The following is a 131,306-nucleotide window of genomic DNA, read 5'->3' as shown; positions in this document are numbered from 1 at the left end:
GATGACTATAAATAGTGATTTCCCTAACATATTGCTACAGTATTTTGTTATAATGACTTGTGCTATAGTAACTTTTGCTACAAGTCTTATCTATCATTTCGAGAGTTATAGTTATAATTTGAATCATCGAAGCTATGCCATGCAAGCCGTTCTTTCTTATAGCATTGTTCCATTCCAATGTCATTAGGAGGACCATTGGTATTATGAGAGGATTCCTTTTGTGAGATTAGGGCATCCCACATACTTTAACTGCTTGAGACTTCTTCATGAATTTTGGAGGGTCCCGGAGTGTCGGTGAGCATGATTGGCTGGGGCCAGTTTGCTGTTTTGGCATAATGAGAGACTGTGCTGGAGCCCATTCCAAGAGATAAGGGACCTTCCTATTGGGCATAGGATGCCTGAGTATATGATTCCTAAGAGGATTGTGTGGGATTGTCCATGTTTGCCATTTCTTGTTCTTGTGATGGAAGTGTCCTTACTCAATTCTGTATTTGCTTGAATTCCTCAAGTGTTTGTTTGGTAGCATGTTTGTTGCATAAAATATGAGTCGGGCACTTTCTATATTTTGATATTTGTGAATTGTGTAAGAATTGATTGATGGAAAAATATATCTTGTTTGAGAAATGAAGTTGAGAAATATTATATATTTTCACATTGCAAAATATTTTTGCAAAAAGCTCTTGATTTTGAGATGGTTTATGGAATGTTATAGAGATATCAATTTGTGAAATGTTATAGAGATATCGATTTGTGAAATGTTTTATGACATGCATTTGATTCAATTTGGTTTGTAAAATTAGTTAATGAGACGAGTCTATTTCTGGTAGATGAATTTAATTGCGAAAGCTTTTTGTGATATATGAAATGAATTCTAGATTTGCTTTGTGGATTGTGGAAGATGTTTTGCTCAAATATCGCTACGAGCCTAGTGAGGGGCTTGTGGGTATGTATACTAGCTTAGGATATCCCTGTGGACCAAGTCACCGGCTAATAATAGGTGGAGACTTTGCTAAGGGGAAATTTTGGTCGCATTGTCACTAGTCGTTGTATCATGACCATGGTTTGATATTGAGCAACAGATTGGTCAACGAAGTTGACTATTGATATGTGATTTGAGTTTAGTTGATGAAATGGACTATTGACATGTGATTTGAGATTAATCATTGGAATGGATTATTGACGTGTGGTTTCATATGAGATAGATCAATGTAATAGACCATTGATATATGGCATGAGATTAACCAATGGAATAGACCATTGATGTGTGAATTGATGAGATTGATTAATAGATTTAACTATTGATATTTGTTTTGATATTATTATAAAATGAATATTTCTACTATAAAAACAGCTATGTTGAAGTATATGTAACTTATTTTCTTATTATATGTTGTTCAATTCTAGACACCAAAATTCTTCCTGAAGAATTCTGGACTCCTTACACCCGATACTTCAATTCTGCGTCAGGAGATACTTTCTCCACCAATGTCAGAACCACTCCTGTAACTGTCCAGTTTTTCCCACAATGCTCCATAACTGCAAAGATTTTTAGATCTAACATTCCCAATAAAGACCTGATAATTGGGTGGGACATTATGACTCAAATCTCTCGGCTTCGTATCATTCTGGAAAAGGTCTTAGGTATAAAGATCAATTCTCTGAGTTTGTCAATATCCAAAGACTCTTTTCCATCCAAATGAGTCTATTAGATCCGATTATGCAGAAGTTATCAGAATCTTGTTCAGAATCCCATGCAGAATTCGCTCAAAAGTGTTCCCATCCTTTATGGAAAAACCCAGAATTATTTGTTCGCCTTCCTTTCAAGAAAATGAAGACATAAACCCAACCGGGCGAGCCACATGGGAATGAAGCCAGAACATTTGGTTCTAGCTCAAAGGGAATGCTCGGAACTTTTGCAACAAGGCCTTATTGAAGTTTCCAACTCACAATGGGCTTGTGAAGCCTTTTGTGTCAATAAGCGCGCCAAGCAAAATAGAGGAAAAATGAGACTGGTAATCAACTATCAACCCCTCAATCTTTTCCTCCAAGATGATAAATTCCCTTTACCATCTAGAGATTCTCTCTTTAGTGGTCTAACCAAGGCCCACGTCTATTCCAAATTCGACCTCAAAGCCGGATTTTGGCAATTGGGCATTCATCCCGAAGACGGATCCAAAACAGATTACGTATTCCGAACCAGCACTTCCAATGGAAAGTTCTTCCTTTTGGCTTAAAAGTAGCACCATCTATTTTCCAAAATGCCATGTGTCGCATCTTCCAACCAATTTTATCAAGTGCAGCCGTATACATTGACGATATTCTGCTCTACAGTCCTGATGAGCAGTCACACTGTCAACTCCTTGAGCAGTTTGCAGAAATCGTGAAAAGGCATGGTATTATGCTTTCTCAAAGGAAGATGGATATTGCCCAAACAGAAATTGAATTTTTTGGTATGCACCTTAACAAAGGTACATACTACCCAAGGCCACATATCGCTCAAGAATTATTGAAATTTCCTCAGGATAACTTCACAACAAAGCAAGTTCAGCAATTTCTTGGGATAATTAATTATCTCAGGGTTTTTGTCCCAAACATTGCAAAGCTTCGATCCCTTTGCAATCCATGCTGAAAAAGAATTCCCCACCTTAGGAAAACTCAGACCAAAAAAGTCGTTGAACTTAAGGAGATTATGCAGAATCTCCCACCATTACAAATACCATCAACGGGCAAAAGAATTCTCCAAAGGCGACGCCGGTGACGAATCTTGGGCATTTGTTCTTTTGAAGAAATTGATGGTAAGAGACTCCTCTCGTGCTCATAAAAGTGGAAAGTTTTCTCAAGCTGAAATGCATTACCATTCCACTTTCAAAGAAATCTTAGCAAAGTAAAAAATGGAATAAAAAAGTTTGAGTTTCATCTCATCGGCCACCACTTTCTGGTGGAATTAGACATGGCATCCTTCCCTCGAGATGACCAAGTTTAAACGAAACAAATTCCAAATTCTCAAGCTGTTTCGATGGGCTGAATGGTTTTCAAAATACTCCTTTGAAACTAAGCATATTCCTGGAAAGAATAATGTACTTGCTGACTTCTTATCAAGGCCAAAGGCACCAGCCGAAATCAACATGTATATCAAAAGGCCTGCTTTCCATATGCTCAACCATGGAGTAAAATACAAAATTGAGAACATCAAAGATTCACAAAGCTGGAAATATCCCCAGGAGATTATTCAAAGCAAATCTTAACGACCTTCTTTGAGAACTTGGAGAACCTCATGTGGCAAAGCCACACAGACCTATTCAGATTCAATGGAGGTTCGATTCTTTATCCTTTTGGGTTAAATATGAATTATCCATTCATTCATCCTCTTATCTGGAAGGAAGATGATTTCCCTGAACAACTCAAAACGTTATTATGGTACTTAACCAATCAGTATCTGATAGCTTTTGAAATCCCAACCAGAAGATTCATTGCTAGCTCACAAGAATATTCCGCTCGGAAGAAACATTGAAAAGGAATGTGATAGAAATCTTTTAAAATTTCTAAATTGGTTCTATCATCCTACATGTTGGAAACAAGACTTGGAAAAAGAACTGAGATCCATGACGCCAAATCCTGAGGTCCATACCATCTTGTTTTTCCAACGTCCTTGGAATTTTTGCAGAAATAATGGTAGTATTCTTGATGCACCACTAGAAATAGGAACCACATCCTATAAACCTAACTTGAACAGCCGAGAAGCCCGGATTTACAAATCTTATCCTAGATCTGCTCGACTTTGTGAACATGAATATCGAGAACTCCAGAGAATCCTATGCCAGGAAAACAAGACCATTCCCGAAGATGTTTGGAATAATTCACCCATTACGTGGGATCATTATGACCTAGCACCAGAAGCTAAGGAAGCACTCGGACAATACAGACAAGCCTCATCGTCCCAAGAGCTTGAAATGACAAGCGAAGATGACATTCTCCAATCCACCCAGGGAACCCTATGCACGTTTTGGAGGACCTCGTCCCCGGGACCCCTACGAACAATTTCAAAGCATGGACACATCTTTCTATGCAGAGCCATCCAACTGGCCTCAGCCAAGAATTCCTGACCCTCAAGAAGATGAAAATACAAACTGGGCTGAAGAAGAAGCATCACATTGGGCTCACGAACAAGCATCCTCATCACGAAGGCTGAATCAAATCCTCTCACCTGAAGACCTTGAAGCCCTTGAACAAAAATACAAGGCACATCTCCTAGAAGACAGCTCGGATGACTCGGTTTGTAGCTACAATGCTCGTGATGGGCGAGACCGTTGAGTCCGTACGATTTCACCGTAGCAAATCACTTTGTTCACTTTTCTTGTAGCACTAGGCTAGGGAAAGTACTGTTCACAGTACAGTTACTGTTCATGTTGCGAATAATTCCCTTTCCCTTTCGGTGCCCTTGTTTGTATCCAGACCCGTGAGCGAGGTCCCTGTGTGTGTTCTTGTGACCTCTTATTGCCTATATAAGGCAAGGAGGGTGTATTGTTTTGGGCAGAGTCCCCTGAAGTAAAGTGTGTGCTTTGTGAAAACCTCTCCATGGCTTTCTAATTTCCTCTTCTTCTCCAGCCTGGTAGGATCCTTCAAGAAATGCAGCTTGGGTAGGTTAGAAACGTTTCCATCTTGGCATCTCTGGGTGTCTCTAGGCTCTGAACTAAAGGGCGAGTGATTTTATGCTAACAGGCTGTCCCTGAAGGGCTTGAATGGTTGTTCGCCCACTGTGGGATGCATACCTGCAAGAAATTTACTCTCCTTCCCTGGTTCTTAGACTAGGTCCATTCATGATTTTGGATTAAAAGAGTTGTGGTTTTTGGTTGCAGGTATACATAATGGGTGCTCTATCCGCTTAGAAGAGATGTATTACTCGCTAAGCTGTGATTGCTCACCCCTTTATTTTCCATTTTTTTTAGGTTCCTCGTTTAACAATAAGTATTATGAGAGCGATATCAACAAGAGGACTTTAGGAATTGTTTTTGGGAGCTTTGAGGCCGCACATTTTGGGTGGAAGGACGACCATCTCATCTCCTATTCGTGATGGTTTTGGGCATGACATTTTTTAGCATAAGAACTTAGATTATGACCTTTTATTGGGTAGATTTTATAAAGATGCTATGAGGTTGTATGTTAGAATGCATCGATCTTTTGCTAAGTACTAGAATGGATGATTCATTTTAAGTCCATGCGGTTATTGATCTTGATTTGGAGAAGCTTATTGGGCTTTATAAAGTGTATCAAAGGCAAACGAGTTGTTACTTTTGATATGAAGAATGTATCTTAAGGTTCTTGAGGTGAGATTTCGAGAAAGAGATAAAGAGTCATTGTGGTGACTCGCATGAAGCAAGAGATGAGCCCCAAATTGATTTAACTGAAGATTATAAAGTAATGATTTCTTAGTTGCAAATCGCGTGTTCAAGAAGTGTGTGTTTCAGATGAATAATAAAGAGTCCCATGGAAATCTAGTGGAGTTAAATATATATATTCTCGATGTTATTTTAGGGGTTGTTTGGTTATCCTCACATCGTGATACTGTTGTGATTATCTGCAAACTTAAAAAATATATAAAATAATGTTATGAATTTGGAAAGTATTATTGTTGTCAAATATGTTTTTTTGAGAATCTTTTGGGTTTGTCTTCTTATAGGGAAATTGGTTTTGGTATTGATTAGATACTTGATGCATAATTTTTTTAAGGTACCGCTTTGAATGACATTTTCTAAACTTGAAAAAGAAAAAGAGATGATGAGCCTACAATTATTTTTAGAGCAAAATATGGCCATTACAAATTTCTTATCATGCCTCTTGGATTAATAGATGTGCCTTCTACTTTCATAGATTTGATCAATAGAGTATTCAAAGAGTGTATAAATAGATTTATTGTGGTGTTCATCGAAGACATATTGACTTACTAGAAGAACTTACGAATCTTTGTCATAACCTTTAGTCTGGCTGGGTCTCAGTTCCAAGTTTCACCTGCATTTTTCAACAAATTTTTATTTTTTATTTTGTAGCCTTTTTTGAATGGTTGTGGCATGGAAATATTTCGTGTTTTTATCACCCCACTTCAGCCGCTCTATTCTTGATCTCAAGTCCCAGTACATCTGATCTGCACAGATTCTCTATTTGTTCCGTAAGTTCCTACTATTTATTTTTGTGTGCAGGTAAGCTCCAGAAATTACTTTCTCCTTGCAACTCATCTCTTAGGTCATTAATCCGCTTCCGGTTGTTAAGAAAAGTTATCTTGCTCCATTTGGCTAAAGCTAATGACACGCTTTTAATTTCAGTACCAAATCCTCAGCGACTAGGCCAGTTCATTCCAAGTGTCCTTAATGATCCTACTACACTCTTCATTTTCCAACCAAAAGGCCTTAAATATGAGAGAGTAAAAGTGGGCTATGGTTTAATTCATAAAAAAATTTTGAATTCGTAAAACAACTCCGAGCAATGATTCGTAAGCCCGATATCCGACCCGGCCCACATGTACTGGGCTATTAATCATATTCACAATTTTTCTTCTTTTAAAGTAGAGAGAGAGAGGGATTTGTCAAAAAAAAAAAAGTAGAGAGAGAGGGGGGTTTATTTTTATTTTTTTGGAGGGAAAGCAATCGGGGAGGGGCGCAAACGGAAGGACGGTGGGGATTGCGTTGGCCGCCTTCGAAACTTTTCCTCTCTCCCCCACTTTTATCCCCCTCGTCGCCCGCCATTCTTGCGACCCCCCGAGTCCTTCCTTCATCCTTCCTTTTCCTTAGAATTCTTCATCTCCCTTTTCTTCTGTCAAATTTATCATCTTCGTTTCGACTAACGTCCGTGATTCGATCAGTGCCATGACATGACATGACATGTGCTTCCCTCCATTCCACCCATGTCAACCGTCGCCCCCGACACTATCCTCAAACGAAGACGACCCGCCCACCACCCCGTCGCGCAAGGCCAAGACAAGAAGAGAAAGAAGGAGCAGTGCGTAGCAAAGGAGAAGGTGGCGGCGACAGCGCTGCGTGAGGTGCGGCACGTTAGGATCCCCTTGGTTTGAAAAGCCACCAGGCGCCCTTGCAAGTTCATCTGGCTAGAGGCCGGCCGCCTCTTCGCGATAAATTTTAATTACATTTTATTTTATTTTGAATTTTTATTATTATTTTCTTTTGGGCTTTTTTCTTTTCCTTTCGTTGGTGGTCAGCCATCGCCCATAGACGACAGCCGGCCATGGCCAGTCTATTGGCCTCACCAACCACAAGGGAGGCCCTATTGGGTGAAGGCAAGCCCCAACGAGGGAAACCATTACCTAGGCTTGGCCGGGCGAGGGCAGGTCTCACCTAGGCTAGATTTGGTGAAGCTGGCCCTTGCATAGGGCAGGGCGGCCTTGCTAGGCATTGGTCGGGCGACGCTGTGACGGCAATGCCAGTCGAGGGGAGCCCTTGTTGGGGCTTGCACTCGCCCTTGTCCTTGCCCTTGCCCAAGCGGGTGTTGGCCTCACCCAAGCTAAGGTGGCCTCGCTCGGCGTCACCGTCGCTTGGCTGACACCTAGTGAGGTTGCCCTAGGTTGGGCAAGGGTCGACCTCACCAGATTCGGCTTGGGCGAGGCCGACCCTCGCCGGGGCTGCCCTCTCCTTATCGGGCCTCACTTGTGGCGGGCAAGGCTAGTCGATTGGCCGTGGGCAATCGTTGCCTGTGGGCGATGGTTGGCTATTTACAAAAGGAAAAGAAAAAGTCCAAAAAGAAAAGAAAGAAAAAAAATCAGAAAAAATAATAAAAATTCAAAAAATATTAAAATATTATTAAAATTTGTCAATGTCTACGCAATAGGTATTACACAGCATTGCTGACGTCTACGTTAGGATTTTATGGTCGAAATTGATCAAATGAACTCAATTGACAAAAAGTGAAAATATTTAGGATTAAATTGACAAAATTATAAGATTTATGACCGAATTGACGAAATTGCAATAAATTTATGATTTTTTGGATAATTTTCCCTGTAAAACAAAGACATGTTTCATGCCTTTCTTTTATCACTAGCTTACAACTATAGCCTACAGGTGATCCTTGTGGTATACGTGTCATATTAGGCTCGAAGATCAACCTCATATCCTTTTATGTACATCGCAATTTCGGCTGAGATTTCAATCCATGCCAAAATTGGATTAGGTCATGCCTTTTAATGTAAGGTCGATACCTAAAAACGCCCATTTGCCTTTCGCTCGTCTCGAGCTCAACAGGCTTCTCACCTGTTAATCGAGGTTTTTGTTTTTTTTTTGTTAGTACCTGTTAGTCAAGTTTACTTCCCACGCTTGGTGATAAAAAAAGAAAAGCGAAAAAGGAAGAAGAAGAAAGAATTTGTGCATGCTAAGTTTAAGTAGATATGATCATAATTCAACAACACGTTGGGCTTGCGCACGTCAATAAGATTCTAAAAGCCCAACAAGATTCCAAAATACAGTTTCAAGTTACTTTTCGAATGGTAAGTAATTCATTTTTGGTCTCCACGTCGAATACTCCGAAACAACCTTAAATAGGTCCGTTCAAGCCCAGACATTGTAAGAACAACATTTAACATTTTTGAATTCGTTGAACAGCTCAGAGTGATGATTCGAAAGCCCGATATCTGACCCGGCCCGAATGTACCGGGCTGTTAATTAAATTTACAATTTTTCTTTTTTGAAAGTAGAGAGAGGGAGGGGTTTATTTTTTGGAGGGAAGGCAATCGGGGAGCTGCGGATGGACGGTGGGGATTGGATTGGACGCCATTGAAACCTTCCCTCCCCCACCTTCTCCCTTGATCTGTCGCCCGCCATTCTTGCAACCCCCGAATCCTTTCTTCATCTTCGCTCTCTTTCTGCCCTGTCTACATGAATTAGCATGCGTAAGGTAAGGCTCCACTTGTATTCTGCATAGTAGACAAGGCTCGGACATGGAATTTATCGCATTTGCACCATTCGTTCCTTGGCCTATATTGAAGAAAGTTCCATGAAATGATGTTTATTATAAGCGAGGATCTGCACAGCCCTTGCCTCAGCTTTTGAGGGTTGGTTGGCGGCCCTCAGTCAACCATGGCAAGGGTCAAACGACGCTCATTGTGCCTTAATGATGCTCACGTCCTTCAATCTCGCTCGACCATAGCAAGCTCTATGTCTGTCTTCCGTGACCATGGCCAGCCCTTCAAGTGTTACTAAACTGATTTGAAATTATTATCAGTAATGGCTCCTCTCTTGAGCTCTTTTGTTTTATGGTTAAATATAATTTATCATTTAACTGGAATACCATATATACGCAAATTTAGGACAAAACCCACGCCAAAGCTAGTCTAACCCATCGGAAGTATAGCTTAAAGAATTAATTCCTGATGGTCAAACAAGATTTGCTAAAAAAGGTCTTAAAAACAATCCAGAAGCAGAAATATCAGAATTGCAGAGAACAGTAGAACCAATTTCTCTTGCGACTTTACTTCTATACAGAGATGGTGACGATCATCAGGTCATATCCTGTTGAAAGCAAATCTGATCAGTTCGTTTACACAACAAGAAACAAGACTACACACACCCAAACATCTCAAGGACCTCTGATGGCAAATCTGACAAAGCTGCAGTTTGATGAGTATTTAAAATTTCTACTGGGTAATGTTTGCAGAAGTAACATCCGACAAAGAGTTAAAGCGTACATTTTGCAGAGTGTTTTCATCTCCACTGCCGGCAAAGTTCTGGGGGAGACTGCCGGCAAATTGCAGCGTGCAATCTTTAGTCAATCTCCGCTGGGAGTGGGACTATCCTCAGCAGCTTGGGGATCACATAAATCAAATAGATCCACAAGTCTTTCGGCCGGTACTTTAACCACATCATGGCGAAACCCAATGTCTGAGACCAAACAACTGATGCAATACTTGCCATAACTCACAGCTGCCAGACCACCAACTGCCAGACCACCAACTGCCAGACCACTAACTGCCAGACCTCTAACGCGGGTCGTCAACAATGTAAGTGGAGAGAACCCGACAGCACTTACAGCAGCCTGAAAAGCTGCTGCTTGCCCACTTTGGCCTCCGCTACCTGCTGTCACCACAAGCAGACCTGTTTTACAGTAGATAGCAAAGTCCTCACAGTTGTTCTTGAAAAGATTGTAGCCTCCAAAGCCATTCTGGAGGAGGTAAAAGGCACGGTGAAGCACATCTTCAGGGGGGTCGGATTTCGCAAGGGTGCAAGTCCCTCCTCGAGCGCTAGCAAGATAGAAAACAGGGGACACGCCGTACTCAAAGAGGTAGAGGTTTCCACCTGAAAGGAAGCAGTCGATGCACGAAGAGATGACACCATCAAGCCTCGACTGATCTCCGCATATCTGGCAATCTGTGCCGACGGGAGGAGAGGGACATGAGCTCGAAATGATGCGGTCTAACACAGGACCCCTGCCGATTTCATGTCCTGCCCCTCGAGTGAAGTGAATAACCTTCCCTTCACCAACGTATATTCCTGTTTGCGAACTCAAAAGCGACAATCTTTTCAGTACGCGAAAGCAGCTAAGTTCATAGAAGGTACGTGCTTGTAAAGAACATAATCCGGACGATCAAAGGATGGAAAGAATTCGACCTCCTTCAGTTGACAGGAGTAACCAACGATTCAGAAATAGCAAAGGGAGCACAAGCTAAGCAAGGACGGACAAAGGGGTGGCAAACTTCCAAAAGGGTCAAGGGGATTCGATCTCTCTGCCAGGTTGAATACGACTACTCATCATAAAACATCTCCTTTTATACAAAAATCAGCAACGTTGCCACAATCTATATTAGCAGAAGTGGTAAAAACAGGATAGAAAATCCACCAAGAGAAGGAAAACGACCTCTCTCACAGATCCACGAGGGCAAAGCTCCTATATATGAAACTAGGAAAGGAAATTATCAATCATGTGAAAAATGGAGCAATTTTATAGCCAAAAAAAAAGCAGAGGAGTTGAGGCGAAGTCATCACAGCCACCACCACCATCATCGTCGCAAAAAAGATTGCATTGGAAAAAGCGAGAAAAAGGGAACGTGCCGTGGCCGGCGTAGAGGTAAAAGTGACGCCAAGAGTAGATGTGATCCCCAGGCTTGAGTTGGTCCCTCTCGATCTTGTTGGACAGCACTCCCATCTCTGCCTCTTCCGCTTCTTCTTCCTCTCCCTCTGCTTCTTCCTCTGCTTCTTCTCCTTCTTCCCCTTCTTCCTTCACCCTGGCTTTCGATTGGATTGATTGAGATATGAACGTTTGGGTGGGAGAGGCAGTCAGTTTCTCCTCTACGCTATCCCCCTCACACTCTTGGGAGAACTCTTGAAGAAAAAGGAGGAGACAAAAGTAAAAGAAAGAAGGACGTTCCAACAGAGAAAAAGGGAAAAAGAAAGAAGAAAGCAGAAAAGGAGAAAGAAGAAAGCGGGAGAAGGGGAAAATTCGCGCCCTTATGATCCGGACAATTGCCAAGCTGTCCCAATGCTTGGTAAGTGCTTGTGCCCTCATTCGTTCAACCAAAGTAACTTTGGATCTAGGACTTGAAGATTTGTGTAATGAAGTCTGAATTTTAAGTCGTTGAATTACGTATTTATATAGAAACAATAGTTTAAGGTGATGTGAAATTGTAAGATTTTACGAGGATTTCAATTTGAAGGTCTACCCAAAATGAAATTTCAAAATTTGTTGCACATGCTGTCAAGTTCCAAGCAGTAATCTTTGGGGCTGAATTTCAGCCATTTCTGGCGAGTTTTGGGGCAACCAAGCTGGGATTCTTGTAGTATATTGAAAGCGCTTTTTATTGACTATAAAAATGCTTGAGATGGAGTTCGGTGGCAAAAGTTATGGTGTCATAAAATTTCACACTTAAGCTCTGCATTGTGAACGGCTGGAATAATCGCTTTGAGTTTGTGATTGGTAGTATAGCCGTTTCGTAGTTGAGGTAATGCATTACTCAATTTTAATGTTGTTTGTCACTTATTTGATAGGATCGCAAATTCGCCGATTTGAGTAACATTTGTTATTTGGTCATAGGCGTTTTGAGGAGAGTGATGCTATCTCTTCTAAAAAAATTTAAACCCATGTTTTCAAATGATAAAGGGGATCTATGCTTAGAATCAGGGAAGACCAGGTTAGTTGCAGCATGTTTGTTATCCTATAACAGGCGAACCTCTATTCAAGCCTTCTAGGGACTACCTTTTAGTTGTGAACTATTCGGAAATTTAAATTAGAGATGCTCAAAGATGCTATGAAAGTAACATCTCTAACTTAGCCGAGCTGCGTTTCTTAGAGGATTGTACTAGGCTTGAGAAGAAGAAGTGTTTAGAGAGACATAGAGAGAATTTGCATAAGCACACACTTTACTTCAAGGACTTTGCCCCAAACACTACATCCTCTTTATCTTTTATAGGCATTAAGAGGTCACAAAAAACAAAGACCAAATTCACGGGTCTTAAAACACACAAAGGCTCCAGGATTCTTGGTCGGGAATTATTATAGGTGATATAAATGGTGACTATGAATAGTGATTTCCCTAGTATATTGCTACAGTATTTTGCTATAATGACCCGTGCTACAGTAACTTTCGCTACAAGTCTTATATATTATCTTGAGAGTTATAGTTATAATTTGAATCATCAGAACTATGTCATGCAAGCCGTTCTTTCTCGTAGCGTTGTTCCATTCCAATGTCATCAGGAGGACCGTTGGTATTATGAGAGGATTCCCTCTGTGAGATCAGGGCATCCCACATACTTTGACTACTTAAGGCATGTTCTTCTTCATGAATCTTGGAGGGTCTTGGAGTGTCGACAGACATGACTGGTTGGGGCCAGTTTGCTGTTTAGGCATAATGAGAGACTGTGCTAGAGCCCATTCCAAGAGATAGAGGACCTTCCCATTGGGCATAGGATGCCTGAGTATATGATTCCTAAGAGGACCGTACGAGATCGTCCATGTTTGCCATTTCTTGTTCTTGTGATGGATGTGTCCTTACTTGATTCCATGTTTACTCGAATTCCTCGAGTGCTTGTCTATTAGCATGTTTGTTGCATAAAATTTGAATCGGGCACTTGCTATATTTTGATATTTGTGAATTGTGTAAGAACTAGTTGGTGGAAAAATATGTCCTATTTGAGAAATGAAGTTGAGAAATATTATATATTTTGACATCGCGAAACCTTTGTACAAAAAGCTCTTGATTTTGAGATGGTTTATGGAATGTTATAGAGATATCGATTTGTGAAATACCTTATGACATGCATTTGATTCAATTTGGTTTGTAAAATTACTTAATGAGACGAGTCTATTTCTAGTAGATGAATTGAATTGCGAAAGCTTTTTGTGATATATGAAATGAATTCTGGATTTGCTTTGTGGATTGTGGAATTGTATGCTCAAATATCGCTACAAGCCTAGTGAGGGGCTCGTGGGTATGTATACTTAGGATATCCTTGTGGGTCGAGCCATCGGTTAATAATAAGTGGAGATTTTGCAAAGGGGAATTTTGGTCGCATTGTCACTAGTCGTTGTATCATGACCATGGTTTGATGTTGAGCAACAGATTGGTCAACGAAGTGGACTACTGATATGTGATTTGAGTTTAGTTAATGAAATGGACCATTGACATGTGATTTGAGATTAATCATTTGGAATGGATCATTGACGTGTGGTTTTTATATGAGATAGATCAATGGAATAGATCATTGATGTATGGCATGAGATTAACCAATGGAATAGACCATTGACATGTGAATTGATTGATGAGATTAATGAATGGATTTGACTATTGATATTTGTTTTGATATTATTATAGAATGAATATTTCTATTATAAATATAGCTATGTTGAAGTATATGTAACTTATTTTCTTATTATATGTTTGTTATATTCTGAATTTTGGATTAAAAGAGTTGTGGTTTTTGGTTGCAGGTATGCATAATGGGTGCTCGATCTGCTTAGAAAAGATATATTACTCGTTGAGTTGTGGTTGCTCACCTATTTATTTTCCGAACTTTTTTTTTTCAAGTTCCTCAACTAACAATGAGTATTATGGGAGCGATATCGACGGGGGACTTTAGGAAATGTTTTTGGGAGCTTTGAAGCTGTGCCTTTTGGGTGGAAGGACGGCCGTGTCATCTCCTATTCGTGATGGTTTTGGGCGTCACGTTTTGTAGTATCGGAACTTAGATTATGATCTTTTATCAGGTAGAATTTATAAAGATGCTGTGTGGTTGTATGTTAGAATGCGTCAATGTGGATGTTTGCTAGAATGCGTCAATCTTTTATTAAGTACTGGAATGGATGATTCATTTTGAGTCCATGCGGTTATTGATCTTGATTTGGAGAAGCTTATTTGGCTTTATAAAGTGTATCAAGGGCAAACGAGTTGTTACTTTTGATATGAAGAATGTATCTTAAGGTTCTCGAGGTGTGATTTCGAGAAAGAGATAAAGAGTCATTGTGGTGACTTGCATGGAGCAAGAGATGAGCCCTAAATTGATTTAACTGAGGATTATAATAATGATTTCTTAGTTGCGACTCACGTGTTCAAGAAGCGTGTGTTTCAGATGAATGACAAAGAGTTGCATGGAAATCTAGCTATATATATATTCTCGATGTTATTTTAGGGGTTGTTTGGTTATCCTCACATTGTGATACTATCGTGATTATTAGTAGACTTAAAAGATATAAAAAAGAATGTTTTGAAGTTGGAAAGTATTGTTGTTTTTTTTTGGTAGAAAGGGTAATAATTATATTGAGGACATGCAAATGTATAGAAAATCTCGGCATCGAAACTTACACTCAAGAAGAAAAACAAACCTGAGTGAAAGGATACTAGGACGTAAAAGGAACAACCGTGACAAAAATAGAGCCACACAACCACCAAAACAAGCATGGCAAACAGAAAGCTCGTAACACAACTAGGGCGTCAGAAAGCCACACCAGATAAACAAGCAAAAAACAACCCCCAGCCAGGCAGGAAGGTCGAGGAAACTAACACCAAACGTGACTGCAACCACCACGCCCAAAAATCAACCAGCCGGCAGGAGGTTCCCAAAAGAGAAAACGATGGGGTCGATATCCTAAGAACGCTGTAGCGTCCTATTCCTAATGGAATCGTCCACACTCCTGAAGGAAAGGGCCTTATCTTTCACGGCTCTAAGTAGATGCTTCTTCATGGCCAAAACAGAATTCGGCTCTCCCCTGAATAGGATATTGTTCTTGTTCCTGTTCTTCCAAATGATGTGGCAAACCGCACCGAAGGAGAAATGGGCAACACACTTATAAAATTCTGGAAAGTATTGTTGTTATCTGATGTGTTTCTTGAGAATCTATTGGGCTTGTCTTCTTATAGAGAAATTGGTTTTGGTATTGATTAGATACTTGATGCATCATTTTTTAAGGTACCACTTTGAATGACACTTTCTAAACTTGAAAAAGAAAAAGAGATGATGAGCCTAGAATTATTTTTAGAGCAAAATATGGCCATTAGAAATTTCTTATCAAGCCTCTTGGATTAATAGATGTGCCTTCTACTTTCATGTATTTGATCAACAGAGTATTCAAAGAGTGTATAAATAGATTTATTGTGGTGTTCAGTGAAGACATATTGACTTACTAGAAGAGCTTACGGATCATTGTCATAACCTTCAGTCTTGTTGGGTCTCGGTTCCAAGTATCACCTGCATTTTTCAACATGGAAATTCTATTTCGCTACCTTCTTTGAATGGTTGTGGCATAGAAATATTTTGTGTTTTTATCACCCCACTTCAGCTGCTCTATTCTCGATCTCAAGCCCTAGTACATTTCTTCTGCACAGATTCTCTATTTGTTCCATAAGTTCCCGCTGTTTATTTCTGTGTGCAAGTAAGCTCTAGAAATTACTTTCTCCTTGCAACTCATCTCTCAGATCATTAATCCGCTTCGAGTCGTTTAGAAAAAGTTATCTTGCTCCGTTTGGCTAAAGCTAATGACACAACTTTTAATTTCAGTACCGAATCCTCAGCAATTAGGCCAGGTTCATTCCAAGTATCCTTAATGATCCTACCACACTCCTCATTTTCCAATCAAAAGGCCTCAAATATGAAGGCTTTGCTCCTCTTCTCCGGTTCAACTAATAGAGAGAGTAAAATTGGGCTATGGTTTTATTCATTCAAAAATTTTGAATTCATCAAACAGCTCCGAGCAATGATTCCGTTTACGATTTTTCTTTTTTAAAGTAGAGAGAGAGGGAGGGGTTCACTTTTTTTTTTTTTTTTTTTGGAGGGAAAGCAATCGGGGGAGGGGCGCAAACGGATGGACGGTGGGGATTGCATTGCCCGCCTTCGAAACCTTCCCTCTCTCCCCCACTTTTCTCCCCCTCGTCGCCCGCCATTCTTGCGACCCCCCGAAGAATCCTTCCTTCATCCTTCGTTTTTCCTTGGAATTCTTCATCTCCCTTTCCTTCTGTCAAACTCATCATCATTCGTTTCGACTAACGTCTCTGATTCGATCGGTGCCATGACATGACATGACATGACGTTCGCTTCCCTCCATTCCCTTACCCATGTCAACCGTCGCCTCCCACACTACTCTCAAACGAAGGCGACCCCCCCACCACCCCGTCGCGCAAGGCCAAGACAAGAAGAGAAAGAAGCAGCAGTGCGTAGCAAAGGCGGCGGCGCTGCTTGAGGTGCGGCATGTCGGGATCCCCTTGGTTTGCAAGGCCACCGGGCGCCCATGCGAGTCCATCCGGCTCGAGGCCGGCCGCCTCTACGCGATCGGCCGCGGCGCCGGCCGGTGCGACTTCCTCCTGCCCGACCCCGAGTCAGCAACCTCCATTGCCGCATCCTCTTCGACGGTGGCCAGCGCAAGGTCTTCGTTTTCCATGCCGGGTCTCGGCCGAACGACTCGTTTGTTTCTAGGGAGAGAGTCGGGGAGGAGCGCGAGGCTGCTCCTCGCGGTGCTTTGAGTCGAGTGTTTGCCAATGGAGTCGAGTGTCGGCAGGGCAGCGCCGTCGCGTTGTTTGCTGGGGATGAAGTCCTGCTCGTGTGCGGCGGCGATGGTAAATGTAGGTCCGGCATTCGAATTGGATTTGCTATTAGGAGAATTGTTGTCCTGGATGAGGAGGAAGTGGTTTCTCCTGGTTCGGATGATCCTCGTGCCGTCAAGGAGAGGTTTTCTTTGCCTTGGACGACCACCACGACCACCACGACGTCGAGCAGCAGCAAAAGGGTATCGGCCTCCCGGTCTACTGCTACGTCTCCAGGTCCATCCTCTTCCTCGGCTGTTTATTGCCGAGCGAAATCGCTTTTGGCTCGGTGCAGGCACATTTTGCACTCCGCCGACCCTGTTTCTTGCATCCGGAGATGCCCTATTTTTCTGGCAACAGCCGTGCCCGCTTCATTGAATTGTAATAATTCATCTGGATCCAGGCTCGATCTTTTTTCCAAGGAGCCTGCCACCGATCCTGGTGGTGAACCAGAGTTGCCAAATGTTTTGCCCATTAACAATTCCGACACCATCTGTAATTTGCCAAGCATGAGGTGCAGACTTCCTCATCCACTCACTCATGTGCATCCAGCTGAAAAGGTTGTGAGCTCAGAGATTGATGGGAAAGGAGCATGTGTTTCTGCCCATGCTGGAAACTTATCTCAAAGAGGCAACAAATATCTTGAGAATGCCGATCGAATCACCTCTAATCTAAACCGGGTGCCTCCAGAAACTGGCCCTTGTTTCAATTCCACCGCAAATGATGAAAATAGGCGCAGCTTCTGTCCACCTCCAGGGATGAATTTCTGCCTCAATCGTCTTGAATCTATTGGACAAGATTCTTTTGGTTGTAGTTCTGAAATTTCCTTGGCAGAACTTATCTATCCTGTCGAAAGCATTGCGCAGATATTCATTGCGACCTTCACTTGTGACATTGCGTGGTTCGTACTTCTTTTTCATTGCACTGATCTGTACCTTTTGGTTCCATGCTCTCTTGGCCGATATGTTAATCATCTCTTGTCGTCCACATTTGCTATGAATTTTGCAGTGAATGCCTTCAGCCATTCCTTTTCTTATATTATTCTGCAGGGACAATATTATAGCTCTGGCTTTTCTCGTTAATTTAATAACTACGTGGATAGTTCATACATATTTCCTTCTTGCTTTCATGTTTGCATTTAGAAAATCAGTCTACATTTACTTGTTTTTGGTTCTTGTTCCTGAACGGATGCTTGTATCTCCGCTGAGACATAATGGCAGGTTTCTATCCTACTGTCGAATTCCTGACCACTTGCCAGTGACCATTGCTTGTCACAACACTGATAGATGTTGGAGCTCAAGCCCTGAGCAAAGAACCCTTGTACCTTATCCAGAATTCCCAAAGCTTGTTGTGGTGTAAGTTGTTTATCATTTCTCAGTTAACTTGAGTGATGTGCCTAAACAGTTTTACACAATTTAGCATTCTTGGACAATTACTTTTACAGATATCCCCCTTTCCCTGGGATCATTGCTTTTGCATGTCATCATCCAAAACTTCTTGTTTTCCAAAGAGAGGATAGGATTCGTGTCATCATTACTTCTGCCAATTTGGTTGCCAAATAGGTGATTCCTAAGTTTAACATATTGTGATTTAACATTTGTCATAGGCTCTTTTCTCCTTTGAAATTCTCAAATGAATTATTTTGCCACTTTTAGGGTTATGTGGTAGTTGTTCTCACTTTCTATTGTTTGGAAAATTTTTATGAGGTTATCATTTCCTTACATCCGGTGGTTTCTAGGGTACAGCTAACTCATATGCAAGTTATTCATGATGGGAACAATGCAGTAAGATCAAGTTGTACTTATGTATTTTTTCTGGCAAGCAATAGAGTGCTTTCCTTCTGAATGTATTTATGCCATGATGGAAGAATTATTCTCAGATAATCTATTTGATGGCATTGTTACTTAGTCATGAAGTTGGAGGTTTAGTCATGGAACTGCACATATGAATTAGAGTTCTTCCTATAACTTTCCCCCTTTTCCCCCGAGATTGCACTGTTTGTGGTATCCGTGTTTAAAGCAGGAGATGTGCATTGGTTCTTTATCTTCAACAGATGTCACCCCATTTGTGGAGCTTCATCTCTATGTACCCCTGAGTATAGAAGTTTGGCTAAATAATCCATACAGTAACTAATATTTGGCCATTTCTAAATTTACCCAGTAAGCATTCCCCCATCTATGGATAAAAATATTTCCATGCACTGTTGAAGTAGTTGGTCTAGTTGATCCATCAACCCTTAGGTTGTAAATATATGTAATGAAACATCAATGCAAATTCAAATGCTGTTTAAGTTACTGTTTATGATCCAAAAGACTAAATGAAGTTAAATATTTGTCTGAAAAGCAGCCGATACCATTAGATTTAAGTGGATGTCATGTAAACTATAATTGATTATTCAAGCGTAGGTTAGATCTGCAAACAGAAAATATTCTTTTATCCTTCTAACATTTGAGTATTGACAAGACTGGCCTGTCAAATATATGGACAATTGACTCCTTAATTTTTGTAATCTCCTTATACCAATAATTTGTGCCATGTTCTTATACTTCGTTGCCTATTAATTCATAAACATTACTGCGTCCACAATCCTTGCACTACTTTTTACAGCCAGTAGGAACATTTCTTCTTGCATATATGCTTTATAAATCTTGCAGCTTTTTCTCCTGTTATGCTGCCTGGTTATCGGGAAAAAAGCTCATAAAAGAAGTCTGCTTAAGTTTTTCATTTGATCTGCAACCCTTTCTTGGCATTTAATAGACTTTCTTCTTTCGTCAACTTCTGGTAATAAAATCTGTAGAATACTTGGCATGGCACTTTCGTAAGTGGTATGGTAAAAGATGATGTGGGAAATAAGTGGGAGCTGATTCTCCTCTGAAAGTGCCTGAGACTTTTTGGGAAAGGCAAGTGTTGATTATTGGACTTCAAAGATGACCTTACATAGGCTGGATCGATTTGGCTATAATGATGTGGAACGAGAGATGTCAAAAGTTATTTAATAATAATTGTTTTTGGGAAGCCGTCAGGCATATCTTGTCTTTCATGTTCTTCTTGCTTTGTTCATTCTTGACTACCTCTTTTTGCCCCCTCCTGTTATTGGTTTGTGGTGTTGTAGAACAAACTTTTGACGTTGCTTTATTCATTTGATTTGACTTCTGCAGTGGACTAGCATTTACCAATTCCATGTGGTGGCAAGATTTTCCTCGTAGAGGTGCTCCTGATTTCTCATCTTTGTTCACTCAAATTTCTGATGATGAAATAACACAAGGTGCAAAATCTGATTTTGCTGCTCAACTAGCAGGGTTTATGGCATCTCTTGTGATTGATGCACCTTCTCAGGCTTATTGGGTTGTTGAGTTGGCAAAATATGACTTTAACAAGGCTATGGGATATCTAATTGCGTCAGTGCCTGGAATCCATTCTCGTACGCCACAACACTTTGGATCTGACTGATTTTTTCTCTGTAAGTGTTCTATTTTGTTGCGTAGTTCTGTCACTTGAGAATGGATACATCATCAAATATTGCAGTAGGAGTTATTGCAATAGCTCAGTTGGAGCAGAGGAATCATATCTGTTGAGTCTGACTGTCGTTTGTCCCACCATCTATGAAATAGCAACTATTATAGGGATGGTGCAGGTACAAGAAAAGACGTGGAGAAAAAAGTAACAGAAGGAGTTGAATTAGTTGGTTGAATTGTGATAGGCTTGGAAACATTCTCTTTTTGAGGTCATTCACTTTTATTTTGGTAATCTAATTGTTCTTTCGCAATGGATTTATTTTGAAATTACAAATAAACTACAATACAAGCTCCAATTGATCAAATGATTAAATAGACTTGTTCTGTCTGAGATTTTTTTTTTTTCCCCGAATCCATAAGCCTAAATTAGATACAAAATGTATAATATTCTGGTCCTTTGAAGAAGCTAGCAAATAAGAGTTAGCTGGTATCTTTGAATTGTGTGAGAATGTGAAGGGGTCGATGGGCTAGGGAAATGGTCTGGGACATGAGTTTACCAAGACCGGATTGATGAATCTGGATCACAGATTGGAAGGGAAAATAGCAATCCTGGGTATGTGTAGCAACCTACAATTCTGAGAGTGCTGTTCCAGTTGAAAAACCAGCAAAGCAACCTACAATTTTGAGAGTCCATCGACTTTTGATTCCAGATGTTCCAAGTGCGCAACTTTCTGATAGTCTTGTTCTGTCCGCTGAAAGTCTCCCAATCAACCCATCAGGCATACCGAGAAACCTAAGAATCTATGATTGGGTGAGGTACTCCACACCTTGCATCAACTCGTGCAACAGTGTGCAGCTTCGGATTGCTACTATTTCCACGTAAGCAAGTGATCCGACCTCTTTACTTACGTGGTTATGTCCATCAAATTTGGTCAGGTGTCATTGCTTGAGCTTCTTAAACTCCCCAGCCGGGAATGAAAAGGTTGATCCATTAAAAGCCACATTCAAATTCGAGATGCAAAAAATTCGGCAAATGTTGAAGGGATTTGAGGGATCATGTTTAGCTTGCAGTAATTTAGCTGAGACCTGACCTGGTTATTGTTGGACTGTATCCCATTTGGTAATTCCTGTAGATGTCCAGTCAAATATAGTTGCTGAAGCAACCTCAGAGGGAAGCTAGATCTTGTATGCCACTAAGTATCTTCCCTTCTACTGAAGTTAAAGATAATGCACAAAGACCTGAAAGCATCTGGATGGATGACCTCAGCTGCTTTCCATCTTCTCTCTCAAGTTGATGAGTCCAGCCTGCTGAGTTAACTCTGCAACTGTCCTGCCATAAGTGCTGGCTGGGTCGATGAAACAAAACCTTCAGAGTGAAAGAAACCAAACATTCTTTTTTGGGGCTCTTAAACAGCTTTCCTGCATAGGTGTCGTTCCATCTTATAAGACTATGCCAGAAGATAACGAAGCTTTTGCAGCTTTAGAATCTCAGGCGACAATGCAGTGACACTGTTGTGCTTAGAGTCTAACCTCTCAAGATTATGAAGCCTTTATGGAATTTGGAATGCTGGTCATGGTAGCACTCCCCTGAGGCGAAAATACATTAAAAGATAAAGGAAGGTTATATCTGAAGGCAAATTGTCTAACCGCACCAGCTACGACATCAACATGCTGAGCATTTTCGAGCTACATGCAAAGAGAGCATTTATTGAAAATTTCTGTTTTGTGTCTACTTCCCAGAACATCAGCAAAGACAGCTTAGAGATCTTGTAGATTCTTTGAACGGAATGCAATGAAACAAGTATTGACAGGCGCCAAACTTTTCCTGGCGCCAAACTTTTCCTGGCACTGTTTCGTTTTGTTCACATTGATCAGACCTGTGATGTTGCGACTTCTGGACTACAGAATATTATTTCTGTTGAAGGTCATGTGTGCCTAAGTCTCTATTCTTTCCATCATAACTTTGCAAGGCAGTTTGAATCAAACTCCAGTCCAAAAGCTCCCTCAGGTAGCCTATTGCACCTTCTTCTGATGTTTTACCTTCCACTACTTCAACAAAGCCCTCTGCAATCTGCAGACGAATTGTGGTCCAATGCTTGATTGCACAATCTTGTGGAAGAATGTTCAGATACAAAAAACATGTTTTCAAATGAAAGGAAAGTCGTCAAAACTCAAGGACAGTAATTTGTTCAAGTTCCTGACTTTGTTGTTGCCTCTGATTTCGGCACCAAGACTGCGGCGAACCATCTCTGGGTCATCTATTCCATGATTAACTCTAGTGGCCAACGTCCCACATATAGTGACTATAGCAACAGGCACCCCTCAGATGTTCTTAGATACACTCCGAGATGTCTGCAAATAATCTGGGCATGAATGGCCTTGAAAAATTCTGCTAAAAATTAGAGGCCAAGGTGCTTCCAGGGATAAAGGCTCTGGGAAATAGACCAATGTGTCCATTCCCACGTTGGAAACTGGTGCAAGACAAGCATTTCGTGTCATAAGCATTATCCTGTTGCCACAGTTATTTTTGGGCTATGTATATTGGAGGGTTTCCCAAGCGTCCATGCTCCTTACGTCATGTAAAACTACCAGGTATATTCAATCAAGCAACAGTTCTCCGAATAGCATTCTCAGTCCATCACCATTTAACTTCTCGAATTTTTAAGAAGTTGCTACCTTCATACCCTTGTGAAAATGTTGAATGATATGTAGAATCTCGTCAGTGTTGACAGAGTGAGACACGGGAACACCTGCTTGTACCGCAAAATGCTTTTTCACAGCTTGGTCCCTGTAGACTTTCCCTACAAGGATGGCTTTCCCCAACTCTCCCGTTCCCACGACTGTAACTCCTTTTTGCTGGGAAGTTCCACCTAAAAGCAAGTTGATAAGCTCTTCCATGGGCTTGTCAATCCCACCAGACCAGCTTCCTCCGCAAAAAGGGCATCAGAAGGCGCCCTTGGATGCAAGTGCTGGAAAAATGTTGGATAATATAAAAATAAGAATTGTTGGAAATCTACTGAAAAAATAAGAAAATAATGTCAATTGACTCCTTAATTTTTGTAATCTCCTTATACCAGTAATTTGTGCCATGTTCTTATACTTCTTGGTCTAATAATATATATACATTACCATGTCCACAATCCTTGCACTTCTCTTTATGGCCACTAGGAAATTTCTTCTGGCATAATTGCTTTATAAATCTTGCAGCTTTTTCTCCTGTTATGCTGCCTGGTTATGGGGAAAAAGGCTCATAAAAGAAGTCTGCTTAAGTTTTTCGTTTGATCTGCAACCCTTTCTTGGCATTTAATAGACTTTCTTCTTTTGTCAACTTCTGGTAATAAAATCTATAGAGTACTGCACTACACTTTTGTAAGTGGTATGGTAAAAGATGATATGGGAAATAAGTGGGAGCTGATTCTCCTCTGAAAGTGCCTGAGACTTTTTGGGAAAGGCAAGTGTTGATTATTGGACTTCAGAGATGACCTGCCATAGGCTGGATCAATTTGGCTTTAATGATGTGGAATGAGAGATGCCAAAAGTTATTTAATAATAATGGTTTTTAGGAAGCGGTTAGGCATATCTTATCTTTCACATACTTCTGGCTTTGTTCATTCTTGACTACCTCTTTTTGCCCCCTCTCGCTATTAGTCTGTGCTGTTGTAGAACAAACTTTTGATGTTGCATTATTCATATGCTTTTGACTTCCGCAGTGGACTGGCCTTACCAATACTGTGTGGTGGCAAGATTTTCTCAAAGAAGTGCTCCTGATTTCTCATCTTTGTTCACTCAAATTTCTGATGATGAAATAACACAAGGTGTAAAATCCAATTTTGCTGCTCAACTAACAGGATTTATGGCATCTCTCGTGATAGATGCACCTTCTCAGGGTCATTGGGTTGTTGAGTTGGCAAATATGACTTTAACAAGGCTATGGGATATCTAATTGCGTCAGTGCCTGGAATCCATTCTTATACACCACAAGACACTTTGGATCTGACTGATTTTTTGTCTGTAAGTGTTCTATTTTATTGCGTAGTCCTGTCACCTGGTAATGTATACATCATCCAATATTGCAGTAGGAGTTATTGCGATAGCTCAGTTGGAGCGGAGGAATCATATCTGATTGAGTCTGACTGTCGTTTGTGTCACCATCTATGAAATAGCAACTATTATAGGGATGGTGCAGGTACGGGAAAAGATGTGGAGAAAAAAGTGACGGAAGGGGTTGGATTAGTTGGTTAAATTGTGATAGGCTTGGAAATATTCTCTTTTTGAGGTCATTCACTTTTATTTTGGTAATCTAATTGTTCTTTTGCAATGGATTTATTTTGAAATTACAGATAAACTACAATACAAGCTCCAGTTGATCAGATGATTAAATAGACTAGCTCTGTCTGAGATATGTTTTTTTTTTTTTCACATCCATAAGCCTAAATTAGATACAAAAAGTATAATATTCTGGTCCTTTGGAAAAGCTAGCAAATAAGAGTTAGCAGGTATCTTTGAATTGCATGAGAATGTGAAGGGGTCAATGTGCTAGGAAAATGATATGGGACATGAGTTTACCAAGATCAGATTGATGAATCTGGATCACAGATTGGAAGGGAATATAGCAATCCTGGGTACGTGTAGCCGGAGACAAGCTCCAGTCAATTGTGATGAGATGAAAGAAGATATACCTTTTTTAGAAGCTTGATCTTTCTTTTCAGCAAAAAATGGATCCCTGAAGAAAAATTCCCGGAGATTCCTTGATCACAATATCTCTCTGGGAGTTTTGTGGCTTATTTATTGTTAGTGATAACTAAAAGAGGGCTTGTGAAGTTTGTCAAAGATGGCAGAGAGTCTTGCCAAAAAGTTGCTCCACTTAAAGAGTACATTTTTTTGTGCCTCATTGGTCTTCTGCTTTAAGCTTGTGACATGTTCTGACATATTTATAGTTTTGCTGGAATTGTGATATTGATGCTGTGTAACTGGAGGCTATCATTTGGGTAGTTCATCAAAGAGAGGTTTTTGATGATTTAAATATTTCTTTTGGTTTTTCTCAGGTTTGAAGCTTCATCCATCTCAGGAATGTGTCGCTCAAGAGAGCTTCCATCTTGGACAGCAGCTATTTTTTTGTTTGATGTCTCCAGACTTCCTATGAGGAAAATTGGTTTCTAACAAGATTATTTACAGATGTTTTCTTTGCTTTGAGATCTTCAAATAGGTTTACTACAGAGGAAGATTTTATTCTGTTTTTTTAGATCATTTGTAATGGATAGAGAGATGCTTAGTTGCTTGCAGGAAGGGCCATTTTGGGTTACTTCTACTTAACTTTCGACTTTCTATAAATCTAGCGACTCTCACACTGTATCTTTATTAACTCAAAACACCTGAAACCTTTCATAGTATTCCAATATCGACATGTAGAATTATATACAATTTCTTCATAGTTTCTTCAAATTTAAAATATTGTTTTCTTTTTTCATTACAAATTTTGGAGGGAAGTCGTAGTAGAAGTAATAAGTGGTTTTTAGGGTTTCCAAAATTTATTCTATATTATAGCCACAGTGTTAGGCAATGTTGCAGGCAGAGTGTTAATGATCTTCAGCATGAGGTAGATGACTCAGTTCATGGTGTAATAATGGATAAACATAATACTACACTATCAATTCCTTTTAACCTTAAGTTTGGTTTTTTTACCTTATATAGATTTCTTAGGATGTGACTCCATGATTTCATTCTTTATCAGGACAATCAGAGCATGCCATGTTTAGTGTTTTCAAAGCACATTGCCATGGTTAAGGCATCCATTGCTGGCGTAAGTCACCTTTTGCATGCCGTAGCAGACTCAGATGGTGCAACTCTACGGAAATTAGCTTCTTTCCTCTCAGATTCTCATATTAATGCATCTGGGATGCTGGAAACAACTCTAAGAAGAGAAACAAATATGCCTGCCGATTACAATGCTGTCGGCATTCTTGTTCGAAATCCCAATAACTTCTCTAAGGGAGGTAAAATCCGAGTCTTGTTTTCATAAACAAGTAATCTTTTAGTTTTATTCCTGCTGGTCAACAATTATATGTGGAGTGAGTTAGTGGGCCGACATGGCAAGCCCTTGAAATCAAACTCGATTGGCCTTATAAACGTCTACCAAATTGTTGACATAATTTACTTACATGATCATTTTGAAGTATTGATCAATTAATCAACTTTTCAGACAAAAAAAGAGTAAATTAGTCTAGTTTTAAAATTGAAATCAATAATATAAATAATATGAATTAGTTATTCAAGTAATTCCATGTACTTCACTATGCACTTCATCAATTACATATGTATTTCACATCTTGTTTTCAAAGTCAGTGACCAGTGGATTGAACTCTCATACTATCTTAATTGGCGGAATACTTCTTTTCTTGGAAGCAACTCATCATATTCTTATTCTTATGCACGAGAACTTTTTTTGCATACAATCATGAAAGAGAATTTTGAGATGGAAGCAAATAAACCAATAAAATCACAGATTCGGTGGCATTTTTTAGGCAGGAGCATAATGATTTTTTACTCTGGTACAGGCTTCTTTCTTTGGGGTGAATTATAACTTCACACTTTGTTTTACTGGCTTGCTCTTGTATGAGCTGAAACAATAGAAGCGCAATGATCTGTTGCCTTTTGGAAATACCTCATATTTGTCACTGGAATTGAATGCAGGATATTTGTCAAGCGTCCTCTTATCTGTCTTGCACATTTGTGGGGACTCTATTTAATTTAAATGATCCGTTCCTCTTCTTCTCTGGAAGCTGTCCAATGAAAATGTTTATATGGACTTTAAATGAAGAAGAAAATGCTTATCTGGGCATTCATGGGAGGGCTTCGAATACTATCTTATTAATTGGATATAGTTGACAACTTCATGTGAGAGAAGTTTTTTTTTTTGGTAAACATGTGAGATAGAAGTTGGCTTAGAGTTAATTGCTTAATTAAATTGAACATGGTTATAGGAAAGTGGCTATAAAGTTAATGTGATAGAGAAATTTTTTTGGAGTTTGGTTATGTGCTCTTGGCTACAATAGTTTATGTGTCACAATGCGGGGCAGTTGGCCTCGGTCATGGGACTGTGCCGCACCTGGCAAGCTGATTTACCAGGCCGACCCTCCCTTCTAAGGATCATTCCCATGGCTTCTATTGTGGAATGGCTCGTTGTGACTAACTGTGCCACGTCTCCCTTTTATTGGGGCATATGTGTCCCAAGCGGGGCATGCGTCTCGATTCAATACAATAACTGGCTTCAGCTTTCTATGGCCATCATCAGGAGAGTGAGACCAGCTTTTGACCAGTTTGTATAGAGAGGGCCACCTTTTGTTGAACATCTTCCACATGAAATTCTTTCCTTCAGTTGATTTTTAGCACAAACTCGTTAACACCAATACCATGATCGAGTGGAATCGTTCATTACGTGACCCTCATGTTTCTTATGGTATTACGGAGCTCACTTCCATTTTTATTTATTAAACGGGCTATAATCGGACCATGACATTTTCCCTGACTCGATTTCCATAACAACCTCGCTGCAGCCTATTCTTTGGCTTCCTTGCATTTCCCTAACCATCACCGACTTGAATGCCCAATGCTCACCCAACAGAATGCATCACTCGGTCTCCGCTTCCTTGCATACCACACCATCACTGCCTCTCCGTAGGCTTTACGGGAATGGCCTACACCCCCCCAACAGGTGTTCCATCTCTTCCGCAGGTCATGCTCAAATCATAGTGACAGATGGCATCTACTCATAAAATTTGGAAACCTTGCTCTGATATCAGTTGTCATGGCACTGGCCGATTGCCCTTGGTTGGCGCCTGGCAAGCTGATTCACCAGGTCAGCCCTCCCTTTTAGGGTTCATTCTTGTGGCTTCTATCGTAGAATGCTTCATTGTGACTGACTGTACAACGTCTCTCTTTTACTTGGGCATCTCGTGTCCTGAGGAAGGCATGTGTCTCGATTTAACAAAGCGATTGGTTTCATGCTAACGTGGTTATCATTAGGAGAGTAGCATCAGCTCCCTAGTAGCTTGTGCATGGGTGGCCAAGAAAGCCTTTGGAAATCTTTCACATGACATTCCTTGCATCAATAGACCTAGCAGCAAATCTCTGAGATCACTCTCACGATCTAGCTATATTGTTCATATCGGATCCCCCATGCTTCTTCTGGTCTTACGGAGTAACTTCAATGCCTTCATGGAATGGGGAAAAGTTGAATTGTGACAATATGATTCAAGAAAATCAAGGTTCTTGAAAATTGATCTGCATGATATCTTTGAGCAAACCAATCTTTTATGTAGTAGTACAAGTTTTTTGGAGAATGGCATATTCCACTGTTGTACGATTTGATTGTTTGCTTTTTTGATTAAAGCTTAGGTGTAGCCCAGACTACTAGAGTACTACTTTGATGAATGCTTAGCTAGGTAGCTGACTAACTCATTAGGGGGTTCACCGTCTGTATAGCTCCATTTGGAGCACTAAAAATAAGATTTTGGCCTTTATAGATATGCTTTGTCGTTGTGTATTGTCTTCTTACTGCCTATACCATTATATTTGCTCTTTTTCATTTTTTTTTCGTAACTGCCAATTAACAATGGTGTAGAAATGTTTAGAGTTCTGCAGAAAGATTGTCGATTCAATCTCTCTTGCTTGTTCTGATATTGCGGAGGGAAAGGAATTTCAGAGCTTTCCCAGGCAACACTTACAAACTTTTGCTTTCTATATATTACGCACTTGTTTCCTAGCTTAAGACAAATTTCTGCTTTTGATTTTAAGATGAACTGACATCAGCATTCTCTAATCAGGAAACTTTTGAGCTCCTCAAGTACTTTTTTTTTTTTTTTGGGCATTTCTTCACTAGATTGCATCCGAGTAGGATTTCTACCTAGAAATTTTGCAAAGTGGGTATCCCCTCTGTGGGACGAAGGTTTTTTCAGTTTTTCTGGCTATGTTTATCCAAAAGAGGTGCTTGCGGCTGCTCTCGGAGGAAATAACGAGAGTATCATTGATACTACATGTATTTCGGGCATGTTGCCGTCTACTTTCTGATATGAACTAATCATCAATATTTATAGCTATCAACTTCTTGCCTAGTACATTTTATCTAAAAACCTATTTTATATCTTTCCAGGGGCGTTCTTTCTCTGACATGCCAAAGTTGATGCAGCATCATCATGTAAATGCCTTGTGCTATTTCATTGCTTCTATTGAGAGGTGTAGAGGACTTCATAGACTGCGTGAGGTAAGATGATGGAAAGCGATTGACATTTTCAAGCAGCTTGTTCTGGTACCTCTGAAGTTTACATGCATATTTATTATTTTAGAGGTATTATACATGCATGTTAATATGCTCCATGGTCTGATGAGAATCACTCCCTTTATCACATTTACTCACGGAAAGTTCAGTGCTTAATTTCAACAAACCCTTCACCTCCCTTCTTATCATCCCTCTCGAAATAAAGAAAGGCGGTCCAGCCTTTATTATTTTTGGAGAATTAAGATATTTAAATTTACCTCGGCATCCCATTGTCCACCTTAATTTAATTTGTTAGAGATTAACGACCTTTGTTATAGCCCACTGAAAGTTTTATCTATGTAAAAAGCCCTTTTTATTTCCTTCGATTCCTTGAAAAAATAGTGATATTGGCACCATGAGATGCTCGGCATATAGATCGTTCATAGTTGGCCTTGAATTTTGAAACTTTGATCTGGTTAGTGGCTTATTTAACACTCTATTTGGGCATCTACAACGCCTTACAGGTTTTACTTTTGGTGCACCTGATAACAAGTGCTTTTATGTTCTCAACTTACATATGGGATAAACATGTCAGCTGCGCAAATAGAGGAGAAAAAGGAGCATAGTCGCTCCTTTAACACATTGATTGCCTTATAACTAGCTTTCTTGGGTAGAATCCGTTGCTGACTGCTTTAGTCATCCCTGGAGAGACCTGAAGGAAAAGTGTGATTTTCTCCCATTAGGTCAGTGAGCAGTGTGTATAAAATTCTTATTAAGCTGCTTCCAACAAGATTAAAACGCATTATCAGCAAAGTGGTGGAACCTTATTGGAGTTCTTTTGTTGACACAAGACAAATTCTAGTTGCAGCTATGTTCGCAAATGAGTTAGTGGATCCCCAATTTAACGCAAAAAAAGAAAGTTGTTTGCAAGCTCAATACCGGGAAGGCTTTTGACTGTGCTTTGTGTGATTGTCTTTTGTGTGTTATAAAGATGATGGGCTTTGGAGAAAGGTGGTGCAATTGATCAAACAGTGTGTCTCAGCCCCTACATTTCCTGTTATAGTTAATGGCTGTTCATCTAGTTTCTTTCAATCTTCTCTTGGCCTTAGATAAGGTGACCCTTTATTCCCCTTGTTTATCCTGATGATGGAGGGTCTTAGCAAAATGGTCGAAGGTCAGACTTGGGATGGTTTACTGGCTTTGAAGTGGCCAATGGAGACATGGAAATGACTGTATCGCATTTCTTTTTGCAGATGGTACCATCTTTTTGGTATTTGAGGAGTATACTTTTGTTTTGAGGCGGTTTTTGGGCTTAAAATCAATCAGACTAATAGAAAGCTTATTCTACTGGATGAAGTAGCGAACAATACTTGATTATTGTCAGTTATGGGGTTTTGGTTAGGTTCGTTCCTGATCACCTACTTAGGTCTCTATTTGAGTGCTAATTTCAACAAGTGTAGCTGGGAGCCCGTTTATTTAGAAATTTTAGAAGAGGCTTTTCAGCTGGAAAGATCTTTCCTCTCTAAACTGGGGAGATTAAGATTTCAAAGGAACGGAGCTTTCTTGAAGCTAGTACTAAGAATCTAGCCCTTATTAAAACTACTTTCTCCAGCCTTCGTATTTATTTCATGTCTCTTTTTACCATCTCTCTGTGTTGAAGGCTGGAAGCTGTTTAAGGTAGTTTACTTTTTATTGAGGCTGATAGTAAGAGGCTAATAAATTTCCATTGGTGAATTGGAATGTTGTCAGTCAATCCTTTTTTGCAATGGTGGTTTAGCCATCAAGTTCCTCCCATTATTAAAGAAAGCTTTTCTCAACAAATGGCTGTGGTGTGTCAATGTCGAAAATGAACATTTCTAGAGGAAAATGGTGGCCACAAAATCAGGCAATGACTGGGCATTTCTATTGACTAAGGATAGGAGAGCTTCACATGGCACCGATTTATGGAGAAGGATTAGAGAGGAGTGGAGTGAGTTCTTTGTTAATACCAAAATTAAAGCGGGCAGCATAAACCAGACACTCTCCTGGAATGACGTTTGGTGGGGGAAATATTATTAAAGATAAATTTCTAGATCTCTTTGGCCTGACCAGAAGAAAGGAGGTTTGATGGCGGATCGTTATCGTTTAAATGAGGGAATGATCACTTGGAATATTGATTTCTTGAGGCAAGCCCAAGATTGGGAGTTCGAAACTTTTGCTCACTTTTTTTTTTTTTTTTTTTTGTTTTTTTTTTTTTTTTTTTGGTGTTTGGTATGATTCGAAGATTTCCACTGCTTTTGAGGATACTTTGATGTGGAATAATAATTGATTTCCTTTTTCTAGATACTGTACCCGACCAAGTTTGCCCCGGACCTTATTTTGGAACCACCTTATATTTTTGGTTTGATTCTAAGGTCAACCATGTTTCCACTAAAACCCGTTTTGCAACCGTCTCATATCCTATATGACTTCGAATTTTACATTAATAAGCAAGAAAACAACGTAATCCTTCTAATTTGTATTGAAACGTTAAGCACATGTAATCAATAGGCACATGAACTTTTTGACTAAATGAAACTAAGGATCCACAAGGCTAATTATCATAAACAAAAGGCAAAGTAAAAATCTTATGTGATGGACGGTGCGACCATGAACCAGCAATGGATGGTGCGATTGTGAGGCGGCGATGGACGGTGCGAGAGGAAAAACACATTCTAAGATTAGAAATCAAGGAAAAAAAAAAGATAGGATTTTGGACTCTTGGGCTTACAAAACCGGTTCCCAAACCGGTCCGGTTGATCCGGTTTCCGGGTGGGTATTCACTCAGGACCGGTTCCTAGACCGGTTCAAACTGGTTCCGAATTTTGGGAACCGGTTTCTAGGGAAACCCGTTCTCGGACCCTTTTTCCGGGTGGGTCGGTCCGGTTCTCGGGTGCACCCGGTTCAGTTGCCCACCCCTAAGTAGAAAAACTCTCTTGAGACTTTACTTCTATACAGAGATGGTGACGATCGACAGGTAATATCCTGTTGAAAGCAAATCTGATCAGTTCGTTTGCACAACAAGAAACAAGACTACACCCAAACATTTCAAGGACCTCTGATGGCAAATCCCACAAAGCTGCAGTTTGAAGAGTATTTAGAATTTCTACCGGCTATAGTTTGCAGAAGTAACATCCAACAAAGAGTTAAAGCGTACATTTTGCAGTGTTTTTATCTCCAATGTCGGCAAAGTTCTGGTGGAGAGTGCCGGCAAATTGCAGCGTGCAGTCTTTAGTCACTCTTGGCAGCGACAGTACAACTGGGAGTAGGACTATCCACAGCAGCTTGGGGATCACATCAATCAGATTGATCCACAAGTCTTTCAACGGGTACTTTAACCACATCACGGCGAACCCCAATGTCAGAGTACAAACGACTGGCGCAATACCTGCCATAATTCACAGCTACCAGACTGGTCGTCAAGAATGTAAGTGGATAGGACACGACAGCACGTGTAGCAGCCTGAAAAGCTGCTGATTGCCCACTTCGGCCTACGCTAATTGCTGTCACCACAAGCAGACCCGTTCTACAGTAGACAGCAAAGTCCTCACAGTTGTTCTTGAAAAGATTGTAGCCTCCAAAGCCATTCTGGAGGAGGTAAAAAGGCACGGTGAAGCACATCTTCAGGGGGGTCGGATTTTGCAAGGGTGCAAGTCCCTCCTCGAGCGCTAGCAAGAAAGAAAAAAGGGGACACCCCGTACTCAAAGAGGTAGAGGTTTCCACCTGAAAGGAAGCAGTCGATGCACGAAGAGATGACACCATCAAGTCTCGGCTGATCTCCACATATCTGGCATTTTTTACCGACAGGAGGAGAGGGAGATGAGCTCGAAATGATGCGGTCCAAGACAGTCCCCTGCCGATTTCGTGTCCCCCTCGAGTGAAGTGAATAACCTTCCCTTCACCAACGTATATTCCTGTTCGCGAACTCAAAAGCGACAATCATTTCAGTATGCGAAAGCAGCTAAGTCCATAGAAGGTACGTGCTTGTAAAGAACATAATCCGGACGATCAAAGGATGGAAAGAATTCGACCTCCTTCAGTTGACAGGAGTAACCAACGATTCAGAAATAGCAAAGGGAGCACAAGCCAAGCAAGGACGGACAAAGGGGTGGCAGACTTCCAGAAGGGTCAAGGGGATTCGATCTCCTGCCACGTTGAGTACGACTACTCATCATAAAACATCTCCTTTTATACAAAAATCAGCAACGTTGCCACAATCTATATTAGCAGAAGTGGAAAAAACAGGATAGAAAATCCCCCGAGAGAAGGAAAACGACCTCTCTCGCAGACCCACAAGGGCAAAGCTCCTATATATGAAACTAGGAAATGACATTATCGATCATGTGAAGAATGGAGCAATTTTATAGCCAAAAAAAAAAAAAAAAGAGCAGAGGAATTGAGGCGAAATCATCACCACCACCACCATCATCATCGTCGCCAAAAAGATTGCATTGGAAAAAGCGAGAAAAAGGGAACGTGCCGTGGTGGGTGTAGAGGCAATAGTAACGCCAAGAGTAGATGTGATCCCCAGGCTTGAGTTGGTCCCTCTCGATCTTGTTGGACAGCACTCCCATATCTGCCTCTTCCGCTTCTTCTTCCTCTTCCTCTGCTTCTTCTCCTTCTTCCTTCACCCTGGCTTTCGATTGGATTGATTGAGATATGAACGTTTGGGTGGGAGATGCAATCACTCAGATTGCTTCGCCTCTAAGCTATCTCCCTCCCACTCTTGGGAGAACTTTTGAAGAAAAAGGAGGAGATAAAAGAAAAGGAAAGAAGGACGTTCCGACAGAATAAAAAGAGAAAAGAAGAGAGGGAGATAAAGAAAATGGAGTCAAAGGAAAGGAGAAAGAAGAAAGCGGGAAAAGGGGAAAATTCGCGCCCTAATGATCCGGACAATTTGCCAAGCTGACTCAACATTGTATCCCAATGCTTGGTAAGTGCTTGTGCTCTCATTCGTTCGGATTTAAGACTTGAAATTCGAAATTATTGAAGATTTGTGCGACGAAGTCTGATTTTTAAGTCGTTGAACTACATATTTATATAGAAACGATAGTTTAAGGTGTTGTAAAACTGTAAGATTTTACGGGAATCTTGATTTGAACTTACAATTTACCCAAAATGAAATTTCGAAATTTGTCGCGTGTGCTGTCAAGTTCCGAGCAGTAATATGCAGGGCTGAATTTCAGCCATAACTAGTGAGTTTTGGGGTAACCAAGTTGGGGTTCTTGTAGTATGTTGAAAGCGCTTTTTATTGACTATAATATGTTTGAAACGGAGTTCGGTGGAGAAAGTTATGGTGTGATAAAGTTTTGCACTCAAGCTCTACATCGCGAACGGCTTGAATAATTGCTTTGGGCATATGATTGGTAGTATAGCCATTTTGTAGTTGAGGTAATGTGTTACTCAATTTTAACATTGTTTGTCGCTTATTTGATAGAATCACAAATTCGACGATTTGAGTAACATTGGTTATCTGGCCGTAGGCATTCCGAGATGAGTGGTGCTATATCTTCTAAGAATTTTTAAACCCACGTTTTCAAAATGATAAAAGGGATCTATGCTTAGAATTAGGGAAGACCAGGTTAGTTGCAGCAAGTATGTTATCCCATAACAGGCGAACCTTTGTTCAAGCCTTCCTGAGACTGCCTTTTAGCTGTGAACTATTCGGAAATATGGATCAGAGATGCTCAAAGATGCTAGGAAAGTAACATCTCTAGCTTAGCCAAGCCGTGTTTCTCAAAGGATCGTACTAGGTTGGAGAAGAAGAAGTGTTTAGAGAGACACGGAGAGAATTTGTATAAGCACACACTTTACTTCAAGGACTTTGTTCAAAACATTACATCCTCTTTATCTTTTATAGGCATTAAGAGGTCATAGAAAACAAAGACCAAACTCATGGGTCTTAAAACACACAGAGGCTCCAGATTCCTAGTTGGGAATTGTTATTGGTGATATGAATGATGACTATAAATAGTGATTTCCCTAAAATATTGCTACAATATTTTGTTATAATGACCTGTGCTATAGTAACTTTTGCTACAAGTCTTATCTACCATTTCGAGAGTTATAGTTATAATTTGAATCATCGAAGCTATGCCATGCAAGCCATTCTTTCTTGTAGCATTGTTCCATTCCAATGTCATTAGGAGGACCATTGGTATTATGAGAGGATTCCTTTTGTGAGATTAGGGCATCCCACATACTTTAACTGCTTGAGACTTCTTCATGAATTTTGGAGGGTCCCGGAGTGTCGGTGAGCATGATTGGTTGGGGCCAGTTTGCTATTTGGGCATAATGAGAGACTGTGCTGGAGCCCATTCCAAGAGATAGGGGACCTTCCTATTGGGCATAGGATGCCTGAGTATATGATTCCTAAGAGGATTGTGTGGGATTGTCCATGTTTGCCATTTCTTGTCCTTGTGATGGAAGTGTCCTTACTCAATTCTGTATTTGCTTGAATTCCTCAAGTGTTTGTTTGGTAGCATGTTTGTTGCATAAAATATGAGTCGGGCACTTTCTATATTTTGTATTTGTGAATTGTGTAAGAATTGATTGATGGAAAAATATATCTTGTTTGAGAAATGAAGTTGAGAAATATTATATATTTTCACATTGCAAAATATTTTTGCAAAAAGCTCTTGATTTTAAGATGGTTTATGGAATGTTATAGAGATATCGATTTGTGAAATGTTATAGAGATATTGATTTGTGAAATGTTTTATGACATGCATTTGATTCAATTTGGTTTGTAAAATTTGTTAATGAGACGAGTCTATTTCGGTAGATGAATTTAATTGCGAAAGCTTTTTTGTGATATATGAAATGAATTCTAGATTTGCTTTGTGGATTGTGGAAGATGTTATGCTCAAATATCGCTACGAGCCTAGTGATGGGCTTGTGGGTATGTATACTAGTTTAGGATATCCTTGTGGACCAAGTCACCGGCTAATAATAGGTGGAGACTTTGCTAAGGGGAAATTTTGGTCGCATTGTCACTAGTCGTTGTATCATGACCATGGTTTGATATTGAGCAACAGATTGGTCAACGAAGTGGACTATTGATATGTGATTTGAGTTTAGTTGATGAAATGGACTATTGACATGTGATTTGAGATTAATCATTGGAATGGATTATTGACGTGTGGTTTCATATGAGATAGATCAATGTAATAGACCATTGGTATATGGCATGAGATTAACCAATGGAATAGACCATTGATGTGTGAATTGATGAGATTGATGAATGGATTTGACTATTGATATTTGTTTTGATATTATTATAAAATGAATATTTCTACTATAAAAACAGCTATGTTGAAGTATATGTAACTTATTTTATTATTATATGTTTGTTATATTATGAATTTTGGATTAAAAGAGTTGTTTTTTTTGGTTGCGGGTATACATAATGGGTGCTCTATCCGCTTAGAAGAGATGTATTACTCGCTGAGCTGTGATTGCTCACCCCTTTATTTTCCATTTTTTTTTTTTTAGGTTCCTCATTTAACAATAAGTATTATGAGCTTTACCAAAAAAAAAAAAAAAAAATAAGTATTATGAGAGTGATATCAACAAGAGGACTTTAGGAATTGTTTTTGGGAGCTTTGAGGCCGCACCTTTTGGGTGGAAGGACGACCATCTCATCTCCTATTCGTGATGGTTTTGGGCATGACATTTTTTAGCATAAGAACTTAGATTATGACCTTTTATTGGGTAGATTTTATAAAGATGCTATGAGGTTGTATGTTAGAATGCATCAATCTTTTGTTAAGTACTGGAATGGATGATTCATTTTAAGTCCATGCGGTTATTGATCTTGATTTGGAGAAGCTTATTGGGCTTTATAAAGTGTATCAAAGGCAAACGAGTTGTTACTTTTGATATGAAGAATGTATCTTAAGGTTCTTGAGGTGAGATTTCGAGAAAGAGATAAAGAGTCATTGTGGCGACTCGCATGAAGCAAGAGATGAGCCCCAAATTGATTTAACTGAGGAATATAAAGTAATGATTTCTTAGTTGCAAATCGCGTGTTCAAGAAGTGTGTGTTTCATATGAATAATAAAGAGTCGCATGGAAATCTAGTGGAGTTATATATATATATTCTTGATGTTATTTTAGGGGTTGTTTGGTTATCCTCATATCGTGATACTATTGTGATTATCTGCAGACTTAAAAAATATAAAAAATAATGTTATGAATTTAGAAAGTATTATTGTCGTCAGATATATTTCTTGAGAGTCTATTGGGTTTGTCTTCTTATAGGGAAATTGGTTTTGGTATTGATTACATACTTGATGCATCATTTTTTTAAGGTACCACTTTGAATGACATTTTCTAAACTTGAAAAAGAAAAAGAGATGATGAGCCTAGAATTATTTTTACAGCAAAATATGGCCATTAGAAATTTCTTATCATGCCTCTTGGATTAATAGATGTGCCTTCTACTTTCATATATTTGATCAATAGAGTATTCAAAGAGTGTATAGATAGATTTATTGTGGTGTTCATCGAAGACATATTGACTTACTAGAAGAACTTACGAATCTTTGTCATAACCTTTAGTCTTGCTGGGTCTCGATTCCAAGTATCACCTGCATTTTTCAACAAATTTTTATTTTTTATTTTGCGGCCTTTTTTGAATGGTTGTGGCATGGAAATATTTCGTGTTTTTATCACCCCACTTCAGCCGCTCTATTCTTGATCTCAAGTCCCAGTACATCTGTTCTGCACAGATTCTCTATTTGTTCCGTAAGTTCCTGCTGTTTATTTCTGTGTGTAGGTAAGCTCTAGAAATTACTTTCTCCTTGCAACTCATCTCTTAGGTCATTAATCCGCTTCTGGTTGTTTAGAAAAGTTATCTTGCTCCATTTGGCTAAAGCTAATGACACGCTTTTAATTTCAGTACCAAATCCTCAGCGACTAGGCCAGTTCATTCCAAGTGTCCTTAATGATCCTACTACACTCCTCATTTTCCAACCAAAAGGCCTTAAATATGAAGGCTTTGCTCCAGTTCGCCAGTTCAACTATCACCGGTTCAACTAATAGAGAGAGTAAAAGTGGCTATGGTTTAATTCATTCAAAAATTTTGAATTCGTAAAACAGCTCCGAGCAATGATTCGTAAGCCCGATATCCGACCCGGCCCACATGTACCGGGCTATTAATCAGATTCACAATTTTTCTTCTTTTAAAGTAGAGAGAGAGAGGGATTTGTCAAAAAAAAAAAAAAAAAGTAGAGAGAGAGGGGGGTTTATTTTTTTTTTGGGGGAAAGCAATCGGGGAGGGGCGCAAACGGAAGGACGGTGGGGATTGCGTTGGCCGCCTTCGAAACTTTTCCTCTCTCCCCCACTTTTATCCCCCTCGTCGCTCGCCATTCTTGCGACCCCCGGGTCCTTCCTTCATCCTTCCTTTTCCTTAGAATTCTTCATCTCCCTTTTCTTCTGCCAAATTTATCATCTTCGTTTCGACTAACGTCCGTGATTCGATCGGTGCCATGACATGACATGACATGCGCTTCCCTCCATTCCACCCATGTCAACCGTCGCCCCCGACACTACCCTCAAACGAAGACGACCCGCCCACCACCCCGTCGCGCAAGGCCAAGACAAGAAGAGAAAGAAGGAGCAAGTGCGTAGCAAAGGAGAAGGTGGCGGCGCGGCGTTGCTTGAGGTGCGGCACGTTGGGATCCCCTTGGTTTGAAAAGCCACCGGGCGCCCTTGCGAGTCCATCCGGGCGGAGGCCGGCCGCCTCTTCACGATAAATTTTAATTACGTTTTAATTTTTTTGAATTTTTATTATTTTTTTCTTTATTTTCTTTTTGGCTTTTTTCTTTTCCTTTCGTTGGTGACCAGCCATCGCCCATAGGCGACAGCCGACCATGGCCAGTCTATTGGCCTCACCAACCACAAGGGAGGCCCTATTGGGTGAAGGCAAGCCCCAACGAGGGAAGCCATTACCTAGGCTTGGCCGGGCGAGGGTAGGCCTCGCCTAGGCTAGATTTGGCGAAGCTGGCCCTTGTGTAGGGCAGGGCGGCCTCGCTAGGCATTGGTCGGGCGACGCTGCGACGGCAATGCCAATCGAGGGGAGCCCTTGTTGGGCCTTGCACTCACCCTCGTCCTCGCCCTTGCCCAAGTGGGTGTTGGCCTCACCCAGGCTAGGGTGGCCTTGCTCGGCGTCATCGTCGCTTGGCCGACACCTAGTGAGGTTGCCCTAGGTTGGGCAAGGGTCGACCTCACCAGATTCGGCTTGGGCGAGGCCGACCCTCACCGGGGCCCACCCTCTCCTTATCGGGCCTCACTTGTGGCGGGCAAGGCTAGTCGATTGGCCGTGGCCAATCGTCGCCTGTGGGCGATGGTTGGCTATCGGCAAAAGGAAAAGAAAAAGTCCAAAGAGAAAAGAAAGAAAAAAAATAGAAAAAAATAATAAAAATTCAAAAAATATTAAAATATTATTAAAATTTATCAATGTCTACGCAATAGGTATTACACAGCATTGCTGACGTCTATGTTAGCATTGATCAAATGAAACTGCAATAAAATTTATGACTGAATTGATGAAACTGCAATAAATTTATGATTTTTTGGATAATTTTTCCTGTAAAACAAAGACATGTTTCGTGCCTTTCTTTTATCACTAGCTCACAACTATAGCCTACAGGTGATCCTTGTGGTATACGTGTCATATTAGGCTCGAAGATCAACCTAATATCCTTTTATGTACATCGCAATTTCGGCTGAGATTTCAATCCATGCCAAAATTGGATTACGTCATGCCTTTTAATGTAAGGTCGATACCTAAAAACGCCATTTGCCTTTCGCTCGTCTCGAGCTCAATAGGCTTCTCACCTGTTAATCGAGGTTTTTTTTTTTTTTTTTTTTTTTTTTGTCGGTACCTGTTAGTCAAGTTTACTTACCACGCTTGGTGATAAAAAAAGAAAAGCGAAAAAGGAAGAAGAAGAAAGAATTTGTGCGTGCTAAGTTTAAGTAGATATGATCATAATTCAACAACACGTTGGGCTTGCGCACGTCAATAAGATTCTAAAAGCCCAACAAGATTCCAAAATACAGTTTCAAGTTACTTTTCGAATGGTAAGTAATTCATTTTTGGTCTCCACGTCGAATACTCGAAACAACCTTAAATAGGTCCGTTCAAGCCCAGACATTGTAAGAACAACATTTAACATTTTTGAATTCGTTGAACAGCTGCGAGTGATGATTCGAAAGCCCGATATCTGACCCGGCCCGCATGTACCGGGCTGTTAATTAAATTTACAATTTTTCTTTTTTAAAGTAGAGAGAGGGAGGGGTTTATTTTCTGGAGGGAAGGCAATCGGGGAGCTGCGGATGGACGGTGGGGATTGGATTGGACGCCATTGAAACCTTCCCTACCCCACCTTCTCCCGTGATCTGTCGCCCGCCATTCTTGCAACCCCGAATCCTTTCTTCATCTTCGCTTTCTTTCTGCCCTGTCTACATGTATTAGCATGCGTAAGGTATGGCTCCACTTGTATTCTGCATAGTAGACAAGGCTCGGACATGGAATTTGTCGCATCTGCACCATTCGTTCCTTGGCCTATATTGAAGAAAGTTCCATGAAATGATGTTTATTATGAGCGACGATCTGCACAGCCCTTGCCTCAGCTTGTGAGGGTTGGTTGGTGGCCCTCAGTCAACCATGGCAAGGGTCAAACGACGCTCATTGTGCCTTAATGATGCTCACGTCCTTCAATCTCGCTCGACCATAGCAAGCTCTATGTCTGTCTTCCGTGACCATGGCCAACCCTTTATGTGTTACTAAACTGATTTGAAATTATTATCAGTAATGGCTCCTCTCTTAAGCTCTTTTGTTTTATGGTTAAATATAATTTATCATTTAACTGGAATACCATATATACGCAAATTTAGGACAAAACCCACGCTAAAGCTAGTCTAACCCATCGGGAGTATAGCTTAAAGAATTAATTCTGATGGTCAAACAAGATTTGCTCAAAAAGCGTCTTAAAAACAATCCAGAAGCAGAAATATCAGAATTGCAGAGAACGGTAGAACCACTTTCTCTTGCGACTTTACTTCTATACAGAGATGATGACGATCATCAGGTCATATCCTGTTGAAAGCAAATCCGATCAGTTCGTTTACACAACAAGAAACAAGACTACACACACCCAAACATCTCAAGGACCTCTGATGGCAAATCCGACAAAGCTGCAGTTTGAAGAGTACTTAAAATTTCTACTGGGTATAGTTTGCAGAAGTAACATCCCACAAAGAGTTAAAGCGTATATTTTGCAGAGTGTTTTCATCTCCACTGCCGGCAAAGTTCTGGTGGAGACTGCCGGCAAATTGCAGCGTGCAATCTTTAGTCAATCTCGGCTATGACAATACGACTGGGGGTGGGAATATCCACAGCAGCTTGGGGATCACACAAATGAGATTGATCCATAAGTCTTTCGGCCGGTACTTTAACCACGTCATGGCGAACCCCAATACAACGGACTATTCATAGCAGCTTGGGGATCACATAAATGAGATTGATCCACAAGTCTTTCGACCGGTACTTTAACCGCATCATGGCGAAACCCAATGTCAGAGACCAAACGACTGACGCAATAGCTGCCATAACTCACCAGACCTTCAACTGCCAGACCACTAACTGCCAGACCAGTAACACGGGTCGTCAAGTATCCAAGTGGAAAGGACCCGACAGCACTTGTAGCAGCCTGAAAAGCTGCTGCTTGCCCACTTCGGCCTTCGCTAATTGCTGTCTCCACAAGCAGACCCGTTTTACAGTAGACAGCAAAGTCCTCACAGTTGTTCTTGAAAAGATTGTAGCCTCCGAAGCCATTCTGGAGGAGGTAAGAGGCACGGTGAAGCACATCTTCAGGGGGGTCAGATTTCGCAAGGGTGCAAGTCCCTCCTCGAGCGCTAGCAAGATGGAAAACAGGGGACACGCCGTACTCAAAGAGGTAGAGGTTTCCACCTGAAAGGAAGCAGTCGATGCACGAAGAGATGACACCATCAAGCCTCGACTGATCTCCGCATATCTCACATTCTGTGCTGATGGGAGGAGTGGGACATGAGCTCGAAATGATGCGGTCTAACACAGTACCCCTGCCGATTTCGTGTCCTGCCCCTCGAGTGAAGTGAATAACCTTCCCTTCAGTATCGTATATTCCTGTTCGTGAACTCAAAAGCGACAATCTTTTCAGTATGCGAAAGCAGCTAAGTCCATAGACGGTACGTGCTTGTAAAGAACATAATCCGGACGATCAAAGGATGGAAAGAATTCGACCTCCTTCAGTTGACAGGAGTAACCAACAATTCAGAAATAGAGGGAGCACAAGCTAAGCAAGGGGGGACAAAGGGGTGGCGGACTACCAAAAGGGTCAAGGGGATTCAATCTCTCTGTCACGTTGAATACGACGACTCATCTTAAAACATCTCCTTTTATACAAAAATCAGCAACGTTGCCACAATCTATATTAGCAGAAGTGGTAAAAACCGGATAGAAAATCCACCAAGAGAAGGAAAACGACCTCTCTGACAGACGCACGGGGGCAAAGATCCTATATATGAAACTAGGAAAGGACATTATCAATCATGTGAAGAATAGAGCAATTTTATAGCGAAAAAAAAAAAAAGCAGAGGAGTTGAGGCGAAATCATCCCCACCACCATCATCATCATCGTCGCGAAAAAGATTGCATTGGAAAAAGAGAGAAAAAGGGAACGTGCCGTGGTGGGAGTAGAGGTAAAAGTGACGCCAAGAGTAGATGTGATCCCCAGGCTTGAGTTGGTCCCTTTTGATATTGTTGGACAGCACTCCCATATCTGCCTCTTCCACTTCTTCTTCCTCTTCCTCTGCTTCTTCCTCTGCTTCTTCTCCTTCTTCCTTCACCCTGGCTATCGATTGGATTGATTGAGATATGAAAGTTTGGGTGGGAGATGCAATCACTCAGATTGCTTTGCCTCTACGCTATCTCCCTCCCACTCTTGGGAGAACTTTTGAAGAAAAATGAGGAGATAAAAGAAAAAGAAAGAAGGACGGTCCGGCAGAGAAAAAGGAAAAGAAGAGAGGGAGATAAAGAAAAAAGAGTCAAAAGGAAAGGAGAAAGAAGAAAGCGGGAGAAGGGGCAAATTCGGCCCTAATGATCCAGACAATATGCCAAGCCGACTCAACACTGTATCCCGATGCTTGGTAAGTGCTTGTGCCCTCATTCGTTCAACCGGAGTAGTTTTGGATTTAGGACTAGAAATTCGAAATTATTAAAGATTTGTGCGACAAAGTCTGATTTTTATGTTGTTGAACTATGTATTCATATAGAGACGATAGTTTAGGGTGACGTGAAACTGTAAGATTTTAAGGGGATCTCGATTTGAAATTACGACTTACCCAAAATGAAATTTCGAAATTTGTCACAAGTGCTGTCAAGTTTCGAACAGAAATATTCATGGCTGAATTTCAGCCATTTCTGGTGAGTTTTGGGGTAACTAAGTTGGGAGTAGTATGTTGAAAGCGCTTTTTATTGACTATAAATATGTTTGAAACGGAGTTCGGTGGAGAAATCCGGGCGTGATAAAGTTCGCACTCAAGCTTTTCATTGCGAATGGCTTGAATAATTGCTTTGGGTATGTGATTGGTAGTATAGCCGTTTCGTAGTTTAGGTAATGCATTACTTGATTTTAACATTGTTTGTCGCTTATCTAATAGGATCGCGAATTCGGCGATTTGAGTAATATTTGTTATTTGGTCGTAGGCGTTTCGAGGTGAGTAGTGCTATCTTTTCTAAGAATTTTTATAAAGGGGATTTATTCTCAGAATCAGGGAAGACTAGGTCAGTTGTAGCAGGTATGTTAACCCATAACAGGCGAACCTCTATTCAAGCCTTTCAGGAGCTGACTTTTAGCTGTGAACTATTCAAAAATTTGGATTAGAGATGCTCAAAGATGCTAGGAAAGTAACATCTCTAACTTAACCGAGCTGCATTTCTCAAAGGATCGTACTAAGTTGGAGAAGAAGATGTGTGTAGAGAGACACAGAGAGAATTTCATAAGCACATACTTTACTTCAAGGACTTTGCCCAAAACATTACATCCTCTTTATCTTTTATAGGCATTAAGATGTCATAAAAAACAAAGACCAAACTCATGGGTCTTAAAACACACAAAGGCTCCGGAATTCCTGGTCGGGAATTATTATAGGTGATATGAACGATGACTATGAATAGTAATTTCCCTAACATATTGCTACAGTATTTTATTATAATGACTTGTGCTACAATAACTTTCGGTACAAGTCTTATTTGCCATCTCGAGAGTTATAGTGATAATTTGAATCATTGAAGCTATGTCATGCAAGCCGTTCTTTCTCGTAGTGTTGTTCCATTCCAATGTCATCAGGAGGACAATTGGTATTATGAGAGGATTCCCTTTGAGAGATTAGGGCATCCCACATACTTTGATTGCTTGAGGCATGTTCTTCTTCATGAATTCTGGAGGATCCCGGAGTGTTGGCGAGCATGACTGGTTGGGGCCAATTTGCTATTTGGGCATAATGAGAGACTTGGGCATAATGAGAGATTGTGCTGGAGTCCATTCCAAGAGATAGGGTACCTTCCCATTGGGCATAGGATGCCTAAGTATATGATTCCTGAGAGGATTGTGCGGGATTGTCCATATTTGCCATTTCTTGCTCTTGTGATGGAGGTGTCCTTACTTGATTTTGTGTTTGCTTGAATTCCTCAAGTGCTTGTTTGGTAGCATATTTGTTGCATAAAATATGAATTAGACACTTACTATAATTTGATATTTGTGAATTGTGTAAGAACTGGTTGGTGGAAAAATATGTTTTGTTTAAGAAATGAAGTTGAGAAATCTTATATATTTTGACATCGCAAAACATTTTTACAAAAAAGCTCTTGATTTTGAAATGGTTTATGGAATGTTATAGAGATATCGATTTGTGAAATGCTTTATGACATGCATTTGATTCAGTTTGATTTGTAAAATTAGTTAATGAGACGAGTCTATTTCTAGTAGATGAATTGCATTGCGAAAGCTTTTTATGATATATGAAATGAATTCTAGATTTGCTTTGTGGATTGTGGAGGGTGTTATGTTCAATATTGCTATGAGTCTAGTGAGGGGCTTGTGGGTATGTATACTTAGGATGTCCTTGTGGGTCGAGCCACCGGCTAATAATAGGTGGAGATCTTGCCAAGGGAAAATTTTGGTCGCATTGTCACTAGTCGTTATATCATGACCATGGTTTGATATTGAACAAGAGATTGGTCAATGGAGTGTACTATTGATATGTGATTTGAATTTAGTCGATGAAATGGACAATCGACATGTGATTTGAGATTAATCATTAGAATAGATTATTGACGTGTGGTTTCATATGAGATTAATAAATGGAATAGACCATTGATGTATGACATGGGATTAATCAATGGAATAGATTATTGACGTGTGAATTGATGAAATTAATGAATGGATTTGATTATTGATATTTGTTTTGATATTATTATAAAATGAATATTTCTACTATAAATACAACTATGTTGAAGCATAGGTAACTTATTTTCTTATTATATGTTTGTTATATTTTAAATTTTGGATTAAAAGAGTTGTGGTTTTTGGTTGCGAGTGTGCATAATGGTGTTCGATCCGATTAGAACAGATGTATTACTCGTTGAGCCGTGGTTGCTCACCCCTTTATATTCCAAACTTTTTTTTTTTGTTTTTTTGTTTTTTGTTTTCAAGTTCCTCATCTAACAATAAGTAGTATGAGAGCGATAACGACAAGGAGACTTTAGGAATTTTTTTTGGGAGCTTTGAGGCCGTGCCCTTTGGGTGGAAGGACAGCCGTCTCATCTCCTATTCGTGATGGTTTTGGGCGTGACATTTTGTAGTATCAGATTTTTGATTATGATCTTTTATTGGGTAGATTTTGTAAAGATGCTGTGAGGTTGTATGTTAGAATGCGTCAATCTTTTGTTAAGTACTGGAATGGATGATTCATTTTCAGTCCATGCTTGGATCTTGATTTGGAGAAGCTTATTTGGCTTTATAAAGTGTATCAAGGGCAAATGAGTTGTTACTTTTGATATGAAGAATGGATCTTAAGGTTCTCAAGGTGCAATTTCAAGAAAGAGATAAAGAGTCATTGTGGTGATTTGCACGGAGCAAGAGATGAGCCCTAAATTGATTTAACTGAGGATTATAAAGTAATGATTTCTTAGTTGCGGCTCACGTGTTCAAGAAGTGTGTTTCAGATGAATAATAAAGAGTCGCATGGAAATCTAGTGGAGTTAAATATATATATTCTCGATGTTATTTTAGGGGTTGTTTGGTTATCCTCACTTTGTGATACTATTGTGATTATCTGCGGATTTAAAAGATATAAAAAAGAATGTTTTGAAGTTGGAAAGTATCGTTGTTATCTGATGTGTTTCTTAAGAATCTATCGGGCTTGTGTTCTTATAGAGAAATTGGTTTTGGTATTGATTAGATACTTGATGCATCATTTTTTTAAGGTACTACTTTGAATGACACTTTCTAAACTTGAAAAAGAAAAAGAGATGATGATCCTAGAATTATTTTTAGAGCAAAATATGGTCATTAGAAATTTCTTATCAAGCCTCTTAGATTAATAGATGCGCCTTCTACTTTCATGTGTTTGATCAACAGAGTATTCAAAGAGTGTATAAATAGATTTATTGTGGTGTTCATCGAAGACATATTGACTTACTAGAAGAGCTTAGGAATCATTGTCATAACCTTCAATCTTGTTGGGTCTCGGTTCCAAGTATCACCTGCATTTTTCAACATGGAAATTCTATTTCGCTGCCTTCTCCCAATGGCTGTGGCATGGAAATATTTTGTATTTTTACCACCCCACTTCAGCCACTCTATTCTCGATCTCAAGCCCCAGTACATCTGTTTGCACAAATTCTCTATTTGTTCTGTAAGTTCCTACTATTTATTTATGTGTGCAGATAAGCTCTAGAAATTACTTTCTCCTTGCAACTCATCTCTCAGGTCATTAATCCGCTTCCGGTTGTTTAGAAAAGTTATCTTGCTCCATTTGGCTAAAGCTAATGACACAGCTTTTAATTTTAGTTCCGAATCCTCAGCAACTAGGCCAGTTTATTCCAAGTGTCCTTAATGATCCTACTACACTTCTCATTTTCCAACCGAAAGACCTCGAATATGAAGGCTTTGTTCCTCTTCTCTGGTTCAACTAATAGAGAGGGTAAAATTGGGCTACGGTTTAATTCATTGAAAATTTTTGAATTCATCAAACAGCTCCAAGCAATGATTGGTAAGCCTAATATCCAACCCGGCCCGCATGTACTGGGCTATTAATCAGATTTACAATTTTTATTTTTTAAAGTAGAGAGAGAGGGGTTTTTTTTTTTTTTTTGGAGGGAAAGCAATCGGGGAGGGGCACAAATGGACGGACGGTGGGGATTGCATTGGCCGCCTTCGAAGCCATCCCTCTCTTCCCCACTTTTATCCCCCTCGTCGCCCGCCATTCTTGCAACCCCCCGAATCCTTCCTTCATCCTTCGTTTTCCTTCGAATTCTTCATCTCCGTTTTCTTCTGTCAAATTCATCATCTTCGTTTAGACTAATGTCTGTGATTCGATCGGTGCCATGAGATGACATGCGCTTCCCTCCACTCCACCCATGTCAACCGTCGCCCCCGACACTACCCTCAAAGGAAGACAACCCGCCCACCACCCCGTCGCACAAGGCCAAGACAAGAAGAGAAAGAGGGAGCAGTGCGTAGCAAAGGAGGCGGCGGCGGCGGCGGCGGCGCTGCTTGAGGTGTGGCACGTTGGGATCCCCTTGGTTTGAAAAGCCATCAGGCACCCTTGCGAGTCCATTCGGTTGGAGGCCGGTTGCCTCTTCACGATAAATTTCAATTATATTAAATATTTTTTGAATTTTTATTTTTTGTGATTATATTTGATAGGGCTAGTAAGAACACCTAGAGGGGGGGTGAATGTGTTAAAAAATTTATTGCAAAATTTAACAACTTAATTCGATTTTTGAGAATAACAGACTGAAGATATAAAAGACTAAAAATAGTTATATAAGACTACGTATTAAAATAAAGAGATTAGGGAAAGAGAATGAGAACACGAAGTTTATAGTGGTTAGGCTTAGACCAAGCCTACGTCCACTCTCCCGCACTGACAGCCTACTGGCTGGATTCCACTAAGATCAAAAAGAGATTTTATAGTCTCACGTCCTTGATTTCACAGTGGGGAAATTCAACCACATTTCCTCAAGGTATCACAAGTGTTTAAACTCTCTCTCTTGAGCACAATTAAAGCTCAATAATTGAATCAACAAAGAACTAGGAGCTTCGGATTTTGGAATTTTTCTTTCATACACACTCTCGAATAACTTGAGCGTTTTCCTTATATACTCATTCATGCCAATATAACCGTTGGCACATTCCAAAGGAGTTCTTCCAATCAACCCGTTGGATAGAATCAATTAGGGAGATCTCAAGTTATTTAAGGAATATGATGATAGCCCACCAATCCTGTTCATCCATACAATCAGGATCTATGTTTCCATAAGTAGAACCTTCCAAGTATACTTCGCCAATCAACAAATCTAATTATCCAAATTGATTTCAATAAGAATAATTGATCATGGGATGCTATCTCCAGCCGTGGGATCTTCTTCAACCGTACGAACCAAATCCTTAAATATATGCTCGCATTTGAATAAGATTTCTTCATTAGATAAATCTTTTCTTCATTGGTCTGAAAGCTATCAATGAGGGTAGACTTTAAGTCTTGAGTTTGGAGGTTTTCAGGCTTTGACGATAGAGTCTGCAAGTCTTCAGACTAGACTGATGGAAACGTTTTGTCAACTTCAAAACAAATAAAAAAGTTTTCTCCAACAATCTCCCCCTTTTTTATGGTGACAAAACTTTCCTGCAGATTTGAAAACTTTTAACCTGCAAAACAACACTTAAGCAACACAAGATATCTCATAAAAAGAAAAGTAGATTAGGATATGGATAGCAACGATTCTGCAACCATAAAAAAACAAGTTAGTCTTGCAAAAAACTATCCATTTCATAATCACTAACATAGCTTAAGTTATTGCAAGCATTAAAAGATCAAATCAAGCAGTCCAAACCACAACCAATCAAAAGATAAGTCCAAACAAAAAATCCAAATCAAATCCAAAACAAAAGTCAAATCTGCATCAAACTTCTCCCCCTTTTTGTCAACAGTAAAATGTGGAGAACAAAAAGTTGTGTGAAAAGAGAGAAAATCAAGGCTGTTTAGGATGGCGAACAAGCTGGAATTCTCTCATGGAATTCATTGTCTTCTCAAGCTTCCCAATGGTCTCCTTTAGTTGCTGTAAATCTTCACCCTTCACATGATCTTGCACTTGAGTCTTCAGGGCGTTTAACTGATCTTGCAAAGATATTGAAGTAGCCATGAAAGTGTTCTTGAGATCCTGCATCTCATACCTCATAGCATATTGCTGTTTCCTTACATCCAATAGAATCTCTAGTAGTCTCGAAAAGTCTGCTGTTTGAGCTGTTGCAGCACTAGGTCTAGCAGAGTTGATTCCATAAGTTTTGAGAATGGAGGGATCTTTAGCAAATTGTCCATCATGACTATGAGTGGATGCTTCAGGATAATGAGAGGGATACACATCATCTGGATTTGCTGCAGAACGACTCACATCACTAGTAAAGATAGACGAAGAAATACCTTGATGTCCAACAACTCCCCCTGTTTTGATGGTTTCAGGTGGAGTAGGAAAGATTTCTTCTTGTTCAACTTCAGCTTCAGAGTGATGCACATCAATAGGTCTTGCCATATCAGGTTCACTAGACAAGGAGACAGCCAAGGTTGGCTCAAAATAGTCTTCTTGTCCCTAGTCTCCCTCTTCTTCTCTATCTTCTTCCTCTTCTCTTCTTTCTTCCTCTGTCCTCCTTTGTTCTTCATTTTCCTTCTCTATCTCTTCTCTCTCCTTTTCTCCTTCTTCCGGCTCTTCTCTAGTCTCTTGAAAGCTAACAAAACTCTTCAAGTTTCTCAAAGCTGAAAGAGTCATTTCATTCTCATCCTCTTCATCTTGCAAGATGAGAGTTCTCTTCCTCTTTACAAAGAACATCCATAGGCTCCTTGCCTTTCCTTTTGGCTGCAGCAGAGTCTTGTTTTGCTTTGATGGGAGACTTCTCTTTCATGCGCTCTAACACCTTGTTAAGCTCTTTCAAACGCATCTTTGTGACAATTTTAAATCCAATCACCATAGGAAAAATGTTTGTCAAGCATAATGGTGTAGGGATGTGAATTTAAAATGTCTAAAAAGGCATGTGATAAGAGCAGAATAAGGAAGTTGACCCTTATCTTTTACCAGTGTCCTGTATATGTGAAATATGATGGTGTGGGGCAGAGAGAATTTGTAGCCAATATTGATGGCATGCATCAATTTTGCTTTAGATCGAGATACATCAGTCTTTGATGTCGACTTTGGACGGATGCAATTGATCACGATTTTGTGCAGCAAGATGTTGGAGGTATTCATCTAGAGTAGGATATCTTTTGTTCGGCATCCCGGTTCAACTCCTTCCAAAATTTCTTCTTCTGGTTAAGTCGGTGGAGGAGACTGACGCTACTGAGAAGGTTGTTGCTGCTGTGGTGGAGAAGAATCTTCTTCCTCGATCAAGTCGAAATGCGTAGGACCCTCAGGCATGTGTCGTAGTCCCCTGCTTGCGATTCTCGAAAACTTTCTTGAAGACATTGTCGCTTCAAGGGAGAAATTTACAAACTTACTCGTAAAGATGAAATTTTTTTGGATTAAACAATAGTGAAAGTGAGAGCAAGTGAGAGTTTGGTATTTAGGGTTTGAGAGTGAAAAATGAAGAAGATGGATTTTAACAGTATATAAGGCGAGTGAAGCGAAGTAAACGAAGCGTCACAATTAGAAATGTCTTTTCGAACAATAACTGCCTTTTTGAAAATAAACAATTGCCTTTTTGAATAACTGCCTTTTCGAAAATGAACAATTGCCTTTTTGAAAACTTGGAAAGATAATTTCAATCAATTAGCGATTAATAAGTAACTGTACCTTTTCAAGTCTTCAACCAAAAATTAAATTATTGGTACATAAATAATTTATAGTCATAACTCTTTGTCTTCTGAGTCTAAGCATCTTCAGACTTTACCTTTGAGTTTGAGCACCTTCAGACTTTAATGGATAATGGATGTGATGTTCAGTCTGGTGCGAATAGACTCAAATAGGCTTTTCTCTAGTGGTTTTGTATATATATCTGCCAGTTGATTTTTTGAATCAATGAAATGAATTATAACTTCTCCATTTTGAACATGAGCTCTAATAAAGTGATGTCGAATCTCTATGTGCTTTGCTCTTGAATGAAGAATTGGATTCTTTGTGAGATTAATTGCGCTGGTGTTGTCACATTTGATCTCGGTGCATGAGTCTTCGATTCCAAAGTCTCTCAGTCGTTGTTTTATCCATAGAATTTGAGAGCAGCAACTTCCAAGGGCCACATACTTTGCTTCTACTGTTGAAAGAGCTATAGTGCTTTGCTTTCTTGAGAATCATGATATTGTCCTGTTTTTCAGCAATTGACAAGTACCGGAAGTGTTCTTCCTATCAACTCTGCAACCTGCTAGATCTGCGTCTGAATATCCAAAGAGAGTAAAGTCTCATTTTTTGGGATACCACAAGCCTAACTCTGAGATAGTTGCAACGTATTTGATGATACGTTTTGTAGCACTTAGATGAGATTCTTTGGGATCAGATCGAAATCTAACATAAATGCAAACACTAAACAAAATATCAGGTCTGGAAGCAGTAAGATAAAGTAATGAACCAATAATACTCCTATAGAGCTTCTAGTCAACTTTTTTTCCTCATTCATCTTTGTCCAGTTTCGAAGAACTTGACATTGGTATTTCAATCTTTTTGCAATTTTCCAATCCGAATTTTTTAACAAGTTCTTTTGCATATTTTTCTTGGTGAATGAAAATTCATTCTTTCAATTATTTCACTTGTAATCCAATAAAGAAGGATAGTTCACCCATCATGCTCATCTCAAATTCTTCCTGCATAGACTTAGAAAACTTCTTACACATGTTTTCGTTAGGTGATCCAAATATAATATCATCAACATAGATTTGAACAAGAAGAAAGTTTTTACCTTCTTTTTTGATAAATAAGGTAGTATCCACTTTTCCTTTGACAAAACCGTTTTGAATTAAAAATTTACTTAACCTGTCATACCATGCTCAAGGTGCTTGCTTTAATCCATATAGAGCCTTTTTCAGTCTAAATATTGAGTTTGGTCTCTTTGGATCTTCAAATCCAGGCGGTTGTTCCACATAGACTTCTTCTTGGATAAATCCATTTAGAAATGCACTCTTGACGTCCATTTAGAATAACCTAAAATTTTTATAACAAGCAAAAGAAAGTAATAATATAATTGCTTCTAACCTGGCTACTAGTGCGTAGGTTTCATCATAGTCTATCCCTTCTTCTTACGTATATCCTTTGGCAATGAGTCTTGCTTTGTTCCTTACCACTTTTCATTTTTCGTCAATCTTGTTCCTGAAAACCCATTTAGCTCTAATAATGGATTTACCTTTTGGTTTAGGAGTTAATTCACATACATCGTTAATGCTGAACTGTCTGAGTTCTTCTTGCATTGCTTCAATCCAGCTTTCGTCAGCTAAAGCTTATTCTATGCTTTTGGGTTCTATTTCAAAGATAAGTGTCACAACACTAAACTCATCTTACTTTTTGGATCTGGTGTGAATCCCTATATCAATATTGCCGATGATAAGTTCTTTGGGATGACTAGACTTATGCTTCCAATTACTGGTTGGTCTGATGGTCTGTTGATCTTCTGCTTCAGCTGAATTTGTAGCATCTGTTTGTTTGTTTGTTTTTTTTTTTTTTTTTTTGTACCCAGGGAACCTTCGCATGCCGCTTTGCGGTGGAGAGTAAACCCTGGAGCGTCGGGGATCCCACCACTGACCCCACATGCGGGTAAGTCGTGTATTATGCATTGAAGCATCGCTTCCACGAAGGTTCGATCCCTTCCCCCTGCGGCAAGGAGTACCAGGCCTTAACCAACGCTTCCACCGCGGGCGGTGGTAGCATCTGTTTGTTGATGATCTTCAAAAGTCTGAACCACTTCAGGGGAGGTAGACTTTGTGAGATCTATAGTAGGTTTAGATTCTTCAAGTTGAGTCGGATTCTGTATAGAGTCTTGGAATTTGACATTCATCGATTCTTCCACGGACTGAGTTTTCTTGTTGAATACTCTATAGGCTTTGCTTGAGATTGAGTAGCCAATGAAAATCCCTTTGTCTGATTTTTCTTTAAACTTACCAATTCGATCATTTGCATTTTTCAAAACAAAACATTTGCAACCAAATACATGAAAGTAAGAAACAATTGGCTTCTTTCCTTTGAATAACTCATAGGGAGTTTTCTCCAAAATAGGCCTTAAGAATACTCTGTTAATAATATAGCAAGCTGTAGAGACTGCTTCAACCCAAAAACGAGAAGAAATATTACTTTATATTAAAAGCGTTCTTGCCATTTCTTGCAGAGATCTATTTTTTCTTTCCACAACTCCATTCTGTTCTTTAGTGTATGGAGAGGAGAAAACATGCTGAAAGTCTGATTCATCACAAAATTTAGCAAAGTCTTGATTTTCAAACTTACCTCCATGGTCTGTCCGTATGCTTGAAATAGCATATCCTTTCTCATTCTGAACTTTCTTGGCAAATTTTGAAAAATGAGAGAAGGTTTCAGACTTACTTACCAAAAAGTGAACCCAAGTAAATCGAGAATAATCATTCACTATCACTAGGCAATATCTCTTTCCACCAATGCTTTTAGTTTTGGTTGGTCCAAAGAGATCCATATGCAGAAACTGCACAACACGATTAGTAGAAACTTGATTTATTGGTTTAAAAGAATTTCTTACCCGTTTTTCCAACACACATGGTATGCATAAGTCAGATTTTTGAAACTTTATATTGGGCAGCCCACGAACAAGGTTCTTGGAAGAAATCTTGGCAATTTGCTTCATGTTGATAAGGCCAAGCTTTCGATGCCAAAGATTTGCTCCATCTTGAATTGAGATTAGACATTGAGATTTTTCTGGTTTTATATCCAGAAGGTAGGGTGTTCCCATGTTTTCACCCAGTAAAAGATTGAGAAAGATCTTTACTAGTTCCTGAGCATACTCCTTCTTGGAAATTGATTTTGAATCAAGTGTCGCACAGTTGGCTAATGCTAAGTAGATTGTAATTTAATTCTTCCACCAAGGAGACATTATTGATTGTAAGACTTCCAATCTTTATAGTTCCACGCCCAACAAATTTTCCTTTGCTATTACCACAAAAAGAGACTTTTCCACAATTCATTTAAACAAGTTTTATAAAATATTTTGAATCTCCAATCATATGTCTTGAATAGCCACTGTCTAAATACCATTTAATATTTTTCTTAATAGTGACCTGCAATTAAAAAAGAGACTCAAGCTTTCTTTGGTACCCACATTTTCTTGGGTCTAGAGGAGTTAGTGCATTATGCAGTCTTTGCCCATTCTTTCTTAACAGGTTTCCAAATCATAGGACATTCTTTCTCAAAATGTTCTAAGCTATTATTGCATTTTGAACATTTGAGAGCACTTCGACCAACATGTTTTACAAAGACTTTTTGAAAATGATTTTTGTAAAGAGTTTTTGTAGGTCTTCGTTTGATTCGTTTCTTCACTTTTGGAAAATCGATTAGAGGAATAGTTTCTGAAGTCATTCCTAATCCTAACTTGTTGAAATAAGATCTTTGTACCGAAAGAATCTTTTCCAACTTTACAGATCCTATTGAAAATCTTTTTGAATTATTTGAAATGTCATTTTTCAAAAATGTATTTTCTTTTCAAAGAGAGTCTACATTTTCTTTTAAAATAACAAAAATTTTGTCTAAATTTTCAAACTTTTCTTTCCAAGAATTTTCTTGTCTCTTATGTGTAAAATTTTCCCTTTTTAGTTCAGAATTCCTCTTAAGAGACGTTTTGAGACTAAGACAAAGTTCATCAATGTATTTCGAGATTTTAATAGGAATTTTTAGATTGCTTACCTCAATTTCACCGTTTGAGTCTGAGTCTGTATCTACCTCAAAGTCTGAGTCTGATTCTGATTTTGTCATTAGACAAATGTTAGCATAATCTTCATCATTTTCTTCGCATTCAATATCACTTCATGTCTCTACTTTGAGAGCCTTCATGTATTTCTCAGCTTTTCCTTTCTTTTTCTTCAACAGAGGACAGTTAGGTCTGATGTGTCCCTTTTTCTTGCATTCAAAACAAATCACATCTTTATTGGCTTCATCATCTTCAGTTGATTTGTTTTGAAACTTTTGAGTGCTTTGTTTCTTCTAGTTAAATGTTCTTCCATTTTTGTTTAGTTTCCTGAACCTCTTTATCATAAGAGCTAATTCTTCATTGTCCATATCATATTCAGAATCTATAACATCTGAATCATTGTTAGATTTCAAAGCAATTGACTTCTTACCTTTAGGATCTTCCTCCTCATTAATTTGCTCCACTTCATAGGACTGAAGTGTGCCAACCAGTTCGTCTATAGAAAGTGGCATGATCCTTTGTGTTTCTCTTATTGAAGTCTTTATGTGATTCTAGTCTTTGGAGAGTTCACGCAACAATTTGTTGACCTTCATTTGGTTAGATATTGGCTGTCCTTGATACTCTAGACCATTTACAATTTCAGTAAAATGACTAAACATATCAGTGATAGATTTCCCTAGTTTTGTCTTGAAGGCTTCATATTGTCCGAGTAGAATATTGATCATTGTTTCTTTCACTCAATTAGTTTCTCCATAGGTGATATACAGCCTATCCCAGACTTTTTTAACTGTTTCACAAGAAGATATTCTGTTATACTTAGTAAAATATAACACACAATATAAAGAGTAAATAACCTTAGCATCAAGAGCTTGTCTCTTGGTTATTTCTTCTTGAGTCATCTCGCTAGCATCTGTAACTTCTTTTCCTCTTTTTCAAACTGATGCAGCTTTAGGAATGATTCATTTTTCTACCACATCCCATTCTAGAGGATATTTCAATCTTAAAAATGCTTTCATCTTGTTTTTCCATATGCTATATTCCTTTCCATCGAAGTAAGATGTTTTGGTGTTGCTCTGGCCTTCAACCAAACCTGGAGCCAACATACTAGCCATAGATCTTTAACTTAGAAGTAAAAACACTTCAATTAAATGAGTATACAGACTCTGATACTAATTGATGTGGCTAGTAAGAACATCTAGATGTGAGTGAATAGATGTTAAAGAAGTTATTGTAGAACTTAACAACTTAATTCGATTTTTGAGAATGATAGACTGAAGATATAAAAGACTATAAATAGTTATATAAGACTACGTATTAAAGTAAAGAGATTAGGGAAAGAGAATGAGAACAAGAAGTTTATAGTGGTTCGGCTTAGACCAAGCCTACGTCCACTCTCCCACACTGACGGCTTACTGGCTGGATTCCACTAAGATCAAAAAGAGATTTTACAGTCTCACGTCCTTGTTTTCACAGTGAGGAAATTTAACCACACTTCCTCAAGTTATCACAAGTGTGTAAACTCTCTCTCTCTTGAGTACAATTAAAGCTCAATAATTGAATCAGCAAAGAATTAGGAGCTTCGGACTTTGGAATTTTTCTTTCATACACACTCTCGAATAACTTGAGCGTCTTGCTTATATACTCATCAATGCCAATATAATCGTTGGCACCTTCCAAAGGAGTTCTTCCAATCAACCCGTTGGATAGAATCAATTAGGGAGATCTCGAGTTATTTAAGGAATATGATGATAACCCACCAATTCTGCTCGCCCATATAATCAGGATCTAGGTTTCTATAAATAGAACCTTCCAAATATACTTTGCCAATCAACAGATTTAATTATCCAAATTGATTTCAATAAGAATAATTGATCACAGGATGCTATCTCCAGCCATGAGATCTTTTTCAGCCGTACGAACCAAATCCTTAAATATATACTCGCATCTGAATAAGATTTCTTCATTAGATAAACTTTTCTTCATCGGTTTGGAAGCTATCAATGAGGGTAGACTTTAAATCTTAAGCCTGGAAGTCTTCAGACTTTGATGATAGAGTCTGCAAGTCTTCAAACTAGACTGATTGAAACGTTTTGTCAACTTCAAAACAAATAAGGAAGTTTTCTCCAACAATATTTTCTTTCTTTGCTTTTTGGCCTTTTTCTTTTCCTTTCGTTGGTGGCTAGCCATTGCCCATAGGCGACAATCGGCCATGGCCAGTCTGCTGGCCTCGCCAACCACAAGGGAGGCCCCATCGGGTGAAGGTGAGCCCCAACGAGGGAAGCCATTGCCTAAGCTTGGCCGGGTGAGGGTAGGCCTCGCCTAGGCTAGATTTGGCGAAGCTGGCCCTTGCACATGGCAGGGTGGCCTTGCTAGGCATCGGTCGGGCGACGACAACATTGGGCGAGGGGAGCCCTTATTGAGGCTTGCACTCGCCCTCGCCCTTGCCCTTGCCCAAGCGGGTGTTGGCCTCACCCAGGCTAGGGCGGCCTCGCCCGACGTCATGGTCTTTTGGCCGACGCCTAGTGAGGTTGCCCCAGGTTGGGCAATGGTCGACCTCACTAGATCTGGCTTGGGTGAGGCCAACCCTTGCTGGGGCTCGCCCTCTCCTTATCGGGCCTTGCTTGTGGCGGGCAAGGCCAGCCGACTGGTCGTGGCCAATCGTCGTCCGTGGGGGATGGTTGGCCATCGGCAAAAGGAAAAGAAAAAGTCCAAAAAGAAAAGAAAGAACAAAATTGGAAAAATAATAAAAATTCAAAAAATATGAAAAAAATTATTAAAATTTGTCCATGTCTACGCAATTGGTATTACATAGCACTGCAGAAGTCCACGTCAGCATTTCTGGTCTAAATTAATCAAACGGATTCAATTGACAAGAAGTGAAAATATTTAGGACTAAATTGACAAAATTAGAAGGTTTATGACTGAATTGACGACTGCAATATGTTTAGGATTTTTTGGATAATTTTCCAAATCAAGAAAAGAGTAAAACTTATGATCCCTTAAAAGACGTGTTTCGTGCCTTTCCTTTATCACTAGCTTACAACTATAGCCTACAGGTGATCCTTGTGGTATACGTGTCATATTAGGCTCGAAGATCAACCTAATATCCTTTTATGTACATCGCAATTTCGGCTGAGATTTCAATCCATGCCAAAATTGGATTAGGTCATGCCTTTTAATGTAAGGTCGATACCTAAAAATGCCCATTTGCCTTTCGCTCGTCTCGAGCTCAACAGGCTTCTCACCTGTTAATCGAGTTTTTGGGCAGAAGTCCAGCACAAGTGCCATAACTTGGTATGGGGGACACTTAAGTGCCATAACTTCAAAATGGTACACTTGAGTGCAAGTTTTCAAAATGGTACACTTGAGTGCCAGTTTTGAAGTTAAATGGGACACTTAAGTGCCACTTCGGAGAAAATCCGACCAAATGGCTGACGTGGCGACTTTCCAGCGAGTTTGGCCTAAAACGGCATCATTTTGCACGCTGACGTGGCGAAGAAAATGCAAAAATGACGCCGTTTTGTGTCTACGTGTAAATAATAATATAAAAATTAATTAAATTAGATTTAAAATTAATTTTATTTAAAATATTTAAAAAAATTAAGAAAAATTTAAAATTTTACAAAATTAAGAAAATATAAAAAAAACAATTAAAAAATTAAGAAAAAATAAGAAAAAAATTAAAAATTAAGAAAAAATTAAAAATTTTAAAAAATTAAGAAAATTTAAAAAAATTTAAAAATTCAGAAAAAATTAAAAAAAAGGGGGGGGGAGGTTGAACGGGGGTGGCAGAGAGCCGAGTCCTCATTGCCGCCGCCTCCCCGTCGCCGGGAAGGGCCGGCGACGGAGGGGGAGGGTCGGCCAAGGTCGCCGGCCCTCGGCCGACCGACGGCGAGGGCCCGCGAGCCCTTGCCGGATGGCGGCGAGGGCCGCGACCCTCGCCCCGGATATGGGTGAGGGCTCGCGGGCCCTCACTGTCCGTCTGGGGGCTAGCAACCCCGGCGGGGAGGCGGCGGCGAGGGCCGAGCCCTCACCCGCCCGTTCGACCCCCTTTTTTTTTTTTTTTTTTTAATTTTCTTAATTTTTTAATATTTTCTTAATTTTTTGAAAAAAATTTGAAAATTTTCTTAATTTTTTAAAATTTAAAATTTTTCTTAATTTTTTAAATTTTTTAAATTTTCTTAGTTTTTTAAAATTTTAAAATTTTTCTTAATTTTTTAAAATTTTAAAATTTTTCTTATTTTTTTAAAATTTTAAATTTTTTCTTAATTTTTATTTTTTTTTAAATTTTCTTAGTTTTTTAAAATTTTAAAATTTTTCTTAATTTTTGAAATTTTTGAAATTTTCTTAATTTTGAAATTTTTAAAATTTTCTTAATTTTTTGAATATTTTAAATAAATTAATTTTAAATCTAATTTAATTAATTTTTATATTATTATTTACATGTAGACACAAAACGGCGTCGTTTTTGCATTTTCTCCGCCACGTTAGCGTGCAAAACGACGCCGTTTTGGATCAAATTCACCGGAAAATAGCCACGTCAGCCATTTAGCTGATTTTCGCTATTTTGAAGTGGCACTTAAGTGTCCCATTTTAGTCCGATATTGGCACTCAAGTGTACCATTTTAAAGTTATGGCACTTAAGTGTCCCTCCGTGCCAAGTTATGGCACTCCAGGTGTCCCAACCTCGAGTTTTGTCTTTTTTTTTGTCAGAACTTGTTAGTCAAGTTTACTTACCACGCTTGGTGATAAAAAAGGAAAAGCGAAAATAAGAAGAAGAAAGAATATGTGCACGCTAAGTTTAAGTAGATATGATCATAATTCAACAACACGTTGGGCTTGCGCACGTCAATAAGATTCTAAAAGCCCAACAAGATTCCAAAATACAGTTTTAAGTTACTTTGCGAATGGTAGGTAATTCATTTTTGGTCTCAACGTCGAATACTCCGAAACACCCTTAAATGGGTCCGTTCAAGCCCGGGCATTGTAAGAACAACATTTAACATTTTTGAATTCGTTGAACAGCTCCGAGCGATGATTCGCAAGCCCGATATCTGAACCGGCCCGCATGTACTGGGCTATTAATCAGATTTACAATTTTTCCTTTTTAAAGTAGAGAGAGGGAGGGGTTTATTTTTTGGAGGGAAGGCAATCGGGGAGCTGCGGATGGACGGTGGGGATCAGATTGGACGCCATGGAAACCTTCCCTACAACACCCCCCCCCCTCCCCCCCCTTCTCCCATGATCTGTCGCCCGCCATTCTTGCAACTCCCGAATCCTTTCTTCATCTTCGCTTTCTTTCTGCCCTGTCTACATGTATTAGCGTGCGTAAGGTAACTCTCCACTTGTATTCTGCATAGTAGACAAGGCTCGGACATGGAATTTGTCGCATTTGCACCATTCGTTCCTTGGCCTATATTGAAGAAAGTTCCATGAAATGATGTTATTATGAGCGACGATCTGCACAGCCCTTGCCTCAGCTTGTGAGGGTTGGTTGGTGGCCCTCAGTCAACCATGGCAAGGGTCAAACGACGCTCATTGTGCCCTAATGATGCTCACGTCCTTGCGCGAGCGACACGAGAGTTGTGTGACCTTCAATCTCGCTCGACCATAGCCAGCTCTATGTCTGTCTTCCGTGACCATGGCCAGCCCTTTAAGTGTTACTAAACTGATTTGAAATTATTATCAGTAATGGCTCCTCTCTTAAGCTCTTTTGTTTATGGTTAAATATAATTTATCATTTAACTGGAATACCATATATACGCAAATTTAGGACAAAACCCCCGCCAAAGAAAGTCTAACCCATCGGGAGTATAGCTTAATACTGATGGTCAAACAAGATTTGCTCAAAAAGCGTCTTAAAAACAATCCAGAAGCAGAAAAATCAGAATTGCAGAGAACGGTAGAACCACTCTCTCTTGCGACTTTACTTCTATACAGAGATGGTGACGATCATCGGGTCAGATCCTGTTGAAAGCAAATCTGATCAGTTCGTTTACACAACAAGAAACAAGACTACACACACCCAAACATCTCAAGGACCTCTGATGGCAAATCCGACAAAGCTGCAGTTTGAAGAGTACTTAAAATTTCTACTGGGTATAGTTTGCAGAAGTAACATCCGACAAAGAGTTAAAGCGTACATTTTGCAGAGTGTTGTCATCTCCACTGCGGGCAAAGTTCTGGCGGAGACTGCCGGCAAATTGAAGCGTGCAATCTTTAGTCAATCTTGGCTTTGACAATACGACTGGGAGTGGGACTATCCACAGCAGAATGGTCAACGAAGGGAATGGTCAACGAAGTGTACTTCCCATATCTGCCTCTTCCGCTTCCTCTTCCTCTGCTTCTTCTTCTTCTTCCTTCACCCTGGCTTTCGATTAGATTGATTGAGATATGAACGTTTGGGTGGGGAGATGCAATCACTCAGATTGCTTCGCCTCTGCGCTATCTCCCTCCCACTCTTGGGAGAACTTTTGAAGAAAAGGAGGAGGCAAAAGAAAAGAAAGGAGGGTCTGGCGAGAAAAAAAGGAAAAAGAAGAGAGGGAGATAAAGAAAAAGGAGTCGAAGGATAGGAGAAAGAAGAAAGCGGGAGAAGGGGAAAATTCGCGCACTAATGATCCGGGTAATTTGCCAAGCTGACTCAACACTGTATCCCGATGCTTGGTAAGTGCTTGTGCTCTCATTCGTTCAACCGGAGTAGTTTTGGATTTAGGACTTGAAATTTGAAATTATTGAAGATTTGTGCAACGAAGTCTGTCTTTTAAGTCGTTGAATTGCGTATTTATATAGAAACGATAGTTTAGAGTGTTGTGAAACTATAAGATTTTATGGGGATCTCGATTTGAACTTACGATTTACCCAAAATGAAATTTCGAAATTTGTCGCATGTGCTGTCAACTTCCGAACAAATATTCGGGGCTGAATTTCAGCCATTTCTGGTGAGTTTTGTGATAACCAAGTTGGGATTCTTGTAGTATGTTGAAAGCGCTTTTTATTAACTATAAACATGTTTGGAACGGAGTTTGGTGGAGAAAGTGATGGTGTGATAAAGTTTGTGAATGGCTCGAATAATCGCTTTGGGTATGTGATTGGTAGTATAGTTGTTTCGTAGTTGAGATAATGTGTTACTCATTTTAACATTGTTTGTTGCTTATTTGATAGGATTGCGAATTCGACGATTTGAGTAACATTTGTTATTTGGTCGTAGGTGTTCCGAGGTGAGTGGTGCTATCTCTTCTAAGAATTTTTAAACCCATGTTTTCAAAATGATAAAGGGGATCTATACTTAGAATCAAGGAAGACTAGGTTAGTTGTAGCAGGTATGTTATCCCATAACAGGCGAACCTCTATTCAAGCCTTTCAGGAGCTGCCTTTTAGCTGTGAACTATTCAGAAATTTGGATTAGAGATGCTCAAAGATGCTAGGAAAGTAACATCTCTAACTTAATCGAGCTGCGTTTCTCAAAGGATCGTACTAAGCTGGAGAAGAAGTGTGTAGAGAGAAACGAAGAGAATTTGCATAAGCACACACTTTACTTCAAGGACTTTGCCCAAAACATTACATCATCTTTATCTTTTATAGGCATTAAGAGGTCACAAAAAACAAAAACCAAACTCATGGGTCTTAAAACACACAAAGGCTCCGGAATTCCTGGTTGGGAATTATTATAGGCGATATGAATGATGACTATGAATAGTAATTTCCCTAACATATTGCTACATAATTTTATTATAATGACTTGTGCTACAGTAAAACTTTTGCTACAAGTCTTATTTGCCATCTCGAGAGTTATAGTGATAATTTGAATCATCGAAATTGATAATAGGTGGAGATTTTGCCAAGGGAAAATTTTGGTCGCATTGTCATTAGTTGTTATATCATGACCATGGTTTAATGTTGAGCAACAGAATGGTCAACGAAGTGTACTATTGATATGTCATTTTAATTTAGTCGATGAAATGGACCATTGGCATGTGATTTGAGATTAATCTTTGGAATAGATTATTGATGTGTGGTTTCATATGAGATTAATAAATGGAATAGACCATTGATGTATGACATGGGATTAATCAATGGAATAGATCATTGACGTGTAAATTGATGAAATTGATGAATGGATTTGATTATCGATATTTGTTTTGATATTATTATAAAATGAATATTTCTACTATAAATACAGCTATGTTAAAGCATATTTAACTTATTTTCTTATTGTTATATTTTGAATTTTGGATTAAAAGAGTTGTGGTTTTTGGTTGCAAGTATGCATAATGGGTGCGCGATTCGTTTAGAACAGATGTATTGCTCGTTGAGCCGTGGTCGCTCACCCATTTATTTTCCAAACTTTTTTTTTCCAGGTTCCTCATCTAACAATAAGTACTATGAGAGTGATATCGATGAAGAGACTTTAGGAATTGTTTTTGGGAGTTTTGAGGCCGCGCCCTTTGGGCGGAAGGACGGCCGTCTCATCTCCTATTCGTGATGGTTTTGGGCGTGACATTTTGTAGTATCAGAACTTTGATTATGATCTTTTATTGGGTAGATTTTGTAAAGATGCTGTGAGGTTGTATGTTAGAATGCGTCAATCTTTTGTTAAGTACTGGAATGGATGATTCATTTTTAGTCCATGCAGTTATGGATCTTGATTTGGAGAAGCTTATTTGGCTTTATAAAGTGTATCAAGGGCAAACGAGTTGTTACTTTTGATATGAAGAATGTATCTTAAGGTTCTTGAGGTGAGATTTTGAGAAAGAGATAAAGAGTCATTGTGGTGACTCGCACTAAGCAAGAGATGAGCCCCAAATTGATTTAACTGAAGATTATAAAGTAATGATTTCTCAGTTGCGAATCGCGTGTTCAAAAAGTGTGTGTTTCAGATGAATGATAAAGAGTCACATGGAAATATAGTGGAGTTAAATATATATATTCTCGATGTTATTTTAGGGGTTGTTTGGTTATCCTCACATTGTGATACTGTTATGATTATTTGTAGACTTAAAAGATATAGAAAATAATGTTGTGAAGTTGGAAAGTATTATTGTTGTTGGATATGTTTCTTGAGAATCTATTAGGCTTGTCTTCTTATAGGGAAATTGGTTTTGGTATTGATTAGATACTTGATGTATAATTTTTTTAAGGTACCACATTGAATGGCACTTTCTAAACTTGAAAAAGAAAAGGAGATGATGAGCCTATAATTATTTTCAGAGCAAGATATGGCCATTAGGAATTTCTTATCATGCCTCTTGAATTAATAGATGTGCCTTTTGCTTTCATGTATTTGATCAACAGAGTATTCAAAGAGTGTATAAATAGATTTATTGTGGTGTTCATAAAAGACATTGACTTACTAGAAGAGCTTACAAATCATTGTCATAACCTTGAGTCTTGTTGGGTCTCGCTTCCAAGTATCCCCTGCATTTTTCAACATGGAAATTCTATTTTGCTGACTTCTTTGAATGGTTGTGGCATGGAAATATTTTGTATTTTTATCACCCCACTTCAGCCACTCTATTCTCGATCTCAAGCCCCAGTACATTTGTTCTGCATAGATTCTCAATTTGTTCCGTAAGTTTTTGCTGTTTATTTCTATGTGCAGGTAAGCTCTAGAAATTAATTTCTCCTTGCAACTCATCTCTTAGGTCATTAATCCGCTTCAGGTTGTTTAGAAAAGTTATCTTGCTCCGTTTGGCTAAAGCTAATGACATAGCTTTTAATTTCAGTACCGAATCCTCAGTAGTTAGGCCAGGTTCATTCCAAGTATCCTTAATGATCCTACCACACTCCTCATTTTCCAACCAAAAGGCCTCAACTATGAAGGCTTTGCTCCTCTTCACCGGTTCAACTAATAGAGAGAGTAAAATTGGGCTATGGTTTTATTCATTCAAAAATTTTGAATTCGTAAAACAGCTCCGAGCAATGATTCATAAGCCCGATATCTGACAAAGCTGCCGTTTGATGAGTATTTAAAATTTCTACTGGGTATAGTTTGCAGAAGTAACATCCGACAAAGAGTTAAAGCGTACATTTTGCAGGGTGTTTTCATCTCCACTGCCGGCAAAGTTCTGGTGGAGACTGCCGGCAAATTGCAGCGTGCAATCTTTAGTCAATCTCGGCTATGACAATACGACTGGGAGTGGGAATATCCACAGCAGCTTGGGGATCACATAAATGAGATTGATCCACAAGTCTATCGGCCGGTACTTTAACCACATCATGGCGAACCCCAATGTCAGAGACCAAACGACTGATGCAATACCTGCCATAACTCACAGCTGCCAGACCACCAACTGCCAGACGACGAACACGGGTCGTCAAGAATGTAAGTGTAGACGACATATGACAGCACTTTTAGCAGCCTGAAAAGCTACTTCTTGCCCACTTCGGCCTACGCTAATTGCTGTCTCCACAAGAAGACCCGTTTTACAGTAGATAGCAAAGTCCTCACAGTTGTTCTTGAAAAGATTGTAGCCTCCAAAGCCATTCTGGAGGAGGTAAAAGGCACGGTGAAGCACATCTTCAGGGGGGTCGGATTTCGCAAGGGTGCAAGTCCCTCCTCGAGCGCTAGCAAGATGGAAAGCACGGGACACACCGTACTCAAAAAGGTAGAGGTTTCCACCTGAAAGGAAGCAGTCGATGCACGAAGAGATGACACCATCAAGCCTCGACTGATCTCCGCATATCTCGCATTCTGTGCTGATGGGAGGAGAGGGAGATGAGCTCGAATTGATGCGGTCTAACACAGTCCCTGTGCCGATTTTGTGTCCTTCCCCTTGGGTGAAGTGAATAACCTTCCCTTCACCAACGTATATTCCTGTTCGCGAACTCAAAAGCGACACTCTTTTCAGTATGCGAAAGCAGCTAAGTCCATAGAAGGTACGTGCTTGTAAAGTGTAAGAATTATTGTGGCCCATATTATGTGATTTATTATATGGTTTAATAATGATTGAAATGTTATAAATAATATTGGTTATGGGAAGGTACGACTTTAATAAAATGAAATGGTATATTGCTTTGATGGAAGGCACATTTTCAACGAACGTATAAATAGAGTTCGGTCCTCTCTCCACCCACATACGAACAACAGTAACCAAAATAAACGTATTCTCTCCTCCATCAATTGAATACATTAAGGTTTAGTGGGTTAAGGGAGAAAAATCGGATTTCTCCTTTTGGTTCGAGATCATTGGGTTTTCTACAACGATCATCATCAAGCGTAGCGCTATGGATAAAGGTATGTCTTCATCCAATTGTGAGAATCATAAAGATCAAAGATCGATGATTTGTTATGAGTTTCCACATCAAGTTTTATATGAATTATATTCTAACAGTTGGTATAAGAGCGTTTGGTTTATGATCTCATGATTTTTCCGTTTAAAGAAATATTATAGTTGATGTTTGATGATTTGTTGAACGATCATGTTCGTAGTATTTGTTGTTGTTGAAATGTTTTGGAAAGTTCTGTTAAAGAAAATCTGAATGATGGAACGTTTTTTTATGGACTAAAATGGTGAAGAAAAGTTACTGTGTGTGCACGAGTGGAAAAGGACAAAAATGGTGGAATTCGGAATTTTGAGAGCAAGAAGAAACTCGCCGGTTCCGGGTAAAATCCAGCAACCCACCGCTTGATTTCGGACCCACACCGTCGCACTGTCATGAGGAACATCAGCCATGATTTTTCCGGTATATTGGTGTTCGCCGGAGGCTAATCGAGCGGCGGAAGCGGCGGTGGTGGAGTTTTTGTGTTCTGAAAATTTTGGTTAGATTTGGGGCCAATTTCTTGGTCATTTTTGCCGAAACTTAAACCCATGTGGTCGTGCCGGCATACTCTTCAAAACCCATTATTTATTTGTGTCTGGGATGGGCTACCGGAGAAGAAGCGGCCGGCGAAACCGCGTCGGAACGGCGAAAAACGGCGAAGAATCGCGTCTGTGCGCGAGGAAGAAGGCGCGTGGGCTCCACGCGCGCGCTGCGGTTGCAGGCGCGTGGAACCCACGTGCCACGCGCCTTCACGCGCGCGCAAGCGCTGCACGCGTGGGATCCACGCGCGCGGGGCTTCCCGCGCGTTGGACGCGCGCGTGTGGGGCACGCACCCGCGGCGGATGAAGGCGCGTGCTTGGCACGCGCCTGACGTCCCCGCGCGCCCTTTTTACGTTTTTGCCCCTATGTCATTTTTAAAATTCTAATTTTGCCCTTCTCGCAATTTATTTATTGTTATGCCCCTGTTTAATTAATAATTACAATTCTGCCATTGCTGATTATTTACCATTTTGCCCCTAGATATTAAATTTATGATTCTGCCCTTATGGAATTATGATTTTACAATTTTGCCCTTATGCTTTAATTGCATTTTATCCTTGTGAGCAAATTTGGTAAATAGTTGTATTTTACAATATTGAAAATTCATATTATTAATGGTTTGTTAGTCACCAAAGTGGCCGAACCTTGAAGTCTTTTGAATTTTTTTTGATATTGTAAATTATTTTATTCAATTACCCATGATTAAGTGATGCTATATATGAAATTGATATGTTTTATATCATTATTGGAGTTATGGGTATATTGAAGTTCATTTATTATAAGAACTTAGGGATTAACCCAAAGGTTAATTATTTTCTTATAATTCATGAACATGATGGTTGATAATTAATATGATTTGTTAAATTTGTTTGTATATCCAAAGATAACAAATAAATTTTAATAAGATATATTTACAATTATCAAATAAAAGTTATTAGCATCATATGGTTCATATATATTTGTATATCATAGGATCGCCCAAAGGAGAACTATGATGTGCATGTGTAGTTTAGTTTAATATGATTATATGATATTCTCAAAGCATTAATGTATGAGTATTTTCTTGCACATTTGCAGTATCTCGTACTGTTTCACTCCATTCGCACGCCTCATATGTTCCCTTATTCAATGGGATAAATTTTCCTGATTGGAGTGAACAAGTCCAGTTTCACTTAGGTGTTCTGGATCTTGATTTAGCACTTCAAGCTGAGAAACCAGCTGCTATTACTGATGAAAGTAGCAATGATGAAAAGTCTTTCCATAAAGCTTGGGAAAGATCAAACAGATTGAGCTTAATGTTCATGCGAATGACAGTTGCAAACAACTTAAAGACTTCTCTTCCCAAGACTAACAATGCTAAGGAATTTATGAAATTTGTGGAAGAGCGTTCTCAAACTGCCGATAAGTCACTACTTGGTACACGATGAGCACACCGACCACCATGAAATATGATGGTTCGCGTACCATGCATGAGCATATACTTGAGATGACCAATTTAGCAGCAAAGTTAAGGACTTTGGGAATGAATGTGGATGAGTACTTTTTAGTACAATTTATACTTAATTCCTTACCTCATGAGCAATATGGGCCATTTCAAATGAATTACAACACTATAAAGGATAAGTGGAATGTAAACGAATTGACCAGTATGTTAGTTCAAGAGGAAACAAGGATAAAGAATCAAAAGGCTCATTCTGTTCATCTCTCAAGTCATCAAGAAGTTCGAAAGAATTTTAAGAGGAAAGGTGGAAGGAGCAAGAAGAAAGGACTACACATCATGAATGACTCTTCAAAGGCTTCTCAAATCCACAAGAAGGAACGCAATCTTATTAAGTGTCATTTTTGCAACAAAATTGGACACTTGAAGAAAGATTGCCTGAAATGTAAGGCTTGGTTTGAAAAGAAAGGTAAGCCTTGTGCTTTAGTATGTTTTGAATCAAACTTTACTGAAGTTCCTTATAATACTTGTTGGATTGATTCTGGTGCCACCACTCATGTGTCAAATACGATGCAGGGATTTCTTACGATCCAAACTATAAAGCCAAATGAAAGTTATGTAATTACGGGGAACAGAGACAAAGCTCCAGTTGAAGGCATTGGCACTTATCGTTTGATTTTAGATACTGGGCATTATTTGGATTTATTTCGAACCCTTTATGTACCTACATTTTCTCGCAATTTAGTTTCTTTGCCAAGACTTGATGTGGCGGGATTTTATTGTAAGTTTGGATCTGAATCTTTCAGTCTATTTAAGAGTGATAGTCTTATTGAACTGGAACTTTATGTGATGGTCTCTACAAATTTAGACTTGATAATACTTTTGTTGAGACATTAATGACCTTGCATCATAATGTTGGCACTAAACGAAGTTTGGTGAATGAAAATTCTGCTTACTTGTGGCATAAACGGCTGGGTCATATATCCAAAGAAAGAATGCAAAGATTAGTGAAGAATGAAATTCTTCCAAATTTGGATTTTACTGACCTTGGAGTGTGTATTGATTGTATTAAAGGTAAACAAACAAAGCACACTAAGAAAGGTGCCACAAGAAGCACAAAGCTTCTTGAAATTATACATACTGACATATGTGGTCCTTTTGATGTTCCATCTTTTGGTAAGGAAAGTTATTTCATAACCTTTATTGATGATTTTTCACGTTATGGTTACATTTATGTATTGCATGATAAGTCTCAATCAGTGAATGCACTTGAAGTGTATATTAAAGCAGTTGAGAGGCAATTAGATAGAAAGGTGAAAATAGTAAGATCGGATAGAGGTGGTGAATATTATGGAAAATATGATGAATCGGGACAATGTCCAGGTCCATTTGCTAAATTCCTTGAAAGACATGGCATTTGTGCTCAATACACAATGCCGGGTACACCACAACAAAATGGTGTAGCGAAAGGCGTAACCGTACTTTAATGGAAATGGTTAGGAGTATGATGAGTAATTCATCTTTACCCTTATCTTTGTGGATGTATGCTTTAAAGACTTCTATGTACTTATTAAATAGGGTTCTAGTAAGGCAGTTCAAAAACTCCATTTGAACTGTGGACGGGAAGGAAACCTAGTTTACGACACCCGCATGTTTTGGGTTGTCAAGCGAAGTAAGAATTTACAATCCACATGAAAGAAAATTGGATTCAAGAACGACCGAGTGGTTATTTCATTGGTTATGCAGAGAAATCCAAAGGGTATAAATTTTATTGTCCTAATCATAGTACAAGAATTGTTGAATCTGGAAATGCTAGGTTCATTGAGAATGGTGACATCAGTGGGAGTGAAAGAATGCGTGATGCTTGCATTCAAGAAGTAAGGGTAGAAGTTCCTATGCTTAAAGCTTCTAAAGTTGTTGTTTCTGATATTGTAGTACAATCTAACAATAATCGAGAACAACGAACACTCAATAATGGAGATGTCAATAATGAACTTCCAATAACCGAGTCACAAGAAATAGCATTAAGGAGATCTCAAAGAGAAAAGAGGTCGGCTATTTCGATGACTATATGGTTTATCTACAAGAGTCGAAATTGACTTAGGAATTGGAAATGATCCAGATTCATTTTCCCAAGTCATGGAATGTGAAGATTCTAATGAATGGTTTAATGCCATGGAAGAAGAGTTAAAATCCATGCATCAAAATCAAGTTTGGGATATAGTTGAATTGCCTAAAGGATGTAAGAAGGTCGGGTGTAAATGGGTCTTTAAGACCAAGCGCGACTCAAAAGGCAATATTGAACGACATAAAGCTAGACTTGTTGCAAAGGGTTTTACTCAGAAAGAAGGCATTGACTATAAAGAGACATTTTCACCAGTCTCTAAGAAGGACTCACTTAGAATCATTATGGCTTTGGTGGCTTATTATGACTTGGAGTTACACCAAATGGATGTAAAAACCGCATTTCTTAATGGGAATTTAGATGAAGAGGTTTATATGGACCAACCCGAAGGCTTTTCAGTTATAGGAAAGGAACACATGGTATGTAAATTAAAGAAGTCAATATATGGACTTAAACGAGCTTCCCGGCAATGGTATCTTAAGTTTAACGATACCATAACTTCATTTGGATTTAAGGAAAACACTGTTAATCGGTGTATATATATGAAGATTAGTGGGAGCAAGTTTATTTTTCTAGTTCGTATGTTGATGATATTTTGCTTGTTGCTAATGATCTTGGTTTGTTACATGAAACCAAGAAATTTCTCTCTAAGAATTTTGAAATGAAGGATATGGGAGAGGCAACATATGTGATAGGAATAGAAATATTCCGTGATAGATCACAAGGATTATTAGGATTGTCTCAGAAAGCCTACATTGAGAAAATTTTAGAGAGATTTAATATGAGTAAATGTTCAGCAGGAATAGTTCCAATTCAGAAAGGTGATAAATTTAGCCTTATGCAATGTCCGAAAAGTGAATTGGAACGAGGACAAATGAATAATATTCCTTATGCATCTATTGTAGGAAGCTTAATGTATGCACAAACTTGCACTGCACGGACATCAGTTTCTTTGTCGAATCTTTGGGTAGGTATCAAAGTAATCCTGGAATGGATCATTGGAAAGCTGCAAAGAAAGTTCTTAGATACTTGCAAGGAACGAAGAATCATATGCTCACTTATAAAAGATCTGATCATCTCGAGGTGATTGGATATTCAGATTCAGACTTAGCCGGATGTGTCGATACAAGAAAATCAACATTTGGTTACTTGTTTCTTCTGGCTTGAGGGGCAATTTCATGGAAGAGTGCGAAGCAGTCAGTTATTGCTGCATCCACTATGGAAGCTGAATTTGTGGCATGCTTTGAGGCCACAATTCATGGATTATGGCTGCGGAATTTTATTTCAGGGCTTGTGATCGTCGATAGTATTGCCAAGCCGCTGAAAATCTATTGTGATAACTCTGCAGCAGTTTTCTTCTCTAAGAACGACAAGTATTCTAAGGGTGCTAAGCATATGGAGATCAAATACTTGTCTGTCAAATAAGAAGTTCAGAAACAAAGAGTGTCAATTGAGCACATTAGCACCAATCTTATGATAGCAGATCCCTTAACAAAAGGATTGCCGCCCAAAACATTTAATGAGCATGTTGAAAGGATGGGCATTATTGGGCGTCATTAATGTTTGTATTATGATTGTATTAAGTTTATGTATTTGACACTTTGAGCTCACTTACATGTTTCTGATATTTCCTGTTTTCTATTTAGTATACATTATGGAAATAGATTAATGTTAAACATGATAGTTTCTAAAGAAACATTATGGTTGGACTATTACCGTACTTCTCATTTATGGATCATGTTAAGTAAAGTGCTATAGTTGTAGTACATAGAAGGGACTATGTCGATTAATGACATATAACCGCTATGACTCGCATTAGTTTTCTTTACTTAATTGTGATTATTATGTGATTGCCAATTTAACGAAATTTTATAGCATAATCTTATTGTGCACATTATAGTCTTCATTAAACCATGAAAGGAGAATCATATGGGCCAAGTGGGAGAATGTAAGAATTATTGTGGCCCATATTATGTGATTTATTATATGGTTTAATAATGATTGAAATGTTATAAATAATATTGGTTATGAGAAGGTACGAATTTAATAAAATGAAATGGTATATTGCTTTGATGGAAGGCACATTTTCAACGAACGTATAAATAGAGTCCGGTCCTCTCTCCACCCACATACGAACAACAGTAACCAAAATAAACGTATTCTCTCCTCCATCAATTGAATACATTAAGGTTTAGTGGGTTAAGGGAGAGAAATCGGATTTCTCCTTTTGGTTCGAGATCATTGGGTTTTCTACAACGATCATCATCAAGCGTAGCGCTATGGATAAAGGTATGTCTTCATCCAATTGTGAGAATCATGAAGATCAAAGATCAATGATTTGTTATGAGTTTCCGCATCAAGTTTTATATGAATTATATTCTAACATAAAGAACATAATCCGGACGATCAAAGGATGGAAAGAATTCGACCTCCTTCAGTTGACAGGAGTAACCAACGATTCAGAAATAGCAAAGGGAGCACAAGCTAAGCAAGGACGGACAAAGGGCTGGCAGACTTCCAAAAGGGTCAAGGGGATTCGATCTCTCTGCCACGTTGAATAAGACTACTCATCATAAAACATCTCATTTTATACAAAAATCAGCAACGTTGCCACAACTATATTAGCAGAAGTGGTAAAAACAGGATAGAAAATACACCAAGAGAAGGAAAACGACCTCTCTCACAGACCCACAAGGGCAAAGCTCCTATATATGAAACTAGGAAAGGAAATTATCAATCATGTGAAGAATGGAGCAATTTTATAGCCAAAAAAAAAAAAAAAAGCAGAGGAGTTGAGGCGAAATCATCTCAGCCACCATCATCATCATCGTCGCAAAAAAGATTGCATTGGGAAAAAGCAAGAAAAAGGGAACGTGCCGTGGCCCGCGTAGAGGTAAAAGTGACGCCAATAGTAGATGTGATCCCCAGGCTTGAGTTGGTCCCTCTCGATCTTGTTGGACAGCACTCCCATCTCTGCCTCTTCCGCTTCTTGTTCCTCTTCCTCTGCTTCTTCCTCTGCTTCTTCTCCTTCTTCCTTCACCCTGGCTTTCGATTGGATTGATTGAGATATTAACGTTTGGGTGGGAGACGCAGTCAGCTTCTCCTCTACGCTATCCCCCTCACACTCTTGGGAGAACTCTTGAAGAAAAAGGAGGAGACAAAAGTAAAAGAAAGGACGTTCCAACAGAGAAAAAGGGAAAAAGAAAGAGGGAGATAAAGAAAAAGGAGTTGAAGGAAAGGAGAAAGAAGAAAGCGGGAGAAGGGGAAAATTCTCGCCCTTATGATCCGGACAATTGCCAAGCTGTCCCAATGCTTGGTAAGTGCTTGTGCCCTCATTCGTTCAACCAAAGTAACTTTGGATCTAGGACTCAAAATTCGAAATTATTGAAGATTTGTGTAACGAAGTCTGAATTTTAAGTCGTTGAATTACGTATTTACATAGAAACAATAGTTTAAGGTGCTGTGAAACTATAAGATTTTACAAGGATCTCAATTTGAACTTATGGTCTACCCAAAATGAAATTTCAAATTCATCGCACATGCTGTCAAGTTCCAAGCAGTAATCTTCGGGGCTGAATTTCAGCCATTTCTGGCGAGTTTTGGGGCAACCAAGTTGGGATTCTTGTAGTATATTGAAAGCACTTTTTATTGACTATAAAAATGTTAGAAATGGAGTTCGGTGGCAAAAGTTATGGTGCGATAAAATTTCACACTTAAGCTCTGCATTGTGAACAGCTTGAATAGTCGCTTTGAGTATGTGATTGGTAGTATAGCCTTTTTGTAGTTGAGGTAATGCATTACTCAATTTTAACGTTGTCTGTCACTTATTTGATAGGATTGCAAATTTGCCAATTTGAGTAACATTTGTTATTTGGTCATAGGCGTTCCGAGGAGAGTGATGATGCTATCTCTTCTAAGAATTTTTAAACCCATGTTTTCAAAATGATAAAGGGGATCTATGCTTAGAATCAGGGAAGACCAGGTTAGTTGCAGCATGTATGTTATCCTATAACAGGCGAATTTCTATTCAAGCCTTCCAGGGACTACCTTTTAGTTGTGAACTATGCGGAAATTTGGATTAGAGATGCTCAAAGATGCTAGGAAAGTAACATCTTTAACTTAGCCGAGCTGCGTTTCTTAGAGGATTCTACTAGGCTTGAGAAGAAGAAGTGTTTAGAGAGACACAAAGAGAATTTGCTTAAGCACACACTTTACTTCAAAGACTTTGCCCCAAAGACTACATCCTCTTTATCTTTTATAGGCATTAAGAGATCACAAAAAACAAAGACCAAATTCATGAGTCTTAAAACACACAGAGGCTCTAGGATTCTTGGTCGGGAATTATTATAGGTGATATGAATGGTGACTACGAATAGTGATTTCCCTAGTATATTGCTATAGTATTTTGCTATAATGACCTGTGCTACAGTAACTTTCGCTACAAGTCTTATCTGTCATCTTGAGAGTTATAATTATAATTTGAATCATCAGAGTTATGTCATGTAAGCCGTTCTTTCTCGTAGCGTTGTTCCATTCCAATGTCATTAGGAGGATCGTTGGTATTATGAGAGGATTCCCTCTGTGAGATCAGGGCATCCCACATACTTTGACGACTTAAGGCATGTTCTTCTTCATAAATCCTGGAGGGTCTCGGAGTGTCGACAGGCATGACTGGTTGGAGCTAGTTTGCTGTTTGGGCATAATGAGAGACTGTGCTGGAGTCCATTCCAAGAGATAGAGGACCTTTCCATTGGGCATAGGATGCCTGAGTATATGATTCCTAAGAGGACTGTACGAGATCGTCCATGTTTGCCATTTCTTGTTCTTATGATGGAGGTGTCCTTACTTGATTCCGCGTTTACTCGAATTCCTCAAGTGCTTGTCTGTTAGCATGTTTGTTGCATAAAATTTGAATCGGGCACTTGCTATATTTTGATATTTGTGAATTGTGTAAGAACTAGTTGGTGGAAAAATATGTTTTGTTTGAGAAATGAAGTTGAGAAATATTATATATTTTGATGTCACGAAACCTTTGTACAAAAAGCTCTTGATTTTGAGATGGTTTATGGAATGTTATAGAGATATCGATTTGTGAAATACCTTATGACATGCATTCGATTCAATTTGGTTTGTAAAATTAGTTAATGAGACGAGTCTATTTCTAGTAGATGAATTGAATTGCGAAAGCTTTTTGTGATATATGAAATGAATTCTGGATTTGCTTTGTGGATTGTGGAATTGTATGCTCAAATATCGCTACAAGCCTAGTGGGGGGCTTGTGGGTATGTATACTAGCTTAGAATATCCTTGTGGGCCGAGCCATCGGTTAATAATAGGTGGAGACCTTGCAAAGGGGAAATTTTGGTCGCATTGTCACTAGTCGTTGTATCATGACCATGGTTTGATGTTGAGCAACATATTGGTCAGCGAAGTGGACTATTGAAATGTGATTTGAGTTTAGTCAATGAAATGGACCATTGACATGTGATTTGAGATTAATCATTGAAATGGATCATTGACGTGTGGTTTTTATATGAGATAGATCAATGGAATAGATCATTGATGTTTAGCATGAGATTAACCAATGGAATAGACCATTGACATGTGAATTGATGAGATTGATGAATGGATTTGACTATTGATATTTGTTTTGATATTATTATAAAATGAATATTTCTACTATAAATACGGTTATGTTGAAGTATATGTAACTTATTTTCTTATTATATGTTTGTTATATTCTGAATTTTGGATTAAAAGAGTGTGGTTTTTGGTTGCAGGTATGTATAATGGGTGCTCGATCTGCTTAGAAAGGATATATTACTCGTTGAGTTGTGGTTGCTCACCTATTTATTTTCCAAACTTTTTTTTTTTTTTTTTCAAGTTCCTCAGCTAACAATGAGTACTATGGGAGCGATATTGACGGGGGACTTTAGGAAATGTTTTTGGGAGCTTTGAAGCCGCGCCTTTCGGGTGGAAGGACGGCCATGTCATCTCCTATTCGTGATGGTTTTGGGCATCACATTTTGTAGTATCGGAACTTAGATTATGATCTTTTATCAGGTAGAATTTATAAAGATGCTGTGTGAATGTATGTTAGAATGCGTCAATGTGGTTGTTTGCTAGAATGCGTCAATCTTTTATTAAGTACTGGAATGGATGATTCATTTTGAGTCCATGCGGTTATTGATCTTGATTTGGAGAAGCTTATTTGGCTTTATAAAGTGTATCGAGGGCAAACGAGTTGTTACTTTTGATATGAAGAATGTATCTTAAGGCCTCAAACATGAAGGCTTTGTTCCTCTTCTCCGGTCGGTTGGCTTTATGGTTTAATTCATTAAACAGCTCCGAGCAATGATTCGTAAGCCCAATATCCGACCCGGCCCGCATGTACCGGGCGATTAACCAGATATACAATTTTTTTTTTTTTTTTTTTTTTTTTAAAGTATAGAGAGAGGGAGGGGTAAAGTTCTTTGTTTTTTGGAGGGAAAGCAATCGGGGAGGGGCGCAAACGGATGGACGGTGGGGATTGCCTTTGGCCGCCTCCTCCCCTCCCTGTCTACCCCTCGTCGCTCGCCATTCTTGCAACCCCCCGAAGAATCCTTCCTTCATCCTTCGTGTTTCCTTGGAATTCTTCATCTCCCTTTTCTTCCGTCAAATTCATCATCATTCGTTTCGACTAACGTCTCGGATTCGATCGGTGCCATGACATGACATGACGTTCGCTTCCCTCCATTCCCTTACCCATGTCAACCGTCGCCTCCGACACTACCCTCAAACGAAGGCGACCCGCCCACCACCCCGTCGCGCAAGGCCACGACAAGAAGAGAAAGAAGCAGCAGTGCGTAGCGGCGGCGGCGGCGGTGGCGGCGGCGCTGCTTGAGGTGCGGCACGTCGGGATCCCCTTGGTTTCCAATGCCACCGGGCGCCCTTGCGAGTCCATCCGGCTCGAGGCCGGCCGCCTCTACGCGATCGGCCGCGGCGCCGGGCGGTGCGACTTCCTCCTGCCCGACCCCCGAGTCAGCAACCTCCATTGCCGCATCCTGTTCGACGGTAGCCAGCGCAAGGTCTTCGTTTTCCATGCCGGGTCTCGTCCGAACGACTCGTTTGTTTCTAGGGAGAGAGTCGGGGAGGAGAGCGAGGCTGCTCCTTGCGGTGCTTTGAGTCGAGTGTTTGCCAATGGAGTCGAGTGTCGGCAGGGCAGCGCCGTCGCGTTGTTTGCAGGGGATGAAGTCCTGCTCGTGTGCGGCGGCGATGGTAAATGTAGGTCCGGCAATCGAATTGGATTTGCTATTAGGAGAATTGTTGTCCTGGATGAGGAGGAAGTGGTTTCTCCTGGTTCGGATGATCCTCGTGCAGTCAAGGAGAGGTTTTCTTTGCCTTGGACGACCACCGCGACGTCGAGCAGCAGCAAAAGGGTATCGGCCTCCCGGCTACTGCTTCGTCTCCAGGTCCATCCTCTTCCTCGGCTGTTTATTGCCGAGCGAAATCGCTTTTGGCTCGGTGCAGGCACATTTTGCACTCCGCCGACCCCGTTTCTTGCATCCGGAGATGCCCTATTTTTCTGGCAACAGCCGTGCCCGCTTCATTGAATTGTAATAATTCATCTGGATCCAGGCTCAATCTTTTTTCCAAGGAGCCTGCCACCGATCCTGGTGGTGAACCAGAGTTGCCAAATGTTTTGCCCATTAACAATTCCGACACCATCTGTAATTTGCCAAGCATGAGGTGCAGACTTCCTCACCCACTCACTCATGTGCATCCAGCTGAAAAGGTTGTGAGCTCGGAGATTGATGGGAAAGGAGCATGTGTTTCTGCCCATGCTGGAAACTTATCTCAAAGAGGCAACAAATATCTTGAGAATGCTGATCGAATCACCTCTAATCTAAACCGGGTGCCTCCAGAAACTGGCCCTTGTTTCAATTCCACTGCAAATGATGAAAATAGGCGCAGCTTCTGTCCACCTCCAGGGATGAATTTCTGCCTCAATCGTCTTGAATCTATTGGACAAGGTTCTTTTGGTTGTAGTTCTGAAATTTCCTTGGCAGAACTTATCTATCCCGTCGAAAGCATTGCGCAGATATTCATTGCGACGTTCACGTGTGACATTGAGTGGTTCGTACTTCTTTTTCTTTGCACTGATCTGTACCTTTTGGTTCCTTGCTCTCTTGGCCGATATGTTAATCATCTCTTGTCGTCCACATTTGCTATGAATTTTGCAGTGAATGCCTTCAGCCATTCCTTTTCTTATATTATTCTGCAGGGACAATATTATAGCTCTGGCTTTTCTTGTTAATTAAAAAATTACGTGAATAGTTCATGCTTATTTGCTTCTTGCTTTCATGTTTGCATCTAGAAAATCAGTCTACATTTACTTGTTTTTGGTTCTTGTTCCTGAACGGATGCTTGTATCTTCGCTGAGACATAATGGCAGGTTTCTATCCTACTGTCGAATTCCTGACCATTTGCCAGTGACCATTGCTTGTCACGACACTGATAGATGTTGGAGCTCAAGCCCTGAGCAAAGAACCCTTGTACCTTATCCAGAATTTCCAATGCTTGTTGTGGTGTAAGTTGTTTATCATTTCTCGGTTAAATTGAGTGATGTGCCTAAAGAGTTTTACACAATTTAGCGTTCTTGGACAATTACTTTTACAGATATCCCCCTTTCCCTGGGATCATTGCTTTTGCATGTCATCATCCAAAGCTTCTTGTTTTCCAAAGAGAGGATAGGATTCGTGTCATCATTACTTCTGCCAATTCGGTTGCCAAGTAGGTGATTCCTAAGTTTAACATATTGTGATTTAACATTTGTCATAGGCTCTTTTCTCCTTTGAAATTCTCAAATGAATTATTTTGCCACTTTTAGGGTTATGTGGTAGTTGTTCTCACTTTCTATTGTTTGGAAAAAATTTATGAGGTTATCATTTCCTTACATCCGGTGGTTTCTAGGGTACAGCTAACTCATATGCAAGTTATTCATGATGGGAACAATGCAGTAAGATCAAGTTGTACTTATGTATTTTTTCTGGCAAGCAATAGAGTGCTTTCCTTCTGAATGTATTTATGCCATGATGGGAGAATTATTCTCAGATAATCTATTTGATGGCATTGTTACTTAGTCATGAAGTTGGAGGTTTAGTCATGGAACTGCACATATGAATTAGAGTTCTTCCTATAACTTTCCCCCTTTTCCCCCGAGATTGCACTGTTTGTGGTATCCGTGTTTAAAGCAGGAGATGTGCATTGGTTCTTTATCTTCAACAGATGTCACCCCATTTGTGATGGAAGTGTCCTTACTCAATTCTGTATTTGCTTGAATTCCTCAAGTGTTTGTTTGGTAGCATGTTTGTTGCATAAAATATGAGTCGGGCACTTTCTATATTTTGATATTTGTGAATTGTGTAAGAATTGATTGATGGAAAAATATATCTTGTTTGAGAAATGAAGTTGAGAAATATTATATATTTTCACATTGCAAAATATTTTTGCAAAAAGCTCTTGATTTTAAGATGGTTTATGGAATGTTATAGAGATATCGATTTGTGAAATGTTATAGAGATATTGATTTGTGAAATGTTTTATGACATGCATTTGATTCAATTTGGTTTGTAAAATTAGTTAATGAGACGAGTCTATTTCTGGTAGATGAATTTAATTGCGAAAGCTTTTTTGTGATATATGAAATGAATTCTAGATTTGCTTTGTGGATTGTGGAAGATGTTATGCTCAAATATCGCTACGAGCCTAGTGAGGGGCTTGTGGGTATGTATACTAGTTTATGATATCCTTGTGGACCAAGTCACCGGCTAATAATAGGTGGAGACTTTGCTAAGGGGAAATTTTGGTCGCATTGTCACTAGTCGTTGTATCATGACCATGGTTTGATATTGAGCAATAGATTGGTCAACGAAGTGGACTATTGATATGTGATTTGAGTTTAGTTGATGAAATGGACTATTGACATGTGATTTGAGATTAATCATTGGAATGGATTATTGACGTGTGGTTTCATATGAGATAGATCAATGGATTGGCCGTGGGCAATCGTTGCCTGTGGGCGATGGTTGGCTATCGACAAAAGGAAAAGAAAAAGTCCAAAAAGAAAAGAAAGAAAAAAAATCAGAAAAAATAATAAAAATTCAAAAAATATTAAAATATTATTAAAATTTGTCAATGTCTACGCAATAGGTATTACACAGCATTGCCGACGTCTACGTTAGGATTTTATGGTCGAAATTGATCAAATGAACTCAATTGACAAGAAGTGAAAATATTTAGGATTAAATTGACAAAATTAGAAGATTTATGACCGAATTGACGAAATTGCAATAAATTTATGATTTTTTAGATAATTTTCCCTGTAAAACAAAGACATGTTTTGTGCCTTTCTTTTATCACTAGCTTACAACTATAGCCTACAGGTGATCCTTGTGGTATACGTGTCATATTAGGCTCGAAGATCAACCTCATATCCTTTTATGTACATCGCAATTTCGGCTGAGATTTCAATCCATGCCAAAATTGGATTAGGTCATGCCTTTTAATGTAAGGTCGATACCTAAAAACGCCATTTGCCTTTCGCTCGTCTCGAGCTCAATAGGCTTCTCACCTGTTAATCGAGGTTTTTTTTTTTTTTTTTTGTCAGTACCTGTTAGTCAAGTTTACTTACCACGCTTGGTGATAAAAAAGAAAAGCGAAAAAGGAAGAAGAAGAAAGAATTTGTGCGTGCTAAGTTTAAGTAGATATGATCATAATTCAACAACACGTTGGGCTTGCGCACGTCAATAAGATTCTAAAAGCCCAACAAGATTCCAAAATACAGTTTCAAGTTACTTTTCGAATGGTAAGTAATTCATTTTTGGTCTCCACGTCGAATACTCCGAAACAACCTTAAATAGGTCCGTTCAAGCCCAGACATTGTAAGAACAACATTTAACATTTTTGAATTCGTTGAACAGCTGCGAGCGATGATTCGAAAGCCCGATATCTGACCCGGCCCGCATGTACCGGGCTGTTAATTAAATTTACAATTTTTCTTTTTTAAAGTAGAGAGAGGGAGGGGTTTATTTTCTGGAGGGAAGGCAATCGGGGAGCTGCGGATGGACGGTGGGGATTGGATTGGACGCCATTGAAACCTTCCCTACCCCACCTTCTCCCGTGATCTGTCGCCCGCCATTCTTGCAACCCCCGAATCCTTTCTTCATCTTCGCTTTCTTTCTGCCCTGTCTACATGTATTAGCATGCGTAAGGTATGGCTCCACTTGTATTCTGCATAGTAGACAAGGCTCGGACATGGAATTTGTCGCATTTGCACCATTCGTTCCTTGGCCTATATTGAAGAAAGTTCCATGAAATGATGTTTATTATGAGCGACGATCTGCACAGCCCTTGCCTCAGCTTGTGAGGGTTGGTTGGTGGCCCTCAGTCAACCATGGCAAGGGTCAAACGACGCTCATTGTGCCTTAATGATGCTCACGTCCTTCAATCTCGCTCGACCATAGCCAGCTCTATGTCTGTCTTCCGTGACCATGGCCAGCCCTTCAAGTGTTGCTAAACTGATTTGAAATTATTATCAGTAATGGCTCCTCTCTTGAGCTCTTTTGTTTTATGGTTAAATATAATTTATCATTTAACTGGAATACCATATATACGCAAATTTAGGACAAAACCCACGCCAAAGCTAGTCTAACCCATTGGGAGTATAGCTTAAAGAATTAATTCTGATGGTCAAACAAGATTTGCTCAAAAAGGTCTTAAAAACAATCCAGAAGCAGAAATATCAGAATTGCAGAGAACGGTAGAACTATTTCTCTTGCGACTTTACTTCTATACAGAGATGGTGACGATCATCAGGTCATATCCTGTTGAAAGCAAATCTGATCAGTTCGTTTACACAACAAGAAACAAGACTACACACACCCAAACATCTCAAGGACCTCTGATGGCAAATCTGACAAAGCTGCAGTTTGATGAGTATTTAAAATTTCTACTGGGTATAGTTTGCAGAAGTAACATCCGACAAAGAGTTAAAGCGTACATTTTGCAGAGTGTTTTCATCTCCACTGCCGGCAAAGTTCTGGTGGAGACTGCCGGCAAATTGCAGCGTGCAATCTTTAGTCAATCTCGGCTATGAGAATACGACTGGGAGTGGGACTATCCACAGCAGCTTGGGGATCACATAAATGAAGTAGACCCACAAGTCTTTCGGCCGGTACTTTAACCACATCATGGCGAAACCCAACGTCAGAGGCCAAACGACTGACGCAATACTTGCTATAACTCACAGCTGCCAGACCACCAGCTGCCAGACCACCAACTGCCAGACCACCAACTGCCAGGCCAGTAACACGGACCGTCAAGAATGTAAGTGGAAAGGACCCGACAGCACTTTTAGCAGCCTGAAAAGCTGCTGCTTGCCCACTTCGGCCTCCGATACATACTGTCACCACAAGCAGACCCGTTTTACAGTAGATAGCAAAGTCCTCACAGTTGTTCTTGAAAAGATTGTAGCCTCCAAAGCCATTCTGGAGGAGGTAAAAGGCACGGTGAAGCACATCTTCAGGGGGGTCGGATTCCGCAAGGGTGCAAGTCCCTCGAGGGCTAGCAAGATGGAAAGCACGGGACACGCCGTACTCAAAGAGGTAGAGGTTTCCACCTGAAAGGAAGCAGTCGATGCAGGAAGAGATGACACCATCAAGTCTCGACTGATCTCCACATATCTGGCATTGTGTACCGACAGGAGGAGGGGGACATGAGCTCGAAATGATGGGGTCTAACACAGTACCCCTGCCGATTTCGTGTCCTGCCCCTCGAGTGAAGTGAATAACCTTCCCTTTACCGACGTATATTCCTGTTTGCGAACTCAAAAGCGACAATCTTTTCAGTATGCGAAAGCAGCTAAGTCCATAGAAGGTACGTGCTTGAAAAGAACATAATCCGGACGATCAAAGGATGGAAAGAATTCGACCTCCTTCAGTTGACAGGAGTAACCAACAATTCAGAAATAGCAAAGGGAGCACAAGCTAAGCAAAGGCGGACAAAGGGGTGGCAGACTTCCAAAAGGGTCAAGGGGATTCGATCTCTCTGCCACGTTGAATACGACTACTCATCCTAAAACATCTCCTTTTATACAAAAATCAGTAACGTTGCCACAATCTATATTAGCAGAAATGGTAAAAACAGGATAGAAAATCCATCAAGAGAAGGAAAACGACCTCTCTCACAGACCCACGAGGGCAAAGCTCCTATATATGAAACTAGGAAAGGACATTATCAATCATGTGAAGAATGGAGCAATTTTATAGAAAAAAAAAAAAAAAAAAAAAAAAAAAAGCAGAGGAGTTGAGGCGAAATCATCACCACCACCACCATCATCATCGTCGCGAAAAAGATTGCATTAAAATAAGCGAGAAAAAGGGAACGTGCCGTGGTGAGCGTAGAGGTACAAGTGACGCCAAGAGTAGATGTGATCCCCACGCTTGAGTCGGTCCCTCTTGATCTTGTTGGACAGCCATCCCATATCTGCCTCTTCCGCTTCTTCTTCCTCTGCTTCTTCTTCTTCTTCCTTCACCCTGGCTTTCGATTAGATTGATTGAGATGTGAACGTTTGGGTGGGAGATGCAATCACTCAGACTGCCTCGCCTCTACGCTATCTCCCTCCCACTCTTGGGAGAATTTTGAAGAAAAAGGGGAGACAAAAGAAAAAGAAAGGTTTCATCTCCTTTTCCTTACCAAAAAAAAAAAAAAAAAAAAAAGGACGGTCCGGCAGAGAAAAAAAGGAAAAAGAAGAGAGGGAGATAAAGAAAAAGGAGTCAAAGGAAAGGAGAAAGAAGAAAGCGGGAGAAGGGGAAAATTCGCGCCCTAATTATCCGGGTAATTTGCCAAGCTGACTCAACACTGTATCCCAATGCTTGGTAAGTGCTTGTGCCCTCATTCGTTCAATCGGAGTAGTTTTGGATTCAGGACTTGAAATTTGAAATTATTGAAGATTTGTGTGATGAAGTCTGATTTTTAAGTCGTTGAACTACGTATTTATATAGAAACGATAGTTTAGAGTGTTGTGAAATTGTAAAATTTTACGGGGATCTCGATTTGAACTTACGATTTACCTAAAATGAAATTTCGAAATTTGTCGCACGTGCTGTCAAGTTCCAAACAAATATTCAAGGCTAAATTTCAGCCATTTCTGGAGAGTTTTGTGGTAACCAAGTTGGGATTCTTGTAGTATGTCGAAAGCGCTTTTTATTGACTATAAATATGTTTGGAACGGAGTTTGGTGGAGAAAGTTATGGTGTGATAAAGTTTGCAAATGGCTCGAATAATCGCTTTGGGTATGTGATTAGTAGTATAGCTATTTTGTAGTTGAGGTAATGCATTACTCAATTTTAATATTGTTTGTCGCTTATTTGATAGGATTGCGAATTCAACGATTTGAGTAACATTTGTTATTTGATCGTAGGCGTTCCAAGGTGAGTGGTGCTATCTCTTCTAAGAATTTTTAAACCCATGTTTTCAAAATGATAAAAGGGATCTATGCTTAGAATTAGGGAAGACCAAGTTAGTTGTAACAGGTATGTTATCCCATAATAGGTGAACTTCTGTTCAAGCCTTTTAGGGACTGCCTTTTAGCTATGAACTATTTGGAAATTTGGATAAGAGATGCTCAAAGATGCTAGGAAAGTAACATCTCTAACTTAGCCGAGCTGCATTTCTCAGAGGATCGTACTAAGCTGGAGAAGAAGAAGTGTTTAGAGAGACACCGAGAGAATTTGCATAAGCACACACTTTACTTCAAGGACTTTGCCCAAAACATTACATCCTCTTTATCTTTTATAGGTATTAAGAGGTCACAAAAAACAAAGACCAAACTCATGGGTCTTAAAACACACAGAGGCTTCGGGATTCCTAGTCGGGAATTATTATAAGTAATATGAACGATGACTATGAATAGTGATTTCCCTAACATATTGCTACATTATTTTGTTATAATGACCTGTGCTATAGTAACTTTCACTACAAGTCTTATCTGCCATCTCGAGAGTTATAGTGATAATTTGAATCATCGAAGCTATGTCATGCAAGCCTTTTTTTCTCGTAGCGTTGTTCCATTCCAATGTCATCAGGAGGACCGTTGGTATTATGAGAGGATTCCCTTTGAGAGATTAGGGCATCCCACATACTTTGATTGCTTGAGGCATGTTCTTCTTCATGAATTTGGAGGATCCTGTAGTGTTGGCGAGCACGACTGGCTAGGGCCAGTTTGCTGTTTGGGGATAATAAGAGACTGTGCTGAAGTCCATTCCAAGAGATAGAGGACCTTCCTATCAGGCATAGGATGTCTAAGTATATGATTCCTAAGAGGATTGTGCGGGATTGTCCATATTTGCCATTTCTTGCTCTTATGATGGAGGTGTCCTTACTTGAATTCCTCAAGTGCTTGTTTGGTAGCATGTTTGTTGCATAAAATATAAATCGGGCACTTACTATATTTTAATATTTGTGAATTGTGTAAGAACTGGTTGGTGGAAAAATATATTCTGTTTGAGAAATGAAGTTGAAAAATATATTTTGACATCGCGAAACATTTTTACAAAAAGCTCTTGATTTTGAGATGGTTTATGGAATGTTATAGATATATCGATTTGTGAAATGCTTTATGACATACATTTGATTCAATTTGGTTTGTAAAATTAGTTAATGAGACGAGTCTATTTCTGGTAGATGAATTGAATTGCAAAAGCTTTTTGTGATATATGAAATGAATTCTGGATTTGCTTTGTGGATTGTGGAGGGTGTTATGTTCAATATTGCTATGAGCCTAGTGAGGGGCTTGTGGGTATGCATACTAACTTAGGGTGTTCCTGTAGGCCGAGCCACCGGCTAATAATAGGTGGAGATCTTACCAAGGGGAAATTTTGGTCGCATTGTCACTAGTCGTTGTATCATGATTATGGTTTGATATTGAGTAACAAATTGATCAAGGAAATGGACTATTGATATGTGATTTGAGTTTAGTCGATTAAATGGACTATCGACATGTGATTTGAGATTAATCGTTGGAATGAATTATTGACATGTGGTTTCATATGAGATAGATCAATGTAATAGACTATTGATGTATGGCATGAGATTAATCAATGGAATAGACCATTGATGTGTGAATTGGTGAAATTGATGAATGGATTTGATTATTGATATTTATTTTGATATTATTATAAAATGAATATTTCTACTATAAATACAACTATGTTGAAGCATACGTAACTTATTTTCTTATTATATGTTTGTTATATTTTGAATTTTGGATTAAAAGAGTTGTGGTTTTTGGTTGCAGGTATGCATAATGGGTGCTCGATCCGCTTAGAAGAGATGTATTACTCACTGAACCATGGTTGCTCACCCTTTTTTTTTTTTTTTTTTTCTTTTCCAGGTTTCTCATCTAATAATAAGTACTATGACAGCGATATCAACGAGGGGACTTTAGGAATTGTTTTTGGGAGCTTTGAGGCCGCGCCCTTTGGGTGGAAGGATGGCCATCTCATCTCCTATTCGTGATGGTTTTGGGCGTGACATTTTGTAGTATCGGAACTTAGATTATGATCTTTTGTTGGGTAGATTTTATAAAGATGCTGTGAGGTTGTATGTTAGAATGCGTCAATCTTTTGTTAAGTACTGGAATGGATGATTTATTTTCAGTCCCTATGGTTATTGATCTTGAGTTGGAGAAGCTTACTTGGCTTTGTAAAGTGTATCAAGGGCAAACGAGTTTTAACTTTTGATATGAAGAATGTATCTTTAGGTTCTCGAGGGGAGATTTCGAGAAAGAGATAAAAGAGTCATCGTGGTGACTCGCATGAAGCAAGAGATGAGCCCCAAATTGATTTAACTGAGGATTATAAAGTAATGATTTCTTAGTTGCGAATCGCGTGTTCAAGAAGTGTGTGTTTTTCAGATGAATGATAAAGAGTCGCATGGAAATCTAGTGGAGTTAAATATATATATTCTTGATGTTATTTTATGGGTTGTTTGGTTATCCTCACATCGTGATATTGTTATGATTTTCAGCAGACTTAAAAGATATAAAATATAATGTTGTGAAGTTGGAAAGTATTGTTGTTATCAGATGTGTTTCTTGAGATTATATTGGGCTTGTCTTCTTATAGAGAAATTGGTTTTGGTATTGATTAGTGTTGGAAGATATGCCTGAAGATCCGCCGGATTTGATCAATTAGAGATTGGACAGAAATATTGAATTGATTTGTAGAATATTTGTAGAACTTTTTATTTCCTTTTTTTCATGTACATCTTGTATTATAATTACAAAGCGTTGTACATTGATTACAATTGAAGTAATAGAAAAGACTTCTCTCCAAATTTCCACTCTTCCCCTACGCTCCTTGCTTCCTTACGCATTCTTTCAATTAGATACTTGATGCATCATTTTTTTAAGGTACCGCATTGAATAACACTTTCTGAACTTGAAAAAGAAAAAAGAGATGATAAGCCTAGAATTATTTTCAAAGCAAGATATGACCATTAGAAATTTCTCATCATGCCTCTTGGATTAATAGATGTGCCTTCTGCTTTCATGTATTTGATTAACAGAGTATTCAAAGAGTGTATAAATAGATTTATTATGGTGTTCATTAAAGACATATTGGCTTACTAGAAGAGCTTACGAATCATTGTCACAACCTTCAGTCTTGCCGGGTCTCGGTTCCAAGTATCACTCAAATTTTTTAACATGGAAATTCTATTTTGCTATCTTCTTTGAATGGCTGTGGCATGGAAATATTTTGTGTTTTTATCATCCTACTTCAGCCACTCTATTCTCGATCTCAAGCCCCGGTACATCTGTTCTGAACAGATTCTCTATTTGTTCCGTAAGTTCCTGCTGTTTATTCTTGTGTGCAGGTAAGCTCTAGAAATTACTTTCTCCTTGCAACTCATCTCTCAGGTCATTAATCCGCTTCTGGCCGTTTAGAAAAGTTATCTTGCTCCATTTGGCTAAAGCTAATGACACAGCTTTTAATTTCAGTACCGAATCCTCAGCAACTAGGCCAGTTCATTCCAAGTGTCCTTAATGATCCTACTACACTCCTCATTTTCCAACCGAAAGACCTCAAATATGAAGGATTTGCTCCTCTTCACCGGTTCAATTATCACCGGTTCAACTAATAGAGAGAGTAAAATTGGGCTATGGTTTTATTCATTCAAAAGTTTTGAATTCATCAAACAGCTCCGAGCAATGATTCGTAAGCCCGATATCCGACCCGGCCCACATGTACCGGGCTATTAACCAGATTTACAACTTTTCTTTTTTTTAAAGTAGAGAGAGAGGGGGAGGGGTTCACTTTTTTTTTTTTGGAGGGAAAGCAATCGGGGGAGGGGCGCAAACGGATGGACGGTGGGGATTGCATTGCCCGCCTTCGAAACCTTCCCTCTCTCCCCCACTTTTCTCCCCCTCGTCGCCCGCCATTCTTGCGACCCCCCGAAGAATCCTTCCTTCATCCTTCGTTTTTCCTTGGAATTCTTCATCTCCCTTTTCTTCTGTCAAATTCATCATCATTCGTTTCGACTAACGTCTCTGATTCGATCGGTGCCATGACATGACATGACATGACGTTCGCTTCCCTCCACTCCACCCATGTCAACCGTCGCCCCCGACACTCCCCTCAAACGAAGACGACCCGCCCACCACCCCGTCGCGCAAGGCCACGATAAGAAGAGAAAGAAGGAGCAGTGCGTAGCAAAGGCGGCGGCGGCGGCGGCGCTGCTCGAGGTGCGGCACGTCGGGATCCCCTTGGTTTGCAAGGCCACCGGGCGCCCTTGCGAGTCCATCCGGCTCGAGGCCGGCCGCCTCTACGCGATCGGCCGCGGCGCCGGCCGGTGCGACTTCCTCCTGCCCGACCCCGAGTCAGCAACCTCCATTGCCGCATCCTGTTCGACGGTGGCCAGCGCAAGGTCTTCGTTTTCCATGCCGGGTCTCGGCCGAACGACTCCTTTGTTTCTAGGGAGAAATTCCGGGAGGAGCGCGAGGCTGCTCCTTGCGGTAGTTTGAGTCGAGTGTTTGTCAATGGAGTCGAGTGTCGGCAGGGCAGCGCCGTCGCGTTGTTTGCAGGGGATGAAGTCCTGCTTGTGTGCGGCGGCGATGGTAAATGTAGGTCCGGCATTCGAATTGGATTTGCTATTGGGAGAATTGTTGTCTTGGATGAGGAGGAAGTGGTTTCTCCTTGTTCGGATGATCCTTGTGCAGTCAAGGAGAGGTTTTCTTTGCCTTGGACGACCACCACGACCACCACGACGTCGAGCAGCAGCAAAAGGGTATCGGCCTCCCGGTCTACTGCTACGTCTCCAGGTCCATCCTCTTCCTCGGCTGTTTATCGCCGAGCAAAATCGCTTTTGGCTCGGTGCAGGCACATTTTGACTCTGCCGACCCTGTTTCTTGCATCCGGAGATGCCCTATTTTTCTGGCAACAGCCATGCCCGCTTCATTGAATTGTAATAATTCATCTGGATCCAGGCTCAATCTTTTTCCAAGGAGCCTGCCACCGATCCTGGTGGTGAACCAGAGTTGCCAAATGTTTTGCCCATTAACAATTCCGACACCATCTGTAATTTGCCAAGCATGAGGTGCAGACTTCCTCATCCACTCACTCATGTGCATCCAGCTGAAAAGGTTGTGAGCTCAGAGATTGATGGGAAAGGAGCATGTGTTTCTGCCCATGCTGGAAACTTATCTCAAAGAGGCAACAAATATCTTGAGAATGCCGATCGAATCACCTCTAATCTAAACCGGGTGCCTCCAGAAACTGGCCCTTGTTTCAATTCCACCGCAAATGATGAAAATAGGCGCAGCTTCTGTCCACCTCCAGGGATGAATTTCTGCCTCAATCGTCTTGAATCTATTGGACAAGGTTCTTTTGGTTGTAGTTCTGAAATTTCCTTGGCAGAACTTATCTATCCTGTCGAAAGCATTGCGCAGATATTCATTGCAACGTTCACGTGTGACATTGCGTGGTTCGTACTTCTTTTTCTTTGCACAGATCTGTACCTTTTGGTTCCATGCTCTCTTGGCCGATATGTTAATCATCTCTTGTTGTCCACATTTGCTATGAATGTTGCAGTGAATGCCTTCAGTCATTCCCTTTTTTATATTATTCTGCAGGGACAATATTATAGCTCTGGCTTTTCTTGTTAATTTAATAACTAGGTGGATAGTTCATGCATATTTCCTTATTTCTTTCATGTTTGCATCTAGAAAATCAGTCTACATTTACTTGTTTTTGGTTCTTGTTCCTGAATGGATGCTTGTATCTTTGCTGAGACATAATGGCAGGTTTCTATCCTACTGTCGAATTCCTGACCATTTGCCAGTGACCATTGCTTGTCACAACACTGATAGATGTTGGAGCTCAAGCCCTGAGCAAAGAACCCTTGTACCTTATCCAGAATTCCCAAAGCTTGTTGTGGTGTAAGTTGTTTATCATTTCAGTTCAGTTAACTTGTTTATCATTTTTCAGTGATGTGCCTAAACAGTTTTACACAATTTAGCATTCTTGGACAATTACTTTTACAGATATCCCCCTTTCCCTGAGATCATTGCTTTTGGTGGAGATCGAAAGAAGCAGGGAATCGCATGTCATCATCCAAAACTTCTTGTTTTTCAAAGAGAGGATCGGATTCGTATCATCATTACTTCTGCCAATTTGGTTGCCAAACAGGTGATTCCTGGGTTTAACATATTGTGACTTAACATTTGTCATAGGCTCTTTTTCTCCTTTAAAATTCTCAAATGAATTATTTTACCACTTTTAGGGTTATGTGGTAGTTGTTCTCACTTTCTTTTGTTTGGAAAATTTTATGAGGTTATCATTTCCTTACATCCAGTGGTTTCTAGGGTACAGCTAACTCATATGCAAGTTATTTCATGGTGGGAACAATGCAGTAAGATCAAGTTGTGCTTATGGCTTTTTTCTGGCAAGCAATAGAGTGCTTTCCTTCTGAATGTATTTATGCCCTGATGGGAGAACTATTCTAAGATAATCTATTTGATGGCATTATTACTTAGTCATGAAGTTGGAGGTTTAGTCATGGAACTGCACATATGAATTAGAGTTCTTCCTATAACTTTCCCCTTTTCCCCTGAGATTGCACTGTTTGTGGTATCTGTGTTTAAAGCATGAGATGTGCATTGGTTCTTTATTGTCAACAGACCGTCACCCCATTTGTGGAGCTTCATCTCTATGTAACCCTGAGTATAGAAGTTTTGGCTAGATAATCCATAAGTAACTAATATTTGGCCATTTACAAATTTACCCAGTGAACGTTCTGCCCTTTATTGATAAAAATATTTCCATGCACTATTGAAGTGGTTGGTCCAGTTGATCCATCAACCCTTATGTTGTAAATATTTGTAATGAAAAATCTATGCAAATTCAAAATGCATTTTAAGTTACTGTTTATGATCCAGAAGACTAAATCAAGTTAAATATTTGTCTGAGAAGTGGCTGGTACCATTGATTTAAGTGGATGTCAAGTAAACTATAATTTATTCGAGCATAGGTTAGATCTGCAAACAGAAAATATTCTTTTATCCTTCTAATCTTTGAGTATTGACAAGACTGGCCTGTCAAATATATGGACAATTGACTCCTTAACAATACCTGCCATGCACTACTAGACATTTTCCACAATCCGGCCAGCAGTGGGAACATTTCTTCTTACATAATTGCTTTATAAATCTCGCAGCTTTTTCTCCTCTTACGCTGCCTGGTTATCAGGACAAAAGCTCATAAAAGAAGTCTGCTTAAGTTTTTCGTTGATCTGCAACGCTTTTATGGCATTTAATAGACTTTCTTCTTTTGTCAACTTCTGGTAATAAAGCCTGTAGAATACTTGGCATGGCACTTTCGTAAGTGGCATGGTAAAAGATGATATGGGAAATAAGTGGGAGCTGATTCTCCTCTGAAAGTGCCTGAGAATTTTTGGGAAAGGCAAGTGTTGATTATTGGACTTCAGAGATGACCTTACATAGGCTGGATCAATTTGGCTATAATGATGTGGAACGAGAGATGCCAAAAGTTATTTAATAATAATGGTTTTTGGGAAGCTGTTAGGCATATCTTATCTTTCACGTTCTTCTTGCTTTGTTCATTATTGATTACCTCTTTTTGGCCCCTCTTGTTATTAGTTTGTGCTGTTGTAGAACAAACTTTTGATGTTGCATTATTCATATGATTTTGACTTCTGCAGTGGACTGGCATTACCAATACTGTGTGGTGGCAAGATTTTCCTCGTAGAAGTGCTCCTGATTTCTCATCTTTGTTCACCCAAATTTCTGATGATGAAATAACACAAGGTGTAAAATCTGATTTTGCTGCTCAACTAGCAGGGTTTATGGCATCTCTTGTGATTGATGCACCTTCTCAGGCTCATTGGGTTGTTGAGTTGGCAAAATATGACTTTAACAAGGCTATGGGATATCTAATCGCATCAGTGCCTGGAATCCATTCTTGTATGCCACAAGACACTTTGGATCTGACTGATTTTTTGTCTGTAAGTGTTCTATTTTGTTGCGTAGTTCTGTCACTTGGGAAGGGATACATCATCAAAAATTGTAGTAGGAGTTATTGCCATAGCTCAGTTGGAGCGGAGGAATCATATCTGATTGAGTCTGACTGTCGTTTGTCTCACCATCTATGAAATAGCAACTATAATAGGGATGGTGCAGGTACAAGAAAAGACGTGGAGAAAAAAGTAACAGAAGGGGTTGGATTAGTCGGTTTAATTGTGATAGGCTTGGAAACATTCTCTTTTTGAGGTCATTCACTTTTATTTTGGTAATCTAGTTGTTCTTTCGCAATGAATTATTTTGAAATTACAGATTAACTACAATACAAGCTCCAATTGATTAAATGATTAAATAGACTTGTTCTGTCTGAGATTTTTTTTCCCCGAATCCATAAGCCTAAATTAGATACAAAATGTATAATATTCTGGTCCTTTGAAGAGCTAGCAAATAAGAGTTAGCTGGTATCTTTGAATTGCGTGAGAATGTGAAGGGGTTGATGGGCTAGGGAAATGGTCTGGGACACAAATTTACCAAGACCAGATTGATGAATCTGGATCACAGATTGGAAGGGAATATAGCAATCCCGGGTACGTGTAGCCAGAGACTAGCTCCAGTCAATTGTCATGAGATGAAAAAAGATATACCTTTTTTGGAAGCTTGATCTTTCTTTTCAGCATAAAATGGATCACTGAAGAAAAATTCCTCAAGATTCCTTGATCACAATATCTCTCTGGGACTAAAAGAGGGCTTGTGAAGTTTGTCAAAGATGCTAGAGAGTCTTACCAAAAAGTTGCTCCACTTAAAGAGTACATTTATGCCTCATTGGTCTTATGCTTTAAGCTTGTGACATATTCTCACATATTTATAGTTTTGCTGGAATTGTGACATTGATGAAGTGTAACTGGAGGGTAGTATTTGGGTAGGTCATCAAAGAGAGGTTTTTGGTGATTTAAATGTTTATTTTTGGTCTTTCTCAGTTTTTAAGCTTCGTCCATCTCAGGAATGCATCGCTCAAGAAAGCTTTCATCTTGGACTGCTGCTATCTTTTTGTTTGATGTCTCCAGACTTCCTATGAGGGAAATTGGTTTCTAACAAGATTATTTACAGATGTTTATTTATTTATTTATTTTTTTGCTATGGGATCTTCAAATAGGTTTACTACAGACAAAGATTTTATTCTCTTTTTTACAGACAAAGATTTTTTTTTTTTTTTTTTTTTAAAGATCATTTGTAATTCATAGAGAGATGCTTTTAGGTGCTTGCAGGAAGGGCCATTTCGGGTTACTTCTACTTAAGTTTTGACTTTCTGTAAATCTAGCAACTCTCACACTGTCTTTATTTAACTTGAAACATCTGAAACCTTTCAAAATATTCCAATATTGACATGTGGAATCATATACAATTTCTTCTTAATTTCATTAAATTTAAAATATTTTTTCTTTTTCATTGCAATTTTGGAGGGAAGTCATAGTAGGAGTAATAAGTGGTTTTTAGGACTTCCAAAATTTATTCTATATTATAGTCATAGTGTTAGGAAATGTTGCAGGCAGATTGTTCATGATCTTCAGCATAAGGTAGACGACTTAGTTAATGATGTGATAATGGATAAACATAATACTATACTCCTTTTAACCTTAAGTTTTGCTTTTAATCTTTTATAGATTTCTTAGGACATGACTCCATGATTTCATTCTTCACAGGACAATCACAGCACGTCATGTTTAGTGTTTCCAAAGCACATTGCCATGGTTAAGGCATCCATTGCTGGCGTAAGTCACCTATTGCATGCGGTAGCAGACTCAGATGGTGCAACTCTACGGAAATTAGCTTCTTTCCTCTCAGATTCTCATATTAATGCATCTGGGATGCTGGAAACAACTCTAAGAAGAGAAACAAATATACCTGCCGATTACAATGCAGTCAGCATTCTTGTTCGAAATCCCAATAACTTCTTCAAGGGAGGTAAAATCCAGTTCTTGTTTTCATAAATAAGCAATGTTTCTGTTTTATTCCTGCTGGTCAACAATTATATGTGGAGTTGGTTAGTGGGCCGATTTGGCAAGCCCTTGAAATCAAACTCGATTGGCCTTATGAACGTCTACCAAATGGTTGACATAAATTACTTACATGATCATTTTAAAGTATTGATCGATAATAAATTTTTCAAAAAAAAGTAAATTGGTCTACTTGTAAAATTGAAATCAATAATTAAAATAATTTGAATTAGTTATTCAAGTAATTCCACCAATTTCAGTATGCACTTCATTAATTACTTATGTATTTCACATCTTGTTTTCAAAGTCAGTGATTAGTGGATTGAACCCTCATCTTGTCTTAAATGGTAGAATACTTCTTTTCTTGGAATCAACTTATCATATTCTTATGCATATGCGTGAGAGCTTTTTTACATACAATAATGAAAGAGAATTTTGAGATGGAAGCAAATACAACCAATAAAATGACAGATTCAGTGGCATTTGTCAGGCAGGAAGATAATGTTTTTTACTCTGGTACAGGCTTCTTTCGTTGGTGTGCATTATAACTTCATACTTTGTTTTACTGGCTCGCTCTTGTAGAGCTGAAACAATAGAAGCACAATGATCTCTTACCTTTTGGAAATACCTCATAATTTTGTCACTGGAATTGAATGCAGGATATTTTGTCAAGTGTTTTCTTATCTGTCTTGGACCTTTGTGGGGACTCTATTTAATTTAAATGATACATTCCTCTTCTTCTATGGAAGCTGTCCAGTGAAAATGTTTACGTGGACTTTAAATAAAGAAGAAAATGCTTTCTGGGCATTCATGGGAGGGCTTCGAATACCATCTTATTAATTGGATATAGTTGACAACTTCATGTAGGAAAGTGGCTATCAAATTAATGTGATAGAGAAATTTTTTTTGGAGCTTGGTTATGTGCTCTTGGCTACAATAGTTTATGTGTCACAATGCGGGCCAGTTGGCCTCGGTCATCGGACTGTCGTGCGGCACCTGGCGAGCTGATTTACCAGGCCAACTCTCCCTTCTAAGGATCATTCCCATGGCTTCTATTGTGGAATGGCTCGTTGTGAATAACTGTACAACATCTCCCTTTTATTGGGGCATATTGTGTCCCAAGTTGGGTGTTCATCTCGATTCAATACAATTACTGGTGGTTTCGGTTTTCTATGGCCATCATCAAGAGAGTGAAACCAGCTTTCTACCAGTTTGTATACAAAGGACCACCCTTCTGTTGGACATCTTCCATAGAAATTCCTTCCTTCAGTTGATTTCTAGCTCAAACTTGTTAGCACCAATACCATGACCAAGCGGTATTGTTCATTACATATCCCTCATGTTTCTTCTGGTATTACGGAGCTCACTTCCATTTATTTATAAAACAGGGTAAAATTGGACACTGACATTTTCCCTGATTTGATTTCCATAAGACCCTCACTGTGACCTATTCTTTGGCTTCCTTGCACTTCCCTAACCATCACTGACTTGAATGCCCAAAGCTCACCCAACAGAATGTGTCACTCGGTGTTGCTTCCTCGCATACCACATCATCACTGAGTCTGCCTTGGTTTTACATGAATGGCTTACACCCTTCCAATAGGTGTTCCGTCTCTTCCACAGGTCATGCTCAAATCATGGTGACAGATGGCATCTGCACATAAAATTTGGAAATCTTGCTCTGATAGCAGTTGTCATGGCACTGGCGGATTGCCTTTAGTTGGCGCCTGGCAAGCTGATTCACTAGGTCAGCCCTCCCTTCTAGGGTTCATTCTTGTGGCTTCTATTGTAGAATGCCTCATTGTGACCCACTGTACAATGTCTCTCTTTTACTTGGGCATCTTGTGTCCTGAGTAATGCATGTGTCTTGATTTAACAAAACAATTGTTTTCACCTTTACATGGTCATCATTAGGAGAGTAGCATCAGCTTCCTACTAATTTGTGCATGGGTGGCCAAGCATGCCTTTGGAAATCTTCCACATGACTTTCCTTTCATCAATAGACCTGGCAGGAAATCTCTGACATCACTCTTGCAATCTAGATGTATTGTTCATATTGGATCCCTTATGCTTCTTCTGGTCTTGTGGAGTAACTTTAATGCCTTCATGGAATGGGGAAAGTTGAATTGTGACAATAAGATTCAAGAAAATCAAGGTTTTTGAGGATGGATCTGCATGATATCTTTGAGCAAACCAATCTTTTATGTATTAGTTCAAGTTTTTTGGAGAATGGCATATTCCACCATTTTACAATTTGATTGCTTGCTTCTTTAATTAAGGCTTAGGTGTAACCCAGACTCCCAGAGAACCACTTTGATGAATGCTTAGCTAGGTTGCTAACTAACTCATTAGGCGATTCACTGTCTGTATAGCACCATTTGGAACACTAAAAATAAGATTTTGGCCTTTGTAGATATGCTTTGTCTTTATGTATAGTTTTCTAACTGCCAATACTATTGTATTTGCTCTTATTCATTTTTTTCTTTCCAACTACCAATTGACAATGGTGTAGAAATGTTTAGAGTTCTGCAGAAAGATTGTCAATTCAATCTCTCTTGCTTTCCCAGGCAACACTAACAAACTTTTGCTGTCTATATGTCACTCGCTTGGTTTCCTAGCTTAAGACAAATTTCTGTTTTAGATTTTAAGATGAACTGATATCAGCATTCTCCAATCAGAAGATGGCTCTAAGTGTATGAATTCTAAGTTTTCTCCTGTATATTCTGTCTTTTCCTTTTATGATTTCACAGTTACTTTTGAGCTACTCAAGTACCTTTTTTTGGCATTTCTTCAATAGATTGCATCCGAGTAGGATTTCTACCTAGAAATTTTGCAAAGTGGGTATCCCCCTTGTGGGATGATGGTTTTTTCGGTTTTTCTGGCTATGTTTATCCAAAGGAGGTGCTTGCTGCTGCTCTTGGAGGAAATAACAAGAAAGTATCATTGATACTACATGTATTTCAGGCATGTTGCTGTCTACTTCCTGAAATAAACTAATCATCAATATTTGTAGCTATAAACTTCTTGCCTAGTACATATTATAAGTGGTTCATCTAAAACCTATTATTGATCTTTCCAGGGGCCTTCTTTTTCCGACATGCCAAAGTTGATGCAGCATCATCATGTAAATGCCTTGTGCTATTTCATTGCTTCTATTGAAAGGTGTAGAGGACTTTATAGACTGCGTGAGGTAAGATGCTGGAGACCTATTTTTATTTTCAAGCAGCTTGTTCTGGTATTTCTGAAGTTTACATGCATATTTATTATTTTAGAGGTATTATACATGCATGTTTATGTGCTCTATGGTCTGATGAGAATCACTTCCTTTATCACATTTACTCATGGAAACTTCAGTGTTTAATTTCAACAAAACCTCCACCCCCCTTCTTATCATCCCTCTTGAAGTAAAGAAAGGTGATCCAGCCTGAATTATTTTTGGAGCATGCAGACATTAAATTTACCTAGGCATCCCATTGTCCACCTCCTTGTAATTTGTTAGAAATTAATGACCTTTATTATAATTAGCCCACTGAAAGTTTCATCCCATTGTGCAAGTTTTTGGTGCCGTGATCTTTTGTACTTTTGGCTTTCCTCATTATATCTATTACCTTTTACCAAAAAAAAAAAGTTTCATCTATGTAAACAGCCCTTTGTATTTCGTTTGATTTTTTGAAAAAATAGAGATATTGGCACCATGAGATGCACGGCATATAGATGTTTCATAGTTAGCATTGAGTTTTGAAACTTTGATCTGGTTAGTGGCTTATTTAACACCCTATTTGGGCATCTGCAACACCTTACAGATTTTACTTTTGGTGCACCTGATAACAAATGCTTTTATGTTCTCAACTTACAATTGGGATAAACATGTCAGCTGTGCAAATAGAGGAGAAAAAGGAACATAGTTGCTCCTTTAACATATTGATTACCTTATAACTAGCTTCTTGGGTAGAATCCATCGCTGACTACTTTAGACATTCCGGGAGAGACCTGAAGAATAGTGTGATTTTCTCCCCATTAATTCAGTGAGCGCAGTGTGTATAAAATTCTTATTAAGGTGCTTGCAACAAGATTAAAATGCATTATCAGCAAAGTGGTGGGACCTTATTGGAGTTCTTTTGTTGATACAAGACAAATTCTAGTTGCAGCTATGTTCACAAATAAGTCAGTGGATTCCCAATTTAATGTCAAGAAGAAAGTTGTTTGCAAGCTCGATACCAGGAAGGCTTTTGACTGTGCTTTGTGTGATTGTCTTTTGTGTGTTTTAAAGATGATGGGCTTTGGAGAGAGGTGGTGCAATTTGGATGAAACAGTGTGTCTCAGCCCCTACATTTGCTATTATAGTCAATGGCTGTTCATCCAGTTTCTTTCAATCTTCTCTCAGCCTTAGATAAGGTGACCCTTTATTCCCCTTGTCTATCCTGATGATGGAGGGTCTTAGCAAAATGGTCAAAGGTCAGACTTGGGATGGTTTACTGGCTTTAAAGTGGCCAATGGAGACATGGCAATGGCTGTATCACATTTCCTTTTGCAGATGGTGCCATCTTTTCGTTACTCGATTTGAGGAGTATACTTTTGTTTTGAGGCGGTTTTGGGCTTAAAATTAATCTGAGTAATAGCAAGCTTATTCTACTGGGTGAAGTAGTGAATAATACTCGATTATTGTCAGTTATGGGGTGTTGGTTAGGTTCATTCCTGATCACCTACTTAGGTCTCTATTTGAGTCCTAATTTCAACAAGTGTAGCTGGGAGCCTGTTTCTTTAGAAATTTTAGAGGAGGCTTTTCAGCTGGAAAGATCTTTCTATTCTAAATTTGAAAGAAACGGAGCTTTCTTGAAGCTAGTACTAAGAATTTAGCCCTTAAATTTTTGTCTTACTATAAGTAGTGAGCTAGGGGGTTTTGGTGGTAGACTGGACTTTAGATAACCTACAACAAATGGCAAGGTACTGGTTAATACGTGTTTTCTCTGCAAAATGGAGGTAAAGACTGTGTGTCTTTCATCATCCTTCATTGTTTTGGATGAGAATGATTGGACAACAACTTATGCTTGCACTGGGTTATCTTGGGTTATTAAAGGTCCTCTTGAGCAAGAACTATGGGCTTGGGGGCATCCAGCAACAAGACATTGAAGTTTGTCTCAACTCCTCTCTGTTTTTGGTTGATTTGGAAGGAGTGAAACAAGAGAGCTTCGGATGGACAGGAATCTTTCATTTTTGTTTTGTTGTATTGGCTTAAAGTTTTGTGCTTTTGGTGTAGTGAAAAGTTGCATACGGATGTAAATCCTTTGGTTGATATGGTAGATGCTTTGTCATGTGATGGATCTCCCTTTTGGTTTTATGAGCTCTTTTTTGTCTATGCGTCTGCGCCCCCTAGTACCCTGCAGTTGATCTTTCCACCTATTCCCCCCCCCCCCAAAAAAAAAAAAAAAAAAAAAGGAAGTTTGATTGAATAGGCAATTGAGGAATGAGCAAAGGGTTCCTGTCCTACCAAAGGAACTTTTGCACAAGTGCCAAAATGGGTCAGCAGCAGAAGAGGCACTTTTAATTTACCTGTCTTTTTTTCTTTCTTGCTCAGATTGCACTCGAACTTCTCCTCAAGTGATTTCTCAACAATATAGTCTAAAGCTTTGTTCTTTATAGAGTTGGCCAAATGGTGAGCTTAGCTTCAAAGCTAAAACTCCGTCTTAAATTAATGCTGGAGAATCTTTTACATCACAAACTAATTAGTGCATAGAAGAAAATTTTTACAGAGAATTTGAATAAATGTTTATGTTCAGGATGATGGTATTCATATTGGAGGTTTCAAATCCTTGGTGTAATTTTCCCCTTTATTGGACTAGAGTAATTAGATCAGATTATACTTAGGAAAGTTTACCAAAAAAGAGCTATATAGCTAAAGATTTGAGCAATAAGTGACTATAATTAGTGTATGTGCGGTCTGATAAAAAATTCATATCAGCGAGCCTACATGACTTGGGTGACACCTCACTTCCATAGCAATCATTCCAATTGATATTGACCTATGACTTTGATCTAAATTCTTAGTTTGGAGGTATAGGAACAGAAGAGTCCTTTAACAAATACCATTCTTGGGTTGTTTCATCAAAAAAATTTCAGTATATATGAGTGTTGCACATTTTTTTTTGGCCCTGCAGGGGGGGGGGTGCCGGTTGTGTGCTTTGGTGGTCTAGCTTGATTTTTTATTGTTTCCTGCTTCTTCAGCTTGTGTAAAAATGCCACTTGCGGTCTTTACATAAATGTGGTGCAACCCCTTTGTGCCCTCTCAGATGAAGCTATTGAATTTACTTGCAGGCTTATCCATCTACCCACACACAGACACACCAGCATGCATCTATGTACACATTCAAGATCGAATTTTGTTGGACCATTGCTAATCTTCTAAATGCTCAAGCTATTAAGTGAACGCATGTTTTGATTTTTAATTGTCATAACACTCCTTTACGTATAGGCTGAGATTTGGCCTAAGACCAAAGCATGGAAATATATCTTTTGAGAGGCAAAGAGGGGGTTATATAGTTTTCAATTTAGATACCCCTTCTTGGATACCATGTGACCTTTGTGGGACTACTGTTAGCTGTTTGAACAGCTTTAGTTGAAAGCATTGTTTAATACTTAAATGTTGTGACATAGACAATTGGAGCTTTTCATGTTAGTGGATTCTACATTTTGCTTCTACCTCATGGAGGAAATGTCACTGAGGTTTATTGGTACGTTAGGATATTTTGCTCAAACCACATCTGAGTTATTTGTCTCTTCTTTAAATTTCTGGATTCTTAACAAACTAGATGATTGTTCTATTGTGATCTTGATATGGAAATCTGTGAATCTTGAAATTCATTTCAGACAATTGAAGTCTCTCATAGACATTTAGGCTTGCTAGGTATACATTCTTTAGTCTTTTATTCTCTTATGAGATTTTCTTTGTGACAAATGCAATTTTGCAAAGTTGGCATTTCATCATTTAATTTTAGCCATAAGACTTTTGGTAATGATGAACAAAGTATGGTCCTACGAACCTTGTCATTTTGCCCCCAAGGCTTGAGAATGTGAAGTTTTTGGTACCAATTCTGGAAGTATATTGTCACTATCATTTTGAATTACACTTTTAAGACCTAAATGTTCGTATTGCAATTTGTTTTACTAAGTTTGAGTTGTTTGCACCATTATCATGTGGCATATTTGTGTTCCATGTGTGTACATTGCAGTAGTTTTTTTAAGGCAATTTCTGAGACAGTTACTTGAAGCTTCTAGTGAGGGTGTAGTTCGAATTATGGGATTGCCAGGTATATGATTGTTGTTCTTTTGGGGAAGTTTTGTGTTTAACGAGGCTGGCGTAAAAGATGGGAATATTTATGAATATTACACATGTTAGAATTGGTTAAGGAGGTAAAAGTAATGGTGGTCATTTGAACAGGTTATGCTATTATGACACTGCTCCTTCAGGAGAGCATTTTTGTCTGTGAATGTTGTGTCTGAAATGTCTTATGATTATCTTTTGCTTTTTACAAGGTCTTAGGTCAATACAGGTGGCCTGAATCACTAGAAAGTGACTTTGTTTATGGTGAGTTCATTTTTCGTTACTTTTATTTGGAATTATATACTCGAATGGTTGTTCTCATTAATACTACCAACTGCGATAAATTTTCTCTTCTTTAGGTTCATCCTCCATCGGTACATCAATCAATGCGCAATTCTTGGCTGCTTTTTCGGCTGCTGCTGGAAAGAGATCTTTGCAATCATCTGATTCTGAGGAGTCAGATCCAGAGGTAGGCAGTTATGCCCTTATTATTTGGTGAAAACTCATGGTTCAATTGATAGTTGTTCATAACTGCGATGTGTTCAATTCTCTTGAAACAGTGGGGATTTTGGACTGCTAGTCAAGAATTGAAGAATCCATCCATTAGAATTATTTTTCCCACTATTGAGAGGGCGAAGACAGCTATTAATGGAATTTCAGCTTCAAAGCAGATTCTTTGCTTCTCAGAGGTATTCTGCCCATTTGATCACTGGGTGGGCTAAAAGCTTTCCCATACTTTGGCATCCTTTGTCAGAAGGTCTTGTATAGTACCCCTAAATATGTTTAGAAAGGAGAAACGTAAATAGAGGGAGTGTAACCTAAGCATTCAATAATACAAATCTTAGGGAAAAAACTAACTAAAGAGCACAAATTTTTTTTCTTCCCAGTGGCAGTTGATTCTTGATTGCTTCCATTAGCTTGTGATAATGAGATTTTATCCTTTAGGTAGGTTTTATGTTGCTAGTTCATTCATTCCACTGGTGATTGCAAGTAATTAGTGAATCAACTCCAGGAATATATGTGAAGTATTTATTTGATATGATGAAAGAGCTTACTAAGTTCACTGTACCTGATTTCTGAGATAATGAATGGATTATGTGAAACTTTAAAAAAATTGTGGATCGACAAGATTATTACTATATGAGCAATGTCAAGGTAGAAGTTGGAGAAAAGAAATACTAGAGCCCAAGGATCGTAATTGATGCTATCTCGTGTGCTAAATGAAAAAATCATCCTCAACAGCAAAGCCTCTTTCCATGTAGTGGGTCTGGCTCCATGCATCTTGTTATTTTGTGGACCACTTTCAATACCATCTACAGTAAGGTCGAAACATTGAATCTTTCATCATATATCTGTTCTTGTCTTCTTACCCTTTGTTCTCCTTTGATCTACACAGGATCATACAGCTAAACCTTTGAAGTAGCATTTGAGCTTATTGTTTCATGTTTCTAAACAATTTTTTTTTTTTTTTTTTTACTTTATTTCATCTCATCTCATCTGAGTGGGTCACACCATGTTCTTATTATTGCATTACTCACTGCTCTATATTCTTGAGTGCTCATAAGTTTTTTTGAATCATTCTCTGCTGTTCTGTGCTCTTTCTAGCATGCGATATTACTTGGTCTTCCCAAATTCATTGGCTTTGCTATTATCCTGTCTAGTTTTCCTTGGATCTAAACAGGGGTTCTATAATATAGGCAAGACAATAGACATAATTCTTGCACGTATAAGCATTACTTTTCTGGACTGAAATTTGCAATTATAGAGAGTGCTGAACCATTTGCTGTCCAAGCATGAGCTTATCATGCCAGTGAAGTCCAATTCCCGTACATTCAGATGGCCGATCGGATATCTGTCTGTGTACAGGAAGGATTGTGCTTTTTGTGTTTCTGGTGCTTTTGCTGTTGTTAAGTGCTAACTAATGGGGCTTATCACTGATAGGCTCTTTGGTTTTATTGAGTACCTTGTGCAATAATTCATTGCTTCCCATACAGAAAACATGGCAAAAGTTGAAGACTGCAGACATACTCTATGATGCAATTCCTTATCCTTCCTATAGGATTGGCCACCCAATTCATGCAAAGGTCCATTCCTTATCTTCTTCTCCAGTGAAAATAAACTGTGTTGTTCTGATGCCATCAATTAGCATGCACTCATGAATTAATCATACCCTTTTGCAGAATGTGTATAGGATTGTATCATCTGCTAATGAAAACAGAACGTTATTATGTTTTTTCTCTTAATTTTAGGTATGGTAAAGTTATGCTAGTGCATGGGAATACATTTTAATGATCTATTATTCAAGAGTGAAATTTAACATCTCAAACATCATACAGATTCACTGTAATCAATTTAATAGCATTGCATTCAGCAGAGTTTTTGGGTGTCGGAATATTGGTCAGGGTTGCAAAACCCATGAACTCAAAATCTTGACTTAGCAAACAAAATGAGGTCCTCAACCTTAATAGCTACTAGCCATTTAGCTTGTTTTTGGAGTATTTCAATTAGGGTCTTGTTAACGAGTGCCCACGAAATATTTATTTAGTGCAGTTAAAGAAATTTGTAAAATTTTATTATTTAGTGCTTAATAATTACACTTGGGCCACTCGTTAGCAGATTTTTTTTATTAATAAAGTGGGATTCTGCTCTGAGAGCATTGTGCTTGGGCTAAGGTGGATGACCATAGCATACATTCATTACACATGACACACTAGCAAATCCTAAAAAGAAAATTGAAATTTTTAGACAAATGTTCTTTTACAAAAAATTAAGCTGTTAGGATACTTGTCCCCTCGTGCTCACGACTATGTGGAGAGAGAGAATTTCATCATCATGTTATTGTGCAACTCATGGAGATAAAATGTGTTTCAAAATGTCATCTATTAGTCCCTCATAAACCTGAAAAATCTGAGATTAAGTGATCTAGTGCTCATCTGTTTTGACTATTGTGAAGTTATATCCTATTGAGGACACGTTATGTGAACTTATAATTCAGTGAAACCTTGATGGACAAAAGCACGTGAAAACATAGAATGCACAAACATGGTTTTATTCACTTAATAGTGAAGCCTTTAGCATGACCAAGTTATACTATTTTTTTTATAGAATGTACACTATGACAAATACACTTTTCTCTTTAAAGTGCTCTTTCCTTCTTGTGGTTCGATTTTATTCCCTGTATTTTAAAAACCGATTTGAATAACATCAATGCATCAAATGGATGGCATCCTATTTTATTGTGGATGCGTGCTCCCACCAGTAGAGGTGGGAACTGGAACTCAACAAACCTGGCCTTCCCATCATGAAACTGACTCAACCCAACCCCAAGCTGACTGAAAAAGTCAATGACTTAAACCTGATTGAATATGAATTGGAAACAACTGCATTCAAGAGAATTCATACGTTGAGTGATTGATAATCCATCATACGTCGTTTTGTTGCTTTTCCGTGGCTTCCTTCCACTCTTAATGAGCGTGTTCATTTTGAGTGTAAGTTTTTGGAGCCATGTTGTTTGTACAGTTTGACCCCTATTAATATATTGCTTACTCTTACCAAAAAAAAAAAAAATCCATCCATGCTGAATTCAAAATGAACCAAATCCAAAGTAGCCTAAACTTGAAGTATACCAAACCTGAGACAACCTGAACTTGATGTAGACCGACTTGTCATGATATTTAATTCTAACTCTGATGAACCCAAAATCATAGAAAAACCAAATGCCAGTGATTTGGAACTTAAGTAAACATATGATGAATGCATTACATAAACCAGACCCAATTCACTTTTAGAAAGTGGAACCTGAGAAGGTCAAGAATTGATTCACAGGAACCCAGGTCAGACTTCGAGATGACAGAACCTGAAATGACTGGACCCAAAAGTAGTTGCATCTGGAACAACCCAACATAAACCAATCTTAAACAATTGAAATATAAACCAACCCGATCCACCGGTTTGCCACATATGTGCCTGATGGAGGTGTTTATTCTTCCATGGAGACATATTTGATCTGGATCAAGTGTCTTTTGCCTTGTTATGATCCGATTATGGTGGGATTGGAGGACTACCCATGACCAAGAGGACCGATTGGGCCTGGATGTCCAATTTTAGCAGAAGAGAATGTACGTACAGGAAATGAAATTAACTACCCTTATTCACATGCTAGATTTGATACTGAAAAGTTCAATTTAGCTGAAATAACTACTTCAGAATAGTTCTTGTCTTCCAGGGGTTTTTCTTCTTTCACCCCACTGAATTTGTGAGTGAATCATCTTCTTCGGCCATATTAGCAGAATGGTCCATGGCTTTGGCAGAATTGAGCAATCCATCTTAAGTTTTTCCATTTTATGTTGGTGATGTAAGCATGCGTCTCCTAGTTTTGAAGTATGCAATTGAACTTCTTTGTTTGTTGATATGAATGTGCATATAATTGGTGTCACTTTGACATCAATAGAAGCATAGATTAACCCATCAAGTTGGTGTGGATGGCCTTTGCATGACTTTTTGGAGGTCAATAAACCCCAAATATTTTCCTGAGAAAAATTGTTTTAATTTGCAATGAGCATTGAGTCTTATAAATACTTATGACAGAAGTGCAGTAAAGGCACTAAATTGGACACAGAAATTGGTGTTCCTGAGACAAAGGTATACAGCCACTCTGCACTAAAAATCGATTTCTTGAGCTATAAAGAAATTTAAAAAATTGCTGTAGACATTGATTTTCAGTTTGACGATATTCTTTTTCAATCCTGAGTTTTTTGGCCAGACCATCTTGTATAGCTTTATCCTTACTGCGTTTTACTTTTGATATGAATAACTGAATCGGCATGGCATGTCACTGGTTTATTTTGGTTGAGAGAGAATTTTGCCATTTTTTCAGAGTGTGGATGTTGTATCCGTGCTTGGGGACATTGGCACATCTTCAAGGAATTTTTTTCTTTCAGGTGGCAATGAGGCGCTTTAAGTCCAGGGCAAGTGCATGTTCTTTTGGTTGGGTTTATTGTGGATCACATAATTTCAGTGCAGCTGCTTGGGGGAGGTTGATTTCCAATCAATCTGATGGAAAGTTTAACACACCTGGTCGAAGCAACTTCGATTTGAAGAAGCTTCACATTTGCAACTATGAACTTGGGATACTGTTTGTTGTTCCTCCGACGGAGACACGGGCTAGAACGAAGGGCAGCCACATAGACTTAGACAATATAGTTTTGCCGTTTGTCATGCCTGCTCCTAAATATAGGTCTTGTGACAGGCCGGCAACAGCAAAAGCTGTGAGGGAGGCGGGGGTTGAAATAAGTGGGTTGGGGACAGAACTTTCAGAAGTATCATCTATTGACGAAATCATGGAAGAGAACCTCGATGAAGAGGAATTAATTGAGGTTAATGACCAAATCGCTACAGAAGAGGAGAACGAATTTGCTAATCAGCTTTGGAGCCAGGTTGATGCATCCCAGAGCTGCTAATGCTTTCCATCTTTCAGCAGAAGATGCAAAGTTCGTTTCGTGAACGTTTCTGCAAAAGATGAAATTTTCCAATAAACTAAAATCAATTTAGACATTGCATTTTTTCACCATTAATTTGGCCTCATCTGTACACAATTCATTGTAAAAATGATTGACCTAATTATATGAAGGTCCTGTACAATATCCGAAAGATTCTTTGTACTGCTCTAGTCTACATGGAAGTGTAGTTATACCCCATCGGTATTCCTCAAGTTGCTTTATGCTCTTCTAGGGACAATGATCGAGTTACAGTTTCAGTTATTGTCTGGTCTACCCCGAGGTTTTAAAAAACTAGGTTTTGTTATCTTTAACGTTCCACAAATTATCAACATTCCTCTTTTTGAAAATGTCTGCTCAGTCTCTTTTTTAACTTAATATTGACACGATTCTCCTCCTTTTCAAGAACAAAGTATATCTGAAATTCAGGTCTATCACTTCTCCCGAGCAAACAAACTGCCATGTCTTCATGTATTAGTATGCACAAGGTGAGACTCTACTTATAAAGTGATGGGCTTTTATCAATGAAATGGTGTTTATTATAAGGGAGGATCTGCACAGCCCTTGCCTCAGCTTGTGAGGGTTGGTTGGAGGCCCTCAGTCAACCGTGGCAAGGGTCAAACGACCCTCATTGTGCCTTAGTGATGCTCACGTCGACCCTTGCGCAAGCAACACGAGGGTCGTGCGACCTTCATTCTCGCTCAACCGTAGCCAGCTCTCTGTCTCTGCCTTCCGTGACCATGGCCAGCCCTCAAGTGTTACTAAACTGATTTCAAATTATTATTCCTGTCTGAAACTCTTTCGTTTTATGGTTAAATGTAATTTATCATTTAATTGGAATACCATATATACGCAATTTTAGGACAAAACCCACGCCAAAGCTAGTCTAACCCATCGGGAGTATAGCTTAAATAATTCAGATGCAGAAATATCAAAATTGGAGAGAACAGTAGAACCACTCTCTCTTGCAACTGTAGTTCTATACAGAGATTGTGGCGATCAACAGGAAATATCCTGGTGAAAGCAAATCTGATCAGTTCGTTTGCACAACAAGAAACAAGACGACACCCAAAATTTCAAGGACCTCTGATGCCAAATCCAACAAAGCTGAAGTTTGAGGAGTATTTAAATTTTCGACCGGGTATAGTTTGCAGAAGTAACATCCAACAAAGAACTAAAACGTACATTTTACAGTGTTTTCATCTCCACTGCCGGCAAAGTTCTGGTGGAGACTGCCGGCAAATTGCAGCATGCAGTCTTTAGTCATTTTTGGCAGCGACAACACAACCGGGAGTGGGACTATCCACAGCAGCTTGGGGATCACACAAATCAGATTGATTAACAAGTCTTTCGACGGGTACTCTAACCACATCGCGGCGAACCCCAAGGTCAGAGACCAAACGACTGATGCAATACATGCCATAACTCACAGCTGCCAGACCACTAACACTTGTCGTCAAGAATCTAAGTGGAGAGGACATGACAGCACTTGTAGCAGCCAGAAAAGCCGCTGCTTGCCCACTTCGGCCTACGCTAATTGCCGTCACCACAAGTAGACCCGTTTTACAGTAGACAGCAAAGTCCTCACAGTTGTTCTTGAAAAGATTGTAGCCTCCGAAGCCATTCTGGAGGAGGTAAGAGGCACGGTGAAGCACATCTTCAGGGGGGTCAGATTTCGCAAGGGTGCAAGTCCCTCCTCGAGCTTTAGCAAGATAGAAAACAGGGGACACGCTGTACTCAAAGAGGTAGAGGTTTCCACCTGAAAGGAAGCAGTCGATGCACGAAGAGATGACACCATCAAGCCTCGACTGATCTCCGCATATCTGGCATTGTGTGCCAACGGGAGGAGAGGGAGATGAGCTCAAAATGATGCGGTCCAACACAGTCCCCGTGCCGATTTCGTGTCCCCCTCTAGTGAAGTGAAGAACCTGCCCTTCGCCAATGTATATTCCTGTTGGCGAACTTAAAAGCGTCAATCTTTTCAGTATGCGAAAGCAGCTAAGTCCATAGAAGGTACGTGCTTGTAAAGAACATAATTCGGACAATCAAGGACGGAAAGAACTCGATCTCCTTAAGTTGACAGGAATAACTGACAATTCAGAAATAGCAAAGGGAACACAAGTTAAGCAACGACGGACAAAGGGAGGCAGAGTTCCAAAGGGTTCAAGGGGATTAGATCTCTCCGCCACATCGAATATGACTACCCATCATAAAACATCTCTGTTCATACAAGAATCAGCAACGTTGCCACAATCTGTATTAGCAGAAGGGGTAAAAACAGGACAGAAAATCCACCAAGAGAAGGAAAAGGACCTCTCTCGCAGACCCACAAGGGCAAAGCTCCTATACGTCAAACTAGGGAAGGACATTATCAATCATGTAAAGAATCAAGCAATCGAATTGCACCAAAAAGAAAAAAAGAAAGGGCAGAGGAATTGACGCGAAATCACCACCGCCACCACCATCACCATCACCATCACGAAAGAGATTGAATTGGAAAAAGCGAGAGGAAGGGAACGTGCCGTGGTGGGCGTAGAGGTAAGAGAGACGCCAAGAGTAGATGTGATCCCCAGGCTTGAGTTGATCCCTCCCGATCTTGTTGGACAGCACTCCCATCTCTGCCTCTTCCGCTTCTTCTTCCTCTGCTTCTTCTTCCCCTGCTTCTTCCTCTGCTTTCTTTCTTCACCCTGGCTTTCGATTGGATTGATTGAGATATGAACGTTCGGGTGGGAGACGCAATCACTCAGATTGCTTCGCTTCTACGGCCATCCCCGCCAACCCCACCCCCTCAAAAAAAAAAAAAAAAAACACACGCTCCATCGTCCCTTGGGAGAACTTTTGTGCCCTCTTTAAAGATTCGTCCCCAAAATACCCCTCCCCATTTTGGAATATGCCATTTTGTATGTCACCTCATATTCTTCTGTCCCTTCCAATTAAATCCTAGGTTGACGCTAGCCCATCCTCGGTCAACAACCTCTCACTTCAAATTACCAGATTTTCAGTTACATGTTTTGAACTAAATTCCCAGAGGTTAATTCACGATATCTTCGGTGTCTCGGATTGTGCAATGCACAAAGAAGACAGTCTTTCATCTCAAACGCTCAAAATTTCCCTTTCTCATTGCCAATCATGTTTGAAGAACCAACTAATCAACAAGTACTAAATTTTCGGATCAAAACCTCGTCACCACAATTGCTTTGCTCAATTGACATTACATCAACTCATTTGATATGACTTGTTCAGTAATTACATTTGCTTGACAGTATGTGTCCTCGTTTTACTTCATCCAACCATAGAAGACATCCTACTGCGGTATTTCAAAAGATGACATCAATGAAGGATTTTTCCTGAATTTCCTCCTGGGTGTGTTTGTTTCCGTATAGTTTGATTTAAATTTTGTGTTTACACTTCATGAGTATGAGTAAAGAAATTCAAGAGAAATTGCTCTGAGTTTTTTATTCTCCAGAGAATGAATATTTACATGAGTCATCTAACCTTTTTATAACTACTACACCACCCTCAAATGTAATAAACAAATTCCTAAAAACTAACAAAAAAATCTAAAAAAATAAAATCTAGAAAATCTAGAAAATCTGGAAGCTGAAAAATCTGGAAATAAAATAACCAAAAAATCCGATTCTGATTTTCAACACTCTCCTCAAGCTAGGTTATGAATGTTTACTATTTTTCATAAAACCCAGCTTGCACCTTAGAGCTTCAAGATTCCTTCCTCGAGTTTTTCTTTGATGAAATTCACATCTTTATTCTATCATGATGAATCGGGTTCTTGGCAATCTCAATAGCAGCTTTGTTATTACATAATAATAACATATGATTGGTATTAGTTAATCCTTTGCTGTCTTGTAGTACATGAAATTCTTCCCTGTTTCATTTGTCATTGAATTTAGCAGCTAGCACATCACATTATATTTTGCCTTCCATGTTCGATAATTTGGGCTTGTCTCCTCAGGTTGTACGGTAGCTCCAGTTAGGTAATCTTCTTTACCTTTTCTGCAAACGAAAATAATGATAGAATGGGACCATTGATTGAAGTCGTGACTGGTAAGTTTATGACTAGTGATGAGAAGAGTTCCACCTTCGGATATATTGATAGGTTGGGAAATATGAGGAGAGTTATGAGCTCTAGGATATGAGGTTTCACTCTCAACCTCGATTGCCATGGCAGATCTAGGGTATTTTGTCATGGTCAGAAATAAGGTAGAAGAGAATGGTCCAGATTGTGCTATGATACCATGAAGAAATTCAAGAGAAATTGCTCTGAGTTTTTTATTCTCCAGAGAATGAATATTTACATGAGGCATATAATTTTTTTATAGCTGCTGCATGGTTGCACATTGCTTCATTTCCAGAACAGTAAACGCGTTTGTGTGCGTTTGTTCCTTTTTTTGTTCTTTTGTTCAGGGAACAAAAAAAAGAAAACAAGAAACACAAATTTTGTGTTTCTTGTTTTCGAACACAAATCGAAACACTTTTTTTTTCTTTTTCTCTTATTTTTTGTTCTTCTTTCTTTTGGCCGGTCGCCGGCCTCGCCATGGCCGGCGACCGGCCGACGAGGGCCGGCGGCCTCGCCCGCCCACGGCGAGGCTCGCCGGCCCCGGCGAGGCCGACGCTCGCCGTCCCCGGCGAGGCCGAGGCTCGTCGTAGCCGGGCGAGGGTCGGCCGACCTGGGCGGTGGCTCGGCGAGGCCGAGGCTCGCCGGCCGGCCGGGCGAGGTCGGCCTCGCCGGATCCGGGCGAGCTCGAGCTCGCCCGGCCATGGTGAGGCCGACCTCATGCCGGCCGGGCGAGCTCGATCTCGCCCGAGATCCGGCGAGGCCGAGCTCGCCCGGCGGCCGGTGAGCCTCGGCCTCGCCGGATCAAGGCGAGGCCGACCTCGCGCCGGCCCGGGCGAGCTCGATCTCGCCGGATCCGGCCTCGAGCTCGCCCGGGCCGCGAGGCCGAGCCGCCCGGCGGCCGGCGAGCCTCGGCCTCGCCCGGGTGGTCCGGCGAGGCCGCGCCCGCCCGCCCGGGCGAGCTCGGCCCTAGCCGGCCGGTCGCCGGCCAAGGCCTTGGCGGCGACCGGCCAAAAGAAGAAAAAAATGAAAAAGAAAAAAAGAAAAAAAGGAAAAATAAGAAAAAAATAGAAAAAATAAAAGAAATAAAAAATTATCAAAATTTACCAAACATGTTTCTGTTTATTTTTTATTCCCGGAACAAGTTTACCAAACGCGTATTTTTGTTCAAAAATTGTTAGGAATGTAAATACTTTTTTCTATTTCTGTTCCCTGGAACAATTTTTAAACGTAAACACAACCAAACGCGCCCTATACCACCCTAAAACATAATAAACAAATTCTTAAAAACTAACAAACAAAATCTGGAAAATCTAGAAAATCTAGAAAATGGAGAAAATCTGGAAACAAAATAACCAGAAAATCCGATTCTGATTTTCAACACTGAGAAATTGAAGGAATTTCTGCATCACATGGAGCAAATTATTTCATGACAGAACCCATAGCACAATGGCATTGCTAAGTATTACCACTGCCGTCTTGTTGAAATCAAGCTCAGTATATTGCGCCAAGCCTTTTTTGAGCTGAAAATTTCATTCCACTGCTTTGAAAATGACATCGAGCTCAGGTACCCTTTTACGGTGTATACATACTTCTGATCTCTTATTTTGTCTTATCACTTGTAAAAATATTGCAATAAACACTAACTTGAACCATTTTTTCTGTGAAAACATAAAGAGGGAACGGTATTTTCTGTTCCAAACTCATAAATGGCAATTTCTGCACAAAAGCGATTATATTACATGGTAGACCAATTACTCGTCAGTCCTGGACGAACATTGGCCCGTATTCATCTTCTGAATGATCTGTGCAATAAAGAATGAATAAATGCTTCTGTCTCTGTATGATTTTCTATTTTCTTGCCAGTTTTTCGTCTTGTTGGTGGGCAGAGGCAAGCTTAGGATTCTACAGTCTGAACAGTCTGCCAGAAGTGCCATCGCCAATAGCCTGAGCAGCTCTGTGGCTGCCGTCTCAAGATCCAAAAGAGCTCGGGTGTTTGATGCCAAATCTTGCAGAAGCAACATTTAGAAATTCCACATAGTATACTACCCAAAGTTATAAAGCAAGCTCCTTTGTGTGTCGTTGCAATGAGTAACCCCTACTGGATGAGTTGCACATACAGTCAGGAATAGGGTACTTTGTAACATCTCTTCCAACTTTGCTTGTTCTGAGTTCCGGTTGACCTAAGGAGTCCTGGTGCAACTCCCGCATGATTCTGTTGAACTCCAGCTCAGGGAGAGATGTATTCAAGAAGTAAGGGAGCATATGCCGTTTGTTAGGTGTTATGTACTTCCTATGACCGGCGTAGGCCCTCTGCCCCTGTTTGCAGAAACATTTGTCAGTCAAAATGACACAAGTGAAAAGGAAACTGTCCGGTGATGACTAGTGCATGATACTATTAGTTCTGACAAGTGTCAAGTTGCTCAACAAATGAGAAATAGGCTGTGCTCTTTTTGTGATAAACTTTTAAACACCTTTACAAATCAGGCTTTTGCATGCCTCCCGTTGCGTACTTCCTAAATCATGTAGCGATGGGTGTCGTTAACTATGAGTAGAACTAGTCAGCAAGACCAATAACAAATGCTGTAGTACCTGTAGAGCATGGCCCATATTCCCCCCATGAGATGGCATGAAGACGTCACTCCGCTCACATATAATGTAGTCAATGGAAGCCATAAAGGACGCTTTGTTAGCGAAGGGTTCCAATTCCCCGGGTAATGCGAGATCTTGTTTGTTGTAGAAATGTGGAAATTCTCTAGTGAGCGGCAACAATGCTTCTTTCCCACCAAGTGGCTGCCCGCCAGCCCAGTAGATTCTTGCATTCTTCGGGGCACCGAGAGCCTTAAGCAACCTAAGAGGACAATCGATACTTCAATTACTAAAGACACACCCAATAAAACGATGGCGAGATCTCAAACCCTACTGAACCTGATTATGCTTGATTAGGAAGTACTAAGAGCAAGCGATCACCTGGCAACCTCTAATGCATTCAAGGGGCAGAGACCCGCAAGCATCCTTTCATGATAGGTGATGTTTGATTTGGCAGTTAGGAGCTCGGGGTGCCGTTTCCTCTCCCGACTTATCAATTCATCATACTCGGGGCTCAAACCCGAAAGGCAACCTGTCCTCACCCAAACATCCTTCTCCATCCGCAAATGAAGAGCAATGTAGGGTCCCTTGCTCTGCATTCTCTCTGCAAGCTTATTGCCAAGATCCAATATTCGTGGTGCAAACTTCAATGCATGAAAGGCGACCTGTGGAAAACAGAGAATGCAATCATGCATCTCTTTTGCTTGTCCGAAGTAATGGATAAATCTAAATATTTTCAAGAAGAAAGCCGATTTTTCTGTTAATGTTGAACAATAACTCTGATCCTTCAAGAAAATCTCAAGCCTAACTTTCTGAGGATAGAGAACAGATTGAACAGAGTTACTTGGGGTATAGAACTGATTTTTGTCAGCAAACTAGTCAAGGCTTGTTCCTGTAAAGATTAAGTTCTCATCATTTTAGGGTGATCATGTTTGATCTGCAATCGGAACAATCATATCTAAATTTAAGCAATTTAAAGAATTGGCATTTTCTTCTTTAGTTTGTGCTTTCGTTTCCAACTGGTATCCAGCTGTCACTTCGATTTTGACTAATTGCCTATCTGTCTGAAGAAGCAGAACATTGATTGGGAGTACCTTGCATCGAAGCTTTTGAAGATCAGAAGGAAGTTCCTTAGATAACCTGGAATCTAAACCTCGTAAGAGCAGAACCCCCACCTTCTGGAGCTGCAGAAATTCACGAACAAAGTAAGTCATTTGGTTTTCCTCATAGTGACAGTTGGCGAATTTGTCTTTTTTTTTTTTCGTTGTTTTTAAAATTTGAAAAACCACAGAGCCAAAGTTCAACACAAAGCATATGATCCAATAATAACGACACTTTAAATTGGTCATTGCATCTAATTTACAAGTCAAGAAATCGAGGGAATTCATCCAATTCTGAAGGCCAACCATATTGATAACAAAAATGGAGATGATGTCAACAATGCTCATGAAAAGCCAATCAATAACTAAGGACGGCTGGCTACAGCCTTGTACACATATATGATCCCCTATCAACGGGCACAAACTTTGGTGATGTCTTTGTTAGTCAACTAAACATTGTAAATTGAGCAAAGCAATTTCATTCTGGACAAAAAGAGGCAAAACGGGCTGTTTTTACCCTTCTGAGATAACGTGAGCGAATCCACTCAGCAGAAATATGAAGTGAAGTCAGTGTCTCGACGATCGGCCTTGTCCTTATATGAGTGGAGGGAAGAGATGAAATCACGCGTACATCATTGGCAAGGACTCTCTTGAAGTGATCCAAATCGAATATGTCTGAAAATTCACTGCAAGAAAATCATGACGATATGCACTAACTTACTTACTGAATTGTTTGCTTAGGGGAATAGCTGATGACCAGAATTACTTTGACCATGAATCCTGCTTTTTGTTTCGTTGTTTGGTTGGTATGAAGATGACATGAATTTTTCATCCAGTTCTTTGTAAGGGGAATATCTATGGATAATTATTCTATTCTTGACCAATGGCGCATTTGTGAGTTGCGTGAAGAACTAGGTACCTGTCGTCGCCCCAGATGACATTGACTTGGAAAACTGGAACCACCAGAACAGCCTCGAGAATCCTGGCAATGATGACAGCGTCCACAATCTGATTGCGCTGCTGGTTGATCCCGCCGGCCACCACCACCATCACATACTTTCGCCTCTCCTTCACAATTCTCTCGCTCCTCCGCCTGTAATCCCTGCTCCACTCCAAGCACCCCCTGTACCCCATCCCATCCGGTTGCTTCCAGAAGGAGTGCTCTTCTTCTGGTTCTTCTCTTGGCTCCACCGATGTGTAATTATTATTATAACGAGGCTCTGTTCGTGCTTGACTGATGGCCTGGTTATCTAAAATGTGATGGTGATTACTTGCAGTTGGAGTAGTAGCACAAGGGTATGAAGAGAGAGGGAGGAAGCCAATCCTCAGCATGCCGAGCAGGGCCACAAGGAATAGAGCCGAGAACCATAACTTTGGAGATTTAGATGACAACTTGTACTGAAACGGCTTGGCCTTCTTTGATGAAGGAGATGGGGAAGGAGGAGGTGCTTTCTTGGTTGATATGAGAAGAGATTGAAGAGATGATGAGGAGAGGGAGTTGATTATCTGAGATGGAACTGTAATGTAAGACACTGAGAGCTTCTTCTTTGGCTTGCTCATTCTTCACACACACACACACACACACACAGAGAAAAGAGACCGACTCCTATTTCCTTCCCTCACAAGTCAGAACAAGTTATATATTTTCTTCTACGTGCAAGCTCGATGCAGTCTACAAACGCACAGAGAGAGAGAGAGAGAGCAGCCGGGTGTACGTGAAATGATTATTACTTTTCTTTAAAAGAACATGGAGTCGTGTTTAGGACAATTTGCAAGCAGGTCTTCCAATGTAAGGATGGAGCTAGTGTCCTCTATGTTCATTTGGTTGTGAATAATTGGAGTACGTTGGTTCGTTTATTATTCTAATAATGTAATAACAATAATAATAGTCTTGATTGCTCAATCAGCTATTTTATTTGCTTCTGGACGGTCGAAAGAGATGTCTCAATTGCTCCCGCGAAAGCAAATTGACACTCCAACCCCCCTGTTTCTCTCTGCATTGACTTAGCGAGAGCCGGTGGCTCTTTTGAACATTGAGCTGTCTAGGCTTAAATTTCTAATCTCTGCTTCCTTTGACTCTATCTCGAATACTAGAAAACTTGGTTTGGGCATCTATTATTGCCGTCCGACGGGCTTAAAATTTTCAGCAATAATTATCTAAAAAGACTTTCCGGAATTACTTTCTTGAAGTCGAGCTTTGTGTTTAATAATGATAAAAATGCAATGTATTGATAAGAGGCACAGTACTTTGATGATGTAGAAAATTTGAGGTAGGATGAACTTTGTGGGGGATCTCTCCTCTAGGGATAGCCCATTACCGTCATGTTGCATCCCAAGTTTAGCCCCACAGAGAAAAGGAAAGCCGCTCATTGATAATTGGGTTTTAGCTTTGGGGAGTGGTTTCTTGAGATGCAAGAATGGGGGGAAGGGGGACAATCGCCCATGATTTGGGTGATGGCTAGTGCAGCAATTCATGATTCACAGCAAGACCTCCTGGCTTTTCATTGTCAAATCATTTTGGGGAATGTCTTACGCTGGAATCTTTGGAAAGTTTCTCATTTTCATCTATAATACTCAACACAGCTTTACATGGCCGAATGGGATTTGCCCACTTTTACGATCCCCGATACAAGAGAGTAAAGAGGAAGAAACCAGCCTTTTGATTTCGGTTGACAACTTCAGCAAACACCCGTTGGATATTGGTTGTGTCACTGTTCTTCCTTTTTCCACATACCCATCTTTTAGAACCCTTCAAGCTTCTTTTATGTAGCCATCCCTGAGTTTTTTGGAATGATGTACGCTTTTGGATCAGATTAAATCAGAGAATTAGCTAGGTATGTCTTTTCGGTTATCGGCTAATGATTTCCTTTAAACTGGTCAGTTCTTTTATATATATATATATTCTGTTCCAGCAAGCAAGGTCCATGGCACGAATATGAGATTTTATTCCACTTGGTCATGTGGCAATAGAACCTGTATTGGGCACTTTTCACGCACATATTTTTGTCTCTTAACTAAAGTCAAAGTTTACCTTTAATGAGTTTTAGCTAAATATAAAGTTTGGAGTCAGAATTTTCTGTTTAAAGTCGTTTAAACCTTTATTTTCACATACCTCCTAAGTCTCACCTATCCAACAAAATTTACCAAAACAGTGGAAATAAAGAAGGCAAAGGGAACCAATTATCTGACGTAGTCAACGCATAGATGACTTTCAAGATCATGTGCTCATTTCACTCTCACTTATCAAATAATGAATGAAATTAACTGAGATAGAACTCATTTGGTGAAGTTAAAAAGAGGGAGTAGAATAATGTTGGTAGGAATGTCGTGCCTTCACGGATAAGCAAGATAAAGGGTAATGCACGGGTCATGGCATTATTCAATTGAAGTCTAATGCACGACACATTATAATCAACGTCATGCGATTAGCGGATGCGCAAGCATTTCTTTATACTAATGATTGATCGTGTAGCGAACGTGGGTAATGTTACTTGAACGACGAAGATGCCGGCAGTTTCAAACTTCTAGAAACGTGGTAAAGTGACTTACTTGCATCTTAATAATTGTAGTGATCATACATGCCATCTAAATATGCCCTATTACCCTTTTTTTTCTCTGATTGGCGATACAAAATGCTTGGACAGTGAGAAAATACTTCGGTTGACGCATCATTCCTAATCATTCATCATCGTGATCGGATGTGACGATGCATCTGAACTAGTCCGCCTCACTACTTTCCATTGCATTTTGCGTAACTCTAATTCGGGCTCCTCCATCCAACAACAAATTGAAAATATGAATACATGCATTGTACAGAATTCTTGTCGTGCGGGCAATTAATTTAGATGGGACGAAGCGGTTGCGGTTCGAAAGAACCGGAACATCTCAATTTATTCTCCTTAAACCATCTCACTTGAAGTGGAAGTCTGTCATTTCTTAACCACTTGTCGTTGAAATACTAAGTTTTTGGTGGTTAACTTAACATAATAATGGAGATGATGTGACATCGCAGCGAACTAATCAGGCTCTAGAGAGAAGTTGAATAAAGTTTTGGTGATTTAGGTGAGAGTTGTTGTCCTGCTCTTACTAGCTGTCCGTTCTCCACTTGTTTAATAAGTCGTCGTCATGCCTATGGATCAGCCAATAAGCAGGAGATGCTGCAACTAGTCGATCAACCAAAAGTATGCATTAGTCAATAATTCCCCCACGGCAAATTGAAGAAGCAACCATCGATTGCTTCTCCTTCCACTCGCTCATCTTCATCATCGCGGGTTAGTTTCAGAGAAATCACTCAAAAGAAAGATACCATTGACTTCGCTGTGTTATCATTCACGGCGTTTCTCTCTGTGAGACCTAAAAGTGTTATGCATGGATACAATGCAAGGTTGTCATCATGTTTCAGTACTGATTTTATTAGGATTATTCCTTTAGGAAACTAAGAGATTGAATGAGAGAAGATCCACGAGATCATCATCATCATATTTGGTGAAGCTTAACTTTTAATGCGTCAAATAATTTGAATTATATTATAGGCTTTTAGAGACACCCCGTTGAAAGAAGGAACTTAATCCCTTGTAGTTGAACGTACTATAATGGTGTTTGATTTGTTCCTTGGATTGGGTGGTTGGTAGAATGCTGGAGTTGTTGCTAAATTTTCCAATGTCGTTGGTAAAAATCAGTATGATCGATAACTTGCTTGTCTGGTAACTTCATAGTTTACCGACATTCTTATGAATCCACTAATGCCCAGATAAATTGGTAAGTTGCCAAATTCTTTTGTGTTATACAAGGTTAGTTAAGTAAATTGCTAATGTTATAATGAATTTACCAGCATCGAAATAATCGCTCAGTTACCAAATGATTTATAAATGCATCAGTGTGGTTAGTGGACTGCCGAAATTACAATGAACTTAGCAACATCTTGATAATTTAGTGAGCTATCAATTTCTCTCAAAATTTACAAGTATGATTGGTAGAACATGAACATGATAAATAATTTATTACATCCCAATAAATTAGTAAGTGGCCAACTTAATTTAAAACTTAGAGATAAGTGTATTGAAAGTCCTAAAATTTGTCATGAAAATGTAATTAAGTCATAAAATTTTCAAAAAGTGCGATTAAGTCCTAAAACTTACAAAAAGTGCAAATAAGTCCTCAAATTTATCACGAAAGTGTAATTGAGTCCTAAAATTTTCAAAAAGATAATAATAACTTATTTATATGGTTGTTGGACAATTCATTAATATGATGGTCATTTACTACCCTTAATTTCTATATTTAAAAGAAGATAGAAAATTACTAATTTCTTTGGATGTTTTTATATTTGTCAAGACATTGGAAAAATTCCTAACCATACTTACAAAATTTAAACTAATGGCTAGCTTACTAATTAATTGGAACATTATAAAATTTCACACAACCTCGGTAATTCACTAACCTTGTAAAATCTTGAAATAGTTTTTCTTACTAATTTAATGGGAAATTTGAAAATTTATTACAAAGTTGATGATTTATTATAGAGGAGGACCTTGTCCCGAGGTTTGCACAAGATTCATTGTGGTAGGAGAGTGTTAGCCTCACATGTGAGTAGACTTGTTAAACGGATGAATCGGGTTATAAATGATCTGACCCAAATATATCAATTTAACTCGTTTATGATCCATTCATTGTAATGCAAATATAATGACTTATACTCAATCCGACCCATACTTAGCCCATACTCGACTTGAACCGTTTTCCTAAAATACTTTCACATTTAATCCAATTTAGGAAAAATTATTTCTTATAATTTGTTAAAACAATTACATTGCTAAAATACTTCTATGCAATCCAAATTTAACAAACAATTTTTATAATTTTTAAAAACATTTTCTGAATTTTTTATTATTATTTTTCTTTCTTTTACTTTTTTCTTTCCCGCTTGTCACGAGTGAGGACCGGACCCTTGCTAGTCTATAGATCTGGCAAGGGCCACGAAGCCCTCACTAGTTGTTGCCCTCACCTAGACTTTGCGAAGGTTGCTGCTGGGTGAGGGCTTCGTGGCCCTCGCTTGCGACTAGAGAGGGTTGATGGGCATCGGACTTTGTAGGAAAAAAAGGTAAAAGAAAAAAATAATTAAAAAATCAGAATATTAAAAAAGAAAAATTATAGAAACAGCTCAGCGGCTTGACTCAACTAATAACCTTCATTAGCTAAATGGGTTATAAATGGATTTAAAGACAAACCTATTCACAACCCAAATTAGGCTTACAACTCAGGCATGGGTTAAAAATGGGTTTCCAATTCATTTTGATACCTCCTCCACACAAGAGCAATACCAAAGAATTGATTGAAGTGGAGAGCGTGAGAGAGATAGCGGCTGGAGCTGTTTGAATACGGGTTAAAAATGGGTTTTCAATCCATTTTGATACCTCCACACGAGAGCAATGCCAGAGAATTAGCAATACCAGAGAATTGATTGAAGTAGAGAGCGTGACAGAGATAGCGGCTGGAGCTGACGGCAATAACGAGGTGGGTGATTTCAGGATCGTGAAATTAAGGGGAGAGAGCGAGAGGTGGGCTAGGGAGAAAGTGGCAAATAATCAGGTTTGGTCCCTAAATACAGCAGTTGATCGCGAAAGGCCGAGTTTGGAAATCAAAGGTGGTTTGGCCGCCAGACGTGGGATGCTACGTCGACCAAACTCTTGTTGGGCCGCCAGAAGTTAAGAGCCTGGCGACCATATCTACAGTTTTGGTCGCCAGAACCTCACTTCTAGCCACCGAACAAATTTCGGTAGCTATAACTGCCTCCAGCGATCGAATTTTGGTTGATCAGAAGGACACTGCTGGCATCAAGCCCTCTAGAAATGTTCGGATAGACCTCACTAGGACTTTCTTAACATGCCCTACTTTGAGTCCATAAAATTGAATCTCTCTAGATCATCTCAGAAAAGATATGGATAATCCGGGATTCTACTTCTACTAATCCAGACTCATCCATATTAGGTGGCCGTGTCGGAAAATATGTCTATAATAAACAATGGGCATGACCCCTCGTTAATGAATTCAAAAAATCATAACGATGAATAGATTTATAACAAAACGTTCAAATATTACATAATGACAAAATAATACATACACATGTACTAAGTATATTTGTAGAATGTAAAAGAAATTAGCGATTTACTAAATTATTGACTGTTGGTATTTTGAAAATTTTCTAAACATACTTTCGACTTTGGTATATTCACAAGGGCTAATACTTTAAAAAAACTCCAAACTAGTACACTAATTCCATTACTCCAAACTAATTTTCATAATATAAAAAACTTGAAATTGGCGCACCCATATCACATTTATCCCAAATTAATTTTCGTGTCACAAAAAATCTCAAACGGGTACACTAATATCATATTTACCCCAAACTAGTCTTCATATCCAAAAAAAATTCAAATTTTGAGATAAATGTGACACAAGTGTATTAGTTTTGAACTTTTTTTGATGCAAGAACTAGTTTTAGGTAAATATAGCATAGGTATACTAGTTTGGAGTATGAGGTAAATATGACACGTGATGTAATAGTTTGAGATTTTATAGTATTAACCCTTTTCACCATAACATTGGCAACTTACCAACAAATGACCTGACAAGCAAGTTAGTGGTGATATTCTCTTACCACTAGTATTTCAAAATTATCATCACCTCCGGAAATCTACCATCATGGACATTTTCAGCTTTTTGGGCCACCGGAGCCAGAACTTTGCGTGTACTCGTCGATAAGTATGCGTTGCATGTATTCATTTGGTGCTTCTGCTGCCCTAACCGATTATTTTCTAGGAAAAAGAACATCGAGAAAGAGAAGAAGAGCAAATAGTGATGCAGTTGAGTGGTTAAAGTCAAGACAGCAAGGAACTCAATAATCAAGAATTGATTAAACAGAAAGAAAGGGGAAGCCCGACTCCATAATGTTAATTGGAGGAGGAAATGCAGATAGTGATTGAATGAGAAAATCATTGATGATGTGAGATAACTGCTGCGTATGGGCTTCGTCCATTTATTACAAAAGAAAACTACTTAGCAATGGTTTGAAGCCTATTTGCATAGGTTGGGGTTATTTTCTAACTAGCTGCCATCTGTGGTTTCCTTTCATACTTGTTCAATGAAGGTCAGCAGTACATTCACTTCCACAGTTGCGTAATGAAAGTCGCTTGCCTGCCTAGAGAGCAAGGTGGATGAGCATTTTGGAAAAGTTCTGCATAAATATAAAAGACTTTAGATCAGAGGACTTCGATATCCAATTTGAAAAACAATTGAGAGAGAGAGAGAGAGAGAGAGTATGAGCTTGATGATGGATTGTACGACTCATCTTAGGCAACGGCCACAACAACCCAAGGCGAGGGCTGAGGTTGTCCTCTCCAAATGATGCCAAATGAGGCCATGCCGAGGTTGCATGACATGAGGCAAGGATTGTTAGTGTCAAATCTAGTTTGTTGACGATTAGATTTGAGCTTGCCGCCACCATCATTGCATGATGCCAATCTAATTTGCAAAGCAAATTGATAGTGAGGGTATAATTGGAATTGAAAATAGTTGGGCGATATCAAAATTAGGAAAAAAATTTCATTAACTCTCTAAGGTAGCATTTTACTAGTCCTTAAAGCCAAAGCTGGGTCGGACTTTCATTAAGAATTTTAGAAACGCTAATTTTTGCTCGAATGTCTTTGGAGTTTTGTTGCCCGACAACTCAATTTTGGCACAATGGGCCTTTATAGGCCCAAAATCTTCTGAAAATGCTGAACTAAAAGCGCTATAAACGGTTATGATTGAGAAGATACGGAGTGTCTAGTTTAATGGGATTAACTTATATTGGGGAGTACAAAAAACATCACCCGTTTGATATTATGAAATTATCGGTGGTTGGACGTGTTATTAAAGTTCTTATCTTCCATGGGTCAATCATCATGACTAACTAACGGTAAGTGAGTGGCAAAGTCACTGCTCAACCAAAAAAAAAAAAAAAAGATGGAGTGTCAAAAGTTTCATATAAGACCCATTTTGATACTAACATTTTTTTTCCTGGATTATTTAAATGTTGCTTAAAAAAAAAAACAATCACTTTAATGTTAACTCCGATTTTGGATGCTAAAAATTTGACGTGATATTATTTTAATATTTTTTTCGATTGACGTGGCTTGTTATAGGTTTCAATCAGTATAAAAAGACCAAAATGACCTCACTCAACAAGTTTCATTTGCATACACGACCCTAAATGACGTTGTTCAGCGAGAAGAACCCGGCGATCAATTTCTTGCTCCAAATACTTCTTGGTGCCCTTGAGGAACGGATCCCTAATCCCTCTACCACCGTTGGATTTTAAAAATAGCAGTTCTCATCCACTTATAAGTTTTCACATATTACGACATTTTTATAGGAATCACGAAAAAAGTTCAAACAGCTACGGTTCATTAGAACCACACGTTCCGTTCCTCATTGGATCTTAGAACCGCTCCCACTGTCGCTGAGGTTGCGTTTGCCGTCATCCCAAGGTTGTGGATATTAAAGATTTTCGTGGGGGTCAGAATAGTGGACACACTCGTCAATAATATTACATGGGTTGAAAATGGAGTAACTTAAAATCTAGCCAAACTCGTGATCTGAGGGGCATTATGGGTAACCAAACATGTATATTTTAAAGATGAGAATAGGGGAAATACCCAACTTGTGGCCATTTAGAAAATAAAAAGCAGTCCCTCCCTCATCATGCTCCTACGACAACTTATCTATTAAAAATTCCTTATCCTTTTGGTTGTATATATGAAAAGATCTTCTCTCTGTGACATTGGTGAATACAATTGGATAAGGCCCGTTGGGTTGGATCCATATCTTACATACGTGTTGAAAAGCAAAACTCAGTACCATTGTTTTTAATGATGCATTTCATTTAGTGGTCATCCTCAAAAATCGAAGGGGACCATGTTCTTTGTTATGTTAAAGTCCAGTATTGGTGCGAATTGCACCTTGTCTGTCACCACAACTTGGGACTGAGCAAGTGTTATAAGAAGCTACAAGGGTTAGTCCGCGGCCAAGGAAACTACCGACCCGTGACAAGTATGTGAGTCCTAGTAGTGTGATCTATTGGAAATGCGGTACTTGTTGATTGTAACTTATCTTGAAGATTATTAGTGGATTCTAACTTTGTTGTGGCTGATAGTGTTGGGAGTGGATGTAGGCTTGGGGATAAAGCCAGACTACTTATATTTGCTTGTGAATTTTCCATCTCATTACTATTTGTATTACTTGATCTTTATTATCATGTTCTGTTAAATAGGAGCACCCGTACTTGATTTCTTTAATCTGTTTCTGCCAATATTTAAAGCTGAACCTTATCTTCTGCAAATGTTTTTTGTAGTTCTCAAACAACCTATTAATCCTCTAGGTTGTATTGTTAGCACCAACACATAGTACTCTCTCTCTCTCATATATATATGGTTAAACTCCTAGAACAAAGTGTATTTATGCACAGATTTTTCTTTTGCCATGTCAATTAGCTCTGCTAAAAGAAAACCTACACAATTATTATCAGTGGATAGGCTTGTATGGTACGTTGGAGTGACTGATGGTTGAGACTGTTTGACAGTACTTGATTTCTTTGATTTTTAGGAAAAAGGAGATTAATTTGATACTAGGGTATATAGTCTATTAAGAATTGATCACGTTATCAATTGAATTGAATTAAATTGCAAGGTTTTATGAAATAAATATCAGGATGTTGCCTCAGCTAGTTTATCATATAAGGTTTATTGCTTAATTCATGATGAATCTTACCAACATTCAAGTCCAGTTCGTCCAAAAAAACAGAAAGTCATGTTTTTAGATGACATCAATATATGTTGCTTCGTAGAAGTTCATAAGTTTTGCTCGAGTAAGCTGGTATTCAATGGTTGCACGATTGTCACAAACTCTTAATCCTTGCTTGTTGTTATTTTCATGAATTTCAATATGCATTGTTAAAATATGTCTTGAATTTGAACCTGGACGAAACTCGACCTTGTGATTTTGTGGGACTTCTTCTTTGGTCCAACAACACATGATTGTATTTATGTTTAGCCGCAATTGTGAGAAGAAGATTGTGTATGGATTTCATTTTGCATTTATCTCTCTACATGTGTAGAAAAATAGTAGAAAAAACCTGTGTGTTTTATTGACTCTCTTTCCTTCGCTTTATGTGGAGCTATAATCAGAGTCAATGGAGAGATTTGCTCAAGTAACAACTATAAAAATTCCTCTGTTTGTATACTAAATGAATGAATCCGCATGAAGAAGCACGTGGAAGCCTTAGCCGATGGAGGAATGAGAAAGAAAGTTGCATAGAGTCCATTTTAATAAATGCAATGTGGGCTTTCTAAACTTGAGAAGAGAAGCCAACGTACAAGATGTCTCTTTCCCATGTGAACATCATGAAGTACAATAATGATTGGCCATTGAATAATGAAGACTCTCTTTCTGCATTATAAAAGAGTGCGAGAGACGTGGGATAAGAATTGCACCAAGGTGGTTGAGAGAGCGCCAAGTTCCTTTGATGGTTGAGAGTGTGCCAAGTCCTTGGTGGCAAGAGAGGAGAATGCACCAAGTTCTTTGGTGGCCAAGAGGATTGAGTATTGTTGTAATTACATTTGAGAGATTTAGCGAGATAAATTCTTGTGAGTAGAATTTGTGTAATTCCTCGAGTGAGATTTCACTAGGAATTGTGAGAGCTAAATACTATAAGTTATTTAGCATAATTGGGGGGGGTTGGGAAACACCGAGTGAGTGTTTGGATGCTCGAGTGATTTTAATCCCAGTGTATCGCTCATTTCTATAGTAGAATTCTATATTGCTCTCTTCGTAGATGTAGATATCGATATTTGGATTGAACTACATAAATCCAATGTTCGATTTCCTTTCATTCTTTCTTCCTAATTTTATCCGATTTGCTTGTCTATATTTACAACAATTGGTATTAGAGCCAGAGTTGGATGGTGTGAAGCTTATCGGTAATGATGGAAAAAAGAAAGGTGAGAATCCTCTACAATGAATAAGTTCTATTTGTGGTGATGTCTATTTCACTTAAAAATGGGTGAAGGTATGTTTGTAGCTGAGCATATCAACGAATTCAATGAGGTCACCAACCAATTGAGTTTGGTTGAGATCAACTTTGAAGATGAAGTTCGTGCTTTGATTTTATTATCTTCATTCCCTGATAATTGGAATACTACTATTACTATTGTTAGTAATTCCTCTGGGTCAAAAAGCTCGACATTTGATGAGGTATGTGATTTGATTCTAAGTGATGATATTTGTATGAAACAATCTGGTAAACTTGCACCTATTACTTTAGTAGGTGAAAGTAGAGAAAGAATTAGTACATCTGTTAGCAAAAGTAGTATAAACAAGGACATAAATAATCAATCTATGGTTGGTGGAGTTGTCATTTGAATTGTGGTAGGAGTGGGTATTGTAGAAGAGACTGTTTTAAGCTGAAAAATGAAAAGCGTAAGGAAATTAGTGTTGAGTCTATAGATGATATTGTAGCTATAGTTGAGAATAATTCTAATTGTGTCAATTGTGTTTTGTCTGTCATTGAGGATTCGTCATTTGACGAATGGATAATGGATTTTAGTTGTTTATTTCATGCTACACAAAATAGGAATTGGTTTATCACTTATCAGTGCACGGGTAGTGATAAAGTCTAGTTAGGGAACAATGCTAAATGTGATGTTGCGAGTGTTGGTGATGTTAAAATTAGAATGCATGATGGTATTGTGAGAACATTGATTGGAGTAAGACAAGTTCCAGAATTGAAAAAGAACTTAATTTCCTTTGGTGTCCTAGACTTAGTTGGTTGCAAGTGTTTTCAGAAGGTGGAGTTCTGAAGAATGTTTGAGGTGCTATTGTGATAATAAGAGGAATCAAGCACAATAGCTTATATGAATTTCAACGTGAGACAGTAACAAGTTTCGCCCCAAAGACGTTAGATGCATTTGTTTGAGAGTCTATTGATCACACTTATGTTTAGCCACAATTGTGAGAAGAAGAAGATTGCACTTATTTGTCTCTTTGTATGTGTAGAAAAGAAGTAGAGAAAACCTACGTGTTTTATTGACTCTCTTTCCTTGGCTCTATGTGGAGCTGTAATTGGAGTCAAGAGATTTGCTCAAGCAGCAAATATGGAAATTCCTCTATTTGTATATTAAATGAAGGAATTCGCGTAAAGAAGCATATGGAAACCTCAGTCGAAAGAGGAATGAAAAAGGAAGTTGCATGGAGCCAATCTTAAAAAATACAAGGTGGATTTTTTGAACTTGGGAAGAAAGGTCAACGTACAAGATATCTCTTTCTCATGTGAACATTATGAACTGCAATATTGATTATTCAATGGTCATGGCCATTGAATGATGAAGACCCTCTCTTCTTTATTATACAAGAGTGACTGATGTAGGACAAGAATTGTGGCAAGGTGGCTAAGAGTGCGCCAAGTTCCTTTAGTGGCCAAGAGTGTGCCAAGTCCTTGGTGGCTAGAGAGAAGAGAATGCACCAAGTTCTTTGGTGGCCGAGAGGGTTGAGTATTGTTGTAATTACACTTGAGTGATTATTTAAATGTTGCTTAAAAAAAGAACAATCACTTTAATGTTAATTCCGATTTTGGATGCTAAAAATCTGACGTGGTATTATTTTAATATTTTTTTTCGATTGACGTGGCTTGTTATAGGTTTCAATAAGTATAAAAAGACCAAAATGACCTCACTCAACAAGTTTCATTTGCATACACGACCCTAAATGACGTTGTTCAGCGAGAAGAACCCGGAGATCAATTTCTTGCTCCAAATACTTCTTGGTGCCCTTGAGGAACGGATCCCTAATCTCTTTACCACCGTTGGATTTAAAAAAGAGCAGTTCTCATCCACTTATAAGTTTTCACATATTACGACATTTTTATAGGAATCACGAAAAAAATTCAAACAGCTACGGTTCATTAAAACCACACGTTCCGTTCCTCATTGGATCTTAGAACCGCTCCCACTGTCGCTGAGGTTGCGTTTGCCGTCATCCCAAGGTTGTGGATATTAAAAATTTTCGTGGGGGTCAGAAGAGTGGACACATTCGTCAATAATATTAAAAGGGTTGAAAATGGAGTAACTTAAATCTAGCCAAACCCGTGATCTGAGGGGCATTATGGGTAACCAAACATGTATATTTTAAAGATGAGAATAGGGGAAATACCCAACTTGTGGCCATTTAGAAAATAAAAAGCAGTCCCTCCCTTATCATCGCTCCTACAACAACTTATCTATTAAAAATTCCTTATCCTTTTGGTTGTATATATGAAAAGATCTTCTCGCTGTGACATTGGTAAATTAAAATTCACGTGGAATACAATTGGATAAGGCCCGTTGGGTTGGATCCATATCTTACATACGTGTTGAAAAGCAAAACTCAGTACCATTGTTTTATATGATGTATTTCATTTAGTGGTCATCCTTTAAAATCGAAGGGGACCATGTTCTTTGTTATGTTAAAGTCCAGTATTGGTACGAATTGCACCTTGTCTGTCACCACAACTTGGGACTGAGCAAGTGTTATAAGAAGCTATAAGGGTTAATTTGCGGCCAAGGAAACTACCAACCCATGACAAGTATGTGAGTCCTAGTAGTGTGATCTACTGGAAATGCGGTACTTGTTGATTGTAACTTATCTTGAAGATTATTAGTGGATTCTAACCTTGTTGTGGCTGATAGTGTTGGGAGTGGACGTAGGCTTGGGGATAAAGCCGAAGTACTATTATCTGCTTGTGAATTTTCCAATCTCATTACTATTTGTATTACTTGATCTTTATTATCATGTTCTGTTAAATAGGAGCACCCGTACTTGATTTCTTTAATCTGTTTA

At 39.3% G+C, this 131,306-nt stretch overlaps 7 protein-coding genes and 3 pseudogenes across 11 annotated transcripts; 3 read left to right on the top strand and 7 right to left on the bottom strand.

Moving 5' to 3' along the window:
- Window positions 1–9,346: 9,346 nt before the first annotated feature.
- On the bottom strand, window positions 9,347–11,371 carry LOC120295732. Of its 2 annotated transcripts, XR_005553074.1 has the most exons (3): window positions 11,046–11,371; window positions 9,686–10,487; window positions 9,347–9,509 (listed from the first exon to the last, which is right to left on the bottom strand). XR_005553074.1 is itself a non-coding variant. In XM_039317200.1 (2 exons), exons 1-2 carry the CDS (start codon window positions 11,137–11,139, stop codon window positions 9,766–9,768), a joined length of 816 nt encoding a protein of 271 aa, XP_039173134.1. In that variant the 5' UTR covers window positions 11,140–11,371; the 3' UTR covers window positions 9,401–9,765. The 2 variants fall into 2 exon arrangements, 1 of the variants encoding a protein (XP_039173134.1); XM_039317200.1 differs by having other exon boundaries at window positions 9,401–10,487.
- A 5,339-nt stretch (window positions 11,372–16,710) lies between these two features.
- LOC120295645 lies at window positions 16,711–30,336 on the top strand (annotated as a pseudogene).
- A 2,380-nt stretch (window positions 30,337–32,716) lies between these two features.
- Window positions 32,717–34,524, bottom strand: LOC120285960 (annotated as a pseudogene).
- A 7,146-nt stretch (window positions 34,525–41,670) lies between these two features.
- LOC104452420 lies at window positions 41,671–43,735 on the bottom strand. The gene is made up of 2 exons (XM_010066887.3): window positions 43,459–43,735; window positions 41,671–42,899 (listed from the first exon to the last, which is right to left on the bottom strand). The coding sequence occupies exons 1-2, from the start codon at window positions 43,550–43,552 to the stop codon at window positions 42,196–42,198; spliced, it is 798 nt and encodes a 265-aa protein (XP_010065189.2). The 5' UTR covers window positions 43,553–43,735; the 3' UTR covers window positions 41,671–42,195.
- A 22,105-nt stretch (window positions 43,736–65,840) lies between these two features.
- On the bottom strand, window positions 65,841–66,806 carry LOC120295644 (annotated as a pseudogene).
- Window positions 66,807–78,001: 11,195 nt separating this feature from the next.
- On the top strand, window positions 78,002–80,031 carry LOC120295643. The gene is made up of 4 exons (XM_039316931.1): window positions 78,002–78,624; window positions 78,873–79,370; window positions 79,690–79,824; window positions 79,914–80,031. The coding sequence occupies exons 1-4, from the start codon at window positions 78,002–78,004 to the stop codon at window positions 80,029–80,031; spliced, it is 1,374 nt and encodes a 457-aa protein (XP_039172865.1).
- Window positions 80,032–82,096: 2,065 nt separating this feature from the next.
- On the bottom strand, window positions 82,097–84,965 carry LOC104452426. 3 transcript variants are annotated; one of them, XR_005553073.1, is made up of 3 exons: window positions 84,684–84,965; window positions 83,296–84,108; window positions 82,097–82,813 (listed from the first exon to the last, which is right to left on the bottom strand). XR_005553073.1 is itself a non-coding variant. In XM_039317199.1 (2 exons), exons 1-2 carry the CDS (start codon window positions 84,775–84,777, stop codon window positions 83,372–83,374), a joined length of 831 nt encoding a protein of 276 aa, XP_039173133.1. In that variant the 5' UTR covers window positions 84,778–84,964; the 3' UTR covers window positions 83,064–83,371. The 3 variants fall into 3 exon arrangements, 1 of the variants encoding a protein (XP_039173133.1); XR_726803.3 differs by lacking the exon at window positions 82,097–82,813 and adding an exon at window positions 83,071–83,119; XM_039317199.1 differs by lacking the exon at window positions 82,097–82,813 and having other exon boundaries at window positions 83,064–84,108; window positions 84,684–84,964.
- Window positions 84,966–90,693: 5,728 nt separating this feature from the next.
- Window positions 90,694–108,839, top strand: LOC104452419. Of its 2 annotated transcripts, none has more exons than XM_039317198.1 (12): window positions 90,694–91,277; window positions 91,597–91,731; window positions 91,837–91,981; window positions 93,513–93,815; window positions 95,532–95,793; window positions 98,623–98,789; window positions 98,905–99,015; window positions 103,356–103,407; window positions 103,503–103,612; window positions 103,704–103,832; window positions 105,138–105,227; window positions 108,020–108,250. In XM_039317198.1, the coding sequence occupies exons 1-12, from the start codon at window positions 90,886–90,888 to the stop codon at window positions 108,101–108,103; spliced, it is 1,980 nt and encodes a 659-aa protein (XP_039173132.1). In that variant the 5' UTR covers window positions 90,694–90,885; the 3' UTR covers window positions 108,104–108,250. The 2 variants fall into 2 exon arrangements, with proteins under 2 accessions (XP_039173132.1, XP_010065187.2); XM_010066885.3 differs by having other exon boundaries at window positions 90,699–91,277; window positions 108,084–108,839.
- Window positions 108,840–109,569: 730 nt separating this feature from the next.
- Window positions 109,570–111,453, bottom strand: LOC104452418. Its single transcript, XM_010066884.3, has 2 exons — window positions 111,161–111,453; window positions 109,570–110,589 (listed from the first exon to the last, which is right to left on the bottom strand). Exons 1-2 carry the CDS (start codon window positions 111,252–111,254, stop codon window positions 109,898–109,900), a joined length of 786 nt encoding a protein of 261 aa, XP_010065186.2. The 5' UTR covers window positions 111,255–111,453; the 3' UTR covers window positions 109,570–109,897.
- Window positions 111,454–114,291: 2,838 nt separating this feature from the next.
- On the bottom strand, window positions 114,292–118,130 carry LOC104452417 (O-fucosyltransferase 20). The gene is made up of 6 exons (XM_010066883.3): window positions 117,319–118,130; window positions 116,917–117,085; window positions 116,394–116,483; window positions 115,681–115,964; window positions 115,303–115,561; window positions 114,292–115,029 (listed from the first exon to the last, which is right to left on the bottom strand). Exons 1-6 carry the CDS (start codon window positions 117,957–117,959, stop codon window positions 114,766–114,768), a joined length of 1,707 nt encoding a protein of 568 aa, XP_010065185.2. The 5' UTR covers window positions 117,960–118,130; the 3' UTR covers window positions 114,292–114,765.
- Window positions 118,131–131,306: the final 13,176 nt, after the last annotated feature.

This window comes from Eucalyptus grandis, chromosome 7, assembly GCF_016545825.1.
Source record: "Eucalyptus grandis isolate ANBG69807.140 chromosome 7, ASM1654582v1, whole genome shotgun sequence".
Classification (NCBI taxonomy): domain Eukaryota; kingdom Viridiplantae; phylum Streptophyta; class Magnoliopsida; order Myrtales; family Myrtaceae; genus Eucalyptus; species Eucalyptus grandis.
The sequence above is the reverse complement of the archived record's forward strand: the minus strand, read 5'-3'. Positions and strand labels throughout refer to the sequence as shown.

Bases quoted from the DNA above. Each gene is read 5' to 3' on its own strand.
- LOC120295732 (XM_039317200.1), bottom strand. From the start codon at position 11,139: ATGGGAGTGCTGTCCAACAAGATCGAGAGGGACCAACTCAAGCCTGGG. The intron at 10,488-11,045 runs GCACGTTCCCTT...GTTCGCAAACAG, and splicing joins TTACCTCTACGCCGGCCACG to GAATATACGTTGGTGAAGGG.
- LOC104452420 (XM_010066887.3), bottom strand. From the start codon at position 43,552: ATGGGAGTGCTGTCCAACAATATCAAAAGGGACCAACTCAAGCCTGGG. The intron at 42,900-43,458 runs GCACGTTCCCTT...GTTCACGAACAG, and splicing joins TTACCTCTACTCCCACCACG to GAATATACGATACTGAAGGG.
- LOC120295643 (XM_039316931.1), top strand. From the start codon at position 78,002: ATGTCAACCGTCGCCTCCGACACTACCCTCAAACGAAGGCGACCCGCC. The intron at 78,625-78,872 runs GTTTTCTTTGCC...ATCTGGATCCAG, and splicing joins CCTCGTGCAGTCAAGGAGAG to GCTCAATCTTTTTTCCAAGG. The intron at 79,371-79,689 runs GTTCGTACTTCT...ACATAATGGCAG, and splicing joins TTCACGTGTGACATTGAGTG to GTTTCTATCCTACTGTCGAA.
- LOC104452426 (XM_039317199.1), bottom strand. From the start codon at position 84,777: ATGGGATGGCTGTCCAACAAGATCAAGAGGGACCGACTCAAGCGTGGG. The intron at 84,109-84,683 runs GCACGTTCCCTT...GTTCGCAAACAG, and splicing joins GTACCTCTACGCTCACCACG to GAATATACGTCGGTAAAGGG.
- LOC104452419 (XM_010066885.3), top strand. From the start codon at position 90,886: ATGAGGTGCAGACTTCCTCATCCACTCACTCATGTGCATCCAGCTGAA. The intron at 93,816-95,531 runs GTAAGTGTTCTA...CATTCTTCACAG, and splicing joins ATCTGACTGATTTTTTGTCT to GACAATCACAGCACGTCATG. The intron at 103,613-103,703 runs GTAGGCAGTTAT...CTCTTGAAACAG, and splicing joins CTGAGGAGTCAGATCCAGAG to TGGGGATTTTGGACTGCTAG.
- LOC104452418 (XM_010066884.3), bottom strand. From the start codon at position 111,254: ATGGGAGTGCTGTCCAACAAGATCGGGAGGGATCAACTCAAGCCTGGG. The intron at 110,590-111,160 runs GCACGTTCCCTT...GTTCGCCAACAG, and splicing joins TTACCTCTACGCCCACCACG to GAATATACATTGGCGAAGGG.
- LOC104452417 (XM_010066883.3), bottom strand. From the start codon at position 117,959: ATGAGCAAGCCAAAGAAGAAGCTCTCAGTGTCTTACATTACAGTTCCA. The intron at 116,484-116,916 runs GTAAAAACAGCC...GAATTTCTGCAG, and splicing joins GCTCACGTTATCTCAGAAGG to CTCCAGAAGGTGGGGGTTCT. The intron at 115,562-115,680 runs GTGATCGCTTGC...TTGTCCTCTTAG, and splicing joins AATGCATTAGAGGTTGCCAG to GTTGCTTAAGGCTCTCGGTG.